The 121,896-nt window shown below is 43.6% G+C and overlaps 3 protein-coding genes across 3 annotated transcripts; 1 reads left to right on the top strand and 2 right to left on the bottom strand.

Moving 5' to 3' along the window:
• Window positions 1–12,373: 12,373 nt before the first annotated feature.
• On the bottom strand, window positions 12,374–15,876 carry FAM181B (family with sequence similarity 181 member B). Its single transcript, XM_060771202.2, has one exon. The coding sequence runs from the start codon at window positions 14,680–14,682 to the stop codon at window positions 13,504–13,506; it is 1,179 nt and encodes a 392-aa protein (XP_060627185.2). The 5' UTR covers window positions 14,683–15,876; the 3' UTR covers window positions 12,374–13,503.
• Window positions 15,877–50,030: 34,154 nt separating this feature from the next.
• Window positions 50,031–99,965, bottom strand: PRCP (prolylcarboxypeptidase). The gene is made up of 9 exons (XM_060771201.2): window positions 99,751–99,965; window positions 69,141–69,281; window positions 68,903–69,004; window positions 67,128–67,309; window positions 65,535–65,692; window positions 63,963–64,135; window positions 57,464–57,628; window positions 56,003–56,190; window positions 50,031–52,171 (listed from the first exon to the last, which is right to left on the bottom strand). The coding sequence occupies exons 1-9, from the start codon at window positions 99,922–99,924 to the stop codon at window positions 51,952–51,954; spliced, it is 1,503 nt and encodes a 500-aa protein (XP_060627184.2). The 5' UTR covers window positions 99,925–99,965; the 3' UTR covers window positions 50,031–51,951.
• Window positions 99,966–100,307: 342 nt separating this feature from the next.
• DDIAS (DNA damage induced apoptosis suppressor) lies at window positions 100,308–121,286 on the top strand. The gene is made up of 5 exons (XM_067466490.1): window positions 100,308–100,555; window positions 112,755–113,057; window positions 114,856–115,017; window positions 115,934–116,051; window positions 117,976–121,286. Exons 2-5 carry the CDS (start codon window positions 112,948–112,950, stop codon window positions 120,811–120,813), a joined length of 3,228 nt encoding a protein of 1,075 aa, XP_067322591.1. The 5' UTR covers window positions 100,308–100,555; window positions 112,755–112,947; the 3' UTR covers window positions 120,814–121,286.
• The last annotated feature ends 610 nt before the right edge of the window (window positions 121,287–121,896 follow it).

Consider the following 121,896-nt stretch of genomic DNA (forward strand, 5'->3'; position numbering starts at 1 on the left):
GCACAGGGGTTTAACCCACTGCACCATCGGGGGTGCAGTTTCTCAAGTCGCTCCTGACACGACCTTCCTGCAGAAGCTGTACCTATTGATCTACTCATATTTGCATGTTTTTGAACCACTAGGTTGGTAGAAGCTGGGCCTAACAGCAGGAGCTCACCCCACTCCCTCGATTCAAACCGGCAACCTTTCGGTCAGCAAGTTGAGCAGTTCAGCGGTTTAACCCACTGCACAACAAGGGGCTCTTCCCAATAGAGTCAGGCAAAAGCAAATGGAAGCAGCCTCTCATGACTTACCTTCAGGGATAGAGAAGGACGGGGTACAAATATTTGAAATAAATAAATAAATAATTTCTTCTGCCTTAGTCTAAATTTTGTCATTTGACCACACTTTAATATTACTTGGCCAACAATAAAATCCTAGAAAATATACAGCTACCACCAAAAGCTCCATTTTATTCTAGTTGAAAATGCCTGAGGTCTATATAACACCAGGGCAGGACAACTGTTGTGGTTTGATATCTTTTTAGCTACCATGGCTTCTTCCCCCGGACTGTGGACTATTCTGAGACCCTATAGAACAGGCATGAGCAAACAGCCTGTAGGCCAGTGGTTCTCAACCTTGGGTCCCCAGATGTTTTTGGCCTACAATTCCCAGAAATCCTAACAGCTGGTAAACTGGCTGGGATTTCTGGGAGTTGTAGGCCAAAAACATCTGGGGACCCAAGGTTGAGAACCACTGCTGTAGGCTGTAAGGAACTGTGGGAGTTGAAGTCCAAAACACCTGGAGTGTCCAAGTTTGCCCATGCCTGCTATACAATCTCAAATGGCCTTGCAGCTTCAAAGCCTGGCTGCTTCCTGCCTGGAGGAGCCTTTGTTGGGAGATGTTAGCTGGCCCTGACTTTTTCATGTCAAAAATTCTGTCCTGATTTTAGATCTTTTAAATACAGGTAGCCAGATTTTGCTCATTTTCATGGTTTCTTCCTTTCTGCTGAAATTGTTCACAGCCTTGTGGATTTCAGTGGCTTCTCTGTGTAGTCTGACATGGTGGTTGTTAGAGTGGTCCAGCATTTCTGTGTTCTCCAATAATGTGCTGTGTCCAGGTTGGATCATCAAGTGCTCTGCTATGACTGACTTCTCAGGTTGAATGAGTCTGCAGTGCCTTTCATGATCCTTGATTCGTGTTTGGGCAATGCTGCGTTTGGTGGTCCCTATGTAGACCACCATGTCAGACAACACAGAGAAGCCACTGAAATCCACAAGCATGTGGGCATGGCAAGGGGTTGGACTAGATGGTCCATGTGGACTTTTACAACTTTATTATTCTATTCAATGTGCCTGGCTGTGCCTCATTTGGACCTAGAACACACCAACCTAGAGCACAATGACCTAGAACTTAACTAATAACATTCTAACCTCAAACTGAGAGTATTCATTTTGGTGGCCCAAGAAGAAGAGCAGAGGAAAGGGCTGTTCTCACTTAGAATCTTCTAACCTAGAGCATTCAGGTCTAGAACATGCTGACTTAGAGCCACATAATCTAAAACGCCCATCTTAGGAATTATAACCTAGAACACAGAAGATTCTTTGTGTTGCAGTCTGAAAAGGAGAGCTGGGGAAAAAGCTCTTCTAGCTTAGAACCTTCTAGCCTATATCCTGATCTAGAACACACAAACCTAGGTCACAATGGCCTAGAACCTAACCAATAATGTTCTTACCTCAAACTGAGAATATTCTTCATGTGGTGGTCCAAAAAGCAAAGGCGAGGAAAGGGCTCTTCTCAGAACCTTCTGACCTGGAGCCTTCTGGTCTAGAACCCCCACGACTTAGAACATTTCAACTTAGATCATTATAAACTAAAAAAAAAGAAGATTCTTTGTGTGTCAATCCGAAAAGAAGAGCTGTGGAAAGGGCTCTTCTAGCTTAGAACTTTCAAACCTAGAAACTTCTGGTCTAGAACACACATGTAGAGCACCCCAACCTAAAATCTCTTAAAATAAATGTTCACTTTTTTTTGTATAATAATTTGATAAGTTTTGATATTTTATATTTATTTACTGTGTTTTTTTACTGTAAGCCACTTTGAGTCCCTTGTTGGAAGATGAGCAAGGTATAAAGAAAGTTTATTAATAATAATGATGATGATAACGATGATGACAATGATAACAATAATCTATGACATTTTATATGTGTACATATAGATTCTTTACAATGTTTATGTGCTATAACCCACCTCAAGCCACAAGGGGAGGCGGGGAAGGAGGAGGAGGAGGAGGAGGAGGAGAAGAAGGAGGAGGAGGAGGAGAAGAAGGAGAAGGAGAAGGAGAAGGAGGAGGAGGAGGAGGAGAAGGAAGGAGGAGGAGAAGGAGAAGGAGGAGGAGAAGGAGAGGGAGAGGGAGAGGGAGAGGGAGAGGGAGAGGGAGAGGGAGAATGAGAAGGAGAAGGAGAAGGAGAAGGAGAAGGAGAAGGAGGAGAAGGAGAAGGAGAAGGAGAAGGAGAAGGAGGACAAAGAAGGAGGAGAAGGAGAAAGAAGGAGAGAGAAGGAGAAGGAGAGAGAAGGAGAAGGAGAAGAAGGAGAAGGAGTAGTTAAATATCAAGTAGAAGATGTACCCAGCTTGTTTTCTTCTGCTTTGGAAACTAGACTAGAAACCACTTGCCCAAATTTCAAGAAATCGCACCTAAACATTAGGAAGAACATCTCTAGGAGCTGTGGAACAGTGAACAGAGTCCCTCAAAGAGTAATGGATTCTCCATCTTTGGAGATCTTCAGAGGTTGGGTGGGCATCTTTCAAAAAGGCTTTAGTTGTATATTCCCACAAGGCAGGACATTACAGTAGATGATCCCTGTAGTACCTTTCAACTACAAGATTTGTTGATTCTATTATTCTGAACCATGTTTAGGGGATCAGTCAAATTCCACTTCCATCAGGCTTTGTTGTTGTGTATCTTCAGGTCATTTCTGACTCATGGCGACCTGAAATGATCACAAGTGCTCAGGATCACCCAGGGTTTGTGAATAGGGATTTGAACGCTGATTTCCAGATTTGCACTCAAACCACTGTAGAAAAATACTCTGAGATGAGGAAACATACCCTCTCAAAAGGAACCCGCATCACCAGTTGTTAAAACACAGGACACTTTACAGTTGTGTGACTTTTCATAAAAGTTTAATTAACATAACTTAATAATCAAATTGCGTTTTGTACACAAGATGACTCAATAGCGTTGCTCTCACGCACTGCTGTGTCAAGTTCACAACAGAAGTCCAACAGAGTTCATGCAAATTGCTCCGCCGAAGCTGGTCCAGTTTGCTTTGTCGTATTTTGCCGATCAGTTTTGTTCAATGTTTCAGGATTGATCATTGCAGTATCTTTAACACACCATTAACGGTGAAAGTCCAAAGAGGTTTTGCTCTGGAGAAAGTCCCACTGAGTAAATACTATAAATATTATGACCCCCTAAGTGTGTTTAGGAGAGTTCCTAAATCCTGTTAAATATGTTTAGATATACTCTACAATACCATGCTTGATTCTCAAGGCTTAAGGTTTAGTAAAAAAATGAATCAATTTGTTTTTCTTGGTATTAGCATCACTTCTTTTTTTGCATGCATCTTCTAATGGTTGGCACCCACTGACATGGGAGCGGGGAGTAACTTTTCATTACAAAGTCTGGCTAAGTGAAGATAGGGAAGGGAGAGCTACTTATGAAAACAATGTCACATAGAATTAGTCACGGCTGTTTCAGAAGAACAGCTCCCGTCAAAAGAGGCTAACGTCAGACGAGTCTATCAATTGCACAGGCTTATAGTTCAACACAAATTGAGGCCTAAAGAACAATACAGAACCATGAATTTATTACATTCTGCAAAATATAATGCCCAAAGGATTAAATATGTCTCGTTTTCACAATGAACAGCTATGTAACCCGGACGAAGGAGGTTGGAAGCTATGATTGTAATTCAGAAAGGGGTTGTCTCTCCAATGATTCAGGCTGGATTTTTTTATTCAGCCTGTGGTTGTAAGACGTAACCTTGCACTCAACACTGAAAAATTGTTAGGTTCCAGTAATTACACACACGCACATGCAAACCCCTACTTATCTCTAAGGAAATTCCATAATGATTAAATGAATGCACCCCAATTCCTCCAAAGAGAGGTCCATGCTTGGAAGTAGACTAGACTAGGATGCCAAACAATGGTTTCAAACTACAAGAAGGGAGATTCCACCTGAACATGAGGAAGAACTTCCTAACTGTGAGAGCCGTTCAGCAGTGGAACTCTCTGCCCCCGAGTGTGGTGGAGGCTCCTTCTTTGGAAGCTTTTAAACAGAGGCTGGATGGCCATCTGTCAGGGGTACTTTGAATACAGTTTTCCTGCTTCTTGGCAGAATGGGGTTGGACTGGATGGCCCACGTGGTCTCTTCCAACTCTATAATTCTATGAAAGCAATGCAGGATATAGGTGAGCATTTGCATCAGCATTCCACCTTTGTACACATTCACCAATCTCACCTAATACCATATTTTAATACAATACAACCACAACATCCATGGAATGTGTCCAAAATGGTCAAAGAATTGGAAGCCAAGCCCTATGAAGACCAACTTAGGAAGCTGGGTATGTTTAACTTGAAAAAAAAGAAGGCTGAGAAAAGGGGACATAAGAGGCATATTTGAAAGGATCTCCCATTGAGAAGGAGAGCTTATTTTCTGTTGCTCTAGAGCAGTGGTTCCCAACCTGTGGTCTGTGGACCACCAGTGGTCCACAAGAATGAATATATGGTTCTTGGCCTCACCATTACTACACCATTGCCTCAAAACCACATGGAAACTAGAGCAACTGGTCTCGCAAAACCCTCTTATAGTGCCGAGGCAACGGGGATGTCAGGAGGAGAGAGACTGTCAACCCACAAAAGATTACTACAATCACACCAGCTCTAGATTATTAAATATGATTTTCTGTAGGTGAGCAGATGATGACTACTGGATGGCAGTATCAGAAACTAGAGCTGATTGGGTCTCTCCAATGCAATTTCCTGAATCAGCACCTCAAATAACCAGACCAAGTCTAAAGTTGACCAAAAACTGATTCATAACCCTTTTGGTATGAATGGTGGAGAGTAGTCCCTGGTCAAAGTGGTCCCTGGTCAAAACAAGGTTGGGAACCACTGCTCTAAAGACTCGGACACAATGGAGCAATAGATTCAAATTGCAAATTAAAAAGATTCCACTTAAATATTAGGAAGAACCTTCTGATGGTAAATATTGTCAAGTAGTGGATTATGCTACCTGGGAGTGTGGTGGAGCCTCCTTCTTTGAATGTTCTTGAGCAGAAGGTGGATGGCCATCTGTCAGGAATGCTTTGACTGTGTGTTCCTGCATGGCAGTGTGACTGGATGACTCTTCTTTGGATGTTTTTTGAGCAGAAGATGGATGGCCATCTGTCAGGAATGCTTTAACTATGTGTTCCTGCATGGCAGTGTGACTGGATGACTCTTCCAACTCTAACAAAATGTTTCTCCTCTGGGCATTTTCTAGGTTCCCCAGTGCACTTCTATGGTATGCTTGGTCCAGAAGTCTTTCATTTCAGTAGGGTCACTATAATTTATGGTGTCATGGATCCACACAAACTCTTAGAGATACAAGAATCATACTGTATATAATTTAATGCATTCCATATTTAAACCTGGACTACTGGATTGAAGAGGAACTTCATACAAACTCAATCATGAGATGCATGTCAATGGAGCTCACAGTTCAGCAGCTTCTAACATTCCATCCTCTCATTTTGATGAATCATGGAATCATAGAGTTGGAAGAAACCTCATGGGCCATCCAGTCCAACCCCCTGCCAAGAAGCAGGAAAACTGCACTCAAAGCACCCCTGACAGATGATCATCCAGCCTCTATTTCAAAGCCTCCAAAGAAGGAGCCTCCAACACACTCAGGGGCAGAGAGTTCCACTGTTGAACAGCTCTCATAGTCAGGAAGTTCTTCCTAATGTTCAGATGGAATCTCCTTTCTTGTAGTTTGAAGCCATTGTTCTGTGTCCTAATCTCCAGGCCAGCAGAAAACAAGCTTGCTCCCTCCTCCCTATGACTTCCTCTCACATACTTATACATGGCTATCATGTCTCTTCTCAGCCTTCTCTGACATTTGAGACTTCCTATACAATTAAACCATTAACAAGAAGGAAACGGTTGGGAGATTTAGGGGAGAATGTGCAGCAAACAGGGGGAAATTGCAGACTCGAATGATGTGCATAACTGTGTCATTGGAACAGTGAATCCACTTTGGGTGTTAACCTTCAATGTTAAAAGCTGTCCACAGTGCTGAATCTATCCATTCCACATTTGCTCATGGAAAGTTCCTCTTAAAACCTGGAGAAGATTCACCATCCCCAGATTTAGTTCCCGATTTTTTTAAGGGAGGGAAGGATCCTATGAGCCTTAAACTTAGTTTCCTGGAGTGTGTTTTCCCCATTCTCGAAGTGGAAAGGAATGTTGAAAAATGCAAAACATTATCCATATAGGCCACCATTTCTATCTTCTATTTCCATACAGATAATGCCTAATTTGGTCCTATGTCCCTAAATACCTTGTGATGCCAGAGATTTATGATCAAACCTCCCAACATTCCTTAATTCCATTCCAGTATCCATACTGGGACTTTGGTTTAAATGGAGAGTGTGGGTGGGATCAGGTTTTCACTCTTTCTCCTCCACCATTTCTCCCAAACAGGCATGGGCAAACTTCTGCCCTCCAGATGTTTTGGACTTCAACTCCCACAATTCCTAACAGCCGGCAGGCTGTTAGGAATTGTGGGAGTTGAAGTCCAAAACACATGGAGGGCCGAAGTTTGCTCATGCGTGCTCTGAACAGTGCAACTACAGTGTAGACTTGACATCACTGTGACTGCTATGGCTTAAACGGTATGGAGTCCTAAAATTTGTAGTGTGGTGAGGCACCAGCCCTCTTGGCACAGAAGACTGAAGACCTTGTAAAACTACAACTCCCATGAATTCCATAGCACTGAGCCATGGCAGTCAAAGTGGGTGGTTGTCAAACTGCTCAGATCCAATCCCGTGGATATGAAGAAAACAAAATCCTTAGGAGATTCGAGCACATATCTCTAAGAGCCCAGCTATCTAAGGGCAAAATCCCACAAAAATACACAAAAATACTGGTTTTCATCCACTCTAAGTTTTAGTTTGAAATTTAAAGAAGTTATCTAATAAACTGATCTTTATCCCCAAATCATCACCTTGAGGTGCATTTACACTGTAGAATTAATACAGCTTGGCACCATTTCAACCTCCAGGGCTCAATACAATCCTGGGGGTTGTAGTTTTCTAAGGCTTTCAGTCTTCCCTGCCAAATAATGCTGGTGCTGCACCAAACTACAATTCCTAGGATACCATAGCATTGAGATGTGGAAATTAACATGATTCAAACTGCATTAATTCTATAGGCAGATCAGGAGCCCCTAAAGGTGCAGCGCGTTAAACCACTGAGCTGCTGAACTTGCTGACCGAAAGGTCAGTGGTTTGAATCCATGGAGCAGGATGAGCTCCCGCTGTTAGCCCCAGCTTCTGCCAACCTAGAAGTTCGAAAACAACTTTGAGTACATCAATAAGGGACCATTTCAGTAGGAAGATAACGGTGCTCCATGAGCTCATGCTGACCACATGACCTAGAAGGTATCTATGGACAGTGACAGCTCTTTGGCTTAGAAATGGAGATGTGCACCACTCACCAGAGTCAGAAACGACTAGACTTAATGTCAAAGGGAAACCTTTACATTTATCTTAGATAAGGCATGGGCAAACTTTGGCCCTCCAGCTGTTTTGGACTTCAACTTCCACCATTTCTAACAGCCGATAGGCTGCTAGAAATTGTGGAAGTTGAAGTCTAAAACACTTGGAGGGCTGAAATTTGGCCATGCATGGCGTAGATGCATACTTGATTTTCAATTTAGGTTCAAACCAAGAATGGATTCACTGTCCCAATGCAGGCTGGCCTCAGAAGCATCCTATATACATGTCACAAGACGATCTGTGGCTTTCACATTAATATCAAGTCAATACAGAGTTTATAGTATGATATATTATGAGGTATAGTACCAGGCTTCTTTTTAAACTCTCAAGCAACCAGAAACTACACTTATCTGGCATCTACCCAATCCCCACGGGTGCCGGTTAACTGAGAGTCTCCTGTATTATATTAATGTCTGACACTGCAAGTTTCTTCAAAAGTTAGATATTTGGAAGAACTGAAACTATAATTCCTGGAATACTCTAAATTTCCATGTTTGAGTCTTAAAGGGTGACTTTTTAAACGCTGGGCTGCTTGATTCAAAACTAGACCATTGATCTACTTGAAGCCCTAGCTAAAAAGGTCAGGGACGGAACTGAGGGTGCGTCTACACCAGTGGTACTCAACCTTCCTAATGCCGTGACCCCTTAATACAGTTCCTCATGTTGTGGTGACCCCCAACTATAACATTATTTTTGTTGCTACTTCATAACTGTAATTTTGCTACTGTTATGAATTGTTATGTAAATACCTCATCTGCAGGATATATTTTCATTCACTGCACCAAATTTGGCACAAATATCTGATATGTCCAAATTTGAATACTGGTGGGGTTGAGGGGGGATTAATTTTGTTATTTGGGGGTTGTAGTTGCTGGGATTTATAGTTCACCTACAATCAAAGAGAACTCTGAACTCCACCAACGATGGAATTGACCCAAACTTGGCACAAAAGATCTCCCATGATCAATAGAAAATACTGGAAAGGTTTGGTGAGGGTTTGGTGGGCATTGACCTTGAGTTTGGGAGTTGTAGTTCAAATACATCCAGAGAGCACTGTGGACTCAAACAGTGACGGATCTGAACCAAACTTGGCACAAATACTCAATATGCCCAAATGTGAAGTTTGGGAATATTTTCCCCCAAACTGGTGGAGTTTGGGGGGGGGGGGGGGAATAAAACTTGGCATTTGGGAGTTGTAGTGACTGGGATTTATAGTTCATCTACAATCAAAGAGTATTCTAGACCTCAGCAATGATAGAATTGGGCCAAACTTCCCACACAGATCCTCCATTACCAACAGAAAATACTGTGTTTTCTGCTGGTCTTTGGCGACCCCTCTGACACCCTCTTGCACACCCTCTTGCCCCAGGGGTCCCGACCTTCAAGTTGAGAAACACTGGTCTACATTGTATGATTAATGCAGATTGACACCACTTGAACTACCATGGCTCAATGCTATGGGATCCTGGGGGCTGTAGTTTGCTAGGGCACCACACTCTTTGGCAGAGAAGGCTAAAGACCTAGCAGGACCACAAATTCCCAGGATCCCATAGCATTGAGCCATGGCAGATAAAGTGGTGCTAAACTGCATTAATTTGGAAGTGTAGATGCACTCTCTATTCATTCCACAAACCCTCCAAGTTTTTGGAGTTAGCTTTGGGAAATCAAAACCTTCTCTCAAAAAAGGAAGTTGCCATAGATCTGGGCAAAACGTCAGGAGATAATACCTCTGGAACATAGCCGTACAGCCTGGAAAACTAACAGCAACCCAGTGATTCCAGCCATGAAAGCATTTGGCAACAGAAAGGAAGCTGGTTCACAAACACAGAAGAGCTTAACAATAAATCAATCAGAGGAAAGAATCTCGGTGAAAATTGGGCCTGTTAAAGAAAATGGAGGAACTAGAAGGGAATCACACGAGACATTCAAAGCATAATAAATATATCATCCCATGACGTTGCCTTCCCCCGAGGCTGAGAGAGTGTGACTTGCCCAGGGTCACCCAATGGATTCCATAGCTGAGCAGGGATTCGGACCCTGATCTCTAGAGTCATAACTAAATGCACAACCCATTAGCCTAAGAATCCTGCTCCAAAGTAAACTTCTTCTCCAGCACTCATATTGTGAATATTGCAGTCACTTAAAATTTCATACTTCGAAATCAGTTCCAAGTGTGAATAATTTTCAGCATCTTTCTGCAAAGATATGATATTTGGGAACTGGAGAAGCATTTCATTTTGGAGGGGTAGGATATTGATGTGATTCTTTGCAAGCAATGCATTCACAAAGAGTAATGGCGACTCTCTGTTGTTGTTGTTTTGCTTTACCCTTGAGCAAAAGTTGGCACTTCAACATAGGATGGAGGTTAGAGTCTTTTCTGGGTTTTAGCCCAAACTTTAGGCCAGTTATGCCAGCTGCTGGATCTCTTTGAGCAATAGCGATACAGCTCAGACTTTAATGTTCAGACTACAACTCAGAGCGGATCCAACTCCCAACTCCCAGGGCCACTTCTGCATCAATATTTTACCATCTATGTCAGGCATGGGCAAACTTTGGCCCTCCAGGTGTTTTGGACTTCAACTCCCACAATTCCTAACAGCCGGTAGGCTGTTAGGAATTGTGGGAGTTGAAGTCCAAAACACCTGGAGGGCCAAAGTTTGCCCATGCCTGACATAGATGGTAAAATATTGATGCAGAAGTGGCCCTGGGAGTTGGGAGTTGGATTCGCTCTGGATCCGCCGGTAGGCTGTTAGGAATTGTGGGAGTTGAAGTCCAAAACACCTGGAGGGCCAAAGTTTGCCCATGCCTGACATAGATGGTAAAATATTGATGCAGAAGTGGCCCTGGGAGTTGGGAGTTGGATTCGCTCTGGATCCGCCGGTAGGCTGTTAGGAATTGTGGGAGTTGAAGTCCAAAACACCTGGAGGGCCAAAGTTTGCCCATGCCTGACATAGATGGTAAAATATTGATGCAGAAGTGGCCCTGGGAGTTGGGAGTTGGATTCGCTCTGGATCCGCCGGTAGGCTGTTAGGAATTGTGGGAGTTGAAGTCCAAAACACCTGGAGGGCCAAAGTTTGCCCATGCCTGACATAGATGGTAAAATATTGATGCAGAAGTGGCCCTGGGAGTTGGGAGTTGGATTCGCTCTGGATCCGCCGGTAGGCTGTTAGGAATTGTGGGAGTTGAAGTCCAAAACACCTGGAGGGCCAAAGTTTGCCCATGCCTGACATAGATGGTAAAATATTGATGCAGAAGTGGCCCTGGGAGTTGGGAGTTGGATTCGCTCTGGATCCGCCGGTAGGCTGTTAGGAATTGTGGGAGTTGAAGTCCAAAACACCTGGAGGGCCAAAGTTTGCCCATGCCTGACATAGATGGTAAAATATTGATGCAGAAGTGGCCCTGGGAGTTGGGAGTTGGATTCGCTCTGGATCCGCCGGTAGGCTGTTAGGAATTGTGGGAGTTGAAGTCCAAAACACCTGGAGGGCCAAAGTTTGCCCATGCCTGACATAGATGGTAAAATATTGATGCAGAAGTGGCCCTGGGAGTTGGGAGTTGGATTCGCTCTGGATCCGCCGGTAGGCTGTTAGGAATTGTGGGAGTTGAAGTCCAAAACACCTGGAGGGCCAAAGTTTGCCCATGCCTGACATAGATGGTAAAATATTGATGCAGAAGTGGCCCTGGGAGTTGGGAGTTGGATTCGCTCTGGATCCGCCGGTAGGCTGTTAGGAATTGTGGGAGTTGAAGTCCAAAACACCTGGAGGGCCAAAGTTTGCCCATGCCTGACATAGATGGTAAAATATTGATGCAGAAGTGGCCCTGGGAGTTGGGAGTTGGATTCGCTCTGGATCCGCCGGTAGGCTGTTAGGAATTGTGGGAGTTGAAGTCCAAAACACCTGGAGGGCCAAAGTTTGCCCATGCCTGATCTAAATTATTCCCAAGTACAGTCCTTTGGAGCAGTGATTCTCAACCTTCCCAATACCACGACCCCTTAATACAATTCCTCAACCATAAAATTACTTTTGTTGCTACTTCATAACTGTAATTTTGCTACCGTTATGAATCGTAATGTAAATATCCGATATGCAGGATGTATTTTCCTTCACTGGACCAAATTTAGCACAAATTTTGTCATTTAGCAGTTGTAGTTGCTGGGATTTATAGTTCACCTACAATCAAAGAGCATTCTGAACCCCACCAACAATGAAATTGAACCAAACTTGGCACACAACCCACATGCTGAACAGAAAATATTGGAAGGGTTTGGTGGGAATTGACCTTGAGTTTTGGCATTGTAGTTCGCCTACATCCAGAGAGCACTGTGGAGTCAAACAATGATGGATCTCAATGAAACTTGGCTCGAATACTCAATATGACCAAATGTGAACACTGGTTGAGTTTGGGGCAAATAGGCCTTGGCGTTTGGGAATTGTAGTTGCTAAGATGTATAGTTCACCTACAATCAAAGAGTATTCTGAACTCAACCAATGATGGGATGGAACCAAATTTGTCACACAGAACTCCCATGACCAACAGGAAATATTGGTAAGGGTTTGCTGGACACTGACCTTGAGTTTTGGAGTTGTAGTTCACCTACATCCAGAGAGCATGGTGGAGTCAAACAATGATGGATCTGGACCAAACTTAGCATGAATACTCAATATGCCCAAAAGTGAACACTGGTGGAGTTTAGGGGAAATAGACCATGACATTTGGGAGTTGTAGTTGCTGGGATTTATAGTTCACCAACAATCAAAGAGCATTCGGAACACCACAAACAATAGAATTGGACCAAACACAGAATCACAGTGACCGACAGAAAATACTGTGTTTTCTGATGGTCTTTGGCAACCCCTCTGACACCCCCCTCGCAACCCCCATGTTGAGAAAGGCTGCTTTGGAAGGTAGAAATCTCCCCAACACAAGCAAAACCTACCCAACACACCTCAAGATTTCTTGTCTTTCAGAATCCAAGCATCCCCATTTCCCAGGATTTATGGCCCCAACACACAGCAAGCCTTGTTTTTCAGTATATAAGCTTCTTCCCCTCCTTTATGGTTGCTAAACTTTGTGCTGGAGGAAGGCACTTGCCCTGTTCCTGTTATGCCCTGTACTGGTGGTGGGCAGTCAGGAAAAAAGGTCACAAAAGCCCCACCAGAGGGCCGGTCTTTAAAATCACCAGCAATTATAAGATCTACTAGCCGAAAGGTTGCCAGTGCGAAGCCTCGGGTTGGCATGAGTGCCCAACTATCAGCCCAGCTCACTGTTTACCTAAGCAGTTTGAAAACAGCTTGAGCTGTAAGTAGAGAAATGAGGTACTGTTAAAACAAGCGGGGAAGGTATTTTGACACCACAAAGAAAAAGATCAGAAAATGCCCAGTGACCAATAGGACGGAGGAAGTCCTGATGGCTGTTCGTCATAGAGGATTGAGCGACAGCACCTCCTTGTGGGTGGATTCGAGGACAACCTCCAAGGTGCCAAAAAGCTGGACGTGAACACAACATACCTCCTTTCTGTTCTGTCTGTCTCTGTCTTGTCTGTCCAAAACGGCATTGAAAGTTTGCCGTGTGTGTGTACTGTGATCCGCCCTGAGTCCCCTTGGGGAGATAGGGAGGAATATAAATAAAGTGTTGTTGTTATTATTATTATTATCAAATGCAACCCAGGCATGTCCGGTCCAAGGAAGGCCATGGCCACTACACTAAGGGCTGGAACAAAGCCCCTGCCCCATTCCTGCTATACCCCGATGGGGCGTACTGGTAGGCAGCAGGCAAAGGGGGGCAGTCAGGAAAGAAGGGCACAAAAGCCGCACCAGACGGCAAATGTGGCCCGGCCGCTGTGACCTCTCCCGACGCCGAGTCCGAAGGGGCAGCAGGACCGTAAAGAGCCGGTAAGGGGCGCAAGGGAGTCTCAGTAGAGTAGAGCAAAGCAGGCAAAGGCAGCGATTCGTACAAGCCGGGCCCTTCTAACACCATCTCCGAGGTTTGGAGGCGGCTTGGAGCAAAAACCGACGTCTCCGACGGATCCGGGATGAGGCCGCCATACTCCAGTAGGTCGAAAAGCTCCTCAGGGCCAGGTTCTTTCAACCCAGAGTGACTCGGCTCGGTGAAGAACGAAGGAGGGAGGTTGCGGTGCCGGAGAGGGACTTTCTTGCCCCCAACGTGCAGGACGCCTTCGGGTTGGATCGAGGAGAGTCCGACGTTGGGTGGTTGCAAGGAGTCGAAGAGCGCTGCCAAGCTTTGGCTCTGCACCAGAGTGGCGGTAGCGGCATCTCGTTTCGATGGTTGCGGAGGCTTGCAATGCACCGCCCCACCACTGGAAGGCGACAGAGAGGTGCTAGTCCTTTTCGGCTGCTTGCAATGCGCTGTGCCAACGCTGGAAGGCGACAAAGAAGCAGGAGTCCTTTTGTGAGCAATGGGAGGCTGCTGCGGTGGCTTGCAATGCGTGCCTCCGCCGCTAGGTGGCGACAAAGAGGCGATAGTCCTTTTATGCGCGTTAAGTTGCTGGTGCGGATGGCTGCTGGCAAAACTAGGATTCGGAGAGGATTCAGGAGTCGTAGCAGCAGCAGCAGCGCCGATGATGCCATTGCAACGCTTGATCTGCTTCTGCAAGTACTTGCGATGGTTGACTTTCCGCTTGGATTTGACGGGCTTGTCCAGGGCCAGCTTGATGTTGCTGGAAGCCGAGTCGATGAAGCTGAGCAGCTCCTTGAAGTCGCCCGCCTCGCCGCCTCCCGCCCCGCCGTCCAGCAGCAGCGCCGCGCCGCCCTCCTCGAAGCCCTTCTCCAGCTCCCCCAAGTCCCCCAAAGGGACCGAGAAGCCGAAGGGCAGGAAGGGGTGCCCGTGGGGGGCCAAGGGGGCCGCCTGCACTGCCATGGGGGCCCTCCGCCGCAGCCCAAGCAGCCCTCCTCCTTCGACGCTGCCTTCTTCGGGCTACTCTTCAGCCCCAGAGGGACGCCCACAGGCAGGGCGTCGAGCCAGCGAGACCAGCATCTTTCCTTCCTTCCCTCCCTCCTTCCTTTCCTTTCTTTCCTTCCTTCCAACCAATAGGAATCAATGAGGGTCAGCCAAAGGATGGATGAGTGGGCAGAGAGTCTTGCCTTCCTTCTTTCCTTCCCGTCTATCTCTTTCCTCCCTTCCCTTCCTTCTTTCCCTCTCGTCTATCTCTCTTTCCTTTCTCTTCCCTCCTTTCTCTCTCTCACGCTTTCTTTCTCTCTCTCTGTCTCTCCTCAGCCCACTTCTGGCACCCAAGCCAAGCCAGGGAGGCTGAGAAACTTTGATTTCTTCCTTTCTCTTTCTCTGTCCTTTCTTTCCTCCCTTCCTTTCTCTTCCTTCCTTTCACTCTTCCTCTCTCTCACTCTCTCTCTGTCTCTCCTCTGCCCACTTCTGGCACCCAAGTCAATCCAAGGAGGCTGAGAAGCTTTGATTTCTTCCTTTCTCTTTCCTTCTTTTCTTTCTCTCCCTTCCTCTCTCTCTCTCTCTCTCTCTCACACACACACACACACTTTTCCCCTCACTCCTCTTCCCAAGTCAAGCCAGAGAGTATGAGAAACTGATGTCTTTCTTTCTCTTTCCTTTCTTTCCTCCCTTCCTTCCTCTCTCTCACTCTTTCTTTCTCTTTCTCTCTCTCTCTGTCTCTTCTCAGCCCACTTCTGGCATCCAAGCCAAGCCAGGGAGGCTGAGAAGCTTTGGTTTCTTCCTTTCTCTTTCCTTTTTTTTTCTTTCTCACCCTTCTTTTCTCTCCCTCCCTCTCTCTCTCTCTCACACATACACACTTTTCTCTCCCTCTCTGTCTCTCCTCTACCCAAGTCAAAACAGAGTCTGAGAAGTCAAGCCAGAGAGGTTGAGAAGCCTTGATTTCTTCCTTTCTCTTTCCTTTCTTTTCTTTCCTCCCTTCTTTTCTCTTCCTTCCTTTCACTCTTCCTCTCTCTCTCTCTCTCACTCTCTCTCTCCTCTGCCCACTTCTAGCACCCAAGCCAAGCCAGAAAGGCTGAGAAGCTTTGATTTCTTCTTTTCTCTTTCCTTTCTCTTCCTTCCTTTCTCTCCTTTCCTTCCTTCCTTCCTTCCTTCCTTCCTTCCTTCCTTCCTCTCTCTCTCTCCCTCTCTCTATCCCCCCCCCTCTCTCTCCTATACCCACTTCTGGAACTCAAGCCAAATCAGGGAGGCTGAGAAGCTTTGGTTCCTTCCTTTCTCTTTCCTTTCTTTTCTTTCCTCCCTTCCCCCCTCTCTTTCTCTCTCTCTCTCTCTCTCTCACACACACACTTTCTTTCTCTCTCTCTGTCTCTCCTCTGCAGACTTCTGGCACCCAAGCCAAGCCAGAGGTCTGAGAAGCTTTGATTTCTTCTTTTCTCTTTCTTTTCTTTCTCTCCCTTCTTTTCCTCTTCCTTGCTCACTCTCACACTCTTTCTTTCTCTCGCTCTGTCTCTCCTCTGCCGACTTCTGGCACCCAAGCCAAGCCAGAGAGGCTGAGAAGCTTTGGTTTCTTCCTTCCCTCTCCGGACAAGAGCTTTTTCCACCCTCCTGGCTCCTCTTTTAGTGCCAAAGAGAGGAGGAGGCATCCAAAGAAACGAAGGGAAGGGGAGGAGAGAGAAGAAGGGCAGCCCCTCCTTTGGGAAAGCCCTGTTAACTCTTTCTTGATCCCTCTCCATGGCTCACTGAGCCTAGTTAGGTCAAGATTTAGGGGTTTCTTAGGTTTGTCCATGATTGTGCTTTCTTCCTTCATGGATTGGATGGCAATTAGGATCCCTTCCAAGTCTAGGATTCAGAGCATCCTCCTACACCAGGCATGGGTAAACTTTGGCCCTCCCTCCAGATGTTTTGGACTTCAAGTCCCACAATTCCTAACCGCCTCAGGCTTAAGTGACTGAGGGGGAAAAGAAAGGGGCCTGAGGTGGTTAGTAATTGTGGGACTTGAAGTCCAAAATACCTGGAGGACCCAAGTTTGCCCACACCTATTTATTTATTTGTCGTGTCAGGGCAACCAGTCAATTGTATTACATTTCTAACAGAACAAACAAACAGACAGACAGACAAAACACAAAATTTGCAAGTTTGGTAGTTGATTAAATGTCCTTTGACCAGTATCTGGCCACTTGGAGTGCCTCTGGTGTTGCCGCAAGAAGGTCCTCCATTGTGCTGACATGCCTTCAATGTCGATGCTAACCCCATTCTTCCATGTCTAGCACCCTCAAAGCACTCCAAACAGATGTTCATTCAGTCTCCAATGCCACTTATTACACTTTGAACAGCTCTTACCATTAGGAAATGCTTCCTAATGTTTAGGTGAGATCTCTTGTCCTCTCGTTTGAATCCATTGTCCTAGTCTCTGAAACAGCAAAAAAACAAGCTGGCTGTCTCTCCTCAGTATGACATCCTTTCAGATGTTGAAACATGGCTATCATGCCCCTTCATCACTTTTTCCAGGCTAAATATCCCTAGCTCCTTAAATTGTTCCCCATAGGGATTTGTGGTTTCCAGACCTGTGGTTGTTTTTGGTCACTCTCCTCTGGACACTTCCCAATTTGTCTATACCAGGGGTTCCCAACCTTTTTTTTTTTTTTTTTTTGACCAGGGACCACATTGACCAACATTAGTACCAAAAAGGTTACGAATCAGTTTTTGGTCAATTTCAGATTTGGTTTGGTTATTTGAGGTGCTGATTCAGGAAATTGCATTGGATAGACCACATCAGCTCTTGCTTCTGATACAGAACATATGTCATCCAGTAGTTGCCATCTGCTCGCTCATGGAAAACTATATTTAATAAGCCTCGTCACTATAAGAGGGTTGTGCGAGACCAGTTACTAGACCAACAGTGTAGTAACGAGCCCCCTGTGGCACAGTGGGTTAAACCCCTGTGCCGACAGGACTGAAGACCGACAGGTCACAGGTTCAAATCCAGCGAGAGGCGGATGAGCTCCCTCTATCAGCTCCAGATCCTTATGCGGGGAGATGAGAGAAGCCCCCCACAAGGATGATAAAAACATCAAATCATCCGGGCATCCCCTGGGCAACATCCTTGCAGACGAACAATTCTCTCACACCAGAAGTGACTTGCAGTTTCTCAAGTCGCTCCTGACACGACAAAAAAAAAGTGTAGTAACAGTGAGGCCATGGACCATATTTTAGTTCTTGTAGACCACTGGTCGTCCATGGACCACAGGTTGGGAATCACTGGTCTATACCTTCTTGAACTGAGGTTTCTAGGTGAGTTCTGACCAAAGCAGACTTTTTAACCTCTTCTTTCTTGTCTGCCTTCAAGTCCTTTAGGACTAATGGCAACCCTGTCATGGGTTTTTCTTGGCAAGGTTTCTTTAAATGGGTTTTGTCTCTAAGCCGAGCTCTCCAAGGCTGAGAGACTGACTCACACAAAATTCCCCAGTGGGTTTCCATGCCTGAGTTGAAATAAATAGGAGGTTCAAAACTTTTTTTCTTCACTTCACAAGATTTATCTGACCTGGTTGTTTCATTCCACATGTAAATAAAATGTTTGCTGAAACAGGCTTAATGGTCAGCCTATAACATTGAGCATGCCAAGTCCATGGCCATATCCAGGGGCAGCTCAACGCATTACGTAAAGTAAGCATTCGCAGTATAGTTGATTTTGCCCAGGGGCACTCTTGAGGCGCTCTTGGGGGAAAATAGACCTTGACATATGCGAGTTGTAGTTACTGGGATGTATACTTCACCTACAATCAAAGAGCATTCTGAACTCCACCAATGATGGAATTGAACCAAATATGGCACACAGAACTGCCACGACGAACAGAATATATATATCAGTGATTGGTTGGGGGGGGGGGGAATACTGTTTGCTTACCATTGAAAATTACCTAGGGCTGCCTCTGCCCATATCCCTTGTGTTACCCCTTCCTCCAGAAGCTAGCAAGGTATAGTAGTTTGACAATTGGATTCTGGAGACCAGGAGTTGAATGCTCACTTGGACTTGGAAACCTACCAGATGACTTTGAGCGAGTGACACACTCTCGTCCTCAGAAAATCCTGTGATAGGTTCACGTTCAGGTCTCCATAAGTCAGACAGTAGGAAGGCACACAACAACGACAACAACAACAAACCCTTCCTTCCCCTTCTTCCTCTCTCCCTTTCCTTTTCCCTTTTCCCATTGTTGCTGTTGTAATTGTTCACTGCCATCAATGACTTCAATAAGAGACCTCCAAAACAGCCTGTTATCAATTGTTTTGCTCAGTGGAAGAAGATTGGAAGGTAAAGATGGACAAATCAACAACTTTGTTAAGGGATACGTCAACTGGCTGGGAACATTTTTGATGATGCTTACAAGAAAGAGATGAAAATAAATTATTGTTAGGTTCAAAGATGTATTTGTTGGGATTTTTTCTTTTGCATATACAAGTAGAATTACATATTTTGTTTTGTATTGAGGGAAGAAAATGTAATATTCAGATCCACAAGAATACTGATCCTGGAAGACTATCCTACTCATCCAACGAGGGATCGCCTAAGTTAGTAAGTATTATAAGAATGCTTATGTTAATGTTTTATGTTTGGGTTTTTAGATGGTAGAGATAAATACCTGTGTGGTAACCTGCTTAGTTATGTGTTATCAGGTAGGCTGTGTTTATGTTTCACCCCAGACCTGGAGCCACCTATGACCACAGCACCACGCAAGAGTCCAGAATGTAAACAGTTTATTGTAAAAACACATAAAATATACAAAAAAGTAGGAAATAAGAAAGGAGAGAGATAATCCAAAAAAGAGTTTAACAATAGGTGATATCCACACAGGAATCCAAATGTCTCATAAGAATCCAAAGGTCATACAGTCCAGGAATAGCCAAAACCCACAAATATAGCATAAATCCAAAAATAAAAGGTACACTTAGAAAAACTGAACAAGATTCATAAAACAAAAATACAAGAAACTTCCAGGATACTTGAATTTAAAACCAGGACTTGACATGATGCAAGAACTCAGGCCTTGCATCTCACTCAAAAGCCAACATTGCCTGAATTAATTATAATGTAAACACTTTCCTGTCAATAAGCAGTAATGAAATCATAACGTTTTCCATGAATTTTCTATATTTCTTTCCCACAAAGTCTCCCTGGCCTACAGAGCTGATTATCTGCTCTAATCTTTAAACAAAGAGTTTTACTTTGTTTCCCTTGAGACTTTTCTGTTTCCTCACTCGACCCCTTATCTAATGATGTTGTTTCTGGCTCCTGTGACTGACCTTGGTCAGAGGCAGGTTCATTTCTCTGGCCTGAATTTTCAACACTTTGAACCAGGCTTGAATCTGTATCACTTTGAACCCCAAGATATGCCACAATCCCTTCTGAATAATCAGTGAACCCATCAGCCCTGGCTGGGCTACAACAGTTTACAGATCTTATATGCTTACAAGTTTTAAAAAAATAAAATAAGTATGGAGACAAAAAGTAGTTCTGCTTATATTTTGAAAACTCTAGGCTATGGGTTCTTTCACTGAAATAATCGACATGTGATCTTCCTCTTTTCTGATGAATGACATTGTCTCATGAGATGCTCAAAGCACAACAGCCCCACTTTAGTCATCTGAGGGCCCTTACACACAGCCCTATATCCCAGAATATCAAGGCAGAAAATCCCACAATATTTGATTTGAACTGAGATATCTGAATCCATACTGCCATATATTCCAGTTCAAAGCAGAAAATGTTGGATTTTATTCAGCTGTGTAAGAGGAGCCTCCATTTCTAAGGTGTGTTCAGGCTTTGTTTGCTCTGGGATCAATTTATTTTGTCTTTTTAGTATCCAGAGAACTCTGCTTCAGCACTACATTGCAGTTGGGGTTGATCCTCTTCCTATCACTCTTTTTCACTATCCAACTTTCAAAATCATACGTAAACATTGGCAATGCGAATGAGCCCTTGGTATCTCCTGGGCTTTGGTTCCAAGACCCGCCATGGATACCAAAATCCATAGATGTTCACGTCTCATTATATACAGTGGTGTTGTAAAAATGGCACCTCTTATATAAAATGGCAAAATCAAGATTTCCTTCTGTGTTTTTTTCTTCTTAGATGCTTGAATCCACAGATATGAATCCCTTGGATATGATTGGCTGACTGTACAACGAGATGAACCCTGTACAGTTCCAGCCCGGTTTACCTGTATTCTCCCCTATGAACCACCAAGACAATTAAGATCTAGGTTCTTGTGGGTTTTTTCGGGTTATAGGGCCATGTTCTAGAGGCATTTCTCCTGACATTTCGCCTGCATCTATGGCAAGCATCCTCAGAGGTAGTGAGGTCTGTTGGAAATAGGACAATGGGTTTATATATCTGTGGAATGGCTGGGGTGGGGCAAAGAGCTCTTCTCTGCTGGAGCTAGGTGTGAATGTTTCAGCTGACCACCTTCATTAGCATTTGAAGGCCTGGCTGAGCCTGGGAAAATCTTTTGTTGAGAGGTGTTAAGATGTGCCTGGTTGTTTCCTCTCTGCTGTTTTGCTGTTGTAATTTTAGAGTTTTTTAATACTGGTAGCCAGATTTTGTTCATTTCCTCCTTTCTGTGAAATTGTCCACATGCTTGTGGATTTCAGTGGCTTCTCTGTGTAGCCTAACATGGTGGTTGTGAGAGTGGTCCAGCATTTCTGTGTTCTCAAATAATATGCTGTGTCCAGGCTGGTTCATCAGGTGCTCTGCTATGGCTGACTTCTCTGGTTGAAGTAGTCTACAGTGCCTTTCATGTTCCTTGATTCGTGTTTGGCCAATGCTGCGTTTGGTGGTCCCTCTGTAGACTTGTCCACAGCTGCATGGTACATGGTAGACTCCTGCAGAGGTGAGAGGATCCCTCTTGTCCTTTGCTGAATGTAGCATTTGTTGGATTTTCTTGGTGGGTCTGTAGATAGTTTGTATGTTGTGTTTCCTCATCAGCTTCCCTATGCTGTCAATGGTTCCCTTTATGTATGGCAAGACCACTTTTCCTCTGGGTGGATCTTCATCTTTACTCTCGTGACTTGTTAAGATCAATTAAGATCTTCTGGTGGGGCCCTGCTCTCGGTTCTGCCACTTTCGCAATTGTGTCTGGCGGGAACGAAAGACAGGGCCTTTTCTGTGGTGGCCCCTCAGCTATGGAACTCTCTCCCGATTGAGATCAGATCTGCCCCCTCCCTCCTGTCCTTCAGGAGGCTGGTGAAATCCTGGCTATGGAAGGAAGCCTTCCCAGAGTAATGGTTGAAACTGGCTACAGAACAAAGTTATCGACCACACATACGGACTGAGTTGGACATGATTTTATCTTGGCGATTTGGCTTATTTGTAATTTTAATCGATATGTATTTTAACTCATTATTATATGATGTTTTTAGATTGTACTGTTAGCATTGAATCCTTGCTGTAAACCGGTCTGAGTCCCTCTACAGAGGTTGAGAAGATCGGGATATAAAAGTTTTAAATAAATAAAGAAACAACTTTGACTTGGAAACACAATGAGGTACACTTAAGGATCTCATCTTTTTTTAGGTTGAAATCCTACTTTAAAATGTGATCACAATGTTTCTTAAAAACCAAATAGATCTCTTCTACTGCAACCAATTGAACTTGAATAATTTTTTTGTTTGTTGGCAGAATCTCCAGCATTTTCTGCATAGAAAAAAATTCATTTTAAAATGTTTCCATGCTCAACTGCTTGGAAAAAAAAGAGACTTTCTTTTTGCAAAGGCAAACCAATTTTTTTAATAAAAGAAAAATTGGATGCACATAACAGTTTTGGGGTTCTTTCCCCCTACCCCTTCCAAACTTTCCAACGATGGGAAAATGAGAGCGGCCAAACAGGTGTTTCCAACATACAATCTCATTTCCTGCTTGCGTCTTAATCGGCTCATCAACCCGGCAAGTCGACTCCGGGCGCATTCTTTGGGCAGTGGGAATTTCTGCCCTTCCCTGACAAGCATTATAGGGAGGCTTTGACATACAGCCTCGCAGGACCTAAATAGGCTGGCCTATTCTTTGCCTCCTCTGAAAGAGAGCTTTGTGCCAAAGATTCATTAAACTGCACCACACAGACCTTTCAGAAACCGGGGAAAAGGGAGGGGAAGGCAGGAGAGGGGAAGGAGGGGGGTCCCAATAATGAACAGTCGATTTAACTGGAAAAGCAGCGAGAGCTGTTAAATTAAAGGGAAATAAACCACACTTCGAGTTCGGTGACCTAAAAAAAGGGAGCGGGGGCTGGGAGGATCTTCATTTGGCAAGTCGGCTTTGCAAAAAGCAGACCGGCAAAAAGTTGGCAACATTTTACAAAGACAACCCAAAGACTGTGTGGACAAGGAAAGGAAATTAAATGCTTCAAAAATATCCTGGATCTGTGTCTCATTGCACTTGGGAATAGTCATGGTGATGTGTTGGAATAGGGTGCAGTGCTGGAAAATGCTCCATCCATGGGTCACACAGCATCTGGAGGCTATATATGGCCTTCAGGCATCACCAATGGTCCTGTGGGGTGAGGCTGCTTAATGTTACAGGACAGAGGCTGTTATAATGCTACAAGCTGTGTTCCCCAATGTATTACATGAAACTATGAGATCATCAGGTCCATAGCAAGGATTTTGATTTGGGAGGTGCTGAGTTTGATTCAGGAGGGGGCTGAGTTTGATTGGCGGGGGGCTGAGGATCTACCCTAACAAACCTTTTGTATCATTATCCCAATGTTGTTCATTCGTTCAGTCGTCTCCGACTCTTCGTGACCTCATGGACCAGCCCATGCCAGAGCTCCCTGTCGGCCGTCACCACCCCCAGCTCCTTCAAGGTCAGTCCAGTCACTTCAAGGATGCCATCCATCCATCTTGCCCTTGGTCGGCCCCTCTTCCTTTTACCTTCCACTTTCCCCAGCATAATTGTCTTCTCTAGGCTTTGCTGTCTCCTCATGTTGTGGCCAAAATACTTCAACTTTGTATCCAGTATCCTTCCCTCCAATGAGCAGCCGGGCTTTATTTCCTGGAGGATGGACCAATACCCCCATGCATATGGGATATATTGGGCATGGTGATCAGATCATGATATGAATAAACATAAATAATGTACCAGAAAATTTATTTATTTATTTATTTATTGCACTTCTACCCCCTTCTCAACCCCCGAGGGGGAACTCAGGGCGGCTTACAAAAGGCACAATTCAATGCCTTTTAGACTACTGCAACGCTCTCTACGTGGGGTTGCCCTTGAAGACGGCTCGGAAGCACCAACTGGTCCAACGTGCGGCAGCCATGATACTAACAGGAGCGGGGCGCAAGGAGCATACAACCCCCCTGCTGTTCCAGCTCCACTGGCTGCCGATCTGCTACCGGGCTCAATTCAAGGTGCTGGCATTGGCCTATAAAGCCCTAAACGGTTCCGGCCCAAGATACCTAACTGACCGCATCTCGGCCTATGAGCCCACAAGGACTTTGAGATCTTCCGGGGAGGCCCTGCTCTCGATCCCGTCTGCGTCACAGGCACGGCTGGCGGGGACGAGAGATAGGGCCTTCTCGGTGGTGGCTCCTCGGCTGTGGAACACCCTTCCCGTAGACATCAGGCTAGCCCCCTCCCTGTTGATATTCCGCAGGAAGCTAAAGACCTGGTTGTTTAAGAAGGCATTTGAATAGAAGTGCAATGACTGGTAACTCGACCATAGGAATGGAACAACGGAAATGGTATCGGATTGTGAACTTGACGATGAGACGACTCGGAATGGCTTGTAGTAATGTTGATGTTTTTGATGAGATGTTTTGATAATGATGTACTGTGGATTATTTTATTTTATGTTGTATTTTGCACCTGTTTTTCTATGTTGTACACCGCAATGAGTCGCCATTAGGCTGAGAATTGCGGTATATAAGCGAAGTAAATAAATAAATAATGCCAGCACAACAACAAGGTAAAAAAATAAAACATATATAAACAGCAATTAAACATTTAAAACAATTAAAAAACAATCCACTTATACCTCACAGTCCCTAAAAACCAATCTAATGCTCGACGTTTACCAGCTCAGAGTCTATAAATTCAATTCCACATTGTCGAATCCATCGGCTCTAGTCGTCGCTTGTTCTTTGTCTATCTGCCAGATTCCCCGAAAGCCTGGTCCCAGATCCGTGTTTTCAATTTCCTTCTAAAAGAGAGGAGGGATGTTGATGATCTAATTTCCCCAGGGAGTGAATTCCACAGGTGAGGAGCCACCACCGAGAAGGCCCTGCTCCTCATTCCCGCCAACCTCACTTGTGATAGAGCAAAGCCTTCTTGCGGACCACCCTGAGAATTTCGGGGGGGGGGGGGGGCTGAAGCTGGAGATCATATTGAAGTTTGGAGGCCCTTTCACACTAAACAGTTATAGCATTAAGGCATGAACATCAAGTTTGCAGATGACACCAAATTGGAAGAGATAGCCAATACTCCAGAACTCAAGAGCAGAATTCAAAATGATCATAACAGATTAGAGAGATGATTGGCCAAAACTAACAAAAGGAAGTTCAACAGTGACAAATGCAAGATATCCCAATTAGGCAGAAAAAAGGACATGTAAAGATACAGATTGGGGGATGCCTGACTCTACAGCAGTTACTTGTGAAAAAGATCTTGGAGTCCTCATGGACAGGAAGGTGAATATGAGTCAACAATGTGATGCAGCTGCTTAAAAAGCCACTGGGATTTTGGCCTGCATCAATAGGAGCATATTGCCTAGATCCAGGGAAGTCATGCTCCCCCTCTATTCTGCCTTGGTCAGACCACACTTGGAATTATTATTATTATTATTATTATTATTATTATTATTATTATTATTTATACCCCGCCACCATCTCTCCAACGGGGAGTCGGGGCAGCTTACATGCGGCCAAGCCCAGACAACATATTACAGCAAAATAAAACCAAAACATAAGCAACAAGCAACAACATCATAAGTACATAAATCACACTGTGTCCAATTCTGGGCACCACAATTGAAGGGAGATGTTGACTCTAAGCTGGAATGTGTCCAAAGGCAACAAAAATGATCAAGGGTCTGGAGAAAAAGCCCTATGAGGAGTGGCTTAAAGAGCTGGGCATGTTTAGCCTGCAGAAGAGAAGGCTGAGAGAAGACATGCTGAGAGTCATGTATAGATATATAAGGGGAAGTCATAGGGAAACCAAATGCCACGGAGTATTAATTTTTGATATAAAACATTCAGATAAAGTTTGAAAAGAAAGTTGAAAGAATTCTGCAGCATCAATGTTAATGTTTTTGTTTTAGCATCAAATAGTGTTCAGAAAGTTGTTGTTAACTACTCTCAATTTGACTTCAAATGGCAACCCTAAACGTTGGTGTCCAAGTCACCCTATCTTCAACAATCCAGCTCAAATCTTGCAAACTCAAGGCTTCATTGATTGAGTCTATCCATCTTGAATGTTGTCTTCCTTTTTTCTTATTGCTCTCTGCTTTACCAGTCATTATCGACTTTTCTATCATATAAAGGTTTTCAAGTCCATATCATCAAAGGATAATTTTAGCAAAGTAAGCAAGTAAGTAAGTAACTTTATTTTTATACCCCACCACCATCTCCCCACAGGAACTCGGGGCGGCCTACAAGGGGACAAGCCCAAAATCACAGTTAAATAAAACACATTAAAACCAGTCTATATCTATATATCTATATCTATCTCCTGTATATCTATATCGATAGATATAGATAGATAGATAGATAGATAGATAGATAGATAGATAGATAGATAGATTGATAGAGTGATAGATAGTTCATTTGTGGGAAGTGCATAACTCAAAAACCACTGGACAAATTGACACCAACAAGTAACCATCGCTCATAAAAACACTGAAAAACACAGCAGAAGAGTCTTTAAAAGCCAAAAAAAAACAAAAAATAACATTACAACACATGTGCAAAACCACATATATATACACAAACACACATATGTTGCAGGTTCCGGGGAGCAGCATGAGATCCGGGGAGCAGCATGAGATCCCGCTGTTAGCCCCAGCTTCTGCCAACCTAGCAGTTCTAAAACATTCAAATGTAAGTAGATCAATAGGTATCACTCCAGCAGGAAGGTAACGGCGCTCCGTTTAGTCATGTCGGCCACATGACCTTGGAGGTGTCTATGGACAATACCGGTTCTTCGGCTTAGAAATGGAGATGAGCACCACCCACCAGAGTCGGACACAACTGGACTTAATGTCAGGGGAAAACCTTTACCTTTACCCTACACAAATATATATACACACAAAACACATAGTCACAGACTGAGCCACAGCAACGCATGGCAGGGGACAGCTAGTCTATATATATAAAAATGTAATGTTCATTTGTAGGATGCACATAACTAAAAAAACACTGGACAAAATGACACCAAATTTGGCCATAAGACACCTACTAACCCAAGGAGTGACCATCACTCAAAATCACACAAAAAACCCAACAAAAAGAACTTTAAAATGCAAAAAAGATAGGAGACAACACAGCGCATGCATGCAAACAAATTCCATGACCTCACCCTCTTTTGCGCGAAGCATGAGAGGCACCGCCGACCATCCTCCCTCTTCTGGCCAGCACATGAGCTAGGAACGGATGGCACAATGGTGGGTTCAGCGAGCGGGGAGCCTCATCTGTTGCCAGGGAAGGAAGGAAAGAGGGAGAGAAAGGAGGAAAGAGGAAGAGAAGCAAAGAAGGAAAGAGGATGGAAGCAAAGAGTGAGGGGAGGAAGGAAGGAAAGAGGTAGCGAAGGAAGGAAGGAAGGAAGGAAGGAAGGAAGGAAGGAAGGAAAGAGGTACAGAAGGAAGAAAGGAGAGAAAGAAAAAGGGAGGGGAAGGAAGGAAGGAAAGAGAGAGGGGAAGAAGGCGAGGAAGAGGAAGAGAAGCAAAGAAGGAAAGAGGGTGGAAGCAAAGAGTGAGGGGAGGAAGGAAAGAGGTAGGGAAGGAAGGAAGGAAGGAAGGAAGGAAGGAAGGAAGGAAGGAAGGAAGGAAGGAAAGAGGTACAGAAGGAAGAAAGGAGAGAAAGAAAAAGGAAGGGAAGGAAGGAAAGAGGGATGGAACGAAGGAACAAAGGAGGGAAAGGAAGAAGGAGAGAAAGAGGGAGGAAAGGTTGGCCACAGCAACACATGGCAGGTACAGCTAGTAAAATAATAAAAAAACACAATCATAAGAAACATCATACAAACAATGTGGCTGAGGTAAAGTCATAGCTGGGATCAGGCTCAATGAGTGCAATAATTCCTTAAAAGAGCCAATGAAAAGTGCTCAAGTGATCAAATGTACAGGGACTAGGGATCAAATGTACAGGGGGCATAACCTAAATCAATGACGAGGAACAATAGGACGGCCGGAATAAAGTGCAGGATTTAGAATAGTTCAAGATAATTCTCTATGAAACTCTCTAATCAAAGGCACAATGGAACATTCAGGTTTTTAATTCTCTCTGGAAGAAGAACAAGGTTGGGGCCTGTCTTATCTTCCTAGGGAGGGAGTTCCAAAGCCAGGGGGCCACCACCGAGAAGGCTCAGTCCCTCATCCCCACCAACCGCGCTTGAGACAGTGGTGGAAGCAAGAGCAGAGCCTCCCTGGATGATCTCAGGGTACTTGCTGGTTTATAAAGGAAGATGTGATCGCGAAGGTAGGCAGGTCCCAAACTGTTTAGGGCTTTGTAGGTGATCACCTGAACCTTGAATTGGGACTGGAAAGTTATTGGAAGTCAGTGAAGCTGTTTAAACAGGGAGGTTGACCGCTCCCTGAAACTGGCTCCTGTTAGCAGCCGAGTCGCAGATCTTTGAACCAACTGTAATTTCCAGGCCAGACCAAAATCTGGCTACCAGTATTAAAAAACTCAAAAATTACCACAGCAAAACAACAGAGAGTAAACAATCAGGCACATCAAATCACTCCCAACAAAAGATTCCCCCCAGGCACTTCCAAGCCATTAAATGCTAATCAAGGTGGTCAGTTGAAACATTCACACCTAGCTGCAGCAGACAAAAGTCCTTTGTCCAACCCTGGTCATTCCACAGATATATAAACCCATTTTCCTACTTCCAACAGACCTCACTACCTCTGAGGATGCTTGCCATAGATGCCTTATGGCAGGAAACGTCAGGAGAAAATGCCTCCAGAACATGACCATATAGCCCGGAAAAACCTACAACAACCCAGTGATTCCGGCCATGAAAGCCTTCGACAATACAAAGCTTGTAAAGTTTGGAAAGGCTGAAGGACATCTCCTAGGACCCTCCACTAGCATGTCCATTAATCATACCAAACTACAAATCGCAGAATTCCATCAAATGAGACCATGGCAATTCAAGTAATAGCAGATTGATATAATTGATGGATGCACCCTTGTATGGTCTCATTCGAGAATTGACCAAAGATGTAGGGCAATGAAACCAACAATCAACCTGGAGAATCTTGAGAAATGTTATCCAAAAAGGACTTTTCCCAAGATCTGATTCTTTTCAGAGATAACTGTGTTCCGACCTACTTGAATGCACTGAAGCTAAAACAAAAACATTAACATCCGTTGACGGTGCTCAGTTCTTTCCAACTTTCTTGCCAAGCAAGAGAACAGCTGAATAATCCTCAGCTCTTCAGTGTGTGGTCTTATTTTGTGTTTCGTCATGCAGACAGTACTAGAGAAGGTCATGCGGGTCATCAGAATACTAATAAGAAATCTGATTGATGACCGTGTGCCAGAGAAATGAATGGGATATTTAATTACTGTCCCCTGCTCTTTTTAACAGACAGTTTCCCTCGACCGCTTTATCTCCGCTCGTCCTTTCTCTCCCTCTTTTTTAAATGCCACCCCAATAATCCAAAGTTTTCTAAACAACATAAAGACAAATTCAAAGACAGACATGGTTGGGGTTTTTTTTTAAGGCATCGGACTGGTTCATTGATTCTTTTCCTGTCTTTGTTTAGGAGGGCAGTCGGGCTGCGTTCCAAGGCTGAGAAAGAAAAGGCCATGTTGTTCAATGGGAATCGGGATTGCTTCAAAAGGACGTTGTCTTCGAAGTGGGACAATTAACTGCTTCGGTTCTGGTTTATGAAGAGGGCAGAGCAGCAAACATACTTCGGGTGCATCTACACTGCAGAATGAATGCAGTTTGGCACCACTTTGACATCACTTTGACTGCCATGGCTCTATGCTATGGAACCCTGGGAGCTGTAGAATTACAAGCCTATAGTCTTCTCTGCCAAAGAGTGCTGCTGCCTCACCAAACTACAAATCCTAGGATTTCATTGCATTGAGCCATGGCAATTTAAGTGGTGTCAAGCTGCAATCCTTCTGTTGTTGTTGTTCATTCGTTCAGTCATCTCCGACTCTTCGTGACCTCATGGACCAGACCACGCCAGAGCTCCCTGTCAGCCGTCACCACCCCCAGCTCCTTCAAGGTCAGTCCAGTCACTTCAAGGATGCCATCCATCCATCTTGCCCTTGGTCGGCCCCTCTTCCTTTTGCCTTCCACTTTCCCCAGCATAATTGTCTTCTCTAGGCTTCGCTGTCTCCTCATGATGTGGCCAAAGTACTTCAACTTTGTCTCTAGTATCCTTCCCTCCAAGTCGGGCTTTATTTCCTGGAGGATGGACTGGTTGGATCTTCTCGCAGTCCAAGGCACTCTCAGAACTTTCCTCCAACACCACAGTTCAAAAGCATCGATCTTCCTTCGCTCAGCCTTCCCTAAGGTCCAGCTCTCACATCCGTAGGTTACTACAGGGAATACCATGGCTTTGACTTGGCGGATCTTTGTTGCCAGTCTGATGTCTCTACTCTTTACTATTTTGTCGAGACTGGACATTGCTCTCCTCCCAAGAAGTAAGCGTCTTCTGATTTCCTGGCTACAGTCTGCATCTGCAGTAATCTTTGCGCCTAGAAATACAAAGTCTGTCACTGCCTCCACGTTTTCTCCCTCTATTTCCCAGTTGTCAATCATTCTTGTTGCCATAATCTTGGTTTTTTTGATGTTTAGCTGCAACCCAGCTTTTGTGCTTTCTTCTTTCACCTTGATTAGAAGGCTCCTCAGCTCCTCCTCGCTTTTGGCCATCATTGCATTGAGCCATGGCAATTTAAGTGGTGTCAAGCCGCAATCCTACAGTGTAAATATACCCCTGGCCTCTACTGATTGTGCAATTGTAGCACCCTGTGGATAAACTTTGGTAGAGAAATATGCACAATTGTGAGTGTATGCCATTTGGAGAGGAGAACTTTATCCTTCTCTTCCCATTCCTCCTTGCAGACATCTCACAGTTGTGGTCATAGAATCAAAGAGTTGGAAGAGACCTCATGGGCCATCCAGTCCAACCCCATTCTGCCAAGAAGCAGGAATATTGCATTCAAATCACCCCTGACAGATGGCCATCCAGCCTCTGTTTAAAAGCTTCCAAAGAAGGAGCTTCCACCACAATCCGGGGCAGAGAGTTCCACTGCTGAACGGCTCTCACAGTCAGGAAGTTCTTCCTCATGTTCAGATGGAATCTCCTCTCTTGTAGTTTGAAGCCATTGTTCCTTGTACTAATCTCCATGGAAGCAGTAAACAAGCTTGCTTCCTCCTCCCTGTGACTTCCTCTCATATATTTATACATGGCTATCATATTTCCTCTCATCCTTCTCTTCTTCAGGCTAAACATGCTCAGCTCCTTAAGCCGCTCTTCATAGGGCTTGTTCTCCAGACCCTTTATCATTTTAGTCGCCCTCCCCTGGACACATTCCAGGTCAGATGGAATAATGGTGCATCCATGCTGGAAGAACCAACACTTCCTCAGCTATCCATCCATCCTCTGTTTCTCCGGCTTCCTTTCCTTTTCTTTCCCTTTCCCACAGGTCTCAGTTCAATGTTTAATTTTAAATCCACTGCCATTTTTTAAAATTTTGACAAGCTCAATCATTTTTTTTATTTAGAAAAGAGACAAATATGTGGATACTTGTAGATGTTATAGATCAACCACCATAGGCAGATGGTTTAACTGATGTTTTAGAGAGGATTGCGAGCTTTTCTATGGAACAAAGTGATGGGCTCTCAAGTCTGGTTCTCTCTGTGAGAAAGCTGGCTTGGAAAGTGCAAGGTCTCAAGGGCATTCAAAGGAGTCAGAAGTAGCAACAGCAGATAAGTAATCAAGTGAAGAGCTGAGTGATATGGAGGGTTCCCATGAGAATCCACCAGTAGCTACGGAGATAATCTTCATTTACAAATCAGAACCAAAAATAGATTACATTGTTCAAAGAGATTACATGGGTAATTGGCAGGCATGTAGCCGGGGGGGGGGGGCTTGAGGGGCTTCAGCCCCTCCCCCCCCCCCTCGAAATTCTCATGGTGGTCCGCAAAAAGGCCCTATTTAAACTGCATTATTTAAACTCTTATGTTTATTCATATCATGGTCTGATCACCATGCTCAATATATCCCATATGCATAGGGGTATTGGGGTAACGATACAAAAGGTTTGCTAGGGTAGACCCTCTTTCACTCAGACTCAGCCCCCCCCCCCTGAACCAAACTCAACCCCCCACCCCCGAGTCAAAATCCTGGCTACGGGCCTGGTAAGTGGTGAAGGAAATTCGCAGGAAACAGAATAATTTCTTGGGTATCTATTAAACAACAAATTGTTTACCTTAAGGGCAGTTCAGGTAATGCTACGTTAGAGTGAGAAGCTAAGCCTGGGTTCTTTTACTCCTGGTTCAAGTCAAGCTTTGATTTTGGATTTAATATACCCTGGAAGTTTTCTATGTTCCTGTTCATGTACTCCTGTACAAGTTTTACTAGTTATACATTTTTGATTGTGGACTTAGGTTGTGCCTGTGATTTATGGCTGTTCCTAGAATTCATCACCTTGATGAGACATTTGGATTGTTGTTTGGTTATCATCTGTTGCTAAACCTTTTTGGATTGTGTATCTTCTTTTCTTATAAATGATGACAACATAATTCCCCCACCCCACCATTATTTAAATTTGGACATATCAGATATTTGTGCCAAATGACAATACATCCTGCATTTCATATATTTACATTACCATTCAGAACAGAAGCAAAATTACAGTTCTGAAGTAGCAATGAAAATAATATTATGGTTGGAGGTCACCGCAACATGAGGAACTGTATTAAGGGCTTGCGGCATTAGGGAGGTTGAGAACCACTTCCCTAGGTGGTGTGTGCAATTTTGTTCATGTTTATGCTTCTAACTGTCATAAGGGTATAAGGTTGTACCTTCAAGTCATTTCCAACTAACGTGAACCTATCGTGGGGTTTTCTTGGCAACGTTTGTTCAATGGGAGTTTGCCATTGCCCTTCTGTGACTGAGAGAGAGTGACTTGTCCAAGGTGAAACAGTGGATTTCATAGTAGAGCGATAATTCAAAACCCTGGTATATAGAGTTGTAGTCCAAAGTTCAAACTGTTACACAACATCAACTCAAACAGTATGTGCTGAAATTCCCTCTGCTACACAACCATTAAAGATACAGGCGCTGTCTCCAGTTTACTTAGCTGAGACCATTCCATAGAAGGGGCTAATGGGGCTTTACAACACGTAGTATCTGTGGGTCTTCTTTGCACAGCCGAAAAAGGCTTCCCTCTCAGCTTGTCAAGTCATGTTTCATTCATTTGGGATTTCTGAAGAGCTTTCAATTGCTGTTTGTTTGTTTTTGTACCAAGTGTGATGTGGTTCCCACCACCGCAGCCTCCTTTTCAGCACCGGCTCTGCAGAAGTGGGAGCCCTTGGGAAGAGTTAATAAACAGACAACTTTAAACAAACATATTGACCAAAAAAAAATGGAGGGTGGGAAGGGGGAAGGGAATGGACGGTAGGGGAAAAGTATGGGAACTCGGAGGAAGGAATCTCGCATCAGTCATGGTGCCTAAAAGAAATAGAAAGGAAGAAACCAGATCCAGAAAAGCCTACCTTGCTAACGCTGGACAGCAACAAAAAATAATAATAGTATAAAGGGCCCAGGATTGACAATAACCTCTCGGAATGTATTTGCATTTCTGTTGTACACTTGGAAAAGGCTGATAAAACCAGCTTTATTTTTTCCCCAAGGAAATTCAGGAATATCTCCAGTAACATCTGTGCTGAAACACAAAAGAGAAAATAAACACCATGCCAGCATTTTTGTATCCAGGCCAAGCCGGCACAGTGACAACATTAGAACAATGTGGTTGTGGGTATGTGTGCGTATGCGCATGTGTCATTCTCCTTCTCTCTCTTTTTCCTGTTATCTCTTAATTCTGCCAACAATGAAAATGGCAGAAGTACAAAATGGCAGCGCCTTCCATTTCTTTTTTGAAAGGACAGCGGAACCAAAAAATGTTGCCAGGAAATTTATTTCTAAGCCACAGAGCTGAGGAAAGGCTGAAAGCTTTCATCTCCCACCTATCCCTGGGCTCTTTGCTTTGGATACAAGGATCATCTTCAAACCAGCCAGCATTTCAAGTATGGCCAAGCAACATCAGAGTGTGATCAAGGTGATAAAAGTTATTAAAGAGGAAAAACACACAAATCATGAGAATCTACAGCAGTTCGCTTTTGCCAGTCATTGTCTCATCTTCCTCAGCTGAGTTAAATTGAATGCACACTACTTTAAAATCAGTTTGCTGCAGCAGAAGTAACCGAGGAGGAGTGAACCGCAAGAGGAGAAGAGAGAAAGTGGGATATTTTAAAAACAGTCAAAGAGCTGGGGAGAAAGAAAATTAATTAGGATTTTACTTGCCAAATCAGGACAGGTAAAATGGTATGCATCTTCATTTATTTTCAGGTATTTCTTAACAAATACTTAAACAATAAATAAAATAAAGCCTGACTGCTCATTGGAGAAGAAAGGAAAGCTTAGAGAAGACAATGATGCTGGGGAAAATGGAAGGAAAAAGGAAGAGGGACCGACCAAAGGCAAGATGGATGGATGGCATCCTTGGAGTGACTGGATTGACGTTGAAGGAGCTGGGGGTGGTGACAGCCGACAGGGAGCTCTGGCGTGGGCTGGGCCATGAGGTCACAAAGAATCGGAAACAACTGAACGAATGAACAACAACAACTTAAACAATGCACTGACCTGGATTATGTTGCTAATCATAAGTAAAGTACACATACCAAATCAATGAGTTTTATCTTTGTGATAATAATACACTTTATTTTGTATTCTGCCCTTCTCCTTTAGGGGACTCAGAGAGGATTGCAGCATTTTACACACATAAGCAAACATTCAGTGTCTTTACTGTTATATATAACTAGCCGTCCCCTGCCATGCGTTGCTGTGACCTAGTCTGGTGATCTGGAAAATCAAGTAATGATAAAGTGTTGGTTTCTAATATATGTAATTTCTTTATGCTTGTTGGTAAAAAGTATTTCTTGTTGTTTCTTTTATCAGCTTAATGAGACATGCCACATTATCACTGGAGAAATTACACTGTCTAGCCGGTATCGCACCACCTGACATCCGCCGGGAAGTAGCAGCCAATAGTGAAAGGACCAAGGCAGAGACATCTCCAGCCCATCCCCTGTTTGGGTATCAGCCAGCACGTCAACGACTTAAATCAAGAAATAGTCTCCTAAGATCTACAGAGACACTCGCTGGAATACCCCAACAAGCGAGAGTCCAAAAGTGGCAGGCTCAAACCCAGAACCTCAATCAATGGCTGATACCAAATGAGAGACTCCCTCCTGGGCACACAGAACACTGGGTGACTTGAAAGGTGCTGAACAGACTGCGCTCTGGCACCACGAGATGCAGAGCCAACTTTAAGAAATGGGGCTACAAAGTGGAATCCACGACATGCGAGTGTGGAGAAGAGCAAACTACAGACCACCTGCTGCAATGCAAACTGAGCCCTGCTACATGCACAAGGGAGGACCTTCTTGCGGCAACACCAGAGGCACTCCAAGTGGCCAGATACTGGTCAAAGGACATTGAATCAACTACCAAGCTTGCAAATTCTGTGTTTTGTCTGTTTGTTTGTTTGTTTGTTTTTGTTAAAAATGTAATACAAATGTCTGGTTGCTGATGACACGATAAATAAAATAAAATCAGTGTTGATAGAGATTGTCTCGTTTGTCTACTCTGGAACATCCAACATAGAATTGTCTTTCTTTAGAGGTCCCATTCCAATCTATGATGCTATATTTGTGTGTGTGTGTGTGTGAATCATTTATATCTATCTATATCTAAGGCTGGATGGCTCTTTGTCAGGAGAGCTTTGATTACATTTTCTTGCTCTGGTGAAGAAATTTGGACTGGATGACCTTAAGTATTTTCTATTGTCATGGAGGTTCTGTGTGGGAAGTTTGCCCCAATTCTGTCCTTGGTGGGGTTCAGAATGCTCTTTGATTGTAGGTGAACTGTAAATCCCAGTGACTACAATTCCCAAATATCAAGGTCTATTTCCCCCAAACTCCATCTGTGTTCATATTTGGACATATGAAATATTAGTGCCAAGTTTGGTCCAGATCCATCATTGTTTGAGTCCACAGTGCTCTCTGGGTGTAGGTGAACTACAACTCCAAAACTCAAGGTCAATGGCCACCAAACCCTTCTAGTGTTTCTGTTGGTCATGGGAGTCCTGTGTGCCAAGGTTGGTTCAATTCCATCATTGTTGGAGTTCAGAATGCTTTTTGATTGTAGGTGAACTATAAATCCCAGTAACTACAACTCCCAAAGGTCAAGGTCAGTTTCCCCCAAACTCCATGTGTGTGCATATTTGGGCATATGGAATATTCGTGCCAAGTTTGGTCCAGACCCATCATTGTTTGAATCAACAGTGCTCTCTGGATGTAGGTGAACTACAATTCCCAAATTCAAGGTCAATGCCCACCAAACCCTTCTTGTGTTTTCTGTTGGTCATGGGAGTTCTGTGTCCCAAGGTTTATTTATTTATTTACAGTATTTATATACCGCTTTTATCACCCCTAGGGGGGACTCAATTCCATCAATTCCAGGTTGGTTCAATTCCATCATTGTTGGAGTTCAGAATGCTTTTTGATTGTAGGTGAACTATAAATTTCAGCAACTACAACTTCCAAATGACAAAATAATTTTTTTGAGTGATAGTCACTCCTTATTTTAGTAGGTGTCTTGTGGCCAAATTTGGTGTCAATTGTGGCTGGCAAGGTTGCTTGGAGTGTTTCTTTGCCTTTCCCACCAAAGTATTTATCTTCTGTATTGTCGAAGGCTTTCATGGCTGGAATCACTAGGTTCTTGTAGGTTTTTTCGGGCTATAGGGCCATGTTCTAGAGGCATTTCTCCTGACGTTTCGCCTGCCTTTATGGCAAGCATCCTCAGAGGTAGTGAGGTGAGGATGCTTGCCATAGATGCAGGCGAAACGTCAGGAGAAATGCCTCTAGAACATGGCCCTATAGCCCGAAAAAACCTACAAGAACCTATTTATCTTCTCACACATTGCATGTTTCCAAACGACTAGGTTGGCAGGAACCAGACATGACAAACGGGAACTCACCCCGTCTCACGGAATAAACTGCTTCCTTCCGGTCAGCAGTTCAGTCAACCTTCAGTTCAGCAACACAAAGGTTTAACCCATTGTGGCACCGCAGCTCCACAATGACTCATTACTCACCAATAGCTAACTAGGGTTCATCTACACTGTTGCCTAAACCTGGGGCTGAACTGGAACACTGCTGCTTCAGACTGGTCCAGCTTCAGTAGAGTTGTTTACACAATCCCCTCTTGAATTGCAGCAACAGCTAGGAGCAGAGTCCAGTTCAACCCCACAGGGAGGAGGGAGCAAGTATTGTTTTCTGCTTCCTTGGAGACTAGGACGCGAAACAATGGCTTCAAACTACAAGAAAGGAGATTCCATCTGAACATGAGGAAGAACTTCCTGACTATGAGAGCCGTTCAGCAGTGGAACTCTCTGCCCTGGAGTGTGGTGGGGGCTCCTTCTTTGGGAGCTTTTAAACAGAGGCTGGATGGCCATCTTTCAGGGGTGATTTGAATGCAATATTCCTGCTTCTTGGCAGAATGGGGTTGGACTGGATGGACCATGAGGTCTCTTCCAACTCTTTGATTCTATGATTCTATGGTCATCCTTATCAGAGCTGTCATTTGGGGAAGACTGACATTCACATCAACATAGTACCATTATTGTACAATTGTACAATATGTTTCCATGTGCTTAAACAACACAATTGTGGTGAGAGAACAGGCTGCTGTGATAAAGTCCTTAGTCTGAAAATGGTGCGATATGCTTAGGATCCGGTCATGATGGAAACAGGAGTTCAAGGCTGCCTCTCTTTTGGAGAAGGCGAAATGAAATTTAAAGCAGAAGAAGAGGCAGGCAAAGCATGGCAACCAGGATCTTGCTTTCAAGCCAGCACGCTCTTTGATGTCGCTGGAAAAGGAGACGTGGAGATAGGAACCGGCAAGACACACAACAAAAGCGCTGGTTTCTCTGGAAACATGGCTCTCGAAGATAAGTTGGGCTGGCGGCTAAAACAACAGGGGGAGCGGAGGGGAACAAGAGAAGTGTCAAAACATTTGGATAACTGGGACATTTACCCATAGTCTTGGGGGAAAGGAACGGAGAAATCTTTTGCCAAATTCCAGTTGCTCCATTGATGCCAATCTGGTGAAGAGACTGCAAGTGAGCACAGGATCAACTGCTTTTGATGCGGTGGGGGCGTCACATTCATAGGCAGGTTGATTGATTTTTGCCTATTAAAGATGGAGGATGAATTATTTTCCCCAGCTATTATTTATTTATTTATTTGCTCCGTCTACGATCCATCTTAGAGACTAGGACGTGGAACAATGGCTTCAAACTACAAGAAAGGAGATTCCATCTGAACATGAGGAAGAACTTCCTGACTGTGAGAGCCGTTCAGCAGTGGAACTCTCTGCTCCGGAGTGTGGTGGAGGCTCCTTCTTTGGAAGCTTTTAAACAGAGGCTGGATGGCCATCTGTAAGGGGTGCTTTGAATGCAATATTCCTGCTTCTTGGCAGGGGGTTGGACTGGATGGCCCATGAGGTCTCTTCCAACTCTATGATTCTATGATTTCAAACATTTGTATCCCGTCCTTCTCAACCTCCGAGGGAGGACTCAGGGAGGCTTACATCCAACAGTAATTTGATGCCAATACACACAACAAATTAATGACAAATTTGACATTAATTAAAACAATAAGTTATAAAATATTCAATTAAAAACATTTTAAAACAACAATATAATCACATCCAAGTCCAGTTCAGCATAAACACCCATAGTTCCACTCCATAGCCTCTCCCTTATCAGTTCTCACGAATCATTGTGATTACTTGTTGGCCTGCTACCCAAACGCCTGGTCCCAGAACCATGATTTGAGCTTCTTCCTAAAGGAAAGAATAGATGGAGCCAATCTAATTTCTTTGGGGAATGTGTTCCACAGATGGGGGGCCACCACCGAGAAGGCCCTGTCTCTCGTTCCTGCCAATTGCACTTGCGAAGGAGGCGGGATCGAGAGTAGGGCCTCCCCGGATGATCTTAAACTCTGAGGTGGATCGTAGACGGAGATACGTTTGGGCAAGTAAGCTGGGCCAGAACCGTATAGGGCTTTATAGGCCAAGGCCAGAACTTTGAATTGTGCTCGGAACTGGACAGGCAGCCAGTGGACATACTAGGGGGGTGGTATGCTCCCTGTTGTATGCCACTCTCACAACAAAGAGTTAAAGTCAAATTGCATACCAATACATATACAATACTGTAAGCAATCTGAACTATAGACATAACATCATGTAGAGGCTTGAGAAGGTTGCTATTTTCAACATTTATTAGGCAGTGCAACATTTATTAGGCAGTGCCGCAACCCCTTATTACAGTTCCCCATGTTGTGGTGACCCCCAACCATCAAATTATTTTCGTTACTACTTCATAACTATAAATTTGCTACTGCTATGAATAGTAATGTAAATATCTGATCTGCAGGATGTATTTTCATTCACTGGACTCAACTTGGCACAAGTACCCAATACGCCCAAATTTGACTACTGGCGGGGTTGGAGAGGTTGATTTTGTCATTTGGGAGTTGTAGTTGCTGGGATTTATAGTTCACCTATAATCAAAGAGCATTCTGAACTCCACCAATGATGGAATTGAACCAAACTTGGCACACGGACCAACAGAAAATACTGGAAGATGGTGGGCATTGACCTTGAATTTTGGAGCTGTAGTTCACTTACATCAGGAGAGCACTGTGGACCCAAACAATGATGGATCTGAACCTAACTTGGCATGAATATTCAATATGCCTAAATGTGAACACTGGTAGAGTTTGGGGAAAATAGACCTTGACATTTGGGAGTTGTAGTTGTTGGGATTTATAGTTCACCTACAATCAAAGAGCATTCTGGACCCCACCAATGATAGAATTAGTCCAAACTTCTCACACAGAATTCCCATGACCAACAGAAAATACTGGAAGGATTTGGTGACCTTGAGTTTTGGAGTTGAAGTTCACTTACATCCAGAGAGCCCTGTGGACTCAAACAATGATGGATCTGGACCTAGCTTGGCATGAATATTCAATATGCCTAAATGTGAACACTGGTAGAGATTGGGGAAAATAGACCATGACATTTGGGAGTTGTAATTGCTGGGATTTATAGTTCACCTACAATCAAAGAGCATTCTGGACCCCACCAATGATGGAATTGAACCAAACTTGGCACACAGAACTCCCATGACCAACAGAAAATACTGGAAGGATTTGGTGGGCATTGACCTTGAGTACTGGAGTTGTAGTTCACTTACATCCGGAGAGCACTGAGGACTCAAACAATGATGGATCTGGACCAAGCTTGGCATGAATACTCAATATGCCCAAATGTGAACACTGGTAGAGTTTGGGGAAAATAGACCTTGACATTTGGGAGTTGTGGTTGTTGGGATTTATAGTTCACCTACAATCAAAGAGCATTCTGAACTCCACCAATGATGGAATTGAACCAAAGTTGGCACACAGAACTCCCATGACCAACAGAAAATACTGGAAAGATTTGGTGGGCATTGACCTTGAGTTTTGGAGCTGTAGTTCACTTACATCCGGAGAGCACTGTGGACTCAAACAATGATGGATCTGAACCTAACTTGGCATGAATATTCAATATGCCTAAATGTGAACACTGGTAGAGTTTGGGGAAAATAGACCTTAACATTTGGGAGTTGTAGTTGTTGGGATTTATAGTTCACCTACAATCAAAGAGCATTCTGGACCCCACTAATGATACAATTAGTCCAAACTTCTCACACAGAACTCCCATGACCAACAGAAAATACTGGTAGGATTTGGTGAGCTGTGACCTTGAGTTTTGGAGTTGTAGTTCACTTACATCCAGAGATCACTGTGGACTCAAACAATGATGGATCTGGACCTAACTTGGCATGAATATTCAATATGCCTAAATGTGAACACTGGTAGAGTTTGGGGAAAATAGACCTTGACATTTGGGAGTTGTAGCTGTTGGGATTTATAGTTCACCTATAATCAAATCACATTCTGAGCATCAACGATAGAATTAGGCCAAACGTCTCACACAGAACTCCCATGACCAATAGAAAATACTGTTTTCTGATGGTCATTGGTAACCCCTCTGACAGCCCCTTGCAACCCCCCTAGGGGTCCCGACCCCCAGATTGAGAAACACTGTATTAGGGCTTCTGTTACTAGGCATCCAATACCTAAAGTATTGGTTGTGTGTTCCTTATCAGAAATTCTCCAAAATCTAAAGCTGTCCACTTGGGTGGCTGATATACAGTGACATCTTTGCTCTTTGATGATTTGTTTCATATGCAAATTATTCAAAATATCATTTCAAGTTATGTGTATAATAAGGTGTACATGAAACATAAATGAGTCTTAGACTTTGGTCCCATTGCCAAGATATCTTATATATCTGTATATGCAAATGCAGGTATTCCAAATCCAATACAAATCCAAAATCACAAGCATTTCTGAATAAGGGATACTCAACCTGTGTTGTACACATACGGTTTTGTAACATAGACTTTAACATGCAGTTCTGGTGTCTGCATGTGTCTCTGTGTGTCTGTTTTCCTCACTTGTTAGACTTGGTGTTTGTTTGAATGATATATTATTTGCAATGATGTGGCTGATGCTTAAAGACCCGGTTGTGATCAACAGTAGCTTCATTTAGGCATTTAGGCTGTTTATTAAAGCCTTTGGGCTTAACTGATTTAATTAAAATGTTTATGCACATGGATTTAAAATCTTTTAATCCCTTTTAATTTGTGATTGTGTTTAATGTGTCTTCAAGTCAATTCCAATTATTTTTATTGTGTTAAATGGTTTTAATCTGCTTATATTGATTTTATCTTTATACCACAATAAGGTATTGTGATATATGGAAGGAAAGGAGCTCTATTTCGCACGATTGTGTAGCATTGAGCCATAGTAGATAACTTGTTGTCAAACTGCATTCATTCTGGGTTGTTGTAGGTTTTTCCAGGCTATATGGCCATGGTCTAGAGGCATTTTTTCCTGACATTTCGCCTGCATCTATGGCCAGCATCCTCACTACCTCTGAGGATGCTTGCCATAGATGCAGGCGAAACGTCAGGAAAAAATGCCTCTAGACCATGGCTATATAGCCCAGAAAAACCTACAACAACCCAGTGATTCCGGCCATGAAAGCCTTCAACAATACATTGCATTCATTCTAACGGTTTGGAAGCATCCTTGACCATTTGTTTCTTATTCCATTTTCCTAACTAAGAATGCATCTATCTATGCTGTAGACACCACTTTAAAAGCCATGGCTCAATGCTATAGAATTGTGGGAATTGTAGTTTTCCAAGGTCTATAGCTTTGGGTTGCTGTGAGTTTTCCAGGCTGTATGGCCATTTTCCAGAAGCATTCTCTCCTGACGTTTCACCCACATCTATGGCAGGCACCCTCAGAGCTTGAAGGGTTTGTTGGAAACTAGGTAGGTGAGGTTTATATATGTGTGGAAAGCCCAGGGTAGGAGAAAGAACTCTTATCTACTTGAGACAAGTGTGAACGCTGTGATTTCTTTTTCCCACCCTAGTCATTTCACAGATGTATAAACCTCACATTGGCCTTGAATTTGGAGTTGTAATTCATCTACATCCAGAAAGCACCGTGGACTCAAACAATGTTTAATCTGGACCAAATTTGGCACGAATACTCAGTATGCCCAAATGTGAACACTGGTGGAGTTTTGGGGAAATAGACCTTAACAGTTGGGAGTTGTAGTTATTGGGATTTATAATTCACCTACAACAAACCCCTCAAGCTCTGAGAGTGCCTGCCATAGATGTGGGTGAAATAGCAGGAGAGAATACTTCTGGAACATGGCCAAACAGCCTGGAAAACTCACGGCAACCCAATGATTCTGGGCATGAAAGCCTTTGACAAAAACATCTTTAGCTTTATCTGTAAAGGAGATCTGGGGCCTCACCAAACTACAAATCCCAGGATTTTGTAGCATTGAGCGATGGCAATTAAATTAGAGTCAAACTGAATTCATTGTACAATGTAGAGGCACCTAAATTAGTGCTTCTCGACCTGGGGGTCAGGAACCCTGGAGGGAGGGGTTACAAGGGGGTGTCAGAGGGGTCGCCAAAGACTATCAGAAAACACCGTATTTTCTGTTGGTCATGGGGATTCTGTGAGGGAAGTTTGGCCCAATTTTATTTTCGGTGGAGTTCAGAATGCTCTCTGATTGTAGGTGAACTATACATTCCAGCATCTACAGATCCCAAATGTCATGGTCTATTTTCCCCAAACTCCACCGGTGTTCACATTTGGGCATATTGAGTATTCGTAACAAGTTTGATCCAGATCCATCATTGTTTGAGTCCACAGTGCTCTCTGGATGTAGGTGAACTCCCGAACTCAAGGCCAATGCCCACCAAACCCTTCTAGTATTTTCTGTTGGTCATGGGGGCTTTGTGTGCCAAGTTTGGTTCAATTCCATCGTTGGTAGAGTTCAGAATGCTCTTGGATTGTAGGTGAACTATAAATCCCTTCTAGTGTTTCTGTTGGTCATGGGAGTTCTGTGTGCCAAATTCGGTTCAATTCCATCATTGGTGGAGTTCAGAATGATCTTTGATTGTAGGTGAACTATTAATCGCAGTAAGTACAAATCCCAAATGTCAAGGTTTATTTCCTCCAAACTCCATCTGCGTTCATATGTAGGCATATGGAATTTTTGTGTCAAGTTTGGTCCAGTTCCATCATCGTTTGAGTCCACAGTGCTCTCTGGATGTGGGTGAACTATAATTCCCAAACTCAAGGTCAATCTCCACCAAACCCTTCCAGTTTTTTCTGTTGGTCACGAGAGCCCTGTGTGCTAAATTTCACCCAATTCCATCTTTGGTGGACTATAAATCCCATCAACTGCAACTCCCAAATGACAAAATCAATTCCAACACCAGTATTCAAATTTGGGGTGTATTGGGTATTTGTGCCAAATTTGGTCCAGTGAATGAGAATACATCCTGTATATCAAGTGTTTACATTACAATTCATAACAGTAGCAAAATTAAAGTTATGAAGTGGCAACAAAAATAATGTTATGATTGGGGGGGTCACCACAACATCAGGAACTGTATTAAGGGGTTGTGGCATTAGTAAGGTTGAGAAACACTGGCCTAAATGATAGGGGAGAATCCCTTCATTTCAGCTGAGACCATTCTCTTCAGCTAAGACTTTTCTCTAATTTCCAAACAGGGCAATGTGTTCTCTCTTTTTCTCTTTGTGGGTGTTGTTCAATGAGAAGCCGCAAGCAAGAGCGGTTGGCATTTAATGCACAAAGCTTCATGACATCACTGTTCTTCCGTCTCTTTTGGCTCGGAAACTTCAGGTCCTGGGACAATCCTGAAATGGCAACCTTATGTCCCGCAGCTGTTAAAAGCCACAAATGGGCCATCTTAACCCCCAGGCGGTTTGTTTTGGCTTCTTCTGTTCAGCTGACCCAGTTCGATTGCTGAGAAGACTTATTCCCACGCTGTGGGAGAAGCAGGAGGGGAAAGATTTACACTGCTGGCTGGATATTAATTTAAAACGATCCCAGGGTGCCGGGAAACCCATCCGACCCACGACTTGGGGATCCCTAGTCTCTTCATGGGCAAGACCCCAAAGTACCTCTTGGCTTTCCTCCCTGACTTGTTGATATCTCATTTCCACAACTGGCCAAAACGAGCCTGCCAAAGAGGAGATGTGTTCAGCTTTTGTGCTGAGCATCTTTATCTTTCCTTCTCTTTCTCGTTCTCTCGTTCTCTCCCCCCCCCCCTTTTCATGCACTTATTAGCTCCTAATTCAAGTTCCCACTGAATAGCAGCCCCTGCTTATCCCCTCGGCTTGGTTGCTTGACTTGGCTTCCCTTTCTCTGTCCCAACGCCCTGCTGTTTGTTGATAGTATTAATAATATGAGCAGCAGGAGCTTGTAGACATTCGAGGCCTCGGCAGCCAGGATTGTTCTCCACTGACATCAGGTCCTTTTTCTGTAAATTACTCGCTGACCTAGGATTTGCGGCAGGTTACCACGATAACTCAAGCACCTCCGTTTATTAAGTGCGCACCTCCTGCTGCCTCGATGCTTAGCCGTATGTTTTGGCGTGAAGATTAGACCGTTCAGGGAATAAGATGCAGGAGACATCCTGAAAGTCGTGGCTTCCTACGACATAGGACTTTACATTTGGAACATGAGGTGAAAAGGGGAAGAATGAACTCAACCGATACCATCTTACATCAAAACAACTTCATTTGATTCGAAAATGAAGGGTCTACTGATTTGAGTACACCACTGGAGAAATTACACTGCTTAGCCGGTATTGCACCACCTGACATCCGCTGGGAAGTAGCAGCCAATAGTGAAAGGACCAAGGCTGAGACATCTCCAGCTCATCCCCTGTTTGGGTATCAGCCAGCACGTCAATGACTTAAATCAAGAAATAGTTTTCTTAGATCTACAGAGACACTCGCTGGAACACCTCAGCAAGCGAGAGTTCAAAAGTGGCAGGCTCAAACCCAGCACCTCGATCCGTGGGTGTTACCAGATGAGAGTCTCCCCCCTGGGCACACAGAGGACTGGGCGACTTGGAAGGCGCTGAACAGACTGCGCTCTGGCACCACAAGATGCAGAGCCAATCTTAAGAAATGGGGCTACAAAGTGGAATCCCCGACATGCGAGTGTGGAGAAGAGCCAACCACTGACCACCTGCTGCAATGCAACCTGAGTCCTGCCACATGCACGATGGAGGACCTTCTTGTGGCAACACCAGAGGCACTCCGAGTGGCCAGATACTGGTCAAAGGACATTTAATCAGCTACCAAGTTTGCAAAATTTGTGGGGTTTATTATTATTATTATTTTATCTGTTTGTTTTTTTTGTTCTGTTAGAAATGTAATACAATGTTCTGGTAGCGGATGACACGATAATTAAATACTGATTTGAGCACTTTGAGAAGTCCTGGTCCTGGTCCAGTTCAACATCTTTATTAATGACTTAGATGAAGGGTTAGAAGGCAGGATCATCAAGTTTGCAGATGACACCAAACTGGGAGGGAGAGCCAATACTCCAGAGGACAGGAGCAGGATTCAAAACGATCTTGACAGATTAGAGAGATGGGCCAAAACTAACAAAATGAAGTTCAACAGGGACAAATGCAAGATACTCCACTTTGGCAGGAAAAACGAAATGCAAAGATACAGAATGGGGGACAATGCCTGGCTCAAGAGCAGTACGTGTGAAAAAGATCTTGGAGTCCTCGTGGACAACAAGTTAAACATGAGCCAACAATGTGATGTGGCGGCAAAAAAAGCCAATGGGATTTTGGCTGCATCAATAGGAGCATAGTGTCTAGATCTAGGGAAGTAATGCTACCCCTCTATTCATCTTTGGTTAGACCACACCTGAAATATTGTGTCCAATTCTGGGCACCACAATTCAAGAGAGGTATTGACAAGCTGGAATGTGTCCAGAGGAGGGCGACTAAAATGATCAAGGGTCTGGAGAACAAGCCCTATGAGGAGCGGCTTAAGACTGGGCATATTTAGCCTGAAGAAGAGAAGGCTGAGAGGAAATATGATAGCCATGTATAATATGTGAGAGGAAGCCACAGGGAGGAGGGAGCCAGCTTGTTTTCTGCTTCCATGGAGACTAGGACAAGGAACAATGGCTTCAAACTACAAGAAAGGAGATTCCATCTGAACATGAGGAAGAACTTCCTGACTGTAAGAGCCATTCAGCAGTGGAACTCTCTGCCCCGGAGTGTGGTGGAGGCTCCTTCTTTGGAAGCTTTTAAACAGAGGCTGGATGGCCATCTGTTAGGGGTGATTTGAATGCAATATTCCTGCTTCTTGGCAGGGGGTTGGACTGGATGGCCCATGAGGTCTTTTCCAACTCTTTGATTCTATGAGCTAGGTGTGAATGTTAGGCCATTATATGCTAATCTAAGTGGTCAGTTGAAACATTCACACCTAGCTCCAGCAGACAAGAGTCCTTTGTCCCACCCTGGTCATTCCACAGATATATAAACCCCTTTTTCCTAGTTCAACAGACCTCACTACCTCTGAGGATGCTTGCCATAGATGCAGGCGAAACGTCAGGAGAGAATGCCTCTAGACCATGGCCATATAGCCCGAAAAAACCTACAACCACCCAATAATTTTATGGTTGGGGGTCAGCACAACATGAGGAACTGTATTAAGGAGTCATGGCATTCGGGAGGTTGAGAAACACTGTAATTAGACCAATATTTAATAGTAATTCTCAGGCAACCAAAATCTCAATTTTTCTGGCATCTACCAATCTCCATGGTGCTGGCTAACGGAGAGTCTACTATATTTTGAGTTGTTGAGCACAGAAGGACAAACCAAGTGGTTATCTCAAGAATGCCTTTATGAGTTGTTTTTTCCAATTTCTTTTTAGAGTGTTCACACTCCTTTCTTGAATTCTTTTCCTTTAAATAAAAAAGTGGGGTACTAAAAGCATTTTTTTAGAAGCTGAAGGCTCTGCCTCGCTCTGTAAGCATTTACTCCCAGGAAGAAAGGGGAATTGCTTTCCAGGGCATTGTCCCCCCCACATTAGAGAGAGGATTAAGCCAATACATTCAGCTATTCTAACAGATTTCCTTGAAGCCTTCAATGCCCCCTTCTCACATTCACTTGGCTAATCACATTAGTTTTGTCATTAAAAGATACCACCGTCCCCTTTATGACCAATATCTAAACTGCTTACACCACCCAAAGGGGTCGCATATATTACGGAAACAAGACAAACGGAAGGGATTTGCCAGCCTGGGGCTCAATGTTTTGGTGCCTCCCTCCTTTTGTAGACTCAGGAGATGCAACCAAGACAGACCTTTTTCCCCCCAAATGGAAGCAGGAGGCAGAAAGCAACAGAAACTTGGGAGAGAGGAGCAACTTTTGCTCCAGTATTGTGATCCTCCGGGTGGAAGAGGATGATGACGATTTACATTAAAACACAGAGTTACAATTAACACAATTAAAACAATTATAAGCATTCCATTAAAAACAGTTTGCCGGTTCAAAACATAATCCAAATCAGTCCATTGTGGTCCACTAAATTATTATTTTCCCAGTTGATCCATTTATTGCACAAACGCTTGATCCCAAAGCCAGGATTTGAGTTTTTTTCCGAAAGGTCAGGAGGGAGGGGGCAGATCTAATATCATTGGGGAGAGAGTTCCACAGCCAAGAGGCCACAACGGAGAAGGCACTGTCTCTTGTCCCCACCAGTCATGACTGGGAAGGAGGTGGGACCGAGAGCAGGGCATCCCCATGGAATCATAGAATCAAAGAGTTGGAAGAGACCTCATGGGCCATCCAGTCCAACCCCCTGCCAAGAAGCAGGAATATTGCATTCAAATCACCCCTGACAGATGGCCATCCAGCCTCTGTTTAAAAGCTTCTAAAGAAGGAGCCTCCACCACACTCCGGGGCAGTGAGTTCCACTGCTGAATGGCTCTCACAGTCAGGAAGTTCTTCCTCATGTTCAGATGGAATCTCCTCTCTTGTAGTTTGAAGCCATTGTTCCGAGTCCTAGTCTCCAAGGAAGCAGAAAGCAAGCTGGCTCCCTCCTCCCTGTGGCTTCCTCTCACATATTTATACATGGCTATCATATCTCCTCTCAGCCTTCTCTTCTTCAGGCTAAACATGCCCAGTTCCCTAAGCCACTCCTCATAGGGCTTGTTCTCCAGACCCTTGATCATTTGAGTCGCCCTCCTCTGGACACATTCCAGCTTGTCAATATCTCTCTTGAATTGTGGTGCCCGGAATTGGACACAATATTCCAGGTGTGGTCTAACCAAAGCGGATGATCTTAACATCCTTGGTGGTTTGTAGAGGAAGATATGTTCAGACAGGTAAACTGGGCTGGAACTGTTTAGGGTTTTATAAGCTAAATGTTGCAGGCCAGGCCAGGAAGAAGCCCTCTGACATAAAAACACCACACAGCTGAGTAAAAACAAAATAACATATTTGAACAGATAATAAATGTCTATTGTAGGTTTACATTATGATAACATATTTTATATGCTTTTTCCTAGTTCCAACAGACCTCACTACCTCTGAGGATGCTTGCCATAGATGCTGGTGAAACGTCAGGAGAGAATGCCTCTAGACCATGGCCATATAGCCCGAAAAAACCTACAACAACCCAGTGATTCCGGCCATGAAAGCCTTCGACAATACATTTTTGATGATGTTGCTTGTTGTTTATGTTTTGGTTTTATTTTGCTGTAACATGTTGTCCGGGCGTGGCCCCATGTAAGCCGCTCCGAGTCCCCATTGGGGAGATGGTGGCGGAGTATAAATAAAGATTATTATTATTATTATTTTATTTATTTATTTTTTAACCCACTGCCCCAGTGGCGCAGTGGGTTAAAGCACTGAGCTGCTGAGCTTGTTGATCGAAAGGTCGCAGGTTCGATTCCGGGGAGCGGCGTGAGCTTCTGCTGTCAGCCCTAGCTTCTGCCAACCTAGCAGTTTGAAAACATGCAAATGTGAGTAGATCAATAGGTACCGCTCCGGCGGGAAGGTAACGGCGCTCCATGCAGTCATGCCGGCCACATGACCTTGGAGGTGTCTATGGACAACGCTGGCTCTTCGGCTTAGAAATGGAGATGAGCACCACACCCCAGAGTCAGACATGACTGGACTTAATGTCAGGGGACTACCTTTACCTTTACCTTTATTAATTATTATTATTATTATTATTATTATTATTATTATTATTATTTTCACACAAACAAAAAAAATGCAAATCACAACAGGATGAATACATGATGATTTATTTTTTGTTGTTCCTGCTATGGTAGGCAGTAAGAAGGAGCAGTATACAGTTTAGACATAAAATACAGCATTTTCCTGAGCAAATACAGAAAGCCTGTCACAGAATCCCTGCAATGGTGCCGTGAAACACCACACCCAAAAAGCTGAATTCAAAGTGTTTGCGGAATGAAAAGCAGGAGGGATACTGTGATTTGAATGCCAAGAAGCTCACCCAAAAAGTGTCCGAATGTCTGGCGTTAGCGAAACTATCCCACCTATGTAGTCCACAGAATTTGCTGACTTAGAAAAAAGAAAAGCAAGAAAGACACAAAAGTGTGGTTCAATCAAAATATCCTTTGGTAAAGGAATTAATGGGACAAATTGACTAGAAGCCTGTTGCTAGTTGTTGCACCTTGTATAGAGTTGTGTAAGAAGGTAAGACCAGACCTGCTGGCTGTCAACGGTCTATTGTTCCTGAGTTTGTTTTCTTCCTATTCTCCTCCCTCCCTCCCTTCCTCCCTCCCTCTCTGTCCACTTCTAGTGGGCCTTTTCTGGCCTTTTCTGGATGCATAAATAGCAGACCATACAAAGCTTGTGGGCCATACCGCCCACCCTGATCCCCCTCCTGCATTTCCATTTATTGGCAACCAGGAAGTTGGGAGGCCCACAACTGCCATATACAGGGCAATGCGGCCTCGACGGGTCTCTATGGGAAACCAAAACCCATTTCCTAAAAACAGAATACTTGAAATGCAGCATTCCAAATAAAGAGAGAAAACTCCAAGGGTCTCAATTTGTGGCAAAATAGATTTCACAGTTTCAGTGCCTTTGGTTTCCAGACATAAAGGAAGTTCTCTGCTTGTCCCTCTGCCCTTGAAATATTACAATGTCCTAATCGGCCATAGATTTAAGTGACCTGGGAGTGTGGTAGAGCCTCCTCTTCTGGCCATCTTTTGGTAGTGCTTTGATTATGTAATCCTGCATGGCAGAATCGGGGTTGGACTGGATATCGCTTTGAGTCTTTTCCAACTCTGTGAATCTAAGTGTCCTGCTGGATCAATCCAAAGATCCATCTGATGCTTTTGACTAGACCTGCCAGATGCTCTATGTCTTGCCTCGGAGCTTCCTAAAGAGAGCATCCTCCAGTCACTGTGTTGCTTCCTCAAGAGATGACATTCAGAGTATACCACTGCTATTACAGGCAACTATCATAGTAGTTGACCTCTCGACAATTAGATATTGCTGGACTCCCAACACACATCAGATCCATCTGATGCTTTTTACTAGACCTGCCAGATGCTCTATGTCCTGCTTCGGAGCTTCCTAGAGACAGCATCCTCTAGTCACTGTGTTGCTTCCTCAAGAGATGACATTCAGAGTGTACCACAACTATTAAAGGCAGCTATCCAAGTGGGCGACCTCTCAACAATTAGATATTGCTGGACTCCCAACTCCCATCAGATCCTATGATGAAGATAATGGAAGCAGTAGTCCCACAACAGATGTACTACAGGGCTGGAGACCAATCAGCTGATTACATTTTTTGCCTTAAAGCCACTAATGCCATGACCCCCAAATATCCTATTGCAATAAATTTTGTAAATAAGCCATGTACACATGTGAGACAGAGGGGAAGGTACCTGCTTCCCCATTCCCCTGTAAATATGTTTCAGTCCCTGAGCTCAGCTAGGAAATGCCTGTGCAAAGACTCAGTGATGCAACTGGCATCAGAGTCCTGGGAGGACTTATACCTGCTTCTTCAAAAATTCTTCATTGAACCAGATGGCTCAAACAGAGGCTTGGAACAGAAGAAGGAGAGAGGAAAGGAGAGATCGAGAATGTTTGTGAGGCAAGCCACACTGATGATAACATCTAGTGACATCATCGTGGGGAAAAAATCATTACAAACATCCCAGAGTCTTTCGTTATTTGGGGTGCCTATGAGATCTTTGGCGGTACTGCTGCAGCCACAGCCTCATGTAGTGAACTTCCAAGAGGCGAGCTTGCAGGACGGAATCCGGATCGAAAGGCGTATTGGAGCGAAGGTCCAAGTGATGAGCTCCTTCCGGGATCACGACGGCCACCAGAGTGTTGGTGATGTTCTTTGTGACTCCACCCCCAGACCAGGGGTCAAGCCCACCGTTGCTGGAAGGAAGCAGAAGAAACACAACATCAGCCATCTTAGGAAAATCTTTAGAATTCCCATCACTGTGGCCCTTCAGAGATGGGGCCTTACTGTGAAGGCTCTTCCAGCCATGTAAACATTAGGAAAATGTCTTGTCTATAAGAGCTATCCAACAGAAGAACAGACTGCCTTGGTAAGTGGTGGACTCTCTTTCTTTGGAGGTCTTAAAAAGAGGCTTGATGGCCATCTATTCACAGTATTTTACAGTTTTGGTCCAAATTACCTGTTCGAACGCATCTCTCCTTATGAACTATCTAGAACTTTAAGATAATCTGGGGAGGCCCTGTTTTCGATCCCGCCTTCATCACAGATACATCCAGCGGGGACAAAAGACAGGGCCTTCTCAGTGGTGGCCCCTCGGCTCATAGGGATATCAAATCGGCTGCCTTCCTTTTAACTTTTTGAAAAAAAATCAAAACTTGGCTTTTTGAGCAAGCGTTTGCAAATGCAATGTAACAGGCAAACATGGGATAACGGAACGACTGGAAGATCTGACTGGACAATGTTTTTAACAAGGAGACGCTGATGATGTATGTTTTTATTGATCTTGCTATGGTTTGATATTATATGCTAATGTTTTTAATTGTATTTTATGGTATTGGGGCACTGAAGTGTTGCCGACTGTAAACCGCCTTGAGTCGCCTTCAGGCTGAGAAAGGCGGTATACAAATATAGTAAATAAATAAATAAATTTTAGTTGTCCTTGTCAAGGAATTGGACTAGATGGTACTTTTAGCATCTTCTATCTCTTACTATTCCCATGCATACAAGGATGAGACACAGTTGTTACACTGGTACTGTCATGAATATGTTTTGAACCTTTATAATGTTCTTTAATCCATTTTCAGTGGGACAGAATATATCAGCCACTTTCAGAGAAAGAAACCGACACACAGATTCCAGTACTGGTTTTATAATAACTATAAACAAAGGGGAAATATCACATTTACTCAACATTCACTCATAATCCATTCATGCATTCATTTACTTTATTTATATACCACTTTTCTCAACCCCTAGGCAACTCAAAGCGGTTAACAACAGTAATTTCAATACACACATTACAAAATCATTGGAGCATTTAAAAACAATAGCATAACAACAATTAAACATCAATATGACAAATCATTCACGTCTCATCAATAGAATCAGAATCCAGTCTCATCATCCGTTATTCCGTATTCCTATAGTCAATTACACTGCCTAATCAAATGCCTGCTCGAACAACCAGGTCTTCACTTTCCTCCAAAATGCCAATAAGGAGGGGGCTGATCTGATATCTGTAGGAAGGGAGTTCCACAGCCGAGGGGGCACCACTGAGAAGGCCCTGTCTCTCGTCCCTGCCAGGCGTGCCTGTGATGCTGGCGGGACCGAGAGCAGGGCCTCCTCAGATGATCCAACACCCAACATTCAACATTCATGCTCACCATCCTCCTCCATTCAGGCCTGCTGATGGAGAAGAGAAGCAGGTGGAGAGTGCTACATTCCTGCAGATCTGACACACAGTTGAAAAGGAAAAGGGTCTCCTTATGTACAGCTTTTTGGTTGTTTAGGTGACCTCTGTCATTCAGCTTAGGCCTGCTGGAGACTCATCAATTCCAGAACAGATAAGACTGCCTTGGTAGACTGCTTTGGTAGGTGGCCACTTCTTTCTTAAAGTGTCATTGTCTTTTACTATGTAAACAATGTATTGTTTACACTCAAAGATCTCAGGTTGATTCTCAACGGCATCTTTCTTGCCAAAGTTAACCAATTCCTCACCTACTTTGTTCTCCACAATGCAGTTTTCCAAGTTTTCACAAGCACTCATAGCCACACTAATATTAATTTCCTAGATGTCACAGTGCTGTATCTCATTGCTCGCAATTGAAAGCAGAAGCAGGCTACGCTACATTGAAGTTTCTTTGCAGAGCCATTGATGCTATTAATCTAAGTAAATTCCTTGTTTTGTTTATATAAGAATTTTCGAAATATAACTGGGTGCTACTTAGCATATCTATTATTTTGTCCTCTCTAAATTTAGTAAAAACCACAGAAGTACTATTACCTTTGATTTAATGAAAGAAGCCTGAAGAAGAGAATTTTGTTCTTGAAACAAGGACACAAAAGCACTCGGGGAACCTTGTTGTGGACTCCCGAGTTGGCTGAAAGCAACATGAACTGTTTCCAGTTTTGATACTCTCAAGTTTGTGGAATACAACGTGAACTTTTGTTGTAACATCACGGACATATTCTCAAATGGACTAAACACAATATGAACTGCCTTTAAGTTTGATATATTCATTGATGCAATATGTCCTATGAAATTATGTTGTAAACTGTATATATATTGTGTACGTTTCACTATTGAAGTTACTTAAACTTGTACCTATGTTGAAGCTTATTTAAATAGGACAATTGCTTATTTACAACTTAATAGGCTCTAGCCAGACCCCAAACATACAATCCATTCAATCCATTCATAACAGTACTTACCATAAAGTTGGGAAGCAAGAATTGTTGGGCCCTGCCTAAAACCCATTATAAGAATTGCCTCCCTACATTGCAGGAAAAGGGCCTGTTCCCCAATTTATATTTATTTACTTTATTTACTTCATTTTTACCCTGCTTTTCTCCTCCCTCAGGGGACTTAAGGTGGCTCACAGTAATATATAAGTCAGTGAACTATGCCAAGTGAGCAGAGGGGCCTTCGGTGTAAAATTTCAGTTGTTTTAGGAGTCACAACGTAGTAGTAGACACAAGTTTTACATGCAAAATGTCCATGTTTGCTGCCTTGCAGCTCCTTTTACAAGAGTCAAGTAAGCCGAACATGGGAGATGCCTCTGCCTTAAATCCTGGAGAGCTGTTGCCATGAAGAGAAGACAATACTGGGCTACAGAAAGGAAGTTTCTACCCATCCCTTTATTTATACGCTGCCTTTCTCCCAAACAACTCAGAGCTGGTGCAGGAAAACAGAATCCCACCCCACTGGACAACAGATACCTAGTTGACGTGAACATCATTGTTCTGGTACAGCTGTACCAGGAGCTCCAATTTTGTTTGCTTTGCATTGAATGTTTGTTTGTAGTCCTAAGTTTCAGGGACTCTGCAGATAGGTGGCTTCTTTTGGCTGCAGTCATAGGGCAGGCCACCTGTCCATCATCGTTAAGTTTTGGTCCTGCCCTTGCTCAGGGTAATTGGGAAGGGAAGTGAGTCATTTTGTTAGTTAGTCTCAGCCAGGTTAGCTTATGTATAGGATGTGTGTAACTTCCCCTGTACAAAAGCTTCAACCTTTAAGAACTCCAGGGAAGCATTCCCACAGCTTTAAGAATTTCCAGGCAAACAGCCTAAAAGACTAAAGAACTCCAGCTGGAGAACATCCACTGCCTTGCTGGTAGGTCCACTCGGCGTTCGAGAAGCAGTTCGGCCCAGTAGTGGAGCCCACATCAGTGAGGGTTGGATTTCAGTCAGCCTGGGAGAAGTTAAAAAGGGGGATTTTCCTTTAAAGAAAACGTTAGTGAAGTCAGTTGCCTGTCCTTTGTGGGCAAGATTAAGAATTCACCAGTTCCCTAAAAGTTTGGAATCATTTGCTTAACTTTACTGAAGATAAGAGAAGTTCTTGTTTGAGTGTTCATTAATAAAAGACTTGGTTGCACTTCTCAAGCCATCTGAAGACTCTTTTGGTGGAAACCTCTGAGAACTTCTCCTTAGGCCCCTGGCTTCCCGCTGGGCAAAGGTTACACATCCTGCCTTTAAAGTCAACTAATTACAGGCCCAGCAGCGACAGAACAATCACACACTATCGTGCTCACCTGAAGATGATGTTGCTGTGGGCACTGATGTTCTTCCCCCCGTAGAAAGTCGGGATCCAAGATGGACGTGGCCGCACTCCCCAGTTCTTGAAACATTCTTCCGAATAGGTGTGGAAGTCCCACTTCTGAGGCTCAAACATGTCGTTGACTCCATCGGCACACATGGGCATCACCATTTCAGTGCAAGCCTTGAGGAAAATACGATGGGTGGGAAGCGGACAGCACATTCATACTATAAGTGGTTTGCTATGTATAACTGTAGCAGGCACAACATATAGAATAATAATAATAATAATAATAATAATAATAATAATAATAATTTTATATCCCCTGAAGGGGCTCATAGAATCAAAGAGTTAGAAGAGACCTCATGGGCCATTCAGTCCAACCCCCTGCCAAGAAGCAGGAATATTGCATTCAAAGCACCCCTGACAGATGGCCATCCAGCCTGTTTAAAAGCTTCCAAAGAAGGAGCCTCCACCACACTCCGGGGCAGAGAGTTCCACTGCTGAACGGATCTCACAGTCAGGAAGTTCTTCCTAATGTTCAGATGGAATTTCCTTTCTTGTAGTTTGAAGCCATTGTTCCGCATCCTAGTCTCCAGGGAAACAGAAAACAAGCTTGCTCCCTCCTCCCTGTGGCTTCCTCTCACATATTTATACATAGCTATCATGTCTCCTCTTATCTTTCTTTTCTTCAGGCTAAACATGCCCAGTTCCTTTAGCCGCTCCTCATAGGGCTTGTTCTCCAGACCCTTAGTCGCCCTCCTCTGGACACATCCCAGCTTGTCAATATCTCTCTTGAATTGTGGTGCCCAGAATTGGACACAATATTCCAGGTGTGGTATTAACCAAAGCGGAATAGAGCATGGGTAGCGTGACTTCCCTAGATCTAGACACTATGCTCCTATTGATGCAGGCCAAAACCCCATTGGCTTTTTTTGCCGCCACATCACATTGTTGGCTCATGTTTAACTTGTTGTCCACGAGGACTCCAAGCTCTTTTTCACACGTACTGCTCTCGAGCCAGGCATTGTCCGCCATTCTGTATCTTTGCATTTCGTTTTTCCTGCCTAAGTGGAGTATCTTGCATTTGTCACTGTTGAACTTCATTTTGTTAGTTTTGGCTCATCTCTCTAATCTGTCAAGATCGCTTTGAATCCTGCTCCTGTCCTCTGGAGTATTGGCTATCCCTCCCAATTTGGTGTTGTCTGCAAACTTGATGGTCCTGCCTTCTAGCCCTTCATCTAAGTCATTAAGACTCAAGGCGGCTTATATGGGGACCAAGATCAGCGTAAACAAGAATTACAAACTAAAACACAATTTAAAAAAACAATAACATATAAACAATATAATTAAAATAATTAAAACCAGATTCATCCTGGGAATTTTCAGATTCACAAGAGCTAAGGGCTCTAGTTTTTGCCATTGGGTTCCAAGGGTGATGGTGGTAGACACTGACCTGATAATACCAGCCTTGAATCCCAAGGCTTTTTGTGGCAGTCTGAGTTAAGTTCAGGCACGATGCATGTCCTGTGTAGTTGTAGTAGACATTTACTGCCTGGAAAATATTCTGGAGCAGCAATTTGTCTGGCAGTTTGGGATTTTTCAAGTATTTACAAACTGCCTAGAAATAAAAAGAAAAAGGAAGCAGGGTTTAAATGGAAACAACAAATCCACAATAAACTAAGGCTGCAGACTAATGGAGTCAGGGGGGACAGCAATCTCAGTACAGACCAGCGTTTCTCAACTTGGAGGACAGAATCCCTGGGGGGGGGGGTCGTGAGGGGGGTGTCTCCAAAGATAATCAGAAAACACAGTGTATTTTGTTGGTCATAGGGGTTCTGTGTGGGAAGTTTGGCTCAATTCTATCATTGGTAGGGTTCAGAATGCTCGTTTATTGTAGGTGAACTATAAATCCCAGCAACCACAACTCCCAAAAATCAAAGTCTATTTTCCCCAAAATCCACCAGTTTTCACATTTGGGCATATTGAGTATTCGTTACAAGTTTGGCCCAGATCCATCATTGTTTGAGTCCACGGTGCTCTCTGGATGAAGGTGAACTACAACTCCAAAACTCAAGGTTAATGCCCACCAAACTCTTCCAGTATTTTGTTGGTCATGGGAGTTCTGTGTGCTAAATTGGGTCTATTCCAGTGTTGGTGGGGTTTAGAATGCTCTTTTATTGTAGGTGAACTATAAATCCCAGAAACTACAACTCTCAAATGTCACAGTCTATTTTTCCCAAAATCCACTAGTTTTCACATTTGGGCATATTGAGTATGCGTGACAAGTTTGATCCAGATCCATCATTGTTTGAGTCCACAGTGCTCTCTGGATGTAGGTGAACTACAACTCCAAAACTCAAGGTCAATGCCCACCAAACCCTTCTAGTATTTTGTTGGTCATGGGAGTTCCATGTGCTAAGTTGGGTCGTTTCCACTGTTGATGGGGTTTAGAATGGTCTATGATTGTAGGTCAACTATAAATTCCAGCAACTACAACTCCCAAATGTCACAGTCTATTTTTCCCAAAATCCACTAGTTTTCACATTTGGCCATATTGAGTATGCGTGACAAGTTTGATCCAGATCCATCATTGTTTGAGTCCACAGTGCTCTCTGGATGTAGGTGAACTACAACTCCAAAACTCAAGGTCAATGCCCACCAAACCCTTCTAGTATTTTGTTGGTCATGGGAGTTCCATGTGCTAAGTTGGGTCGTTTCCACTGTTGATGGGGTTTAGAATGGTCTTTGATTGTAGGTCAACTATAAATCCCAGCAACTACAACTCCCAAATGACAAAATTTGTGCCAAATGTGGTCCAATGCATGATTGTTAGAGCATTCCCAACTCCTAAATGTCAAGGGACTCCGCCAGAGTTCACATTTGGGCATATTGAGTATTTGTGCCAAGTTTGGTCCAGATGCATCATTGTTTGAGTCTACAATGCTCTCTGGATGTAGGTGAACTACAACTCCAAAACTCAAAGTCAATGCCCACCAAACCCTTCCAGTATTTTGTTGGTCATGGGAGTTCTGTGAGCTAAGTTTGGTTCAATATCATCATTGGTGGAGTTCAGAATGCTCTTTGATTGTAGGTGAACTCTAAATCCCAGCAACTACAACTCCCAAATGACAAAATTTGTGCCAAATTTGGTCCAATGAATGATTGTTAGAGCATTCCCAACTCCCAAATGTCAAGGGACTCCATCAGTGTTCACATTTGGGCATGATGATGATGATGATGATGATTACTATTATTATTTTACTGACACAAAAACACAGTATATCACAGCAAACGAGATATATATACTGGATTATTGTTGTTGTTTGTTGCCCTTGTTGTTGTTGTTCATTCGTTCAGTTGTCTCCGACTCTTCATGACCTCATGGACCAGCCCACGCCAGAGCTCCCTGTCGGCCGTCACCACCCCCAGCTCCTTCAAGGTCAGTCCAGTCACTTCAAGGATGCCATCCATCCATCTAGCCCTTGGTTGGCCCCTCTTCCTTTTGCCTTCCACTTTCCCCAGCATAATTGTCTTCTCTAGGCTTTTGCTGTCTCCTCATGATGTGGCCAAAGGACTTCAACTTTGTCTCTAGTATCTTTCCCTCCAGTGAGCAGTCGGGCTTTATTTCCTGGAGGATGGACTGGTTGGATCTTCTCGCAGTCCAAGGCACTCTCAGAACTTTCCTCCAACACCACAGCTCAAAAGCATCTCTCTTCCTTCGCTCAGCCTTCCCTAAGGTCCAGCTCTCACATCCGTAGGTGACTACAGGGAATACCATGGCTTTGACTAGGCGGATCTTTGTTGCCAGTCTGATGTCTCTACTCTTTACTATTTTATTGAGACTGGACATTGCTCTCCTCCCAAGAAGGAAGCGTCTTCTGATTTCCTGGCCACAGTCTGCATCTACAGTCATCTTTGCACCTAGAAATACAAAGTCTGTCACGGCCTCCACATTTTCTCCCTCTATTTTCCGGTTGTCAATCATTCTTGTTGCCATAATCTTGGTTTTTTTTATGTTTAGCTGCAACCCGGCTTTTGCGCTTTCTTCTTTCACCTTGATTAAAAGGCTCCTCAGCTCCTCCTCGCTTTCGGCCATCAGAGTGGTGTCATCTGCATATCTGAGGTTGTTAATGTTTCTTCCAGCAATTTTCACACAAGCTTTGCATTCATCCAGCCCCACACATCCTCGCATGATGTGCTCTGCATACAAGTTAAAAAGGTTGGGTGAGGAGTATGCAGCCTTGCCGTATGCCTTTCCCAGTCTTGCACCAATCTGTTGTTTGAAGTTTGTTGGCCACTTCTCCTCATTTGGTTTGCTCCTGACACGATAAATAAAAAATAAAAATCTAAACTGTAAAATTAATGCAGTTTGAAACCACTTTAACTGCCATGGCTCAATGCTATGGAACTGTGAGAGTTGTAGCTTTGCAAGGTCTTTCGACTTCTCTGCCAAAGAATGGTGGAGCCTCACCAAACTACAAAATGCAGGATTTCATAACATTGAGCCACGACTGTTAAAGTGATCTCAAACTGCATTAATTCTGCATTGGAGATGCACCCTTAGGGAGACACAGCGAGGCTTCCATAGAAGCCAATGTGCTTTTGAGTTCTGTGTCCTCCATGAATGAGGAAAAAAGTTAATCACTTATTAAGACGACTTCTAGCCTTTTCCAGCCCACTGAGCAACTTCTCGGCTGGAAGACCAAGGATCTCCGAAAGCTCCTTTGCCGGCACAGATGCACCATACGGAAGTTAAAGACTTGTTTTAAGAGGCAGCAGAGTAGAAGAGGAATGCGGAGAGCAAAGAGAAAAGCCTCTGCTTCCTAAAAGGGACCATACAACCCTGCCTTCCTTCCCCACCTAAAAAAAAATCCTAAAGAGGAGGATTAAGCAGATACATTCAGCCATCTGAATGGATTCGATCCCCAAAGCTCTCAATACACCTCTCAGGATAATCACATTATGGCTTTGTCCCCAAAGCCCCCTCCACGGAACAAGCTTACGCCACCCAGAGAGATTGCATACCTTTAAAAACAGGATTTGCAAAGGAAAAAAGGCCCTATCTCACTTTCAGGGGTCACTGGTTTGGAGTATCTTGTCAAAGGCTCTTAAGGACAGTCACCGTCACACCACTCTTGGGTTTCCAGCCACAAAAATTCAGAGGCTCCCTTATTAGGCCTTAAGAAGCCAGCATGAAAGGGCACACACTCAACACAGAAAAGGGTTTTTTAAGCCTCAAAAAGCTAGTCTTCTGTGTTGCCAGTGGTAAAATTCAATGCAGAGCCCTAAATAATGTGGAGAAGGGATACCCAAAGAAGGTCCACTTCTCTTATGTTTGTCCCTGGACACCTCTGAACTTTGATTTAAAAATAAAAGTTGAAGAAACTGAAGCTTAATCTAGACAAGTCAGAGGTGCTCATGGTTAGTCAAAAGATAGCTGTGGGAATAGATGTAAGCTATATTTCAGAGTGAGAGTGACTTTTTGTCGTGTCAGGAGTGACTTCTGGTGTGAGAGAATTGGCCGTCTGCAAGGATGTTGCCCAGGGGACGCCTGGATGATTTGATGTTTTTATCATCCTTGTGGGAGGCTTCTCTCATGTCCCCGCATGAGGAGCTGGGGCTGATAGAGGAAGCTCTCCCCGGATTCAAACCTACGACCTGTCGGTCTTCAGTCCTGCCGGCACAGGGGTTTAATCCACTGCGCCAATGGGGGCTCCATTATTTCAGAGAAAGGAATAGACTACTGCAACGCTCTCTACGTGGGGCTGCCTTTGAAAACTTCTCAGAAGCTCCAATCAGTCCAGTGGTCAGCGGCCAGGTTGTTAACTGGAGCTGTGTACAGGGAGCATACCACTTCTCGGTTGCGCCAGCTCCACTGGCTGCCGATTAGCTTACGGGCACAATTCAAAGTGCTGGTTTTAACCTTTAAAGTCCTGAACGGTTCTCACCCAGATTACCTGTCCAAACGTATCTCCTGCTATGAACCATCATGAAGCTTAAGATCATCAGGAGAGGCCCTGCTCTCGATCCCACCACTCTCGCAAACGCGGTTGGTGGGGACGAGAGACAGGGCCTTCTCGGCAGTGGCCCCCCCGTCTGTGGAACTCTCTCCCTAAGGATATCAGGATGGCCACCTCCCTCCTGTCCTTTGGAAGACAACTGAAGACCTGGCTCTGGGGCCATGCATTTGATTAGAGGCCAGAGGCAACAGGAAAAGGAAATTTGGATTTTGCGATATGGATTATCCCAGCTCAGCTTGGTTTTACTGGCACGTTAATCTATTAATTTATTGTTAAATTTTACTGATGTTGTATAATGTTTTAAAATGATTTTATTGTGAATTTTGTAATTTTTATGGTATTTATGCTGTTAGCATCCTCTGATGCTCATGTGAGGCCGCGCTGAGTCCCCCTTGCGGGGAGAAGGGCGGGATAGAAATATATGAAATAAATAAATAAATATTAATTCCCTAAGAAAATCCCCATGAAATTCATGGGTTCATCACAAATTAACAAATGACCCTTATTTATTGACAGCATTTATATTCCCCCTTCTCAGCTCTGGCGTCCTGGAGGTTGTGCTTGATTCCAGCCACAGGGAGGTGCTGTTGCCTTGATCACAGACTTCCTCCTTCCTTTGACTGTTGACATTTTTCTGGTATTTATTTTATGGTGCCATAAAATACTTCCTTGCTTAAGTGGTGCCAAATTTCTCTACTCAAAGCTGTTTTTGAACTGCTTAGAGGTCACTGGTTCTTAAGCTGTGGGTTATGGACCACCAGTGGGCCGCGAGGATGAAAATCTGGTCCGCAAGCCTCCTTCCTCTTTATTTATTTATTTATTTTACTTTATTTCCACTCCTTTTGCACTCCTTCCCTGTCGATGACCATGGCATATGTTCTGTATCAGAAACTAGAGCTGATGTGGTCTATCCATTGTAATTTTCTGAATCAGCAACCCAAACCTAATCTAGAGTGGACCAAAAACTGATTTGTAACCCTTTTGGTACTAATGTTAGAGAGTGGTCCATGGGCAGATAGACCCTCCTCAAGTGGTCCCTTGTAAAAAAAAAAATGGAAACCACTGGCTTAGGTGGGCAGTAAGCTGGGCTGAAGGTCAAGTGCTCATCCCAACCTGGGCTTTGAACTGCCAACCTGTCAATTGGTAAGATGTATTGTTGCTGGTGATATATGCTGGTGACATTAAAGATGCTGGTGACATGAAAGCACACCCACATATGTAGTTGGCAGATATGAGAACAAGGACTGCTTCCTCTCTGGTGGATATCCCTAAGCAGATACAGCTCTTGCTGCAATACTTGAGGAGAACAGGGACTTGCATATAGCCATGATATTCTGCTCCCCTACTTTGCAAAATACAGGCATTTTCACTGATGACTGTTACTATTAATTGCCTTTGAATAGTTTTGGATTTAATGGCAAACTGATCATGTGGTTTTCTTGGCAAGATTTATTCAATGGGAGGATGTCATAAAGCCTTTTTCCATGAGTCATTTTGTGCCCATTTAAATTATTTAGTTTTGGTCTTTTAAAGAATCAGATGCAATTCTCCAAATAATGGTTTGCAGCTCCCATAAACTGTAGCTGATATAATGAATGCTGAAGTGTAACAAACCAAACCAAAGCTATCTGAGTTGCCCATCTCCATCTTTCTGGTGCTTCTTTCATGTCCCAACATGGGAAGCTGGAGCTGAGAACCCGCTCCCCGGATTCAAACTGCCAAACTTTCGCTCAGCAATCTTGCCAGCACAAGGGTTTGACCCATTGCACTACTGCAGCTGGCGCAATGGCGCAATAGGTTAATCCATTGCAGTTTCTCAAGTTGCTCCTGACATGGAAAAAACATATCTCCGGCCTTGACAAACCTGGAAAACATCAGCATCAAATGAACAGGGAAGGAAGCAAAATGACAAAGAAAGCTTTGTTCCGTTACCTGAATAGGCCAGGCTGGGAGAGGCTGCAAGAAGTCAGCCTTATAGGGGTAGTCAACCATAGCCAAGTTAACCCAGGTCTCACTTAGCCATCCTTTGAAGGTAGCAGCATCTGTCCCAGTTTTCAGAGGCGTGCACAGGCGAAACGTGCAAGAGAGCCAGCGTAAGCCTTCCTCTAAGAGGAGAAAGAAAACAGAGAGTGACGATTAAGGCACAGAGTTAGCTCTCCCTTTTGGATCTGGTAATGACACTAAAAGTACATGGCATAGGACCTAGATACTTGGAGAAGCACCTCTCCTAAATATGTCTACCCCAGATATGAGATGTGTTGAAGCATACTTGGTGAGGGTTTCAGTTCATATCTCACTGCTGCTTAAACTAATTGTGGGGATTTCAACCCTCTATCCCATTGATGGGATCATCAAATGAAGGTTTTCAACCCTCTATGTGCATTATCCCACTGCACAATTAAAGATTGTGCACCAGCCGCACCTGTTCCTTGGAAAGTCTGACTTGGCCACAGTGGCACACGCTCTGGTTACATCCCAAATAGACTACTGCAACGCTCTCTACATGGGGCTGCCTTTGAAAACTTCTCGGAAGCACCAGTTAGTCCAGCGGTCGGCGGCCAGGTTGTTAACTGGAGCTGCGTACAGGGAGTGTACCACTCCTCTGTTGCGCCAGCTCCACTGGTTGCCGATTAGCTTCCGGGCACAATTCAAAGTGCTGGTTTTAACCTTTAAAGTCCTGAACGGTTCTGGCCCAGACTACCTGTCCAAACATATCTCCTGCTATGAACCATCATGAAGCTTAAGATCATCGGGAGAGGCCCTGCTCTCGATCCCACCACTGTCGCAAACGCGGTTGATGGGGATGAGAGACAGGGCCTTCTCGGCAGTGGCCCCCCGTCTGTGGAACTCTCTCCCTAAGGATATCAGGTTGGCCACCTCCCTCCTGTCCTTTAGAAAACAACTGAAGACCTGGGTCTGGAGCCAGGCGTTTGATTAGAGGCCAGCGGCAACAGAAAAAGGCAATTTGGATATTTGTGACATGGATTCTCCTGGCTCAGCTTGGTTTTACTGGCACATTAATCTATTAATTTATTGTTAAATTTTATTTATGATGTTTTAAAATTATTTTATTGTGAGTTGTAGTTTTTATGGTAGTTATGTTGTTAGCATCCTCTGATGCTCATGTGAGGCCGCGCTGAGTCCCCCTTGTGGGGAGAAGGGCGGGATATAAATATATGAAATAAATAAATAAATAAATGTGGGGTTTTGCACTTAGGCAATCCCACTTCTGTGATCAAATGTGGGGGTCTTCACTTTTAACTCACCAAAAGTGAAATCTTCCATAGTGTTTTCTACAAATATTCTGATCCCCACCCATTCCCCTTGTGTGACTTCAATAGTGAGCTCAGTCTAAATGTCCTCAAGCTTCTTGTGAACCCCATTCGATCAGAAATACAGTACAACATGAGTTGTGTATGAAACTAAGAGTACTGCAGAGCAAAAGAAAGAAATGACCTCATTTCCTTCTCCAAAATTTTAGTATGCTCTTCACTGAATGCTTACCTGTGGAAGCCAGGCGGTTAATGGCTGCCCAGGAGTTCCTGATACTTTCTGAACAGCAGTTCCCACTCTTTTTGAAATCTTGGGTCACTATACTGTAAAAAGTACCGCAAGGAACCAGGCTGTCGAACTGCCAGATAGGGGCCGAAGCTGCAAGTGCTCTGCTCACAGAGAAAGAAAAGACAAATTCAGTTACCAGAGAGATCTGGAGTCCATTCACACTACACTAATGTGTAGCCATAACCCCAATTTAATTGTGAAGACAACAGTCTATGGAATTCTGGGGTTTGTAGTTTGGTGAGGGATTACAATGTTGTAGATCAGCCACCAGAGGCTGATGGTTTATTTGATGATTTAGAGAGGATTGTGGGCTTTCCTGTGGCACAAAGTGATAGGGGCTCAAGTGTGGGAAATTCAGGTCTGGGAAATCATGGTTCTCTCTGTGAAAAAACTAGCTTGGAAAGTGCAGGGCCTCAAAGCCAGTCAGACGAGCCAGAAGGAGCAACAGAAGACAAGGAATTGCATGAAGAGCTGAGTGATAAGGAGGGTTCCTAGGAGAAACCACCTGTAGCTACTGAGATCAATAAAAGTCTTTGTTTACAAATCAGTGGTGAAAATAAGAGTACATAGATCTGAGAGATTACAAGAGAAAGTTGTGGAAAAAATTCACGAGAGACCTAATGCTTTCATGGGTGTTTATTAAACAAGTTGTTTACCTTAAGGGCAGTTCAGGCAACGCTGCATTAGAGTGAGAAGCTAAGCCTGAGTTCTCTGGTTCCTAGTTCAAGTCAAGCCTTGGTTTTGGATTTAATTTATCCAAAACCAAGGTTCTTGTTCATGTACTCCTCTACAAGTTTTACTAGTTACACATTTTTGATTGTGGACTTATGTTGTGCCTGTGATTTATGGCTGTTCCTAGACTTCATCACCTCTGGAACTTGATGAGACATTTGGATTGTTGTTTGGTTAATACCTGTTGCTAAACCTTTTTGGATTACATTTCTTATTCCTGCTTTTTATATGCTTTTTATGTGTGTATGTGGGTTTTTTTTTTTACAGTAAACTGTTTGCTTGTATTTCTGGACTCTTGTGTGGTGTTGTGGTCAATAGATGTTTTCAGGTCTGGAGTGCAACATACACTGCCAATTCCAGGATCCAATGAGACAGACCCATGGGAGTTAGTGTTACAATAGTGTTACAATCTGTTGTGCAAATGGGGATTTCATTGAGCACTTATGAAAAAAAACAACAACAACAAACCTTTGTCCGGGTTCTGATTTGATTTGAGTTTAGATTTCAATTTTATGGATTTAAAAATTAAGACTATTGTTCATATTCTTCTGAAATCAGATACAAAGACCAAAAGTGCTTGGAAATGGAGCTTCCCCTTATTGATGTGTTTATAGGTTTCTCATTGCTTTTTATTGTTCAATTGTGCCATTTCGGATTTTTGTAATGTTTCTATATAAAGTTGGTTCAATAGCACGTTCAAGGAGAACTATGGTCTTCCAAGCCAGCATTATATTGCATAAATAAACATCTGTGTTCAACTCATTCATAAACATTAAAGGGTTAGAAAATACCTTCAGCACTCACCCAATCACAATATGGGGGTATTTCATGCGAAACCAGGCTGCAAGCATCCCTCCATAGGATCCTCCTATGGCAATAACAGGAGTGTCTTGGGCTCCAGGGATTGTGGCTTTCAAGTGCTGCACAAGAACTGCAAAATCAGCCAGAGCTTGCGCTGAACTCAGGTAATTCAGATGCTTGGCATCCTGAAACGAGATTGTAGGCTGTTTGTGGAGTGGAAGGAGGCTATTGGCTCTCTCACTTCATTCGCAAGCAATGAAAGTGCTACTTTTTCATGAGGCTCAAGGGAAAAAGCAATAGTGACCAAGAATTCAGCAAAAAGGCAGTAGTAAAATCTATACTATAGCAGACCTGGCTTTTCAAAGTGATCCACAAAACCATTTGCTTTTAATTGAAAAGGAATCATAGAATCAAAGAGTTGGAAGAGACCTCATGGGCCATCCAGTCCAACCCCCTGCCAAGAAGCAGGAATATTGCATTCAAAGCACCCCTGACAGATGGCCATCCAGCCTCTGTTTAAAAGCCTCCAAAGAAGGAGCCTCCACCACACTCCGGGGCAGAGAGTTCCACTGCTGAACGGCTCTCACAGTCAGGAAGTTCTTCCTCATGTTCAGATGGAATCTCCTCTCTTGTAGTTTGAAGCCATTGTTCCTTGTCCTAGTCTCCAGGGAAGCAGAGCACAAGCTTGCTCCCTCCTCCCTGTGACTTCCTCTCACATATTTATACATGGCTGTCACATCTCCTCTCAGCCTTCTCTTCTTCAGGCTAAACATGCCCAGCTCTTTAAGCCGCTCCTCATAGGGCTTGTTCTCCAGACCCTTGATCATTTCAGTTGCCCTCCTCTGGACACATTCCAGCTTGTCAATATCTCTCTTGAATTGTGGTGCCCAGAATTGGACACAATATTCCAGGTTCAAAGCGGAATAAAGGGGTAGCATTACTTCCCTAGATCTAGACACTATGCTCCTATTGATGCAGACCAAAATCCCATTGGCTTTTTTTGCCGCCACATCACATTGTTGGCTCATGCTTAACTTGTTGCCCACGAGGACTCCAAGATCTTTTTCACACGTACTGCTCTCGAGCCAGGCATCGTCCTCCATTCTGTATCTTTGCATTTTGTTTTTTCTGCCTAAGTGGATTATCTTGCATTTGTCACTGTTGAACTTCATTTTGTTAGTTTTGGCCCATCTCTCTAATCTGTCAAGATAGTTTTGAATCCTGCTCCTGTCCTCTGGAGCAGGACTGTACCAGGGCTACTCATGCATGTAACTGTCATGTTGTGGACAACCAAATGCAACCCTGTCCACATTTATTTGAGAAACTCCCTAGAATGATTGCCTGCAACTTGCAGTACTGGCCGAAATGTCTTTTCCCACCCAACTATTAAAGTTGGGTGGGAATCCTGCCTCTAGAGCAGGAATGAGTATATGCTGTTAATTGGAGGTACTTTTTTGGTATCCACCAACCCTCAGAGAGCTGCACCAGCATGTTTTGCAGCAACTAGAGGAGACCTTTGTGGTAAATGACAATTACATTTAGTCAACTTTAGATGCTATTCTTGTCTGGTTTTAGAGTAAAGAGCCCCCTAAACAGCATTAGTGGGTAAAATTGTGCCCCCCAGTGGCTATTTTGTCCAATAACTTGCCTTTGAGGTTTTCAGAATTTCGGGCTTCCAAGGATATACGTGGCCCAGGAAGTGAATAGTTCTCAAATGACATCTTGAATATGAAACTCTTAATTCCTCAATTATAATTTGAATGGGAAGAGATACTTACGCTGAATGATTTGTTTCCAAAGGGCAGAGATACCCCATAGTACCGGTGTTCAGCAAAGACTAGGATGGCATCAAGTTCCTCAGCCACATTCCACATAAAACCCTGGAAGAGAGCAATAATGTACTTTTAAGAAATGGAAGAGATGAAGACAATTAAACACTTCCATTGCATTTCGAGATGTTGTACAAAGGCAGAAAGCCAAGACTGTTTCCACTCTCAGAACCACAACTCTACTCACCGTATTATTTGCAAACCAGGTGATATCTCCTTCGTTGCCAGTATAGAAGAGGATTGACCCAACATCTCTCTTCCAATGCTGCTCAGCTATGAGGTAACGTTGTTTGAAAGTGCGATCTTCAGAAAACCCAAAGTGGTCAATCTGTAGCAAAACATAGATAACAGTATACAGTACATTATGGAAGACATGTGAAGCTACCTTCTATTGACTCAGGCTGCTGGTTCGTCAAGTTCAAGATTTTTCACCCCGTTTCAAATTTCTTTTGTCTCAGTTTAGGGTTCTTTATGAAGGATTTTTCCTAGTCCTAAAAGAAGATAAAATAGGAAACCTTCCATGTTCATGGTTTGTGTTCTCCCACTGAGCTACCATCTTTCCAAAAAAACTCTATATCAAATACTGTACATTCTTCTAGATGGTGGACAGTAAAGGAAAAGGTTTTCCCTAGACATTAAGTCTAGTTGTATCCAACTCTGGGGGTGGTGCTCATCTCCATTTTTAAGCCAAAGAGCCAGCGTTGTCCATAGATGTCTCCAAGGTCATGTGGCCAGCATGACTGCATGGAGCATCATCTTCCTGCCGAAGCGGTACCTATTGATCTACTCACATTTGCATGTTTTCGAACTGCTAGGTTGGCAGAAGCTGGGCCTAACAGCAGAAGCTCATCCCACTCCCCAGATTCGAACTGCTGACCTTTCTGTCAGCAAGTTCAACAGCTCAGTGATTTAACCCACTGTGCCATTTATGGTGGACCGTACCTAGTCCTAAAATAAGATAAAACCCAAGACATTCTGTATGCACAGTGAGTGCTCTACCAGTGTGTTTCAACCCTTCCTAAAATGAAAAACAGTTATGGTGAGAGCCATCTCATTTTAGACATATGCAAGATGAGATACATATGTGGATCAGGGAGAAAAACTGGAGAGGATCAGGGAAAAATATCATTTTTCTCCCAAAGAACCTAGAAATACAGAAAATCTTTAGTTAAATATTTGTTCTTTTGAAATTAGCAAATTATATTTTAGACAAAATTCTGCTTATCAAAAATGCCAGGAACTAAGAAACAATAATTCCTGTCATATATATAAGGTCAATTTCTGTACCTTAGCAGGTGCTACAATCAAGGCAGGTGTGGGACACATTAGTGTAGAATTCAATATTTTTTACTTCTGAACTCCACTTTATATACAAATATACTGACAATATACTGAGCATTTCTGTTAATATACTATAAATGTGCACAGACTACATTATCATTGGCATATTGCAGTTCTATAACAGATGTCGCTGTGACCTTGGTTTTGGCTTTCAGTCTGCTTGAGGTTAAATAGCTTGCCATCTGTCCGATAGATGATTTCCACTTCGGTGGGAAGCTTCCCATCAACAAGATGAATTATCCGAGTAAGGAAGATGGAAAATAAGGTTGGAGCAATAACACATCCCTGTTTGACACCTGATTCCACCTTAAATGGGTCATGAGATGGAACCAAATCTTTGAGGGACGAAAAAATCAATTGCACTATGTTGGAAAGAGTACTACTTCTACATCCTGTTCAAATACTACAGTTTATTATATCTATCTATCTTCATTCTCTTTTGAAATTAGTGAAGCAGATTTAAGATGAAATTTTATACTTTATTACATGTATACTTTATTACATGTATACTTTATTACATGTATATACTACAAGGCTGGGGTGAAAATTGCTGGAAGAAACATTAACAACCTTAGATATGCAGATGACACCACTTTGATGGCTGAAAGCGAGGAGGAGCTGAGGAGCCTTCTAATCAAGGTGAAAGAAGAAAGCGCAAAAGCTGGGTTGCAGCTAAACATCAAAAAAACCAAGATTATGGCAACAAGAATGATTGACAACTGGGAAATAGAGGGAGAAAACGTGGAGCCAGTGACAGACTTTGTATTTCTAGGTGCAAAGATTAGTGCACACGGAGGAAATCAGGAGAAGCTTACTTCTTGGGAGGAGAGTAACGACCAATCTTGATAAAATAGTCAAGAGTAGAGACATCACACTGGCAACCAAGATCGGCATAGTTAAAGCAATGGTATTCCCCGTAGTCACCTACGGATGTGAGAGTGGACCATAGGGAAGGCAGAGAAAAGGAAGATAGATGCTTTGAACTGTGGTGCTGGAGGAAAGTTCTGAGAGTGCCTTGGACCACGAGAAGATCCAATTAGTCCATATTTCAGGAAATAAAGCCTGACTGCTCATTGGAGGGAAGGATATTAGAGGCCAAGATGAAGTACTTTGGGCACATCATGAGGAGACAGGAAAGCTTAGAGAAGAGTATGGTGCTGGGGAAAATGGAAGGAAAAAGGAAGAGGGCAAGATGGATGGATGGGATCCTTGAAGTGACTGGATTGACCTTGAAGGAGCTGGGGGTGGTGACGACTGACAGGGAGCTCTGGCGTGGGCTGGTCCATGAAGTCACAAAGAGTCAGAAACAACTGAATGAATGAACAACAGCAACAATACTACACTTTACAGTGTCTACAGGCCATTTCTGTTTTCTTCCTACCGTTGAGTCTCGAAAGGTAAAATTCAAAATACATGCATAAAGGAAGTCTAGGGAGAAGCAGTCTGCAATTCTTTCTTTACTACTGGGTAGGTCTACAGTTCTGCTTGTGCAAAGGAAAAAAGATCCCACCTAAACATTAACCAGAACTTCATGGCAGTAAAAACTGCTCCATATAGTGCCTTGGAGTCTCTTTCTCTGGATGTTTTTAAAAGAGAGGATGGATTATATCTCTCAAGAGTGCTTTGATTGTGTATTTTTGCAGAATGGGGTTGGATGTGGGGCAACTTTTGGGGTCTCTTCAACCTCTATGATTCTACAAGTTCATAGGACCTAGATATGTCCTTCAGCAAATACAACTGAAAGAAAGGAACAGCAGATGGAGCTGTTGGGCAGGCTATTTTTTCTTCCATCTAAATCACACTATTTGGCAGCCTTGTGCACTCTGCTTACAACAAGTGGAGTCCAGCCCCAAGACATAGAAATTTTCAGTTGCATAGAAGAGTATGGCTTGCTTTTAAAGCCTGAAGTTAATTTTCACACAATATTTTTTTCTTTAAAAAATATGCATGAAACAAAGTTTGTGTAAACTGAACCATCAGAAAGTAGAGGTTTTCCAAGTGCCAGCCCAATCCTCTGACCGTCACATAGTAAGATGAAAAGGAATGATTGATTTCTATAGCATGATTGTCCCTGAACAATCATTAACCACCTTTCCAGGCAGGCTGCATTTTGGAGAAATGGTATTCTAAAAGTTTACAGCTTTTTGGCGGCTGAGACTGTATCACACAAAGAATTATCAACTCCTTGGTTTAAAAACTTCAATAGCAAGAATACTGTTATAAAATTTATTTCTAGACCGCCCGACCGAAGGAACTCAGGGCAGTTTATACACACAAAAATGGCAAACATTCCATGCCTCAAATAAGTACAAACACATCAAAAACACATCCTCACCTCTGAGGATGCTTGCCATAGATGCAGGCGAAACGTCAGGAGAAAAATTGCCTCCAGAACATGGCCATATAGCCCGGAAAAACCTACAACAACCCAGTGATTCCGGCCATGAACGCCTTCGACAATACATCAAAAATAATTACAGAATAGTGCACAATAACAGAAGTAAACGTATAATAAAAACATTAAGAACTGAAATAAAAAACAAAACATAAACAATCCAATAAAAGGTAAAGGCAAAGGTTTCCTCTGACATTAAGTCTAGTCGTGCCCGAGTCTGGGGGGTGGTGTTCATCTCAATTTCTAAGCCGAAGAGCCGGCGTTGTCCGTAGACACCTCCTATTTATTTATTAATTTAATTTTCTACACTTGTACCCTGCCCTTTTCATATCTTCCTACTGCCCCTATTTGGAAAGTTCAGGTTCGAGTAATAATTTGCCACACCATTTTTTCAATAATTTCTAAAATATCCTAGTTCTTTCTTTCCACTTCTCATCTCCCTATATTAAGGAGCCGCGGTGGCGCAATGGGTTAAATCCTTGTGCCAGCTGAACTGCTGACTTGAAGGTTGGCGGTTCGAATCCACGAGGCAGGGTGAGTTCCCATCTGTCAGCTCCAGCTTCTCATGTGAGCATATGAGAGAAGCCTCCCACAGGATGGTGAAACATCTGGCCTTCCCTGGGCAATGTCCTCGCAGATGGCCAACTCTCTCACACCAGAAGCGACTTGTGGTTTTTCAAGTCACTCATATGATTTTTTTTTGTCATGTCAGGAGCTACCTGAGAAACCGCAAGTCACTTCTGGTGTGAGAGAATTGGCCATCTGCAAGGACGTTGCCCAGGGGACACCCGGATGATTTGATGTTTTATCATCCTTGTGGGAGGCTTCTCTCATGTCCCCACATGAGGAGCTGGAGCTGATAGAGGGAGCTCATCCGCCTCTCCCCGAATTCGAACCTGCAACCTGTCCTGACATGATAAAAAGAAACTTCCCTCTATTGTACTCAATTTATTTCAATTATCACAAACTGATTTCAAAGTAGTTTACACTCAGTTCACCAAGGCAGAGAGAAAGGGATGGGGTAACTTTTTGTTTGAAGACCAGTTTTCATTCGGAACCCATGAAATTTCTTTGTAATAGAAATGTTTCTTTTTTCACATTTAGTTGCTACAGTGCTACAGTTTTCCTCTGTGTGCATTCAGGATAAGGAGGTGATGGCATTGGCTATTGAACAATAGATGACACACAAACTACAACCCAATTGCTGGTACCATACAAAGGACAGTGCTGAACAAAGGCTCCTGGATGAGCCTCCAAGGCTATAAGACGCAGGTCAAGAGGGCACATCCTCTCTGTGTTTATTTTATTCCTGTAAAAAGATTCAGGGAAGTCACAGGACATCCTCCTCCAGTTCAAGCCCATGCCAACCTATTAAAAGCCTGTCCCAGTCTCATTTACAATAGGCATAAATTTATAACAGACGGTGGAATTTTGCAACTTCAAAATGAGAAAAGCAGAAACAACACTATGCATTTTTACTCAGAAGCAAGTTACACTACAGTCAAGTGTAGGGTTGCCAGTTCAAGAAACCACCTTGGATCCCGTACGGGGAGGCAATGGATAAATTGTCCCAGATCCTTAAGTTAATAATAATAATAATAATAATAATCCTTTATTTGTACCCCGCTACCATCTCCTGAAGGACTCGGTGAGGCTTACAAGTGGCCGAGCCCAAATACATCAGTAAAAACACAACAACAACAACAATACAACAAAATGAACTCAAAACAAAGCAATAAACATTAACAAAACACCACGACACATTAAAATCCATGGCAGGGCCAAATGTAATCGTTAAAATTAAAAATATGCTGGGCATGACCAGGTGAAAAGGGTAGGTATTTGGAGAGGGATAGGGCATGCAGATATCCTGGGTATCTAGTAAAGTGCATTTGGGGACATATTGCTTGGAGTTTCCTTATTCTGGGAAGGCACACTGGAACAACCGCATTTTCAAGCTCCTCCTAAAAATTGCCACCTTTGGGGCATGCCTGATGTCCTTAGGGAGAGAGTTCCAGAGTCGAGGGGCCACCACCGAGAAGGCCCTGTCCCTCGTCCCCACCAATCGCGCTTGCAATGCAGGTGGGATCGTGAGCAAGGCCTCTCCAGATGATCGAAGAGGTCATGTGGGTTCGTAAACAGAGATGTGGTCACGCAGGTAGGCAGGTCCCAAACCGTTCAGGGCTTTATAGGTAAGCACCTGCACCTTGAATTGGGACTGGAGAATGAACGGCAGCCAGTGAAGCTCCTTAAACAGGAGGGTTGACCTCTCCCTGTAAGGAGCACCAGTTAACAACCTGGCTTCCGCCTGTCGTACCAACTGAAATTTCCGGGCCATTTTCAAGGGCATCCCCACGTAGAGTGCATTACAGTAATCCAATCTGGAGGTGACTAAGGCATGTTTCTAAGCCAAAACCGAAGGGAAAAGGATGCTAAATGAATTTGCCATGGGAGTAAATTCCATGACTTGGGAGCCACAAAGAGGAACTATGCACAAGTTCTCCTTCCTAGCAGAAATCTGTTCCTTGAAGTTCTGGCCACACTGGAGAGTGCAGAATTATTATTTTTATGTTTGTGTCAGGAGCAACTTGAGAAACTACAAGTCACTTCTGGTGTGAGAGAATTTGCCATCTGCAAAGACGTTGCCCAGGAGACACCCAGATATTTTGATGTTTTACCATCCTTGTGGGAGTCTTTTGTCATGTCCCTGCATGGGGAGCTGGAGCTGACAAAGGGAGCTCATCTGCACTCTCCCTGGAGTCGAACCTCCAACCTGTCGGTCTTCAGTCCTGCCGGCACAAGGGCTTTACCCATTGCACCACCGGGGAGAATAATTAGCTCAGGAGGTCAGAACAAAGAGATCTGATACCTACACGTCTGGGCTGTGACAAAGGAAATGACACTGTTATTTCCAACTCTTTTGTTCATAATGCACTTCTGGATGTTTGTCCTGGTCTGTTAGCTGGTAACGGTTCTGTAGTACATTGGGAACAGGCATTACCTGGCGGTATCTAATCTCCCTGGCTGGAAAATGAGGAGACAGTGGCCATGTTTTATTTTAACACCTAGAAAGGCTCGGTGCCACCAGGATGTGTTTGTTCTTGGCTGTGAGATGTTGGACAAAATGTCCTTGTTCTGTACTTGTGGCAACAAAGCAAACTGGGGCTGGAAGAAGGTATAAAAGTAGCTCCATGCAAGACAAAACAAAGACAGGTTAACTTCATTCTCATTCTCACCACCATCATATTATCACCCATTCGTGTTATTGCAAAGTTAAGGAACTTGGGCTTAATTGCTATGAAAATGTCATATGAACTTACAGAAAATGGATGAAGAGATCAATCAGATGGCAAGGGCAACAATAATCTGGCAAATTTCTATTTTGCAAGACATGATTCGCCAAACGTATGCCTCAGTACCAAACAATTACTCCATTCCTGTGAGAAGCCTTCAAGCTCCATCCCAAAGGATGATATTCCATTTCGTCTTTACCTTCAAAGCATCTGGCAACCTTAGTCTCTCCACTTGTTTTCTAAGAACTCCACCTCACACCATTGCAAAATGTTTGTTTTTACAAAGAGAAATTGTGTCAGGCAGTTTTATGCAGTATCCCACATCCAAATAAGCCTTTTTTTTGTTTTGTTTTTCGCCTGCTTGGTGCTAACTTCCTTTTTACTGAACATTATAAAGATGTACATATCACTTGGATTCCTGTTTGGTGTATCTGTGTATATACATTGGTATATGTACACAGCTTCTCAAATCAGCTATGGAAATGATTCCTTTCAGGGGGAAAAGCAAAGCAATTAGATTTTATTGTATGAGTTATTTCCAGCTGAAGGAGGACATCAGTTATGTTAGTTACACAGTGTGAAGATAAAGGTAGGGCCTCTACCCAAGATCCAGAAAAGCTGCTATCAGTCAAAACAGAAAAAGACTGAGTAGCCTCCAGCCCATAGGCTGAATTCAACTTAGCAGGTTTCTCCAATCAGCCAACCAAGTCCCGTCTCCAAATTCTCTGAGAAAGAAGGGTAGCCAACCCCCTTAGGAGCTACCATACCAAGATGTTCGTGGAAACTAGATGGCTGTTTGCCTGGGAATGTCCCAATGAGAAAAGTGAGAGGGGTCTGTTGCCCCCAACATTTCCAAACCGTTGTTCTGTCAGCTGTGCTTTTCCTTCACCTTTTCCAGAAGCAACCACAGTTGGCTCAGTCAACAGACAATACTGGAGAAGATGAACAGAGAAGCTGTTTACTGTCACAGAAGTGCAGGCTTTGGAAGAGACTCCAACTGCCACCTACTACAGTTAGTGTAAAGATCAGAGGCCAGGTTGATAACTGGAGCAAACTACAGGGAGCAGTCAACCTGATAGAAGTGGAATTTTAGGTACCCCTCTATAATAACAAAAAGGGAGGTGAAGAGTTAATAGTTGGCTAAGTGCTGCAGAGCTATATATTTGACTGATGTATAACTCATAGCTTGACCAGGACACAATCCCTTGCTTAAGACTGCTTAAGTGCCAGGAGATAACAGCATCATGTTTACTAGAAGAGTCTAGCACATACCAGAAAAACAGCATAGGTAACTGGTATGGAGATGGAAGGGGTACCATTACCTCAGTGTTGTAACTTTCCACTCCTGGACTCCTGAAGTTATCATGATGTATATCTTGTGTATAATAATGGTCAGCAAAGGGCAGGGGTGTGTGACAGTTTTTTTCTTTCTGCACTGAGCAGAACCGCTCAACTTTTACTTTGGCCAAGTAAAATAAAAAACTTTTTTTTTTACTTCTGAAGTCTCTTCTCTTTACTTGCTGAAGCATCAACGGACCCTGGGGAGGTTTGGGCCATCCTCTGGTCCCTTACAAACTCACTGTTCAAACAGCTCCATTGACTGCCGATAAGTTTTAAAGATGCAGGTTATCATCTATAAAGCCCTACACCAGGGGTCCTCAAACTTTTTAAACAGAGGGCCAGGTCACAGTCCCTCAAACTGTTGGAGGGCCAGATTATAATTCGATAAAAACATGAATGAATTCCTATGCACACTGCACATATCTTATTTGTAGTGCAAAAACACTTAAAAACAATACAATAATTAAAATGAAGAACAATTTTAATAAATATAAACTTATTAGTATTTCAATGGGAAGTGTGGACCTGCTTTTGGGTGATGAGATAGGATTGTTGTTGTTCTTGTTGTATTTTCAAGTAATTTCAGACTTAGGTTGGCCCTGAGTGAGGGCCGGGTAAATGACCTTGGAGGGCCGTATCTGGTCCCTGGGCCTTAGTTTGAGGACCTCTGCCCTATACGGTTCGGGACCTGCTTATTTTGGTGACTGCATCTTCCCCTACGAACCTACACAATCCCTAAGATCTTCTGGGGAGGCCCTCCTCTCTCTCCCACCCCTGTCACAAGTGCGGTTGGTGGGGACGAGAAGGAGGGCCTTCCTGGTGGTGGCCCTCCGGCTCTGGAATTCTCTCCCTAGGGAGATTAAACTCGCACCCACCCTGTCCACCGTCTGAAAAGAACTAAAAACGTGGATGTTCCACTGTGTTTTTGACTAGCTAGTTCCCCAAATAATTTTGGCCCCCAGTTTCATCCAAAATCAGATCTTGCACATTACTACTATTCCCTAATTAGAGACAGAGTGCTCTTTTTACATCACCTCCCCTCGTTTCTAATCTTGTCATCTGCCTTCAGCACTTTATCCATCAGCCCTGTCCTTTGCAAGTGATTTTGCACCAGCCGCCCACTCGAACTCAGAACTGTGCACTACTCAGACCACTAAGGGTTGTTAGATGTTTGTTACATATTGTATTATGTGTGACTGTTTTTACACTGTTGAAATGTTTTTTATGAATTTTCCTGTGTTATAATTTAACTATATTGAATCTCAGGCCTGACCCCATGTAAGCCGCCCTGAATACCTTCATGGAGATGGAGGTGGGATACAAAAATAAAGTTATTATTATAATATTATTGCAGCATTGTTTGTTGTTTTAATATTTGGATGTCTATTCCAAGAAAGCAATATCAGATCAATGTCAATATTTCTTCTTTTACACAATATGCAAATGCTGTCAGCCTATCTTCCATACTCCAATTCACAGCCTGAATGGGAAAACTAAAAGGACTCACACCTGGAAGCATGTTTACCCTTCCTTCACCTGGCAGAGTCAATTACGTAGGTCTGACTCTGAAAGAGAATGAACACCCACTGAATTCTATTAGTGCTGGACCACAAAGTTTCTTCCTCCCTCTCATGTTATGGTGTTCATTAGAAGACTAATTAGTAATTACTTTGGCTAGTTTCACAAGGAATTGCTATACTGTTTAGCAATTCCACTGCAAACCTCAATTCTCTTCAATGCAAAAAGAAAAAAGAAAAAGAAAAAAAATATTGGAGGACAAGAGAGGTTATAAGAGATTGGAGGAGAGCAAATGTTATCCACATCTTCAAAAAGTGCAAAGAAAGAGGACCTGAGCAACTACTGATGAGTCAGCCTGAGGTTGACACCAGGAAATATTCTAGGAAAGAACATTTTATTCTGCTTTGATCAAATCTCAACAGGAATATTGTTTCCGGTTCTGGGAAGCAAGATCAAGAAGTATATTGACAAGCTGGAACGTGTGTCGAGAATGCCAACCAAAACCATCAAAGACCTGGAAACCAAGCCTTAGGGGGAATGATGCAGAGAGCAGGGCAGGGTTAGCTTTGAGAAGAGAAGACTAAATATCTGATGGCATGTGGTTTGACTGTGGAATAGGTTGCCTTGAAATGTGGTGGGGCTCTCCATATTTTGATGGCTATAAACCTCAAAGGCTGGTTGACTTTCCATATCTGGAGACCTTGGAGGGTGGAGAACTCTCAATATTTGGATGCCTTTATACAGAGTTTGCTTGGGAATGTTCCATGGGTGATTCAGTTGTGTATTTTTGCATGTCAAGGGGTTGGATCAGATGACCCTTGTGATCCCTTCAAACTCTTAAGATCGTATGAAAGTACAATTCATTTTTTTTTAAAAAAAACAAAACCTTTCCTCTCAATATTTTTTTAAAGTAAAGACAGGATGGGCCATCTCTCAGGAGTGTTTTGATTGTGCATGGCAGGGGTTGGACTGGATGGCCCGTGTTCTCTTCCAATTCTGTAATTCTGTGTACTTCAAGGTAAAGGTTTCCCCCTTGATATTTAGTTTAGTCCAACTCTGGGGGGTGGTGCTTATCCATTTCTAAGCCAAAGGGCTGGTGTTGTTTTACTCAGGAGTCCTCCAATGATTTGACACCATGCAGTTGAATTTGCTGTGTGCCCCCCCCCCCCCGGTCATGCGCACAGGATGACTGCATGGAGTGCTGTTATCTTCCCGCCGAAGCTGTACCTATTCACCTACTCACATTTGCATGTTTTTGAACTGCTAGGCTGGCAGAAGCTGGGGCTAAGAGCAGGAGCTCACACTGCTCCTTGGATTCAAACCTGCGACCTTTGGGTTAGCAAGTTCAGCAGCTCAGCGGTTTAACCCGCTGCACCACTGAGGGTTCTATGTAATGTAGCCAACCCCTTTAAAAAAAAAAACCTTGAAAAAAGTTGATGAGAACTTTTGGTGTCCTTCAAACTCCCCTGGACAGCGATATCCCCCAGTGATTTCTCAAACAATACACAATTATTTTTAAATAGCCTTAGGAAGCATAAATCCTTTATCCTAAAGTTTTGATTAATTAAGGATGCTTTTCAATGACACTTGGATTCAGGCTTCCTTTTGTTTGGAATCACACTCTGGTTTTAATTACAATCACAGCCATCCCGACTCACAGATGTTGCCTGAAGTCAACATCCATATGGCTTAGTCATTTATGGAACTTTTTTTTACTCAAAGTATCATTTCAATTATTGCATAATCTCAATAGGGCAGTGGCTCAAAATTATGCCCCAAATCTAGCTGCAAATCTATGTCTAAATCTATGGATGTATTGATGGCCATTTTTTGAGTTTACAAATATTCACACTGCACTTAAGACCAGGAAAATAAACACTCAGGTTGGTCAAGAGCTCTTAAACAATGGTTCCGACATACTCAATTAAACTTTCTCTAGAACCAATGTAAGTTATATTTACAAACTCACTATATTAATGTCTTGCAGAACTTCATTAACAGAACCATGTGACTGACACTATTCCTAAACTCAGTGCAGCACAATGTCAAAGATACGGCCTCAAAAAATGGTCGCTGATTTTTCTTCAGATATGACAGAGCCTTCCTTCTACACTGACAATTTTCTGTGCACAATTCCCAATCAGATAACATTATGATTATGACATTAAAACCTGCATTAACTTAGGTTTCAATTCTGAAAAATGTAGCTGTGTCAAATTACCAGGTCTCTTAGAAAAGGTGCCAAAAAGGCAATCAAAATAATTGAGAAACTGGAGCAATGCCCGGGGTGACTTAGAGAGTAAAGGGCATGAAAGGCGTGCACAATTTGACAATTAGAAAGATGCCATTTAATCTTGGAAGTTAAGCAAGGCCAGCCTGGTTTGTACTTGGATGAGAAGCCGCCAACACAAACCAAGTGACATAGGGTATATTTCACAACTATCAAAACAATCACTGACTATTCCCTGTCTAAGAAAACCTATGAAATTCATGGGGTTGCCATACCTCAACAGGCAATTTGAAAGCACACATATATGCTTTTCTATAAGAATTTATGGCAGGGGTCCCCAAACTACGGCCCGTGGGCCGTATGCGGTCCGCCGAGGGCATTTCTCCGGCCCGCGAGGCCTGGCCTGGCCACGCCCACCTGGCACCGCTCCGCCCATCGTGGGAACTCTCTGCTCTGGCCGCTCTGCTCGTGTGGGAGGGAGAAGCCTTTTGTAGTTTACCTGCCTCCTTGGAGACCAGAGCGGCCGGAGCAGAGGGTTCTTGCAAAGGCAGGAGCGGCGCCGGGCGGGCGTGGCCAGCACCGCTCCGGCCTTTGCAGGAACCCTCTGCTCCGGCCGCTCTGGTCTCCAAGGAGGTAGGTAAACTACAATTCCAAAACCAAAGGGCACTGCCCACCAAACCCTTCCAGTATTTTCTGTTGGCCATGGGAGAACTGTGTGCCAAGTTTGGTTCAATTCCACCTTAGATGGGGTTCAGAATGCTCTTTGATTGTAGGTGAACTATAAATCCCAGCAACTACAACTCCCAAACGTCAAGATTCTATTTCCCCCATACTCCACAAGTGTTCCCATTTGGGCATATGGAATATCAGTGCCAAGTTTGGTCCAGATCTATCATTGAGTCCACAGTGATTGATGGAGGCAGGTGAACTACAACTCCAAATCCAAAGGACACTGCCCACCAAACCCTTCCAGTATTTTCTGTTGGTCATGGGAGAACTGTGTGCCAAGTTTGGTTCAATTCCACCGTTGATGGGGTTCAGAATGCTCTTTGATTGTAGGTGAACTATAAATCCCAGCAACTACAACTCCCAAATGTCAAGATTCTATTTCCCCCATACTCCACAAGTGTTCACATTTGGGCATATGGAATATCAGTGCCAAGTTTGATCCCGATCCATCATTGTTTGTGTCCACAATGATCTCTGAATGTAGGTGAACTACAACTCCAAAACCAAAGGATACTGCCCACCAAACCCTTCCACTATTTTCAGTTGGTCGTGGGAGAAATGTGTGCCAAGTTTGGTTCAATTCCATCGTTTGTGGGGTTCAGAATACTCTTTGATTGTAGGTGAACTATAAATCCCAGCAACTACAACTCCCAAATGACAAAATCATTTTTTGTGTGAAGGACACACATTGGGTTGTTAGGTGTCTTGTGTCTAAAATTGGTGTCAATTCGTCCAGTGGTTTTTGAGTTCTGTTAATCCCACAAATGAACATTACATTTTTATTTATATAGAAGTGTGGGTCTTTGTTTTTTGATTTGGGGGGGTTGCACTGCAAATAATATATGTGCAGAGTGCATAGGAATTCATTCATTTTTTTTTCAAATTATAATCCGGCCCCCCAACAGTTTGCGGGACTGCGATCCGGCCCTCTGTTCAAAAAGTTTGGGGACCCCTGATTTATGGGAAGTATAAGACCCGGTGGTACAGTGGGTTAAACTGCTGAGCTGCTGAACTTGCTAACCAAAAGGTCGCAGGTTCGAATCCGAGGAGCAGTGTGAGCTCCAACTGTTAGCCCCAGCTTCTGCCAACCTAGATAAAGGTTTTCCCCTGACATGAAGTCCAGTCATGTCCGACTCTGAGGTGTGGTGCTCATCTCCATTTCTAAGCCTGTGACCTTTGGGTCAACAAGCTCAGCTTTGTATATATGGTATTGCTTCAAAGGAGAAAAACACTAACTGTTCCAGGGGCTCCAACCTAGCAGTTCGAAAATATGCAAATGTGAGTAGATCAATAGTAGATCTGGCGGAAAGGTAGCAGCGCTCCATGCAGTCATGCTGGCCACATGACTTTGGAGGTGTCTATGGACAATGCTGGCTCTTTGGCTTAGAAATGGAGATTAGCACCAATCCCCAGAGTCAGACATGACTGGACTTCATGTCAGGGGGAACCCTTTACAAGACAAATGATGGAGTTATATTCCTATCATGCTGTCAGGCGTCCTATGTTTGGATCTGCCTTCATGTTATGGCAAACCCATAGGTTTTTCCTAGGCAAGTATCCCATAGGAAACCCAATGACTCTTTTTCAAATATATTTGCTGAGGTAGGTCTTTGGTTTGATCCAATGAAGTTGTTTAATGATCTTTGGTTACAGTTAACATGTAACATAAAAGCATGATTGTTCAGCATTGTTAATGTTTACTCTCAGACTTTGTGCTTTCTCTGCAAGTTTTCTGGAGCTCGTCTCTTATGTCCTGCATCAGCTAAAATGTCCTGGAACAGTTAGTGTTTTTCTCCTTTGAAGCAATACCATATATACAAAGCACAGGTTCAAAGTACTGCTAAGTGAAAGGCAATGTGGAAGTTTGTGCATACTTGTTACAAATATGGACATCCCACAGCACCAACTAATTTCTTACAACAAAGCACTTCTGATAGAAGTCTGGGAACCTATGGAACAGATGCATTCCACTTTTATCCTTTGCACATGTTCCTTAAAAGCTTTGCCTTTGTTTTTTTGGGTTTAAACTCTTACATCCACCTTGTAAAAATATTATGACATCATGGATTTAAGCATTTTTTGCTAATTTATACCATTAATAGCAATATTCACATTAGTAGAATATGTTACAGTAAGTTGTAAAAGGATCAATACCAAGTGTGCGTGTTAAAGAAAACCTTATACTGTTAATCATTATGTGCAGCTGCTAATCTGGGTCAGCTAGTAAATTTGAGCCACACCTGATGGGGTATAACTGTATGTGTTTTAGAATACAGTTCAAGTTTTGTCTGAGGAGCTTATTATGCTCACAGCATTTTGCTCAACCATTTCCGCTGCTCATTTGAAGGAAGATGAAGAAGCCATGCTCTTTACATTGTTATTCTTACAAGGACTATGTAAGTTTGTTGCACTGTTTATTTTGTATGCAACACTGCAAGTTTATGTTTCGACTCTGATAACAAGAGTAAAGTTTTCTGTTTTTTTTTCCCTCTTGCTTTTGTGCGAAGTTATTGTGTCTTTTGCATTGGACCAGACTAAATTCCGCTTAAGCGTAACAGAAGAGGATGGCAAAAGAAATAGGAACTGGAAGTAAACAGGGTTTTCACAATGTCCTAGGAAGCGCTTTGAGCAAACTGTGTTTGGGGGAATACGTGTCAAACTCCTTCCCAAAAGACGACAAAGTTTTTAATTAGTTTTTCTTGTAATCATTACATGTAGCCTGCCCATTGTCACTGTGATTGTGTTTACTGTAATTTTATATTTTTATGCATTCATATGTTTTATGTAATTATGTTGTTTATTCTTTTCGTTTTTGGTTCTATCTTGCTGTAATTTGTTGTTTGGGCTTGGCCTCATGTAAGCCGCCCCGAGTCCCCATCGGGGAGATGGTGGTCGTGTATAAATAAAGTTTATTATATTATTATTAAATGTTTGTTCCATCAACAATTAACTTCAGATTAAGATGGCTTATCAACATGAAGGAGCATGCACTCTGAACGTTCTCAGAAGTCCCCTTCTGGCTTGGAAGTACGGCGCGAAAGGCACACCACAAGTTGAATCTCTTTGAACAATAGCTCTATTTGCCTGCCAAAGCAAATGATGACAGTTATTCTCTAGGCATGAAAAGACTGCTGTGCCCTCAAAATGGGGTTGTAAACTTTTATTCTACAGAAATCTAAAAAGTGCATTGTGATTGGTGTTAATACATTGTCCATTCAATTGATCTATGCTTACCTAATACATTTCTGACTGGCTCCCTATTACTAAGCAAGCAGACAGGTGGAGAACAACAGAAACTGCAATTAACTGGGAAGTTAATATCTTGTTCCAGTGTCCCTGACTCGCTGGGAAGTGATCGACGGGCACTGGCTTATCTTTTGGTTACAAGGTACAGCAAGAATGCTGTGTGAAAGAATACGGAGGATTGGTGTGAAGGCTACCCCTAAAATTCCTTTTCCAAGATGTAATTTTGTTTGTTTACTTTCCACTGATGGGACCTATAGTCCTATATAGCAATTTGAGACTTGATAAAACATACACTTGACTCTGTTACCCACAGTTTAAGAGTTGCTTTGTAACATACATTCCGTACTTTTAACGTACAGTATATTGGTTTGACACTACTACAAGCTCTACCTCATCACTCAAAAATCCTAATACTCTTAGTTTGGTGATGATACTGGAATCCCTTGCGTTCTCCATCCCAACTCCTTATGTGAGAATGCATATCGTATAAATAAGAGACTATTCATCATGTAAACACTATCTTATTTTTCTTCCAGATTCTCAACTTCTGTCTTTTTCCTGTTAAATACAACCCCAGATCCAGATAAAGACAAAGGAATAGAAAGATCTCAGTTATTGTCAAAGGCTTTCATGGCCGGAATCACTGGGTTGTTGTAGGTTTTTCGGGCTATATGGTCATGTTCTTGAGGCATTCTCTCCTGATGTTTCGCCTGCATCTATGGCAAGCATCCTCAGAGGTAGTGAGGACTCACAACCTCTGAGGATGCTTGCCATAGATGCAGGCGAAACGTCAGGAGAGAATGCCTCTAGAACATGGCCATATAGCCCGAAAAAACCTACAACAACCCAGATCTCAGTTAATTAAGTAGATGTCTTTGGCTTTCATGGCCGGAATCACTGGGTTGTTGTAGGTTTTTCGGGCTATATGGTCATGTTCTTGAGGCATTCTCTCCTGATGTTTCGCCTGCATCTATGGCAAGCATCCTCAGAGGTAGTGAGGACTCACAACCTCTGAGGATGCTTGCCATAGATGCAGGCGAAACGTCAGGAGAGAATGCCTCTAGAACATGGCCATATAGCCCGAAAAAACCTACAACAACCCAGATCTCAGTTAATTAAGTAGATGTCTTTGGCTTTCATGGCCGGAATCACTGGGTTGTTGTAGGTTTTTTGGGCTATATGGTCATGTTCTTGAGGCATTCTCTCCTGATGTTTCGCCTGCATCTATGGCAAGCATCCTCAGAGGTAGTGAGGACTCACAACCTCTGAGGATGCTTGCCATAGATGCAGGCGAAACGTCAGGAGAGAATGCCTCTAGAACATGGCCATATAACCCAGATCTCAGTTAATTAAGTAGATGTCTTAGGCTTTAATTCCATAACAGAAAGTTTGGTGACAGAAATAGCATAGAAGGATAGTCTCCTATGCCAGAAAAAAGAGGAATTCAATACATTTCAGATCTTTCGATTCTAAAACTTGGCACGGCGTAGAGGATTGACCACTACATTATGACTCTCGAGACCAGGGCTTAGCCTCAGAAACCCACTGGGTGATCCTGGATAAATATCTCTGTCACAAACATTAGCTGAGCAAGTCTTGCAGAGAAAACTACGTAGGATTAGCCTTGGAAACAACTTGATGGCACACAATAGCAGTGATAGGTAGGCACAAGTGAAATGATAAAAAGGTCAGGTAGGTCTTACATAACTAAACAAACATTTTAATGATACTTTAAAAAGGGAGGAGCTTTAATTTCACCTTATAATTTCCACCTTGATGGCCAAAATTAAATATTTGTGGGTCTAAACTTAATCAATACCTCTATAAAATACATTGAGCTAAAGGTTCTTCTTAGGTAAATGAAGAACCAGTATGATTTCTCCAAAACAATTAATTACAGCCTACTTACAATACACACCTGCTTGTAATAAATTGCTATGACCTGCCAGGTATCTATCAAACTTGACACTGGCTTATTAGTCATAGCTATTACACTTGTTTGCTACTTTGACTTTGTGTGGGTGGTGCTGAGTCAAGGTAAAAAAGGATCTACAAGCCACTCCAAACACCTTTGCAGGAGCATATGAGAAGCTCGGCCTGTCATTGAACATCAAGAAAACGAATGTACTCTTCCAGTAGTCACCAGCCAATCCCTCTGCAATGCCAGAAATACAGCTTAATGGTGTAACATTAGACAACAGTGACCATTTCTGCTACCTTGGCAGCCACCTCTCCACAAAAGTCAACATTGACACTGTAATACAACATTGCCTGAGCTCTGCGAGTGCAGCATTTTTCTGAATGAAGCAGAGTGTGTTTGAGGACCGGGACATTCATAGGGAGACCAAGGTGCTTGTTTATAAAGCTATGGTCCTCCCAACCCTGTTACGCCTGCAAAACGTGGACTGTCTACAGACATCACAGTCAACTCCTGGAACAATTCCATCAGCATTGCCTCCGGAAAATCCTGCAAATCTCTTGGGAAGGCAGGCAAATAAATGTCAGCGTCCTGGAAGAAGCAAAGACCACCAGCACTGAAGTGCTGCTCCTATGCCTTCAACTCTGCTGGACTGGCCACATTGTCCTAATGCCTGATCTCAGTCTCCAAAAACAGTTACCATACTCCCAACTCAAGAATGGGAAACGTAACGTTAGTGGACAGAAAAATATTTAAAGATGTCTTAAAGCTAACCCTAAAAACCGGCACAGACACTGAGAACTGGCCCTTGAGAGCTCTAGCTGGAGGTGAGGTATGGCCAGCAGTGCTGTGGAATTCAAAGAATGAATGAATGGAGGGAGAAATGTGGCGAAAGGAAGGTGCATCAAGCAAACCCTGACCAGGACCGCCTTCCATCTGAAAACCAATGTTCTCACTGTGGAAAAACATATAGGTCAAGAATAGGGCTCCACAGTCACCTATGTATCCACCACCAAGACATTAAACTTGGAAGGCCATCATACTCTGATGGCAAGAAATTGATCTAAGTCAGTCAAAACAGGAATATAACACTGGAAAAAACAAGAACTCTTGCGTTTGCTCAATATACAGGTTCCTGTACTTATTTTCATAGGCAGCTTTGGTCCTTAAAACCCAAAAGTTCATTAAATCAAACCCAAACCAGAAATCTATCAACTTTCAAGTAATTAATGGTGTGATAAAGAAGCTACCCTTTAAGAGAGGCTCCGTGTAAAACTAAATTTACCATTGTGGATAAAATTGCCTTGATTTAATTCAATCCACCTTGCTGGTAAGCTTTATAGAGCTGGGGTCCCCAAATGTTTTTTGGCCTCCAACTCCCAGAAATCCTAACAGCTGGTAAACTGGCTAGGATTTCTGGGAGTTGTAGGCCAAAAACATCTGGGGACCCCAGGTTGAGAACCACTGTTATAGACCATGCTCCAGTGTTGTGTGGTTTCCAGGTGGTATGGCCATGTCCTAGCAGCATCTTCTCTTGGTGTTTTGCCTGCATTTGTGTCTGGCATCTCCAACCAGGTTTTTCTAACTTGAGATCTGTGAGCCATATGTGGCCCAACACAAAACCGTAAACTTATTTGAAACATGAGTTTTGTTGGGTTGTAACTCGATTGTGAGGTTCTCAAGCACAAACTTTGTAGATGACAGCAGAACATAACAGAATAATCAGAGTATGTTACATCCACAAAAATTAGCATATTATCCATAATTTGCATTACAATTGCAAGCAGATCAGCCAGAAGACCTGCTCAATGATTTTAAAAAAATCTCCAAACAGGGAAGCGCATAATTAGGATTATTATGCAAGGAGGGTTTTTTGCTTATCTTTGGTGATGGATGTCACAAAAATTATGCACGGACCTTTTTTGTCATTGTTCATCAGCGATAGTTAGTGTTAATGTAGTCTACGTGTAGCCCAAGCCAGTAATTCTACTTCCAATGTGGCCCAGGGAAGCCAAAAAGGTTGAATATACCTGTTTTAATTTCTAGGTTCCTAACAGGCGCAGGAATATAAGCTAGAAGACTGCAAGGCATTAAACTTTTGTCATCCCTACTAACTACCCAAGCTCTGTGGCCATAATCATTGCACCGTTTTAGTTTGCAAATTAAAGGATCCTTTAAGGTGGTTAAGGAACAACCCTGAGAGGTTCATCTTGCAGAATTGTTGAGGAGACTGGACAGTTTCACTTAATCAGAAAGTATGTGCCGCAGGAGATAAGTGTTTGGGTGTGGTGTTGTACCCACAGTTCATGCAATATGATACTACAGTAGCCACACCTTGGTAGCCTAATGCTTTGGGGTGCTAGACCAACTTAAGGAAGCATGATGCTCCACTGTTGCATATGTTGCAACTGGGCAGTGTGTGGTTAATACATCCTACTCTTGAAATGACAACATTTAGAGGAGAAATGCAAGGCTAACCTCAAAGTATTTGGGCCAGTTGGAACAATTCTGATAGCAGATACATACATAGGCTGGGTGTGTTGTTGTGAACTGTTGTCAAGTTGGCTTCAACTTATGGCAACTCTCTAAGAGGTGTCCAAGTCACCCATTGATCATGGTAGGAGAGAACTACCACCACGAAAAGTTCAACCTTGTCATGGTGATAGATTACTTATGATTTTTTTAACCATGGAAATCCTATGAGGAGACAATCCAAAAAGAAACAAGAGTTAATTCCAGTATATGACACTCCCAAATTGGAAGTCATTCAACGAGCCACTGGAAATGAGTAATGATGCAACTGGAATCAAGATGAAGAGGAAGTTCAGCTATTGACATGCTTGGGGGTTGAAAAAGAAGCCCGACACTACATAGTAATATTACATTGACCACTTCCCCATAAAGCTTGCCAGGCTGCATAGCAACACAAAAATTGATGTCACAAGTTTTGGAAATGCACCAAACCTATGCAAAACCAATCATGTGCTTTGCTAAATTCCAGCTGTTTTTTGTTTTTAAATTGGGATAGTTCATGCCTTATGATCCCAAAGAGCAACTTTTTCTTGAACTATCCTAGTTTAAAAACAATGTAAGACTTAAAGTCATTCACTCAATAGGCATGTATGTTATACTTTAGAAACCTAGGTCCTTGTCCAAAGAAAAGGGAAGGCATGGCAATCCAAGCAGGCTACAGTACTATATTCTATAGCAGTGATGGGTAACTTTTTGAGCTTGGTGTGTCAATATTTGCCAAAAACCTGAGCATAACTTGGGTGGAGTGTCCCTTCAAGAAAAAATCCATAATTTTGCAATATTTATAGTTTAAATAAGAAAAATGTATAAAAATGTAGAAAAATTGTAGAAGGGCGTTCATAGCCGAGGGGCCACCACTGAGAAGGCCCTGTCTCTTGTCCCCACCAAACGTGTTTGTGACACAGGCGGGATTGAGAGCAGGGCCTCCCCGGATGATCTTAAAGTCCTAGGAGGTTCATAAGGGAAGATGCGTTCAGACAGGTAAGTTGGGCCAATAATCCAACGATATCTGGAATGCAACACACAGCCAATCCTAATTTAAAGCATGGTTTAGCTTCTCTATTCAAGAGAGTTGGAAAATGCCTACTCTCTGCCTCCTTCCACCAGTATCTGTATAAGCAATAGGTGTATGAATGAACTTTTTTTTTAGCCTTTTCATGCGTTCTGATCCTTTCTACCCTCATGCTCCATGAAGAATTTTGAAGAACTCGAATACTTGCACTGTATATGCACTATAATCTACAATGTCCATAGTAAAAGTTATTATATCCAATAGTGTGTGTTGGTTTTACTTATGGACACAACTGATTTTGTTTTCAGTTTCATGAGCAAGATGATGCAAGAAAGCTTTTTGAAGGGAAAGGGAAAAAAATCTATTGAGTGACAAGACTCCATTCTCTGAAGGCTTTGTTACTGTATTAAGAACCGACTGAAGGAAAAAGCTGCAAATTAAAGCAGGAAGCTCTTCATTTCCACACATCCTTAAAGAGCCACATCTGCAGGCTGACCTGCCGATAAGTGCATAAAAATAAGATTTCACTGAGAGCAACAACTTCCTCACTTTCCCAACGCTCAAGGGCCATTGTTTCAGTCACACAATATGCTTGTCAGGATTGCCATAATGGACTCAGAGAGATAACACAGGACAGTCATATTCAGTGGATGACCACTTTTATTTAAGAGTACCATATATAGGTCGACCTTCGCAGAAGCATACACGAAGCTTGGCCTGTCACTGAACATCGAGAAAACCAAAGTGCTGTTCCAGCAGTCACCAGCCAATCCCTCTCCAATGCCAGAGATACAGCTTAATGGTGTAACATTAGAAAATGTTGACCATTTCCGCTACCTAGGCAGCCACCTCTCCACCAAAGTCAACATCGACACCGAAATACAACACTGCCTGAGCTCTGCGAGTGCAGCATTTTCCCGAATGAAGCAGAGAGGACCGGGACATCCGTAGGGATAGCAAGGTGCTTGTCTATAAAGCTATTGTCCTCCCAACCCTGCTATATGCCTGTGAGACGTGGACTGTCTACAGACGTCACATAGAACTCCTGGAACGATTCCAGCAGCGCTGCCTCCGGAAAATCCTGCAAATCTCTTGGGAAGACAAACAGACAAACGTCAGTGTGCTGGAAGAAGCAAACACCACCAACATTGAAGCGATGGTCCTCTACCATCAACTCCGCTGGGCCGGCCACGTTGTCCGGATGCCTGACCACCGTCTCCCAAAGCAGTTGCTTTACTCTGAATTTAAGAACGGAAACGGAATGTTGGTGGACAGGAAAAGAGATTTAAAGATGGCCTCAATGCCAACCTTAAAATCTCTGGCATGGACACTGAGAACTGGGAAGGCCTGGCCCTTGAGCGCTCCAGCTGGAGGTCAGCTGTGACTAGCAGTGCTGCAGAATTTGAGGAGGCACGAGTGGAGGGTGAAAGAGAGAAACGTGCCAGGAGGAAGGCGCGTCAAGCCAACCCCGACCGGGACCGCCTTCCACCTGGAAACCAATGCCCTCACTGCAGGCGAAGATGCAGAGCAAGAATAGGGCTCCACAGCCACCTACGAATCCACAAGGAAACCCATCATGGAAGACCATCTTACTCGTCCAACGAGGAATCGCCTAAGTAAGTAATATAGGTCGACCTCATGCATATCTTGAGGGTGAGTTTTAGGGTGAGTTTTGGGGGCAGTTACAGATTTTGATCTAATCTGTGGATAAGTCAAAAGTGATTCCACTGAAAGGGTAAAGTCCCTGAGAAGAGCAACTGCAAGATCAAAGCATTGGTTCACTTACTTTGCTGCCAAGACAGCAGCATGGAGTGGCAAATGGACAAGATAAGCACTTCTTTATGGCCCTTTTATTATTGCATTACTAGTGCAACTCCCAAGCTTTACTTCAGTTAATCCAAGAGCCCCCAGGACCACCAACCCCAAATTTCCATCCTCCATACTCTATAGTTTAAATCAGGTTATTTCAAACTGGCTAGATACAAATCTATCTAGCTAGTTTCAAGGAAATTATTGGTATGCTCCATGAGGGCTCCCTAGAAGTAGACTTCATGTAGACAGTGTAGCACAGGTAGGGGCAAACCACACCATCCTATCCTTCCTTCTCTCTTTCCGCCCTCCTTCCCCTCCATCCTTTCATCCATCCTTTCATCCCTCCTTCCCTCTCTGTGCCAGGCACTTGGCGATCAGAGCACAGAAAACCGCTTTCACACCTCCACATAATTACTTTCCTGTACGAAACCTGGAAAGCTGCAATTACAAAGCCATCCAGATAGGGCAAGTGATACTACCTTGTGTTCTCCTCCCTTGGACAGCAGGCGTTTGAAGCTGCTTATTAATTGGGCCAAGGCTTTTGCAAGACCAAATGTACCTTCCACCCTAGCGTTATTTTCAACCAGCAGGGAAGGACTAGAGATGCATCTATACTGCAACATTAATGCAGCTTGATAATTGCCTGCAAAATTGCACATGCCTTACACATGGTCCAGTTATTTTGCAATTTTAAGTATATAGATCATATCCATACATCATATCTGATTGGCAAAACAGGGAAGACTTTTTAAAATGATATTCAGTTGGAATGCAAATAAGCAAATGGACACTTTGAGAGATGTATTGGGAAGTGGAAAAGAATCGATGTCTTGACAACTGGAAATATGATTTATATCAGGCATGGGCAAACTTTCTAACTTGGGGGCCGCATGCTAGCACTCTCTGCTAAGAGGATTGGTTGCCTGGTGATGGAAGGAGGAAGGAAAGATATAGAAGGAAGGAAGGACAAAAGAGAGGAAGGGATGAAAGAGAGAAGGAAGGAAAGACAAAAGGGAAGGAAGGAGGAAAAGGAAGGAGGAAGGAAAAAGAGGAGGGAGGGAGGGGAGGATAAAGGAAAGACAGAAGGAAGGAAGGACAAAAGGGAAGGAAGGAAAGAGAAGGACAGAAGGGAGGAAAGGAGGGATGGAAGGAGGGAGAGAGGAAAGGAGGGAGGAAAGAGGAAAGAAAAGAAAAAAGGGAAAGAAGAATGAAAGGGAAGGGAGGGAGGATCGAAGGAAAGGAAGGATAAAAGAAAAAGAGATGGAAGGGAGGACAAAAGGGAGGAAGGGAGAAAAGACGAAGGAAGGAGAAACAAAAGGAAAGGGAGGAAAGGGAAGGAGGAAGGAAAAAGAGAAGGAAGGAAAGAAAAGGGAAGGGAGGAGGGATGGGTAGAAGGGGAAGATGGAGGGGAAAAGAGGAAGGTAAGGAGGAAGGAAAGAAAGGAGGTAGGAAAGAGAAGGACAGAAGGGAGGAAAGGAAGGATGGAAAGAGGGAGAGAGGAAAGGGAAGGAGGAACAAAAAGATAGACGAAAAGGAAGGATAAAAGAGAAGGAAGGAAAGACAAAAGGGAAGAAAGGAAGGAGAAAGAGGGAAGGAAGGACAAAAGGGTGGAAGGGAAGGAGACAGAGGGAGGGAAGAAGGAAGGAAAGAGAAAGGGAAGGAAGGATAAGATAGTGAGAGAGAGGAGGGCCTGAGAAAAGAGCCCAAGTGGCTGCATCCAGCCCCCGAGCCTGTGCTTGCCCATTCCTGATTTATATGCTCAGAACCGCATGTGCTCCATGCATGCTCTCCACTCAGTCTAATTTGCAATTTCATATATTTAAATCATATTCTCATGCTGTACCATTAGCCCGCAATTCCTTAATTTGCAATTTCAAGCATATAAATCACCTTCCCGTGCTCTACACATGCCTTACAGTTAGTCTGCAATTTGCAATGCAAAACATTATAAATCATATCCACGTGCTCTCTATGTATTTTCCGTGGCTGAACACCTCTTGGCATCGGGAAATTCTTCTAATGTTTGAATGGAATCTTTCACCTTAAGAACAGACAAGCATCCCGAGCTCTGAGGATTACCTGGGAAGGGATCTCACTGGAGCATTGCAACTCACCCAAATACCTGGGAGTCACTTTGGACCGTGCTCTGACCTACAAGAAGCACTGCCTGAACATCAAGCAAAAAGTGGGTGCCAGAAACAACATCATACGAAAGCTGACTGGCACAACCTGGGGATCACAACCAGACACAGTGAAGCCCTTGCGCTATGCTACTCTGCTGCTGAGTATGCATGCCCAGTGTGGAACACATCTCACCACACTAAAACAGTAGATGTGGCTCTTAATGAGACATGCCGCATTATCACAGGGTGTCTGCGCCCTACACCACTGGAGAAATTACACTGCTTAGCCGGTATTGCACCACCTGACATCCGCCGGGAAGTAGCAGCCAATAGTGAAAGGACCAAGGCAGAGACATCTCCAGCTCATCCCCTGTTTGGGTATCAGCCAGCACGTCAACGACTTAAATCAAGACATAGTTTTCTTAGATCTACAGAGACACTCGCTGGAACACCCCAGCAAGCGAGAGTCCAAAAGTGGCAGGCTCAAACCCAGCACCTCAATCCATGGGTGATACCAGATGAGAGACTCCCCCCTGGGCACACAGAAGACTGGGCGACTTGGAAGGCGCTGAACAGACTGCGCTCTGGCACCACGAGATGCAGAGCCAACCTTCAGAAATGGGGCCACAAAGTGGAATCCACGACATGCAAGTGCGGAGAAGAACAAACCACTGACCACCTGCTGCAATGCAGCCTGAACCCTGCCACATGCACAATGGAGGACCTTCTTGCAGCAACACCAGAGGCACTCCAAGTGGCCAGATACTGGTCAAAGGACATTTAACCAACTACCAAGTTTGCAAAATCTGTGTGTTTTTTTGTGTTTTTTTTAATCTGTGTATTTGTTTTGTTCTGTTAGAATTGTAACACAATGGTATGGTTGCTGATGACATGATAAATAAATAAGTGGAATCTTTTTTCCTGAATTTTGAATCTATTGCAGAAAACAGGCTTGCCCCGTCCTCAATATGACATCCTTTCAAATATTTCAAACATCACATCCCATAATACACTAATATAAAAACACATTAAAATACAATCATATAATTACATAAGGCCAAATCGTCAGAATGAAATCACAATTCATCACCATCCGTCCGTGTGGTCAAGAGTTATTGACTCACTCATCAAATGCCAGATTTCAGAGCTAGGTTTTCACCAACTTTCTAAAGGTCAGGAGGGAAGGGGCAGTTCTAATCTCCAGTGGGAGAGAGTTCCAGAGCCGAGGGGCCACCTCCGAGAAGGCCCTGTCCCTCGTCCCCACCAGACGCGATTGCGAGGGTGGTGGGTTCGAGAGCAGGGCCCCTCCAGAAGATCTTAACAACCTTGATGAGGTCAGATTGCTGGAGTTCCCTCCTTTCAGGACCCTTCCGCCCCTTTCCAACCACAAAGGGTTTTGTGTTACAGCCAGAAGTAATGAACTCAGTGCCTCTCCATGCTTGAAAAGAGGCCAAAGTGTCCTACAACTGGGAAATTTCTCAGTGTGATAAGGTGGTAAGACTCCTAGATCCCTTTCACATGGACTGTTATCAAACCAGGCGTCACCCATCGAGTATCACTGCATTTCGTAAATAGCCTTAAATTAATTATACAGAAAGCTGGGAGACACCAACACTTTTTTGAGGTCTTGTTTTCTCCTGCCCTGGAAACTAGGACTGGTTTCAAATTACAGGAAAGGAGATTCCACCTGAACATCTACGCAGATGATGCCCAACTCTACTACTCCTTTCCACCTAATTCTAAGATTGCCCCTTGGGTGCTGGACAAGTGCCTGGCTGCTGTGACAGTCTGGATGAGGACAAATAAGCTGAGGATCAATCCCGACAAGACAGAGGTCCTCCAGGTCGATCATAAGCCAGATCAGGGTATAGGGTGGCGACCTGTACTTGATGGGGTTGCACTCCCTCTGAAGTCACAGGTCCGCAGCTTGGGTGTCCTCCTGGACTCATCACTGTCGCTTGAAGCACAGGTGTCGGCGGTAGTTGGGAGTGCCTTTGCACAATTGAAGCTTGTGCGCCAACTGCGACCATACCTCACAAAGGTGGATCTGGCCAGGGTGGTCCACGCCTTAGTCACCTCAAGGTTGGATTAGTGCAATGCGCTCTATGTGGGGCTGCCCTTGAAGACGGCCCGGAAATTTCAATTGCTCCAACAGGCAGCAGCCAGACTACTAACTGGAGCAAATTAGAGGGTGCGATCAACTCCCCTGTTTAAGGAGCTCCACTGGCTACCGTTTATTTTACGGTCCCAATTCAAGGTGCAGGTTATCACTAAAAAAAAGCCCTGAACCGTTTGGGACCAGCCTACCTGCGTGACAACATTTCCACTTACGAACCCACGCAATCTCTTCAATCGTCTAGAGAGGCCCTTCTCTTGCTCCCGCCCTCTTCGCAGGAGCGGCTTTTGGGGACGAGGGAGAGGGCCTTTTCTGTAGTGGTCCCTCGACTCTGGAACTCGCTCCCCAAAGATATTAGGCAAGCCCCCTCATTGGCAGTCTTTAGGAGGCGCTTGAAAACTTGGTTGTTCCAATGTGCCTTCCCTGAATGAAAGATCTGACCAATTCTCCGTAAAATGTCCTCTGAAGCACTTTATTCTACCTGTGGAAGCAATCAACCCTAACCCTCTAAAACCCCTGTTCAGACTCATTTCACTGCTGTCACATCCAGTGTTTTAATTTTTTTTAATCTATTAGAATTGGCCCCGCCCAGTGTTAGATCCTTGTGTTTTTTAAATGTTGTGTTTTATTGCTGATATGTTATGTATAATGGTCCTGTATTGTATTTTATTTTTTGTTTTATTGCTGTGTTGGTTTATACCAGGGGTCCTCAAACTAAGGGCCGAGGGCCGAATGCAGCCCTCCGAGGTCATTTACCCGGCCCTCGCTCAGGGGCAACCTAAGTCTGAAATGACTTGAAAGCACACAATAACAACAACAACCCTATCTCAACAGCCAAAAGCAGGCCTACACTTTCCACTGAAATACTAATAAGTTTACATTTATTAAAATTGTTCTTCATTTTAATTATTGTATTGTTTTAAAGTGTTTTTTGCACTACAAATAAGACATGTGCAGTGTGCATAGGAATTCTTTCATGTTTTTTCATCTGGAGGCGCCCTGTTCTCGGTCCCACCAGCCTCACAAGTGCGTCTGGTGGGGATGAGGGACAGGGCCTTCTCGGTGGTGGCCCCTCGGCTCTGGAACTCTCTTCCACTGGAGATCAGAACTGCCCCTTCTATCCTGACGTTTAGAAGACAGGTGAAAACTTGGCTCTGGAAACTGGCATTTGATGAGTGAGTCAATATCCTGCGATATGGATGATGATGAATAACGATTTTATTGTGACGATTGACCATTGTAATTACATGACTGTATTTTGCTATTTTAATGTTTTAGTGTAATATGGAATATGATGTTTTTAATGATTGTTTGTGATATTGTTGTTGGAAACTGGCCTGAGTCCCTCGATGGAGGTGAGAAGACCGGTATACAAAATCTCTAAATAAATAAAAAAAAATTTCAAATTATAATCCGGCCCTCCAAAAGTTTGAGGACCCCTGGTTTATACTGATGTATTGTATTGTTGGGCTTGGCCTCATGTAAGCCGCCCCGAATCCCCTTGGGGAGATGGTGGCAATATATGAAGTTTTATTGCTATCATTATTATTAAGAACTTCCTGACTGAGAGAGATGTTCAGCAGTGGAACTCCCTGCCTCTGCATGTGATGGAAGCTGCTTTCTTGGAGGCTTTTTTTTTTAAAAAAAAAAAGGCTAGATGTCCATCTGTCAGGGGTGCTTTGTGCTTTTCTTGTATGGAAGGGGGTTATTTTATTTATTTATTTCGTATACTTCTACCCCGCCCTTCTCAACCCCCGAGGGGGGACTCAGAGCGGCTTACAAAATGGCATAATTTGGTGCCTGTTGTTGTTGTTCATTCACAATAACATATAAAAACAGCAATTAAATGGTTAACAATTAAAACAATTAAAACAACAATATATCTAGGTTCTTGTGGGTTTTTTCGGGCTATAGGGCCATGTTCTAGAGGCATTTCTCCTGACGTTTCACCTACATCTGTGGCAAGCATCCTCAGAGGTAGTGAGGTCTGTTGGAACTAGGAAAAAGGGTTTATACATATATCTGTGGAATGGCTGGGGTGGGGCAAAGAGCTCTTCCTTGCTAGTGCTAGGTGTGAATGTTTCAACTGACCACCTTCATTAGCAGGCTCAGGCCTTCAAATGCTAATGAAGGTGGTCAGTTGAAACATTCACACCTAGCTCCAGCAGAAAAGAGCTCTTTGCCCCACCCCAGCCATTCCACAGATATATAAACCTATTGTCCTATTTCCAACAGACCTCACTACCTCTGAGGATGCTTGCCATAGATGCAGGCAAAACGTCAGGAGAAATGCCTCTAGAACATGGCCCTATAGCCCGAAAAAACCCACAAGAACCTAGTGATTCCAGCCATGAAAGCCTTCGACAATACTTTGAACAATTTATCTCACAGTCGATAGCCAATCTCAAGCATAGCGTTCGCCAACTCAGAGTACATACTTCGTTCCACATTGTCTATTCCCATCCGTCGTCAGCGTCCTTTATTCATCTGCCAGATTGCCCAAACGCCTGGTCCCACATCCATGTTTTTAATTTCTTTCTGAAGGAAAGGAGGGATGTTGCTGATATAATTTCCCCGGGGAGTGAATTCCATAGGTGAGGAGCCACCACTGAGAAGGCCCTGCTCCTTGTCCCCGCCAATCTCACTTGTGAGAGAGGTGAGATCGAGAGCAGGGCCTCTCCAGAGGATCTCAAACTCCGAGGTGAGACGTGGAGGGAGATGCGTTCTGACAGATACGCTGGGCTGGAACCATATAGGGTTTTGTAGGTCAAAACCAGCACTTTGAATTGTGCTCGGAACTGGATTGGCAGCCAGTGGAGCTGACACAGCAGAGGGGTGGTATGCTGTCTGTATGATGCTCCGGTGAGCAATCTGGCTGCCTCCCTCTGGACTAATTGAAGTTTCCGAACAGTCTTCAAAGGCAACCCCACGTAGAGTGCATTGCAGTAATCTATCCGGGATGTAACTAAAATGGCCCATGGGGGTCTCTTCCAACTCTATTATTCTATGAATTACTTTCTCATTTATTATATTGGGAAATCATATACTCATACACACACACTCATATTTGATATCTCATCAAACTACAACTCCCAGGAGTCCTTAGCACTGAGCTATGGCAGTTCAAGCAGCGTCAATCTGCATTAACTCTGCAATGTAGATGCATCCCAAGTCTTTTCCAGTCCTCTTACCTTCTGATCAATGAAGCAGGTATGATATTCCCGGGGAGGCTGGAAAACCCGGTTGGCAGGATCCGGGCGGGAGGCGGCATGGAGCCGAGGGCGCCCCAAGACCCCTTCCACATAGCCAAGTGTGGCTACCAGGCTGAGCAGTGTCAGCGCCACCCTCCACTTCCGGCTCCTCATCTCCTAATCAGCCTCCCGCTTACTCTGCCCTGGCCTTTTATACCCCGGTTTCAGGAGGGCGGGGGAGGGAGGCCGGCACGAGGCCGCGCTGATTTCCATTCCTCATCCGGATTGGCTGGCGAGCCCGCTCCTGACTCCGCCCATAGCCGCGATAGGCTGATATATATAGTAGGCGTGGCTTGTGAGAAAAGCAGCACCTTTTTAAATCCCAAAGTCAAACGAGGCATCACCTTAATGCCCGCCCCTCATCCCCGTTCTCCTCTATTTCGAGCTTGTGATTGACCGACGCAGCAACCTATTGCTGAGCCTGTTTCCCATCTCGCCTTTCCTCCATTGGCTGAGGCACAAAATCCCACCCCACACACTTTGATTGAGGAATTAAGACTGCGCGGCCGTTAGGGGGACAAAAACAGCGGCGCGTTCTGATTGGTTCAGGAAGAATAGGGCGGGGCCTCACTGGGGAATTGAGTTGCGGCGGGAAAAGCTCATCTTGGGGATGGTCCCGCCTCTTCGGGTAATGCGCGGGCGCTGATTGGCTGCAGAGGGCAGATTGAAATGTCACTTCCTCATGAATGGGGAAGAGAAGACTCTGATGCCTGGAGTGAATAGGAAGCTGAAAGGAAGCAAGTTGGTAAGCCTTTCTTTCTCCCATATTATAAGATTATACATATATATACCTGTGTATAAATACACACATGATGTGTGCAAGTATGTATATATATATATATATATATATATATATATTTATGCATATATATGAGTGTTCACACATACAAATTATATAAATATATTCACAAATATGCTACATATATACACTCACATTTGAATGTATGTATCTTTATATATATAGGGTGATTTATTTATAATTATTATGTGTAATGTTTGAATGTATGTAATGTATATCTATGTTGTTTTTGTTCATTCGTTCAGTCGTCTCCTCATGGGCCAGCCCACGCCAGAGCTCCCTGTCGGCCGTCACCACCCCCAGCTCCTTCAAGGTCGGTCCAGTCACTTCAAGGATGCCATCCATCCATCTTGCCCTTGGTCGGCCCCTCTTCCTTTTGCCTTCCACTTTCCCCAGCATAATTGTCTTCTCTAGGCTTTGCTGTCTCCTCATGATGTGGCCAAAGTACTTCAACTTTGTCTCTAGTATCTTTCCCTCCAGTGAGCAGTCGGGCTTTATTTCCTGGAGGATGGACTGGTTGGATCTTCTCGCAGTCCAAGGCACTCTCAGCACTTTCCTCCAACACCACAGCTCAAAAGCATCGATCTTCCTTCGCTCATCCTTCCCTAAGGTCCAGCTCTCACATCCGTAGGTGACTACAGGGAATACCATGGCTTTGACTAGGTGGATCTTTGTTGCCAGTCTGATGTCTCTACTCTTTACTATTTTATCGAGACTGGACATGGCTCTCCTCCCAAGAAGTAAGCGTCTTCTGATTTCCTGGCCACAGTCTGCATCTGCAGTAATCTTTGCACCTAGAAATACAAAGTCTGTCACGGCCTCCACATTTTCTCCCTCTATTTTCCAGTTGTCAATCATTCTTGTTGCCATAATCTTGGTTTTTTTGATGTTTAGCTGCAACCCGGCTTTTGCGCTTTCTTCTTTCACCTTGATTAGAAGGCTCCTCAGCTCCTCCTCGCTTTCGGCCATCAGAGTGGTGTCATCTGCATATCTGAGGTTGTTAATGTTTCTTCCAGCAATTTTCACCCCAGCTTTGCATTCATCCAGCCCCGCACATCGCATGATGTGTTCTGCATACAAGTTAAAAAGGTTGGGTGAGAGGATGCAGCCTTGCCGTACGCCTTTCCCAATCTTGAACCAGTCTGTTGTTCCGTGGTCAGTTCTTACTGTTGCTACTTGGTCCTTGTACAGATTCCTCAGGAGAGAGGGAAGGGGGCTTGGGATGCCCATCCCACCAAGAACTTGCCACAATTTATTATGATCCACACAGTCAAAGGCTTTAGAATAGTCAATGAAGCAGAAGTAGATGTTTTTCTGAAACTCCCTGCCTTTCTCCATTATCCAGCGGATATTGGCAATCTGGTCTCTCGTTCCTCTGCCTTTTCTAAACCCAGCTTGAACATCTGGCAGCTCCCGCTCCATGTATTGCTGGAGTCTTCCTTGCAGGATCTTGAGCATTACCTTACTGGCATGAGAAATAAGGGCCACTGTACGGAAGTTTGAGCAGTCTTTTGCATTTCCCTTTTTTGGTATGGGGATATAAGTTGATTTTTTCCAGTCTGATGGCCATTCTTGTGTTTTCCATATATATATATATATATATATATGCATATATATACATACAAATTATATAAATATATACACAAATATGCTTCATATATATACACACATTTGAATGTATGTATCTTTATATATATAGGGTGATTTATCTATATTTAATATGTGTAATTTTGAATGTATATAATGTATATGTATATAATTCATATATGTGCACATATATACTATATATATCCATATGCACACTCATATATATGAGTATGTAAGTATATAGTGTATATGTGCATATACAATTTAGATATATAGCCACACTATATATACATTTGTATATCTACACGCAATATATATACATATATACACATATGCACACAATATATGTACATTTATATACACAGATGCACAATATACATACATTTATATACACATACATAAGCATACTATATATATACATTTACAGGCATACTATATATGCATTTAAACACATGCACACTAGATTTACATATATACACAATTCCCACAATATGCATATTTGTGTATATATGTATACACACACACACATATATGCACGCTATATATACATTTACATACACATATGTACACATTACATATATACATTTATACACACATGCACACTATATTTGCATATATACACACACAAATGCCCACTATATGCATATTTGTGTGTGTATGTGTGTGTGTGTGTGTGTGTATATATATATATATATATATATATATATATATACCCACATGCACATATGCACACTATATATACATTTACGTACACACATATGTACACATTATATATATATACATTTATACACACTTGCACTATATTTATATATATACACACACAAATGCCCACTTTCTGCATATTTGTTTATATGTACACACACACACACATATGCACACTATATATACATTTACATACACACATATGCACACATATATATACATTTATTCACACATGCACATTATATATACAGTTGCATGCACACATATACATTTATGTTTTTGTTCTTATTTTATTTTGATGCTTAATTCCTTTGTTGTAAGCTTTCTGTTGTTTCCTGATGAATTTTCAGGCCCTTAGCAATAGTTCATGTTCACAAAAGGTTACAACACCCTCTTGTGGCTGCATATTGCAAGGGAAGAGGGACTCCGTTTTATTTATTCCGGGCATCGATCAATATATCACCTTTCAACCCACCAAGTCCCCCAGTGATTAAACTTTATTTTAGAAAGTCTCTACTGATCCAGAGAATGACTTAGAAGCAACAAATCTAATTTTTGCACAAATATTATTGTGGTTATTTTCCAACAATGTGATTTTAGGCACATGTGGACTATAGAATTAATACAGTCTGACACAACTTTAATGACTGTGGCTCAATGCTGTGCAATTCTGGGCACCGCAGTTGAAGGGAGATGTTGACAAGCTGGAATGTGTCTAGAGGAGGATGACTCAAATGATCAAGGGTTTGGAGGAAAGCCCTATGAGGAGCGGCTTAAAGAGCTGGGCATGCTTAGCCTGTGGAAGAGAAGGCTGAGAGGAGACATGATGAGGGCCATGCATAAACCCATGAGGGGAAGTCATAGGGAGGATGGAGCAAGCTTGTTTCTGCTGTCCTGGAGATTAGGACACAATGGAACAAGGGCTTCAATGTAAGAAGGGCTTCCACCTGAACATTAGGAAGAACTCTCTGCTCCAAGTGTGGTGGAGGCGCCTTCTTTGGAGGCTTTTAAACAGACGCTGGATGGCCATCTGTTGGGGGTGCTTTGAATGCGATTTTCCTGCATCTTGGCAGAGTGGGTTAATTGGATGGCCCACGAGGTCTCTTCCAGCTCCAGGATTTAATGATTCTGATTCTATCTTCAGGCTATATGTATATGAAACATCAGTGAATTTGTGCTGGTACGGCTGTACCAGGAGCTCCAACCTCATTTTCTTTCTATTGAGTGTTTGCATGTGCTTTAGTTCCGCCCCTTTCCCCAGGGCTCTGGGAGGGAAAAGAAAGACTTCAGGCAGTCTTTCAGTTTGGAAACCCAGTTACAGGACGTGAGCTTTTCCCACCTGTAGAGAAGCTTCGTTTCTCACAACATCCGGAGGAAACAGCCCTAAAGCTTTTAAGGAAAATAGTTTGACAGCACAACCCTTGTTGGGGTTAAAGATACAGATCCACACCATTAGTGGAGAAAATCCAAAAGGACTCCAGCTGGAAAATCTACAAAGCCTTGACTGGTAGGTCTACTCGGGACCCAAGAAGCAGTTTGGAGCCGGGAGTAGGGCCCACACCAGCAAAGTTTAGAAAGCAGATTGCCCGGGAGGGGTCAAATAGGGTTTTCCTTGTTAAAGAAAAAAATAGTTCTCCAAGCAAGGTGCCTGTCCTTTGTGGACAAGTTAAGAAGCATTTGTTTAATTTGTTGAAGATCTAAGAAGTATTTGATTGTTTGTTGAAGACTTAAGCCAGTGTTTCTCAACCTGGGGGTCAGGACCCCTGAGGGGGGTCGCAAGGGGGTGTCAGAGGGGTCACCAAAGACCATAAGAAAACACAGTATTTTCTGATGGTCATGGGGATTCCATGTGGGAAGTTTGAGCCAATTCTATTGTTGGTAGAGTTCAGAATGTTCTTTGATTGTAATGAACTATAAATCCCAGCAATTACAACTCCCAAATGTCAAGATCTATTTTCCCCAGACTCCACCAGTGTTCACATTTGGGCATATTGAGTATTTGTGCCAAGTTTGGTTCAGATTCACCATTGCAGGAGTCCAACAGTGCTCTCTGGATATAGCTGAACTACAACTCCCAAACTCAAGGTCAATGCCCACCAAACCCTTCCAGTGTTTTCCATTGGTCATGAGACCAAGTTTGGTTCAAATCCATCGCTGGTGGAGTTCAGAATGCTCTTTATAAGTGAACTATAAATCCCAGCAACTACAACTCCCAAATTACAAAATCAATCCTCCCCCAACCCCACTAGCATTCACATTTGGGTGTATTGGGTGTTTGTGCCCAGTTTGGTCCAGTGAATGAAAATGCATCCTGCATATCAGATACTTACATTATGATTTATAACAGTAGTAAAATGACTGTTATGAAGTAGCAACGAAAACAATATTATGGTTGGGGGTCACCACAACATGAGGAACTGGATTGAGGGGTCACGGCATTAGGAAGGTTGAGAACCACTGACTTAAGCAATAATAAAGGACTTTGTTAAACCTTTCAAGCTTCTGAAGACTCTGTATAGGAAAATCCTTAGGGCCTCTCAGCCGAGCACCCTGGCTTCCCGCTGGGCACAAAGAGCACGTCCTGTTCAAAAGCCAACTGCTATAGGCCCAGCGCGTGACAGCACAGAATTTCATATTTAGGCTTAGGACCCGTCTCTGAGATCTCTCATTATGTGCAAATATCAGTATACCAAATACTTAAAAACTGAGAAACCAGGAAAACTTTTAGTCCTAAGTATTTCAGATAAAGGATACTTAACCTGTACTAGAGCAGCTTACAAAGTCACAGCAATGTCAGGAGGACACATCAATTTCAAATGCTATGGGTTTTTTTGCCCTTATCTTTCCCTGTCCACATATTCATTTCAGTTACTCTCTCTTGCCTTCTCCGTTAGCTATTCTAAAATTATTGCCACATAACTGATGAGCACCAGGGAGTTTTAGAGTTTCTTTTCAATGCGAAACAAATTGGGCTGCGGTATTATGATCTCCCCATATCAGACTTAAAGAGCTACACCTGCAAGGTATCTAGTAAGCTGAACAGCTTGCATATGACCGAGGGGCGACATACTATTTATTCGCGCAGCATTAAAATCAATTTGAGTTCTCCTCTGGTCCTGAGGTAGAGCAGAATTGGTCCCAGGGCAACACTTGTGCCGTGCAACCCAACAGCAAAGTGCTTAAGCTATTTATTATTATTGTTATTTCATTGAGTTTATTCCAGTATTTATATGTCTCCTTCGAGGACAAAACAGGTGCTAAGCATTAGACCAGGAGACGGCGTAAACTGCTGGCTCCTGGCTGTAAGTGAGATGGATGAAGCTGATTTTGCAGGATTGATGAAATCTGAAACATGTCCAACATTTAATTGTGGTTCCCTCTTCAATTTGATCAAGTCTCCTTTGAGCCTATAAGGCCGAAAGCTGGCTATGACTTCTTCCTCATCTGAAAAGTCTGTCCTTGGGTGAAGGACCTGAAAAGGCAGAAACCAAGTAGATGAAAACAACAAAGATCAAGATGAGGATGATGAGTACACTCACAATGATGTTTGGGCACATTATTAATATCCAAACTCCAGTATGCTGATGACAATGTCGTCTGTGCACATTCAGAAGAAGATCTACAAGCCACTCTAAACACCTTCGCAGAAGCATACACGAAGCTTGGCCTGTCACTGAACATTGAGAAAACCAAAGTGCTCTTCCAGCAGTCACCAGCCAACCCCTCCCCAATGCCAGAGATACAGCTTAACGGTGTAACATTAGAAAATGTTGACCATTTCCGCTACCTTGGCAGCCACCTCTCCACCAAAGTCAACATCAACACCGAAATACAACACCGCCTGAGCTCTGCGAGTGCAGCATTTTCCCGAATGAAGTAGAGAGTGTTTGAGGACCGGGACATCCGTAGGGATACCAAGGTGCTTGTCTATAAAGCTATTGTCCTCCCAACCCTGCTACATGCCTGCGAAACATGGACTGTCTACAGACGTCACATGCAACTTCTGTGGGAACAATTCCATCAGCGCTGCCTCCGGAAAACCCTGCAAATCTCTTGGGAAGACAAGCGGACAAACGTCAGCGTGCTGGAAGAAGTAAAGACCACCAGCATTGAAGCGATGGTCCTCCACCATCAACTCCGCTGGGCCGGCCACATTGTCCGGATGCCCGACCACCGTCTCCCAAAGCAGTTGCTCTACTCCGAACTCAAGAATGGAAAACGGAACGTTGATGGACAGGAAGAGATTTAAAGATGGCCTCAAAGCCAACCTTAAAATCTCTGGCATAGACACTGAGAACTGGGAAGCCCTGACCCTTGAGCGCTCCAGCTGGAGGTCAGCTGTGACCAGCAGTGCTGCAGAATTCAAGGAGGCACGAGTGGAGGGTGAAAGAGAGAAACGTGCCAGGAGGAAGGCGCGTCAAGCCAACCCCGACCGGGACCGCCTTCCATCTGGAAACCAATGCCTTCACTGTGGGAGAAGATGCGGGTCAAGAATAGGGCTCCACAGCCACCTACGAATCCACAAGGAAACCCATCATGGAAGACCATCTTACTCGTCCAACGAGGGATCGCCTAAGTCAGTAAAGTAAGTAATATCCTGCCATTTCTGCAGTTAAGGAAGCTAATATCCCAAAATACAGGATCAGAATCCAAAGTGATCCTCACAGATTTGAGACCTGGACCAAAACTATGAAATTTCAACAGGGAGAAATGTACAATACTGCACTTTGGCAGTAATAATGAAATGTACAGATATCAGATGGATGAAACGTGACTTGAAAACAGTCATTGTGAAAGGGATCTAGAAGTCTTAGTAGACCACAAGCGGAACATTAGCCAACAGTGTGATATGGCAGCTGAAAAAAACCAATGCAATCCTAGGCTGCATCATAGAATCATTGAATCATTGAGTTGGAAGAGATCTCATGGATATCCAGTCCAACCCCCTCCAAGAAGCAGTAAAATCTCCTTCAAAGCACTGTTGCACTCCCGGCCAGGAAACCCTCTGACTTCAAACACTACACAACTGAGCAAAATGCAAGCAGTTTATTGAAGTTAATTAAAAGCAGTAGCAGTAAAAAGCAATTCACAGTGTAAGGTAAATCCAAATAGATAGAAAAGGTAAGTAGGAACAGATAATCCAGGAAAATAGTCCAAAAGAGTCCATGAAAACAAATACTGGAACTTCCAAGGCAAAAAAAAAAAAAACCAAAGTACTTGAGGATAAGTCAAACAAAGCACTTCAAAATGAAATAACAAGGCGCTTGATTTAGGAATCTATCTAAGGCAAGGCATCCAGGAACCTGAGACGAGATCTTGACCTAATTCCAACATTGCTTAGTCTAGCTACAGATTCTGTACTTGACACTTTTATCCCTCTATTATCTACTGTATATCCTAAGCAGCCAAGAAAGGATTTATTCTCAGCGTTGAATCTCCTTTTCGCCTGAACTGCAATCTGGCAGAGCGCCTGAGAGCCTGGTTTGTTTTTCTTTGCTGACTGAAAACACTTCTCCTGTTCACTGGCTCATTAATTTCTGCAGCTGGACCAGGCGCCAAGCCTTTCTCAGGCTCAAGGCCGTGGGAATCCTATGGTAGCAATTCAGGCCCAGGTAAAAAATCATCATCCCCAAACCCTTCAGGAACATTCCTATCAGAAGAGTCACTTTGAACATGAACCACATTGTCATTCTCTGCATCTAGAGCAACTTCATCATTAGACACATGAACCTCATTGTCACTCCCATCATCCAGAGTACCTTGATTATTAGACACAGTCACCCACAACAGATGGCGATCCAGCCTCTGTTTAAAAGCCTCCAAAGAAGGAGCCTCCACCACACTACAGGGCAGAAGGTTCCACTGCTGAACAGCTCTCAGTCAGGAAGTTCTTCCTAATGTTCAGATGGAATCTCCTTTCCTGTAGTTTGATACCATTGTTCCACGTCCTAGTCTCCAAGGCAGCAGAAAACAAGCTTGCTCCCTCCTCCCTATGACTTCCCCTCACATATTTATACATGGCCCTCATCATGTCTCCTCTCAATAGGAGAATATGGGCCAGATCGAGGGAAGTCATAGTTCCACTCTCTTCTGCTTTGGTCAGAATTCACCTGGAATAATACTGTTCGGTAGTGGAATATGCTGCCTGGGAATGTGGTAGAGTTTCCTTGCTAAGCAGAGATCTAAACTGATTTGAGTAATTAAAGATCAGTCATTCGGCGAAGTAATTGAAATCATGAAAGAAACCAATTAGATCTGATTGATATCATTCCTTGCAGAAGAAAGAATGTATGGAACAAGATGAGCAAAAATAACGTAAAGGAGCTTCTTTTAATGAGCGTCTTAGCTTTCCTTCTGGAGCTGTTTGGCACAGGAAATCTCAGATATCTAAGAGGGGAGAGTGGATGTTATTTTCGTACTTGCCAGGGGAATCAATATAACACAATTGCTGAATTATTTGACCCTGAAGGGCAATGGAAATCCTCAGACAATAGATATTAAGGCAGAATGTTGGGTCTGGGTGTTTGATTGTTACGTGAATTTTCCTTCTAATCCCGACTGCCTTTCTCTACCAATCTGGCAATCTGATCTGGCAAAAAGCCTACCAAGACCTTGACAAATCCTTTTTTCAGGCACCCAAATGCACGTTTTTGCAATGTTTTCCCAACTTCTGATATTTGCTTTTCAAAATCATAAAATAAAGGCTTTATGCATCTGAACGTGTTGTTGTTGTTTATTCGTTCAGTCATTTCCCACTCTTCGTGACCTCATGAACCAGCCCATGCCTGAGCTCCCTGTCGGCCGTCACCACCCCCAGCTCCTTCAAGGTCAGTCCAGTCACTTCAAGGATGCCATCCATCCATCTTGCCCTTGGTCGGCCCCTCTTCCTTTTGCCTTCCACTTTCCCCAGCATAATTGTCTTCTCTAGGCTTTCCTGTCTCCTCATGATGTGGCCAAAGTACTTCAACTTTGTCTCTAGTATCCTTCCCTCCAGTGAGCAGCCGGGCTTTCTTTCCTGGAGGATGGACTGGTTGGATCTTCTCGCAGTCCAAGGCACTCTCAGCACTTTCCTCCAACACCACAGCTCAAAAGCATTGATCTTCCTTCGCTCAGCCTTCCCTAAGGTCCAGCTCTCACATCCGTAGGTGACTACAGGGAATACCATGGCTTTGACTATGCGGCTCTTTGTTGCCAGTCTGATGTCTCTGTTGTTGTTCATTCGTTCAGTCGTCCCCGACTCTTCATGACCTCATGGACCAGCCCACGCCAGAGCTCCCTGTCGGCCGCCACCACCCCCAGCTCCCTTAAGGTCAGTCCAGTCACTTCAAGGATGCCATCCATCCATCTTGCCCTTGGTCGGCCCCTCTTCCTTTTGCCTTCCACTTTCCCCAGCATAATTGTCTTCTCTAGGCTTTCCTGTCTCCTCATGATGTGGCCAAAGTACTTCAACTTTGTCTCTAGTATCTTTCCCTCCAGTGAGCAGTCAGGCTTTATTTCCTGGAGGATGGACTGGTTGGATCTTCTCGCAGTCCAAGGCACTCTCAGCACTTTCCTCCAACACCACAGCTCAAAAGCATCGATCTTCCTTCACTCAGCCTTCCCTAAGGTCCAGCTCTCACATCCGTAGGTGACTACAGGGAATACCATGGCTTTGACTAGGCAATGGATCTTTGTTGCCAGTCTGATGTCTCTACTCTTTACTATTTTATCGAGATTGGACATTGCTCTCCTCCCAAGAAGTAAGCGTCTTCTGATTTCCTGGCTGCAGTCTGCATCTGCAGTAATCGTTGCGCCTAGAAATACAAAGTCTGTCACGGCCTCCATGTTTTCTCCCTTTATTTGCCAGTTATCAATCAGTTTGGTTGCCATAATATTGGGTTTTTGATGTCTAACTGCAGCCCAGCTTTTGCACTTTCTTCTTTCACCTTAATTAGAAGGCTCCTCAGCTCCTCCTCGCTTTCAGCCATCAAAGTAGTATCATCTGCAAAACAGAAATAGATGTTTTGTCCCTACCTTCCTCCATTATCCAGTGGATATTGGCAATTTAGTCTCTTGTTCCTCTGCCTTTTCTAAACCTAACTTGTACATCTGGCAACTCTCTCTCCATGTATTGCTGGAGTCTACCTTGCGGGATCTTGAGTGGACTTCATCCTTGCTGTTAATTCTTGTGGCCCTCAAAATAACACACCGCTTGTGTTTTAACAGCCAGATTGGAAGGTGGCAAGTGCTAAACAATAACTCCTTAAAAGATACAACAAACTGGAATTAATTCCGTTATATATTGCTGCTGTAGTGGTGACCGAGTGAGATCATCTCATCTAATGCAGATATAATAGCAAACCGCCTGCCACTCAGTCATGCTGGCTGGAAAGCGGCAAGCGAAGAACAATGAATCATGCAAAAATGCAGGACATTTTTTAATTTGTTTGTTTGAGCAATGAGTTCATTTACTAGCAGACTGGCTGATCTTCTGTCCCCACATATTGGGAAATGATGGATTAGAACTTATTCTCAAAATATGTGTTGGCTCACATCAGTTGACCCTTCATGAGGAAGAGAAAAGAGGCATTTCAAAGTATGTACATAGTGAAGCCCAAGCAAATGCAGGTACCTGGTAAAAAGCCTGATGGCCTAATTGGTTTAGTTGCACCTGTTGTGGGCCTGACTTTGTAGGTTTTGATCATTTGTAGATTTTATTTACTACTAGCTGTACCCGCCGCACATTGCTGTGGCCAACCGTCCCTCCCTCTTTCTCCTCCTTTCTCTCCTTCCTTCCTTCCTTCCTTCTTTCCTTCCCTCCCTCCCTCCCTCCCTCCCTCCCTATTTAGCTCTTTCTTTCCTTCCTTCACTTTTTTCTTTCCTTCTCTCTTTCCTTCCTTCCTTCTCTACCTCTTTCCTTCCATCCCCCCTTTTCTTTCCATTTCCTTTCTCTCCTTCCTTCCTTCCTTCTCTACCTCTTTCCTTCCTTCCCCCTTTTTCTTTCCCTTTCCTTTCTCTCCTTCCTTCATTCCTTCCTTCTCTACCTCTTTCCTTCCTTTCCCCTTGTTCTTTCCCTTTCCTTTCTCTCCTTCCTTCCTTCCTTCTCTACCTCTTTCCTTCCTTTCCCCTTGTTCTTTCCCTTTCCTTTCTCCCTTCCTTCCTTCCTTCTCTACCTCTTTCCTTCCTTCCCCCTTTTTCTTTCCCTTTCCTTTTTCTCCTTCCTTCCTTCCTTCCTTCCTTCCTTCCTTCCTTCTCTACCTCTTTCCTTCCTTTCCCCTTGTTCTTTCCCTTTCCTTTCTCTCCTTCCTTCCTTCCTTCCTTCCTTCCTTCCTTCCTTCCTTCCTTCTCTACCTCTTTCCTTCCTTTCCCCTTGTTCTTTCCCTTTTCTTTCTCTCCTTCCTTCCTTCCTTCCTTCCCTACCTCTTTCCTTCCTTTCCCCTTGTTCTTTCCCTTTCCTTTCTCTCCTTCCTTCCTTCTCTACCTCTTTCCTTGTTGGTCTGTTAGGGGTGTCGTGTCCAAATTTCATGTCAATTCATCCAGTGGTTTTTGAGTTATGTTAATCCCACAAATGAACATTACATTTTTATTTATATAGATGTTCTCTTAAGGACTTACTGACCTCAGAACCTCTAAAGATGTCTGCCATAGATGTAGGCGAAATGTCAGGAGAGAATGCTTCTGGAAATGGCTATACATTCCAGAAAACTCACAGCAACCCAGTGATTCTGGCCATTAAAGCCTTTGACAATACATCTTCCAGTTTGATTTGATTCCAGAATCTGAACACAGAATCGTGCTGAAGGACCTAGAGAAGTGTTGTTAGAAGTTCAAATAAAAAGTGGGCTTTTTAACATTCATAGTTTTTCTTCTTTTGCAGGGGACCTGTGTCACTAACCCCCACAATCACGGAAGGCCTACTACAGTATCTCTTGTGGACTTCAGACTTTGTGATTTTCCTAGAGTCATGTCTGGACTAGCTCATTCATCATGGATTGAGTGTAGAGAGTTTCTGAATTAACCAATGTTTTCCGTTCAGAGTTGTCAGTGCTGAACCGTCTTGCTAGGAGCATATGAATGGCAGGCGTCTCCTGGTTGCCTCCGTAATTTCTATCCAGAACTCCCACTTTGTTTATCCCTCATGTCAAAACTGCTTCTCCAAGCTTTTCCTGAATTTGAAGAGGTGAGTTCGATTCAGAGCCTTGCTATTTTCCAAAAAGAAAACGTTCGCTTTAACCAAATGTGATTGGAAGCATGTAGTATCCCCTTTAAGATGGAATAGCAGAAACTGCAGCCAAAAAAGTCTTAAGGAATCATTGGCTTATCATTCATTGACAACATAGGCAATGGTAAAGGATGTACCAAAATGTCTGGAGGTGACGTGAATTCTTTGTGCTGCAAGTTTGTTAACCCGACAGATTATTTCATAAAAGACTTGCTGCTAGCCTGTTACGTCTTTGTAAAGGGTGTAAGCCAGTGTTTCTCAACCTGGGGGTCAGGACCCCTGGGGGGGTCACAAAAGGGTGTCAGAGGGGTCGCCAAAGACCATCAGAAAACACAGTATTTTCTGTTCGTCATGAGGGTTCTGTGTGGGAAGTTTGGCCCAATTCTATCATCGGTGGCATTCAGAGTGCTATTTGTGAACTATAAATCCTAGCAACTCCCAAATGTCAAGGGCTATTTTCCCCAAACTCCACCAGTGTTTACATTTGGATTTATTGAGTATCCGTGCCAAGTTTGGTCCAGATCCAATGCTCTCTGGATGTAGGTAAACTACAACTCCAAAACTGAAGGTTAATGCCCACCAAACCCTTCCAAGAGGTCATGGGAGTTCTGTATGCCAAGTTTGGTTCAATAACATCATTGACGGAGTTCAGAATGCTCATTGATTGTAGGTTATTTATTATTTATCATGTCAGCATCAACCAGACAATTATATTACATTTTTAACAATTTTTTAAACAAAAAGACAAAACAGAGTTTGCAAGCTTGGTAGCTGATTAAATGTCCTTTGACCAGTATCTGGCCACTTGGAGTGCTTCTGGTGTTGCCGCAAGAAGGTCCTCAGTTGCACATGTAGCAGGGCTCAGGTTGCATTGCAGCAGGTGGTCAGTGGTTTGCTCTTCTCCACACTCGCATGTCGTGGATTCCACTTTGTAGCCCCATTTCTTAAGGTTGGCTCTGCATCTCGTGGTGCCAGAGTGCAGTCTGTTCAGCGCCTTCCAAGTCGCCCAGTCCTCTGTGTGCCCAGGGGGGAGTCTCTCATTTGATATCAGCCATTGATTGAGGTTCTGGGTTTGAGCCTGCCACTTTTGGACTCTCGCTTGCTGAGGTGTTCCAGCGAGTGTCTCTGTAGATCTTAGAAAACTATTTCTTGATTTAAGCCATTGACGTGCTGGCTGATACCCAAACATGGGATGAGCTGGAGATGTCTCTGCCTTGGTCCTTTCACTATTGGTTGCTACTTCCCAGCGGATGTCAGGTGGTACGATACCGGCTAAGCAGTGTAATTTCTCCAGTAGTGTAGGGCGCAGACACTCCATGATAATGCAGCATGTCTCATTAAGAGCCACATCCACTGTTTTAGCGTGGTGAGATGTGTTCCACACTGGGCATGCATACTCAGCAGCAGAGTAATAAATAAATAAATTGATTGATTGATTGTAGGTGAACTATAAATCCCAGCAACTACAACTCCCAAATGACAAAGTAAATCTCCCCAGCCCCACCAGTATTCAGATTTGGGTGAATTGGGTATTTGTGCCAAATTTGGTCCAGTGAATGAAAATACATCCTGTATATCAGATATTTACATTACGATTCATAACAGTAGCAAAATTTCAGTTATGAAGTAGCAACAAAAATAATGTTATGATTGAGAGTCACCACATAATGAAGAACTGTATTAAGGGGTCGCAGCATTAGACAGGTTGAGAACCACTGATGTAAGCACTCAGTGTCTTCCTTTTTTAAACACCCAGGTACAGTTGCCTAAAATGTGGCTGTTCAGGTGACAGCAAGGAGGCAAACTACAGATACCGACTCTCTTTGGAAGTTGCCGACACTCAGAGTGTGTTCGAAGTGACAGTATTCGGAAGCTGCTTAGACGTTTACTTCGGAGTCACAGCCAAGGACCTGCAGAGGTGAGGCATGTTTCCTTTTGCCGGGGTTTGATTGTTTGTTGCTTTGCTGAAATAAATGAGCCCTGGTATATGTGATTTAATTACGAGGATTGAATGAAAAGTAATGCTTCCACCTTCGTAATTCCTCAACAGATGGCATTACTGGTATGCGGCAGGTACTGGCTTGTTCAGTAGACTCTCCTCTACAGTTCCATTTTGGCGGGAAGCCTTGGCATTGAACGGTTGTGTTGTTAAAATACGACATATGGAACCCTGCGCGGACAGTCAGTCAATGTGACTTAAGCAAAGTGCTTAAAGACCTTGGCCTGCACTTAAACACAATCAGCGCTGACAAACTTACCATCTGTCAGCTGCAAAAGGCCACCCTACTCAGATCTGCACACATTATTCACCGATACATCACATAGTCCTAGACACTTGGGAAGTGTCCGACGTGTGATCCAATATAACATCAGCATAGTGATCTTGTTTGCTGTGTACTAATCTTGTTATGTTTCAGATAATAATAATAATAATAATAATAATAATAATAATAATAATAGAATAATAAAGGAGACAGGGTGGCTCAGGAAAAGGGAGCAGGTTTCTTCTTTGCTTCCTCAGAAGGTAGGACCAGATCTAATGGCTTTAAGTTACAGGAAGGTAGATTTTGATTGATCATTATAAGACAGTAAGAGCCATTTGGCAATGGAACCAATTGCCCAGTGAAGTGGTTGTAATCTTCTTCTCCGGGCATCTTCAGAAAGAAGACAGCTAAAATGAAACCAAAAGAAAGGCAGAAAACCTGACAAGCAACATTTTGCTTGTACCACTTTACCACTTATTCCAGTGTGTCACCCAACAAAAATGGTCTGCGCTTCATTGAAAGGCAGGAAAGTATTCTGTCAGCTAACGCTCACCATGGCTTTTGTTCAAGGTACATTGAAAAACTGCGCCAAGAAATCGGAGAGCCAGACAGAGATGCAACTCCAGACGTGCTCTTCCATGCTGTTGAAAGCTGCTTCCTTGGGAAGAAATTTGTTTTCGGAATTAAGGTAACTTCTTTTCCCTTCCCATCTTCAAAGGTCTTTTCTCTGAGTAGATTGCTGCAATGTGCCTTAGTTTGGATTGAACTAAACTAAAAAAAAAAATGTTATCAGAGCCTTTGGGCTCCTGCTGATGTCCCCAAATATGTTCAACTCCAAAAAAGTACACTTGTTTAATGTATTCTAATTATGCTAAATTGTTTCTTAAGGTGTAATGCAGGCATGGGCAAACTTTGGCCCTCCAGGTGTTTTGGAGTTCAATTCCCACCATTCCTAACAGCCTACCGGCTGTTAGGAATGGTGGGAGTTGAACTCCAAAACACCTGGAGGCCAAATTGATAAAAGGAAGCAAAGCACACACACCAATGTTATCAGTAGGAGGCTTTTCTTTTTTGGTAAAGTAATATGGTTGCACTATTTACAAGAACAAGGTTTCTATAAGACAAATAAAGTTCTTTATACTTCCTTCGTTGCTTCCATGCTCGGCTTCTTTCTTATGCAGATAAACAGCTTTACTCTCACAGAGCCTCCTCTCACACCAAAATTACACAGGAGCTTCATATAAGAGCTTTACACACAGCTTTACACACCTCACACCAAGCCTTCTCACACTCTGCCTTCTCATAGACAGAGGTCTACCTCACACTATGGGGGCCTACCTCACGTAGAGGCTTCTCTCACAGATTAAGGCCTACCTCACACAGAGGCTTCTCTCACAGACTAAGGCCTACCTCACATTGTGAGGCCTATCTCTCACAGAGGCTTCTCTTACAGACTAAGGCCTATCTCACACTGAGGCCTGTCTCACATAGAGGCTTCTCCCACAGACTAAGGCCTTCTCATAGACAAAGGCCTACCTCACATTGCGGGGCCTACCTCACATAAAGGCGTCTCTCACAGACTAAGGCCTATCTCACACAGAGGCTTCTCTCACAGATTAAGGCCTTTTCATAGATTAAGGCATACCTCACACTGTGGGGCCTACCTCACATAGAGGTTTCTCTCACATACTTAAGGCCTGCCTCACACTGTGAGGCCTATCTCGTACAGAGGCTTTTCTCACAGACCAAGGCCTGCCTCACACTGTGAAGCCTATCTCACACAGAAGCTTCTCTCACAGACTAAGGTCTTCTCATAGACAAAGGCCTACCTCACACTGTGAGGCCTATCTCACACAGAGGCTTCTCTCACAGACCAAGGCCTGCCTCACACTGTGAAGCCTATCTCACACAGAAGCTTCTCTCACAGACTAAGGCCTTCTCATAGATGAAGGCATACCTCACACTGTGGGGCCTACCTCACATTGAGGCTTCTTTCACAGACTAAGCCCTACTTTTCACTGTGAGGCTTATCTCACACAGACTTCTCTCACAGACAAAGGCCCGCCTCACACTGTGATGCCTATCTCACACAGAGGCTTCTCTCACAGACAAAGGCCTTCTCGCAGACTGAGACCTTTCCCTTACTGAGGTTTACCTCAGACTGGCGACTATTAATCTACAGGCACATCTGCTTATATAGAACTGCACCTTTTGCTGAGTCATTGCATCCATTTAACCCTTTCAGTGCTTGACTCAATTACCTAGTTAATTTTTAATATTTCTGACAAAACTGCTGCTGCTGTTGCTATTTTACTTTTTAAATGCTTCCCCCCCCCCCCCTTTTTGAAATTACCCAACATACAACCTGTTGATGTAATGGGATGGAGCGAGGCCAGATTTCAGTGGCACACATTGACTTATTTCCTTAGTCATCTCTACTTCCTTCTCTCATTTTGCCCATCTGTGCGACTTCCAGAGACGATGACAAAGAAGAGAATTGAGAGCTGTGCTTCAGAGCCACTCTTATCTGTCTGAAGTTATTTAAAAAGTGAGATGTTGTGGCCCAGAGCTGAAATGCCTTCTAAGTAATAGAACACCCTTTTCTCTTGTAGGATTTTGGGAAAACTGAGAGTGTCATCTCCTGGCAAAATGACTCCCGAGCCGACCGATACCGCAACGCTCTCACTGCCTGTCAGATGTTCATGCCAAACTCTACACTCATCGGCAATACAGTTCTCCATTACCTCCACCAACACCAGTCTTCCCATTTCAAGCAGGGACTTGAAGGTGCCGGGCTGCCTGATCCCTTTGTGGCCTTTGATCAACCAAGTAGTTTGCTCAGCAGCTTCCATGGCTCTAATGACTTGGATGTGGCTCCATCATGTTCTGCAGATGGTCTTTCAGATCTCTGGCCCCAGTCGTTTCGGCTGACTTCCTCCCCTGCTTCTTCAGGCACAACAACAGATCCTATAAATCTCAATCCAAGCCAGACTGTCCATACTAGGCAAAAATTGGAAGATAATCCAGTTTCTTTGCCTAGCCAATCAGTCCACAACTCCCAGGACCATCATTTAACTGTGACTAAGGGAAATGTGCAGGAAGATAAGAGGCATAATTTGTGTTGTAGTCAAAGAAATAGCATTGACACAAAGAGTCAATCAGAAAGCAATTCCTTCTTAGGAAGAGAAGGTGGCAGATCATTACAAAGTCCCTTAGAATTCAAGGGAAAGATCTCATCCGATGAAAATTGCACTCAACACAACTATTGGCTCAAAAAATCCTGCAACTTTTTGCCTCATCAGAGACAGGATGCTGCTCTTGGCTTCCCTGCATCATCTTCCTTTCATCTTCCAAATAGAGAAGATACAGACTCTCAAGAGGATCCTGAGGTTTGGGGTGAAATGCCATCCTCCGAAAGCTTAAATGAATTCATTGCCAAACTGGAACATGACAACACCGTGGTGTCACCAACACATTTCACAAGTGATAGAGCTGATGAATTCCATGGGTGTTTTGACCAGTTGTCTCCCCAGCTAAACACGTATCATGCCAATTTGAAGACTGAGCTGCCAGGTGAGAAATCGCAGGTCCTGGCAGAGATGGTAGAACATCGCAAAAGTGGCCTTCACCAGGTTGACCTGTCACCATCTCACAACAGCCAGGGATCTCTCCAGCAAGCCCATCGTAAAAGTGACCTTCACCGGGTTAACCTGCCACCATCTCACAACAGCCAGGAATCTCTCCAGCAAGCCCATCGTAAAAGCGGCCTTCATCGGGTTAACCTGTCGCCACCTCACATCAGCCAGGGATCTCTCCAGCAAGCCCATCGTAAAAGTGGCCTTCACCGGGTTAACCTGTCGCCATCTCACAACAGCCAGGAATCTCTCCAGCGAGCCCATCGCAAAAGTGGCCTTCACCAAGTTAACCTGTCGCCATCTCACAACAGCCAGGAATCTCTCCAGCAAGCCCATCGTAAAAGCGGCCTTCACCAGTTGCCATCTCACATCAGCCAGGAGTCTCGTCAGCAAGCCTTTCATGGTTCTTTATCCTGCAAAGGAAGGGAAGAATCAGGGCACCTGCCCCACCAGACTCTGGTCCTCTTACCTTCATATTGCTCAACAGAAGTGAAATCTCATACAGAAGAAAGTTGCCTGAAATTCGAACTTGAGCAAGATATCTGTAGTTCAGAGAATCGCTATTCCAGGTCTTCAAAGTCTTCCAGCAAATGCCTAAAAAATTCTAGTCTACAGATCAGAGACATAGCTTATCTGAATGGGAACCAAGATGGCAATCTATTCAAGTGGAAGGATAAACAAAGTCCTTGGAATGAAAACCAGACTCCCAATATCACAAATATTCAAGAAGACAGCTTGACTTTGGTAACCTGTGAAAAAACTATCGGCAATGATATAACAAAGGAAAAGCTGCTTTTTCAAGACGACAGGTATAGTTTTAAAGCAGATGTTGGCAACATGCTGCAGAACTGCTCTAATGTCCTTGAGGTTAGTTACAATGCTTCGGCTGATCTCTTTGATAGTGCTCAAGCGCCAGAAGATACTGTCCGAAAATTAAATTCAACACACATCTTCCTGGAACAGGAAAACCCAGTGATTAAACAGTGTATCACATCTGAATTTACATCTGAACACAGTTTTAGAGGTTCTCTGCATGAGCGAAATGACAGCTGGAATACATCTTTATGCAGTATGCCTGATCCTAAACCAAACAGTCCAATACCTGGCTTACTATATGGGCCAGAACGTAGCCTTGTGGGGTCATTGGATTTTATTCCTAACTCCCAGTCCACTCCCCTTGCCAGGCCCTGTCTGCAAGGAAGGGTCCTTCAGGGAAAAGAATCCATACTTAGTGAATTGCCGTTGAATAAATTGTCTTGGGTTGGAGCCAAATGTAAAAGACCACGACCCACCTTGGGAAACCTTTCATTGAAACGTCTGGTGAGCAAGTTCGTGCAATACACAAAATCAAGTGATGCAACTGAGGGTCAGCAGTTATTTACCCAAAGTAGCCCAATCCGGGATCTGCTTGAAAATGACGGTGAAGAATGGGTTCCTCCCTCAGAGATAAAACAGATTCAGCCTTTTGGGATCCAGAATGGGAAAGCGTTGAGGAAGAACCTGGTGAGGAACAATGCTGACTTTCAACTCATGGAAAATTCTCCTTTTTTTGAAAGGTGTAGGGTCCCAATGAGTTCCATCAGGTTGTTAAGGAGAGAATTGTCTTCCAAAAGGCGGGCAGAGATTAGGTTCAGGAGGCAGACCATGGGCAAAGATGAGGCTGATGGCAGGGAGGTCATAAATGGATCTCCTGGCTTCCCTGTCTTTTCAGGTGTCAGGTCAGACTTGTCTTCCACACCTCACTCCTCAGCTAAAGTTTCAAGTTGGTCCCCTGAATTGTTCTCAGATACTGTTTCCCCAAAACTATCCTCTTGAGTGTCATTTTGCCTTTTTCCAAAACGACCTTTTGGTTACAGTTGTGTCTTGCAACCACTGTTCCCAATGGGCTGTTGCAAGTTTTTTGGCCTGCATAGCCATGTTCCAGAAGCATTCTCTCCTGATGTTTCGCCTGCATCTATGACAGGCATCTTCGGAGGTTGTAAGGCCCCACAACCTCCGAAGATTCCTGCCATAGATGCAGGCGAAACATCAGGAGGGAATGCTTCTGGAACATGGCCATACAGCCCGAAAAAACTTACAACAACCCAGTGATTCCAGCCATGAAAGCCTTTGAGAATACACTGTTCCCAATCATTGGGGAAAAGCTGGTTTTAAAAAGTACAAACATGAATTGGTCATTTATCCTCTCTGATGCTTTTAAATAATGCATTGTTTCTTCTTGATTGCGCATCACATGTCTGTTTGTTAGCATATGAATAAAAAGTTGACTCCAGCTTGTGAATTAATAACCCTGGTGTGCAAGACGGCTTTGGTCAGGCATTGCCTGGAATAACCTTTTGTCCAGTTCTGGGCACCGTAACTCTAGAAGGAGATGGACAAGCTGAACCAGAGGTGGGCAACTAAAATGATCAACAGTTTGGAAACAAAGCCCATGAGGAACAGCTTAGCTTGGATTAAAAAAGGCAGAGAGTGGACATGGTTGCCATGTTAAAATATTTAAAAGGATGTCACATTAACTCTATTAAGTATACCTCTCAATACAAGTGTTAACATAATTAGAGAGGATCTCTACCTCACCAGAATGTCCATTTATTGGACTATAGTTCCTAGAACACCTCACTGATCTTGTGTTACACTTCCGATTGTTTATTCTCTATACAAAAAGGGCAAAGGATAGAAAGGCTGAATGAGAAGCAGTACTGTTTGTAGCTGCTCTGTTCCATCAGGGAGATTTGTTAGGCTTTAGTGTCAGCTGTGGGAAGTGAAAGCAACATCTGGAGCACAAGGGTAGGAAACCCATGCTTATGGAACAATGAATTGCTGATTGAGCTATCTGAAGCAAGTCATTAAAATGGCCTTGACTCAAGGCACGGCATGCTTCTATTTTGTCTGGTGATG

This window comes from Anolis sagrei, chromosome 3, assembly GCF_037176765.1.
Source record: "Anolis sagrei isolate rAnoSag1 chromosome 3, rAnoSag1.mat, whole genome shotgun sequence".
Classification (NCBI taxonomy): domain Eukaryota; kingdom Metazoa; phylum Chordata; class Lepidosauria; order Squamata; family Dactyloidae; genus Anolis; species Anolis sagrei.

What these genes read in the sequence shown, in the direction of transcription:
- DDIAS (XM_067466490.1), top strand. Translation starts at nt 112,948, where the DNA reads ATGAATGGCAGGCGTCTCCTGGTTGCCTCCGTAATTTCTATCCAGAAC. An exon ending in CTTTTCCTGAATTTGAAGAG is followed by an intron (nt 113,058 to 114,855) that starts GTGAGTTCGATT and finishes TTAAACACCCAG; the next exon opens with GTACAGTTGCCTAAAATGTG. An exon ending in ACAGCCAAGGACCTGCAGAG is followed by an intron (nt 115,018 to 115,933) that starts GTGAGGCATGTT and finishes CTTTTGTTCAAG; the next exon opens with GTACATTGAAAAACTGCGCC.
- FAM181B (XM_060771202.2), bottom strand. Translation starts at nt 14,682, where the DNA reads ATGGCAGTGCAGGCGGCCCCCTTGGCCCCCCACGGGCACCCCTTCCTG.
- PRCP (XM_060771201.2), bottom strand. Translation starts at nt 99,924, where the DNA reads ATGAGGAGCCGGAAGTGGAGGGTGGCGCTGACACTGCTCAGCCTGGTA. An exon ending in TCCCAGCCTGGCCTATTCAG is followed by an intron (nt 57,629 to 63,962) that starts GTAACGGAACAA and finishes TTTTATTTCTAG; the next exon opens with GCAGTTTGTAAATACTTGAA. An exon ending in CACAGCAACATCATCTTCAG is followed by an intron (nt 52,172 to 56,002) that starts GTGAGCACGATA and finishes GCTTCCTTCCAG; the next exon opens with CAACGGTGGGCTTGACCCCT.